The sequence below is a fragment of the Erinaceus europaeus genome, chromosome 10, assembly GCF_950295315.1.
Source record: "Erinaceus europaeus chromosome 10, mEriEur2.1, whole genome shotgun sequence".
NCBI classification, from domain to species: Eukaryota; Metazoa; Chordata; class Mammalia; order Eulipotyphla; family Erinaceidae; genus Erinaceus; species Erinaceus europaeus.
Window position 1 is genome coordinate 99,940,863 of NC_080171.1, and position 135,083 is coordinate 100,075,945.

Here is a 135,083-nt window from a genome sequence, read left to right on the forward strand (position 1 = left end):
AAAGTCAGGGACTCCAATCTCAGCTCTGTGTGTTCTGGACTGTTACCGACTAGAACATCCAAAGCCTCAGTCTCCTAATCTCTAGAATGGGCATGAAGGTGAGGGTTCTTGAATGACTGGGCAGCACTATCCTGGCCCCAGTCTGGCAATTATGGGACCCAAGGCCAGAGGGAGCCTTTCCTTTAACCTCCATAAAAACAACAGTGAGGGGCCGGGCAGCAGCGAGTTGGGCACACATGGCACACAAGTGCAAGAACCAGTGTAAGGAACCCGGTTCGAGCTCCCATCTCCCCACCTGCAGGGCGGGGGTCGCTTCACAGTTGGTGAAGCAGGCTGCAGGTATGTATCTTTCTCTCCCCCTCTCTGTCTTCCCCTCTGCTCTTGATTTCTCTCTGTCCTATTCAACAGCAATGACAACAATAATAATAACAACAAGGGCAACAAAAATGGAAAAAAAATAGCCTCCTGGAGCAGTGGGTTCCTAGGGCAGGCACCAAGCCCCAGCAATAACCCTGGAGGCAAAAAAAAAAAAAAATGAGGGGCCAAGTGATGACACACCTGGTTGCGCACACACACTACAGTGTGCAAGGACCTGGGTTCAAGCCCCTGGTCCCCACCTGCAGGGGAAAAGTTTCACAAGTGGTGAAGTAGAGCTGCAGGTGTTTCTCTGTCTCTCTCCCTGTCTATCTTCCCTTCCACTCTCAAGTTCCGTCTCTATCCAATAATAAGTAAATAAATAAAACAAAAAATATTTAGGGGCCAGGTGGTGGTGCACCTAGTTGAGGGCACATGTTACAATGTGCAAGGACCAAGGTTTGAGCCCCTGGTCCCCACCTGCACGGGGAAAGCTTTGCAAGTGGTGAAGCAGGGCTGCAGGTGTCTCTCTTTCTCTCCCCCTCTCTCTCTTCCCTTACCCTCTCAATTTCTGACTATCTCTATCCAATAAATAAATGTATTTTTAAAAAAACACTTAAAGGTGGTACAAAGTGCAAGGACCGGTGTAAGGATCCCAGTTCAAGTCCCCGGCTCCCCACCTGCATGGGAGTCACTTCACAAGCGGTGAAGCAGGTCTGCAGGTGTCTATCCTTCTCTCCCCCTCTCTGTCTTCCCCTCCTCTCTCCATTTCTCTCTGTCCTATCTAACAATGACAACATCAATAACAACAACAATAATAACTACAACAACAATAACAAACAAGGGCAACAAAAGGAAATTAATAAATATTTTTTAAAAACACTTAAAAACTTGGGGGTCGGGTGGTGGCGCAGCGGGTTAAGCACATGTGGCGCAAAGCGCAGGGACCGGCGTAAGGATCCCAGTTCGAGCCCCCAGCTCCCCACCTGCAGGGGAGTCGCTTCACAGGCGGTGAAGCAGGTCTGCAGGTGTCTGTCTTTCTCTCTCCTTCTCTGTCTTCCCCTCCTCTCTCCATTTCTCTCTGTCCTATCCAACAACGAACAACATCAACAATGGCAATAATAATAACCACAACGAGGCTACAACAACAAGGGCAACAAAAAAGGGGGAAAATGGCCTCCAGGAGCGGTGGATTCATGGTGCAGGCACCGAGCCCAGCAATAACCCTGGAGGGAAAAGAAAAAAAAAAAACCACTTAAAAACTGATGTGGCCCAGGAGGTGGTAAAGATAAAGCACTGGACCCTCAAGCATGAGACCTTAAATTCAGTATTTAGTATCAAATGGACCAGAGATGATCTTTTATTTATTTATTTATCTTCCCTTTTGTTGCCCTTGTTGTCTTTCATTATTGTTGTAGTTATTATTGTTATTGATGTCGTCATTGTTGGATAGGACAGAGAGAAATAGAGAGAGGAGGGTAAGACAGAGAGGGAGAGAAAGACAGACACCTGCAGACCTGTTTCACCACTTGTGAAGCGACTCCCCTGCAGGTGGGGAGCCGGGGGCTCGAACTGGGATCCTTATGCCCGTCCTTGCGCTTTGCACCACCTGCGCTTAACCCGCTGAGCCACCGCCCGACTCCCCAAAGATTATCTTTTTAAAAAATATTATTTATTATTTATTTATTCTTTTTAAAATTTTTATGTATATATTTGTTTATTTTCCTTTTTGTTGCCCTTGTTGTTTAACATTGTTGTGGTTATTTTTGTTGTTGTTATTGATGTTGTTGGATAGGAGAGAGAGAAATGGAGAGAGGAGGGGAAGACAGAGAGGGGGAGAGAAAGACAGACACCTGCAGACCTGCTTCACCACTTGTGAAGCGACTCCCCTGCATGTGGGGAGCCGGGTGCTCGAACTGGGATCCTTAAGCAGGTTCTATGACCCACATAGTCAACGACTGCCACCTCTCCAGATTCAAAGGAGGTCTCGAAACTTCACATCAGGCTCAACCTGACGCTGTTGACTGGCTACGGAAGAAGGGCAAACGTTAGAAGAAGAAGAAGGAGGAGGAGGAGGAGGAGGAGGAGGAGGAGGAGGAAGAGGAGGAGGAGGAGGAGGAGGAGAAGAAGAAGAAGAAGAAGAATGAGAAGGTACTTGTGCTTTGTGCCATGTGCGCTTAATCCGCTGCATCACCGCTCGACTCCCTATTTATTCCCTTTTGTTGCCCTTGTTGTAGTTATTATTGTTGTTGTTATTAATGTCATCGTTGTTAGATAGGACAGAGAGAAATGGAGAGAGAAGGGGAAGACAGAGAGGGTGAGAGAAAGATAGACACCTGCAGATCTGCTTTACCTCCTGTGAAGTGACTCCCCTGCAGGTGGGGAACCAGGGGCTCGAACTGGGATCCTTTGCTGGTCCTTGCGCTTTGCGTCACCTGCGCTTAACCCACCGCACTACTGCCTGACTCCCGATGATCTGGTTTGTTCTCCCTCTCCCTCCTTCTCCATCTCCCTTTTCCTCTCACTCCCCTTCTCCCTCTCTTTCTCTCTCTCTTCCTCTCTCTCTCTCTCACAAATAAATAAATCTTAAGATAAATACGTAAATAACAATGGTGAACATCTTTAGTATGTTCCAGCCACAGGGCTCAGTCTAATAAAAGTCAGTGTAATTTCTTGTTGGTATGCTTCTAAATTCTGCTTCTAAGACCCCTTCTGTTGCATTGCTTGACGTTGTAATCTATTTACATAATCATTGTTTTCATTGGTTTAATCCCCACTGGTTCGCCCCCTATCCTAAGTACTTCCTCTTCCTGACACTTCTGCCTCAGGAGATATAAAATACAGGGCTTTCTAATGAAGAGAAATTAGAAGAGATTAGATTGTTGAACTGCATCCCCACTCGTCAATAAAGATTGAACTGCGTTCCTAGCTCAGCCACGAGTCCCTGGTCGTCTGTCTCCCACCCGTGAAGCTATCCCAGCAAATGGTGCCCTGAACAGAGACTGGCATATGGTGCCCAACCAACGTGGGACCTAACCTGCCCATCCCCCAGATAAGTAAACTACCTATCCACTAAGGGCTGCCTTTCTACTTATGAAGAGGTTTCCCAAAGCCTCTACTCTTTTGTCATGAGACAGTTTCTCTGTCTCTGGAACATTTTGCTCTGGGCCACACTTTGGTTCCCTGACCAAGAACTTTGGTTCCTTATGACCGTGATCGTAGAGCTTGGGAGATGCACGGAGATTTCTCCTTGGACTTTCTGGACTTCCTCTCACATGTTTCCCGCAGATAAGGACTACTCTAACTTGAAGAGCATTCTCCAGTACCCTGGCAGTCCCCAAAAATGGAGACATGTGGTTAGTTCTACTCTCTTGATTTGATTCTTTCTTCTATGGGAAGACGATCTTGGGATGGATGCCTCCAATCCTGCAGGAACCGTCAGAAGTACCCTAAATGGAATTTCGCGGAGCTTTTTGGACTAGGATACCTTCCGGGGACTCATGATTCTACATAGTGAGATCTGGATAATCTGGTTCAAGGTAAAAGAAGCAAAAACTGCCTACCACTTTTCTCTCGATTTGCCCCCTCGTTGTTCTCTCTGAATATCTTAAGTTTGCTGTCTGTTTTCAGTTGAGTTTCGTAAGAGAGTGATTTGAATGACTGAATTTTTGTATGACATTGACTTTACAAAAAAAAAAAAAAAAAATCTGGGAGTCGGGCTGTAGCGCAGTGGGTTAAGCGCAGGTGGCGCAAAGCACAAGGATCCCGGTTCGAGCCCCCGGCTCCCCACCTGCAGGGGAGTCGCTTCACAGGCGGTGAAGCAGGTCTGCAGGTGTCTATCTTTCTCTCCTCCTCTCTGTCTTCCCCTTCTCTCTCCATTTCTCTCTGTCCTATCCAACATCAACAACAACAATAATAACTACAACAATAAAACAACAAGGGCAACAAAAGGGAATAAATAAAATAAATATTTAAAAAAAAAAAATCTGGACGCAGCCATGATTTCTAGAGACATCAAGAAATAGTCCAAAAATTTGTTTCTTTCTCTTTTGATTTTTTACGTCTTAGTAACGTTTAATCCTGAAAACTGTATGAGTATGGGTGGGGTAGAAAAAGCAATGGTTATGTTAATGATTCTCATGCTAGAGGCTTCTAACCATGGCTCTTTTATTGAGTTTAAACTGTTTAAACAATCTTAAAATCATACTAGAAAGGACTTCCAATTATAATGGAGTTATCAATTATAGTAAACTTCTAATCTTCTATAAGTTTTGTTTGACAAGTAAGTGATTTTCAGCTGTCAAGTCTTCACATGAAAAAGCGTCTGCTCAAATGAAATCCCCGGAAATCCATTTGGACCCCTGTTCTCTGACATCGCCCACAAGATGGCATGACTACAGCAGCGCCCCCCCCCCCATGAAACCAATGATGTGACCTGGCACAACCTGAAGAAACAGATTCACAGACTCCAAAGCTCACTGTCTACAGAAAAGCAGAATTCCAGTGGCTGACCTTCCCCATTGAGACAGACGTGCAGCATTTCATCCCCTGGCATTTCTTCTGTGGTCATCTACTTTTGACTGACACTTCTATTGGACTTACTGGTACACCTCTTGGACACTTTACACAACTTTGCAGCAGTTTCCCTTTATGCTTCTGGGTTTCTCAAAGACTGACCGCAGCAGTCCATGGACTTTGCAGCCAGCAGCCTTGGGGACTCTATAGGCCACATCCCCTCACCTGCAGGCTGTGTTCACAGAGGTAGGAAACTCCCTCCTCCTTACGAGGTCCTGCCCACAGAGGCAGGAAACACCCTTTGAGGCATGAAACGCCCCCAGAGGCAAGAGATGCCCCCAGAGGCAAGAGATGCCCTTTAGCCTGCTAGGCACTGCCTTTGAGGCAGGAAACACCCCTTCAGGCCTCCCCTTGGCATCACACTGGTTCTTGCTGCTCTCTTACTGTTCCTCCATGTCTTGTGCCAGTTCTTTTGAAAATGCCTGTACGATATAGGTTTCTGTTCACCCCACACTCCTGATACTATGGACATTAGTTAAAAAGAAAGGGGGAAATGTTGGTATGCTTCTAAATTCTGCTTCTAAGACCCCTTCTGTTGCATTGCTTGACGTTGTAGTCTATTTACATCATCATTGTTTTCATTGGTTTAATCCCCACTGGTTCGCGCGCTATTTTCCTTCTCCCCACCCCCATCCTACGTACTTCCTCTTCCTGACACTTGCGCCTCAGCAGATATAAAAGACAGGACTTTCTAATGAAGAGAAATTAGAAGAGATTAGATTGTTGAACTGCATCCCCACTCGTCAATAAAGATTGAACTGCATTCCCAGCTCAGCCATGAGTCCCTGGTCGTTTGTCTCCCGCCCATGAAGCTAGACTGGCAATTTCTCTTGTTCTCATTCCACAGATATGGAAACCAAGGTCCCCCAGAAGTGAAAATACCTGGAATTGGAATGTGGCTATCTAGCTGTGGAACCTGTGGTCCTCGCTTCCATGTCCACAGCTCCTACAACCCCACCTGTCCTTGACAGCTGCATGGTGAACCCTACTGGTGAGGGAGAGGCTGGCTGAACCTCAACCAAGAGGTTTGGAAGGGACAGGTACACAGCCCTTGGGACCGAGTGAGTAGACTGAGTTCTGCTTACAGACAGGCCTGGGTAGGATGAGTATTCAGTGTTCAAATGGAAAGATAGGGTTTCTGGGCCATGGATTGGGAAGAAAAGGCTGTGCAATTCCAGTGTTATTTTTTTTTGTCATTGCTGGGATTTCACCAGCTCTGACCGTCCTTTTATTTTTTTTCTTCCAGACAGAAAGATAGAAACAGAGAGACAGAAGGAAGAGACCCTAGCACTGAAGCTTTCCCCAGTGTGGTGGGGGCCAGGCTTGAATCTGGGTCATGTGCATGACAAAACTGGTGCACTATCCAGGTGAGCTACCTTGCCTGCCAATTCCAGCTCCCTCTCCCGAGCACTGCCATGAAGTAGCCTCCACAGATCAGTCACTGAATCCTCACAACAGATAAATCCTGACACTGTCCCATTTCACAGAGGGGGAATGAGGAGCAGAGAGCAGAAAGATGAACAAATAGACAGACATCCAGGTCCTTGTCTCCAGATTGATGTCCTATTCCATCTCCAAGTTGCTATCAGAAGAGGGAGAGGGTCTGTGGCCTGGCCAGAACTGGGGATGCAATATCAGCCAGCCCTGGCTTGGGGGTCAGGCCCACTCTTGACTTACTGAGTGATCTTTCCTAAGAGACTCACCTCTTTCAGCCTCAGTTTACTGATCTGTGAAGTGGGAGGTCTCAGGAATCCCCCAACTCCCTGGACTGGGAGGAGGACAGGCATTTACCCAGGCCCAGGTCAGTGTGCTGTGCCCTCAGCAACCCCTGGCGATAGTGCTGAGGGATGGGAGCTGCTCTGCCCAGGGGACACAGTCTAGGAGAACCCAGAGGGCAGGCATGTGGCGTGGGACCCGGCCACAGCACTGCACATTGGGGTGGCTGCAGTGGAGGTCAGCAGCAAGGCCATCAGCCCTTGGCTGTGGCGCCTGGACAGTTACTGGTTCCCTGGCAGGATGAATGGGGCTCAGTGAGGTAGCTCTGCTGAATTCTGAGCCCCTTTGTGCTGCTTCAAGAGTGGCCGTTAGGCGTGCGGCTGGGTTTCTGCTGGCAAGTGGCTGTCCGTGGGTGCTGGAGCCCAGCCCACACTCCACAGCCCTGAATGCCAGGGCTTCCTGCCGCCAGCCTGTGCTCAGGTCTTATTGCATTCAGAATACTGATCTTTCCTCTACAGCCCCATCTCTGTCCTCTCAAATTCCTTTGGATAAAGACTGCCCCATGGGGGTCCCCGGATTGCTCTCCCCCACCCCCCAGCAACCCATTGTGACCCGAGGACTCCTCCCTTTTCCCTCTCCCTCTTTTCTTTGACTTTGTTGCTTGCAGTTTGATCAGGTTCATTTAGGGATTAGAGACCTTCAAGTCCATTTTCAAAGGCATTGGACTCTGGCTAACTTGAGCTAAGACACCCCCACCCCACCCACACACATATGCATGGCCTTGTTTTTTCTCATTAGTAAAATAGGACAATACAGCACCCTTTACATGATTTCATGACAATGAAATAAAAAGTATATAGAGCTTCATCTGAATAATATTCATTTCTCTCTCTCTCTCTTTTTCCCAGATAGAGGGTAAGAGACCTAGAGGGAGAGAGACGGAAAATAAGGAGAAACACCACAATACTGTTCCACTGCTCATGAAGCCCTTGTGCATGGTGCTCCCATGTGGTGGCTGGGGGCTCAAACCCCAGGTCCTCATGCATAACAAAATGTGCACTCTAATGGGTGAGCTATCTCCCAACCCCTCACTTGTCTTTTTAATTAATTGGTTAATTAACTAATTAATTAATTTTACTGCCATCAGGGTTATTGCTGGGGCTTGTTGTTTGCACGATGAATCCACTTTCCTTTCCCCTGGCTCCATTTTCTGGGGCTCGGTGCTGGCACTGCGAATCTATGGCTCCTGACTGTCATTTAGTCCTCTTCCCCACCCCACCCCTGTCATTTTATTCAATAGGACAGAGAGAAACTGAGAGAGGAGGGGAGATAGAGAGGGAGAGAGATAGATGTCTACAGACCTGCTTTACCACTCATGAAGCTTCCCCTCTGCAGATGGAAGCCGCTGCAGGGAGCAGCGGCTCGAACCTCAGTCTTCACACATGGTAATGTGTGTGCTCCACTTGTTGCACCACCAGCACCCCTTTGTCTTTTTTACCTGAATTCCTCCTTTTCCCTGGGAGAGGAAGGGCCTCATGCATCCATGCGACCCTCATGTCTGCTGTATATAGTGCCTTTCCCAGCTTGACTCAGTTGTCTGGTATTGGGGGGGGGGGCAGTATAGGAGAATAGTAAATGATGCTGGGCTTTGACAACAAAGGGACCTGACTTTGAATTCCAGCTCCATCATCTTCTGACTGTGTAGCCTTCGGCAGGCCACTTCACCAGCCTGAGCCTCAGTTTCCTCTTCCGTAACTTGGATTTGATAATAGCTGCCTCTTAAGAGGGGTGTTATAAAGTTCCAGGAGGATAGTATAAGGTAAGTTCACTAACACTGAATTATTGAATCACCCAGTTATTGGTGGATTGATCAATTGATTGATATTTATTTGTTACCAGAGCACTACTCAGCTCTGGCTTATGGGGGGTGCTCAGGATTGAACCAGGGACTTCAAAGCCTCAGTCTTTTGCATAACCATTGTACTAACCCTTCTCCCCACCCAGCCATTTTCTGTCCTGTATCCCCATCCAGTGATCACTTTATACTTAGACAAACCAGCAGCCAAGAGAAGTTCACTCTGGACATGTCTTTTCCTTTCCTCCATACTCTATCCCTCCTTAGGGGAGGGACACAGAGGGTCTGAACCAGTGTCAAACAGCTAGCCAGTGATTCCTTTCCCTCCACTGTGCCTCAGTTTCCCTATATGTTACATGGCAGTAGGGAAGAGGCTTTCCTGGGATCTGATCCATCAGTGAGCAAGCATTGAGAACTAGTCTGCCTGGCCTTGCCAGCTTAGCCAAATCAAATAAGCAAGAAATACCTCCCATAAGCCAACAAAACAGAAAGCAAAGTGAGTTAAGAAAGGGCTTCTGGAGCCAGGCAATGGTGCACTCTGTTGAACACACAAGGATTTGGGTTGAAGCTCCTAGTCCCCACCTGCACGGGGGAGCTTCAGGAGCGGTGAAGCAGTGCTGTAGGTGTCTTTTTTTTCTCTCCTTCTCCTCTCTTAATTTCTCCCTGTCCTATCATGTAAAAACAAAAGAGATAGCATAATGGTTATGCAAACAGACTGTCATGCCTGAGGCTTCAAAGTCCCAGGTTCAGTCCCCTGTACCACCATAAACCAGAGCTGATCAGTGTTCTGGTAAAAAAAAAAAAAAAAAAAAGGAAGGAAAACAAAATGTTTTTGTTTTTTCTCCTCACTTCCACCTGGGGGTCTGGTATCCCACACCTGGAAAGCTTTCGCAAAGGCTCTTGACCACTCCTGCCTGCCTTCCTCCCCCATGGAGAGCAGAAGCCTGAGGCCCCGAAGGGAAGTGACAGGAGATTGTCACATTTCAGGCCAAGGGTGATGGGGTGGAGGTGACACCACCACCGGAACCTCTGCTGTGGCCTCTGCCCACAGGATGTGACTTCGATGGCTGGTGGGAAACAGACAGGGAGGGGCTGCAAGTCTGATGGTGAAAGTCACTCCAAACTGGGCCCCTTTCCCAAAGCCCATCGACAGGGCTGAACCATAGCTGTGCCCCAGCCCCACCCTCAGTCCAGAAGGGCAGGTCTTGACATGGGAAAGTGCTTGGGGTTTGGGCTGTAGTCACTTGGCTCCAATACTGGCTTGGCCACTGGCTGGGTGATGTCACCTTCGAGTTTCAGTGCCATGATGTTTACCACAGAGGTGCTAACAGTGCCCACTTCATATGCTCCAATAAGAACTGAGCTGATTCCTTAAGTGTGGGGCTTGGACCATTTGTTTTTCCTCAGTAAGCTGTAATTACATCAATTATTACTATTTTCTCCCTCCTTGTCCTCCTCCATTCCAGTTTAGCCACAGTGGCCCCATGGGGCTGAGCCCAGAACACTCAGACATATGACTCAATTCAGTTGCCCTAAACCCTCATTGCCCCCACGATGTCCCTGTGCCTCTGTGGACCACCCCCCCTTTTTTCCACCAGGGTTATTATCACTGGGGCTCGGTGCATGAGTGATGAATCTACTGCTCCTAGTGGACATTTCTTTTCTTTTCTTTTTTTAATTAGATAGGACAGAGAAATTGAGGGGACGAAACAGAAAGGGAGAGAAAAAAAAAGAGACATCTGCAGACCTGCAACCGGGGAGGGGGGTTTCAACCCCGGATGTAACTTGTGTGCTCTACGAATGAACCACCGCCTGATCCCCCTTAAGGTTCTTCCAACGGGGTCCTCCCCCAGACCTGGGTCACTTGGGGACACTTGGATCATTGTTGTAGAAAGGACTGAAGGAGCCTGGTTGCTGATTACAGGTGAATGAAGAAGCAGGGGAATCCCGAAGCCAGGGAGAGCTGGAGAGACTTTGGGACAGGTTGGGGGAGGAGAAATGGCACAAGGTTGGGGGTTGGGGGAAGTGGCTGGGTGTCTGCCAGGTTGGGTGCCTGCACCAGCAGCAGGCCTCAAACCACCACTGCTCTGGCCAAACTGCAGATTGCCTGAGTCAGCAGAATCTTCTTCCATTTCCAGCCCCAGCTTTGTCACTGTGTGGTCTTGGGCGAATCGCCTCACCTCTCAGCCTCAATGTCCTCTTCTGTAAAATGGGCTTGTGACCCTAGCTATGGCACTGTAGAGTCAGGCTTCTGTAGGAACGCCCAGCATTTTTTATTTTTGTGATTAGGGACTCAGGGCCGCACCAGCTCACCCCAAGCAGCCGGGCGGGGCGGAGACGGGGGCGGGTCCTGCGGGTCGCATCCCTGCCTCCCAGGGAACCGCGGGGCCGGGACTGCAAGCCCCGAGCCTTGCTCGCTCGCCCGCCGCCCTGTGTCGCTTCGCCCCCTGGAGGCCACTGGTGTCTTGTCAACGGCGGGTGGCGGGGGCCGGGGGAGGTGGCGGCGGGGGCAGTTCTCTGCTCCTAGAACCCGACGCCGCTCCCTCAGCGTCTCCAGCCTTTGCCTGGGGCGGGCGCGGGGGAGGGCACTGCGAGCTAGGGACTAACCCCGCGGCAGCTGGCACGTAGGGTAAACTGAGGCACGCGCAAGGCGCCCCGCAGGCAGGTGTCGAGTTCGGGGCCCCACCTCCGAAGGCGGAGGAGGCACTGCTGGTGGCGACGCGCCGAGGGCGGCCGGCGGACCTCTGGAGGCGGCGGCAGGTGCGGCCGCGGAGGGTGGGAGGGAGGAGGATGGGGGCGGGAGGAGGGGGATAGGAGGGCGAGGCCGGGGCACCTCCCCCTTTATAACGCGCCCCCTCCCGGGCTCGCGGGCCGCCTCCTCGTCGGCTCTTCTCGTCTTACCCCCTCACCCGGCCGCCCCGGGCCCGGGGCCGGACAGGGAGTCCCCAGGCAGGGACCCCGGAGCCGTACCCCCGCCCGCCACCCCGCGCAGTCAGGCGGAGGCGGCGCCGTCGGAGGAGGAGGAGCAGGGCACTGCGGCTGGCCCCGGATCGGGCGCCAGAGCAGCAGCGGCTCCGGCAGCATCGGCCGCCCGGACTGATGCAGCGGGACGCACCGCCTCGAGCCCCAGCCCCGGTGCCCCGTCTCCCCGCGCCCCCGATCGGGGCCTCCGCCTGCAGTGGCGGCGGCGGAGGCGGGGGCAGCGGCGGCGGTGGCGGAGGAGCCTCTGCAGCTCCGGCTCCTCCTGGCCTCCCGGGAACTACAAGTCCCAGGGGGCTTGGCGGCGGGCGGCGAGCGGAAGAGGCGGGGTCAGCGCCGCGAGGCAGGAAGTGGCCGTGGAGGCGGAAGTGGCGCGGTAGAGGAGGGCCCGGGAGCACGGCGGCGGGACCGGGAGTGGCGGCGTCAGCGGCAGCAGCGGCGGCGCCGGCTGGAGGAGGCGGAGGCGGAGGCGGAGGAGGAGGAGGAGGAGGAGGCGGCGGCGGCGCTCTGGAAGCGGCTATGGCAAAGCAGTACGACTCAGTGGAGTGTCCCTTTTGTGATGAAGTGACCAAATATGAGAAGCTCGCTAAGATCGGTCAAGGCACCTTCGGGTAAGGCTGGACCCAAGTGGCGGGGAGTTCGGAGCCTGCACCCCATAAAGACGAACAGGGGGCGCTCGGGACCTATTCCTGGGTGGTCAGGAAGCCACTGAGCCCCACGCTTGGCCCATAGTCTCGTTAGGCCGCGCCGCCGCCCGCCCGAACCTGGCTGGGAGGAGCCTGAGGCCGGGGAGCGGGGTGGGGGGGGGGTTGCAGAAACGTGCGGTGAGGGGGGGCGATGGAGAACAGTGGAAGCTGGGGGACGCGTCCATGCGGGCTGGAGGGGCAGCCGAGTGCCCGGGTTCGGGTTCAGGCTCCGCCCCACCCGGGATTCCGGCCGCCTCCGGTGGGGGAGGGGCGGGCCCCGCGGACGTGCTGCTGAGTCCCCGGGGTCCCGGTCTGTGCAGGGAGGTGTTCAAGGCGAAGCATCGCAAGACCGGCCAGAAGGTGGCTCTGAAGAAAGTGCTGATGGAGAATGAGAAGGAAGGGGTAAGCAGAAGCGGCGGGCTGGGGGAGCCTTGCCCGGTCCCTTAACGCCAGGGTGGATTTACGTCCTGCTAGGAATCTCTAGATTCCATTTATGGGCGGTAATCCGGGCTTTCCATACCCTGGGACGTTCAGTTTTCAAAGTGAGTCCTTTTTTTTTTTTTTTGGCATTTTATTTATTTATTTATGTTTTTTTAGAGAGATGCTGAGAAAGACACAGTGAGAAACACCAGAGCACTGCTCAGCTCCGGCTTATGGTGGTGCGGGGGATTGAACCTGAGACTTTGGAGCCTCAGGCATGAGAGTTTCTTTGCATGACCATTATGCTATCTACCCCCCAAAGTGAATCTTTTAATCCAAATATTTTCGAACATCTGACTTCATTCTTGGGTGGCTATGATGGGAGAAGGGCCAGGAGAAGGGAGCTCATGTTTGCACTGGGTTCTTTCTTGGTTCCTGAAGTTATGAAGCCTTCACTTTTTCCATAGTCTTGAGTTTGGTTTAAGGTGAAAGATACATACAACGACTTCAAAATAGGTGACTTAAGGAAATGTATTGAAATGGAGCAGTCATGTCTTTTTTTTTTTTTTTTTTTTTTTTTTAATAAAGGATTTGTGTTTGAAAGATTCCCACCAGAGTACTGATAAGCCCAGGTGGTGCTTGGGGTGAACTTGGCTCCTCGGAGCCACAGGCATAAAAGTCTTTTGCATAATCATGCTGTTATCCCAATCCTTAAGGTACTTTCTTATTATTTTGTTTCTGTAAACATAGGTTCAGAGCTAGGGTTTTAAGATTGAAGATACTATGGAGTAGTTAGTATGGGGGACATATACCATTTTTATATTCATTTTGCATACCAAGAATCTGGCATCCGGTTTCAGGGCCCATGTCCTTACTCTTGCCCCTCCGTCAGGACTCTGGCCAGTTCCCTGGTTCTTACTAATTTTTAAAATATTTTATTTATTTTATTTTTGAGAGAGATGCAGAGAGAGAGACACACAGAGAAAGACCAGAGCACTGCTCAGCTCTGGCTTATGGTGGTGCGGGGGATTGAACCTGGGATTTAGGAGCCTTGGGCATGAAAGTCTGTTTGCATAACCATTATGCTATCTCCCCCACCCGGTTCTTACTCATTTTCAACACCTTCCCACTATTTTTTCTTTCCTTCCTTAGTTCCCCATTACAGCCTTGCGGGAAATAAAGATCCTCCAGCTTCTAAAACACGAAAATGTGGTTAACTTGATTGAGATCTGTCGAACCAAAGGTAAGTTGTACATCCTCCCCATTTTCAAATGTCAAAACAAAGTTTATAGTCTGAGATCTGTTTGTGATAGGAACTGGACATACTTGGATTGCTTCTTCCAAATCTTTTTTTTTTTTTTTTTAATATTTATTCCCTTTTGTTGCCCTTTTTGTTTTATTGTTGTAGTTATTATTGTTGTTATTGGCTAGGACAGAGAGAAATGGAGAGAGGAGGGGAATACAGAGAGGGGGAGAGAAAGACGGACACCTGCAGACCTGCTTCACCACTTGTGAAGCAACTCCCCTGCAGGTGGGGAGCTGGGGCTCGAACCTAGATCCTTACGCGGGTCCTTGTGTCTTGCACTGCCTGTGCTTAACCCACTGGGCTACTGCCTGACTCCCCCCCCTTTTTTTTTTTTTAAGATTTATTCATGAAGATGGAGAGAGAGAGAGAGAGAACACCAGACATCACTCTGGTATATATGCTGCCAGGGATTGAACTCAGGATCTCATGCTTGAGATTCCAATGCTTTATCCACTGCACCGTCTCCCAGACCATTCTTCCTTATCTTTTCAATCTTTTTTTTTTATGATTAAAAAAATTAATGAGAGAGATATAGAAAGAGCAGAGCACTGCTCAACCTTGGCTTTTGGTGGTACTGGAGATTGAACCCGCAACCTTTGCAGCCTCAGGCATGAAAGTCCTTTTGCATAACCATTATGCTGTCCCTCAGTCTGCCTCTTTCTAATCGCACCCCCAATTGGAACTGCTTTTTCTGTTGCTTTCATCATACTGGTACTTCCCCAGAGCCTGCCACAGTACCTGGCCTGGAGGAGACAGTCAGGAAGTGTTTAAGCTGTGAAGGAACACAGAAACAAAATTTGGGCATCCACAAGTTATAGGGGGTAGGGAGCTGTCTGTGGGAAAATAAATTGAGTGGGTGAGTTTTATTCCTTATTCCCTTTTTCTCTTTCCACCTTAGCTTCTCCCTATAACCGCTGCAAAGGTAGTATATACCTGGTGTTTGACTTCTGCGAGCATGACCTTGCTGGACTGCTAAGCAACGTGTTAGTCAAGTTCACACTGTCTGAGATCAAGAGGGTCATGCAGATGCTGCTCAATGGGCTGTACTATATCCACCGGAACAAGGTAGGGGCTAGACTGGGGAAAGAAGAACAAGGTGTGGGCTGACACCACCCCCCCATGCTGGGGTGTGCCATTAAAGAGTGCTTGGGTGCCTCACTAACCCTCACTCTCACCCCTCCTGCAGATCCTACACAGAGACATGAAGGCAGCTAATGTGCTCATCACCCGAGATGGGGTCCTAAAGCTGGCAGATTTTGGGCTAGCCCGGGCCTTCAGCCTGGCCAAGAACAGCCAGCCTAACCGCTATACCAATCGAGTGGTGACACTCTGGTACCGGCCCCCGGAGCTGTTGCTCGGTGAGGACTCGTGAGCGGGCAGAGAGGGACAAGGGCTGGGCTACCTGGCCTCAGCTCCCCACTGTCAGGGCTTCTTGAGCTGCTGGCCCCAGGGCATTGTGTCTCAGGAGGCCCTCCAGCTCAAAGGGCCCTCCTGGTACGCTCTTCTTCCCAGGGGAGCGGGACTACGGCCCTCCCATTGACCTGTGGGGTGCTGGCTGCATCATGGCGGAGATGTGGACCCGCAGCCCTATCATGCAGGGCAACACAGAACAGCACCAACTCGCCCTCATCAGCCAGCTCTGTGGCTCCATCACTCCTGAGGTTTGTGGCCAGGGTGCAGAGATCTCCCTGGCAGGGAGGGATGGGGGAGGTGGTGCTGTGGCCTTTGGATTGGGGAGTTGAATAGAAGGAAAGGTGGCCAACAGGACACTGTTAGGGAGAGGAGGCTGGGGAGACAGCCTTGGTTCTACAAAAGACTTCCTGGGGCTCTGAGGTCTCAGGTTCAGTCCTCTATATCACCATAAGCTAGAGCTAAGCAGTGCTCTAGGATACATCTCTCCTCTGTAGATATGTCTCGTTGATAATAATAGTTCCTATTGTTATTATTAAAAATCATGGAACCTTAATATAACCTTATCTTTAAAAAGAGAGAAAAGGAGAGAGCATCAGAGTACCACTCTGAGACATGCAGTGCTAGGGATTATAGTAGGGACCTCTTGCTTGAGAGTCTAATACTATATCCATCAAGTCGTCTCCCAGGTCACAGGGCCTGCTCTGTTGAGCCACACAGGCTAGGTTCACCAGTTCTTTGATCTTGGGCAAGGCATTTCAAGCCTTCCCCTTAGCTGAGCTGAAACTTGTGAAACCTGTTCCCACCTTAGGTGTGGTATCCATATTCCAGATGGCATGTTAGGGGGCCTGGCACTCAGTGTGCCAGATTGGGGGTGGGTACCCCTCTGACTTTAGAGAAGTTGAGTGTGACCTTTAAGGTCACACCTGGAACATGTGGAGTTTAGACCACCAGATAAATTAGATACCTCACAGACTGACTCCATCCTCTCCCTTTGCCTCTCCACAACTACCAGGTGTGGCCAAATGTAGACAAGTATGAGTTGTTTGAGAAACTGGAACTGGTCAAGGGCCAGAAACGGAAGGTGAAGGACAGGCTGAAGGCCTACGTGCGTGACCCCTACGCTCTGGACCTCATCGACAAACTGCTTGTGCTGGACCCTGCACAACGCATTGACAGTGATGATGCCCTAAACCACGACTTCTTCTGGTCCGACCCCATGCCCTCAGACCTCAAGGGCATGCTGTCTACCCACCTGACATCCATGTTCGAGTACCTGGCACCGCCACGCCGGAAGGGCAGCCAGATCACACAGCAAGCCACCAACCAGAGCCGAAATCCTGCCACCACCAACCAGACGGAGTTTGAGCGTGTCTTCTGAGGGTCATCCACTGTCACTTCTCACCAAGGCTGTTCTCATTTTCCAGCTGCTATGTGACTTACATTGTGCAGTTGATGGGGCATTTGAGTTTTCCCTCTAGAGCATATTTTAATCCCCACCCTGGGCACTGGGAGCCCCAGCTAAGCGGACTAGAAGAATGGTTTGGCTGAAAGTTCATGGAGGGTCACCAAGCCTGCCTCACCTTGTTCCTGGATTTCTGGGTGATGCCCCCAACAGTCTGCATACCTTGGGACAGGAATAGGGTTGGAGGGGAGGCTCACTACACCGGTGACTTTCTAAGTGTTGGTAGCATCACGGGAGGAGGAAACAGCCCTGACCCATCCCCCAAGTCTCCTCATAGGTTGAGAACTTTGGGGGAATAGAACCAGCCCCAGAAGTGGGCTTCTGTTGGCTGAGCCCCCAGGACTAGCTGACAAGAAAAACATTGTTTCTTTAATAGAATTTTATTGTGTTTCTTTTGTTCCATTGTTTGGAGACATTCCTGGACAGTTTGGTCAGTTACAATTAAAGTTGGCGTTTTTTTCTTTTTCAGTAAGTGTGTGCTTTTTAATTTTTAAAAAATTATCTTTATTTATTGGATAGAGATGGCCAGAAATTGAGAGGGTAGGGGAGAGAGAGAGAAAGAGACCTGCAAACCTGCTTCACTGCTTTTGAAGCTTTTCCCCCAGCAGGTGGGGACTGAGGGCTCGAACCTGGGTCCTTGAGCACTGTAACGTGTGCTCAACCAGGTGCGCCATCACCTGGCCCCTCACATGTTTTTGTTTTTTTAAGAAAATGCCAGGGGATGAACTAAGGGCTTCATGATGCCACAGAATAACTTGCCCAACTCAATTTTTTTGCACATACAGGGCAGGGGTAGATAGCATAATGGTTATGCGGAGACGTCTATACCTATAGTTCCAGGTTCAATCGCCCATACCACCATAAGCCAGAGCTGAGCAATGCTCTGGTTAAGGGGAAAAAAAAAAAAAAAAAAGAACCAGACATCACTGGTACGCGTACTGCCCAGAGTTCATATCTACTGCGCCATCTCCTGGACTACAAATGAAACGTCTGAGGACCTGCTTTCATTATATGTTGTATAGCTGAAGGTCAAAGTTGTCAAGATTCTGCTGGCTGTGTACACTGACAGAAAGACATTGCAAATACAAGTTAGAAAAGACCTGTGCAGCTTGAGAAATTATGTAATGGGTGATGTATTAGAACTTGAGCATGAGGTCCTTAACTTCAATCAAGTGATGCTGTGGTTTTCTTTTTCCACTATTCTCATAACTAAGTGACTCAAAGGGGGGGGGGGGGGCACGCACTACTGCTTGAGTGCTGGAGGAGGACTCACTGAGACGTTACCCATGGTTGTGTCCTCTGCTTCCCTGTCTGTTTTCTCACTTTTCCTCGGTTACTTTTCTACTGACAGAATAAAATGAGACCATTTTTTTTTTAATTTATATTTACCCTTTTGTTGCCCTTGTTTTTCATTGTATTTATTATTGATGTCATTGTTAGGACAGAGAGAAATGGAGATAGGAGGGGAAGATAGGGAAAGAAAGACAGACATTTGTAGATCTGCTTCAACACCTGTGAAGCAACTCCCCTGCAAGTGGGGAGCTGGGGGCTCAAACTGATCCTTATGCTGGTCCTTGGCGCCACGTGGGCTTAACCCGCTGCACTGCCTCCCGACTCCCTATTATTGATGTCGGTTAAATAGGACAGAAAGAAATAGAGGAGGGGAAGATGGAGAGAAAGATACCTGCAGACCTGCTTTACCACCTGTAAAGGGACTCCCCCTGCAGGTGGGGAGCTGGGGGCTTGAACCGGGATCCTTACATTGGTACTTGCACTTTGCATCACATGTCTTAAGCCACTGCACTACCACCCAAATCCCGAGACCATATTTTAAAGCTGCCAGAGCAAGGCCTGAACCCTGGGGCTGTGGGCTCCTTCCAGAGAACACTTTCAGAAGGAGACTGGGACTAACAGGTGGGGAGTGGGTATGACATATTTTAGCCTATGCCAGGAGCTGATTGGGCCCAAATACAGCTCCCAGCGGGCAGGGCCTCATTGGGGGCATTCGTCTGAGCCTCTTTATAGCTTTCTGGGATGTTTGAGCCTCTTACACTGTATGATTTCTCCAGTGCCCACTGGGCAGGTGATTGAAGGGCTATAGCTGTTTGGACTGGCTTTCTGTCTCATCCTACAAGCTGAGGACTGGGCCTGTAGCCGGGCCTCTGTGCCCAGCCAGTTTGGTAGAACATAGCCTCTTTCCCCAGGTTTCTGTTCTTCAGGTCAAGGGCAGCCCTCTGTCCTGTTCCTCCTTCCCAGGGACCCCACTGTAACCAGGGCAAAGAGGTCCCTTATGTAAGGGGTAGTTGACTTGTAAGAGGACTGACTGAAAGAGAAGCCTGACAAAGCCTTCCCTGCTAGTCAGGAAGCAGAACCCCAAAACCTGGAAGTCTCCCAAATACCCTCTCCCTCCCCAGCACACGCCTACCTGCTCACCTTTAACCTCTTGCCAGTTGTTATTTAACTCTGAGGTGTGTGCAGCCCTGGGTACATCCCACAATAAGAATGTCTAAAACAGGAGCCTATCAGGTAGGACCTGCCTCCCTGCGGGGGGGGGGGGGGGGGGGGGTTTTGGGCCCTGGAGTGAGGAGACTGTAAGGGCTAGGCAGCCCCCCTGGCCCCAGGCTCCCTTCCCTGCAGGATCACAGGCAGGCTTGGAAGAGGCTCCATACCGTGAGTCAGTTTGCCCTGCCCCACTAGGGATCAGGAAGCTGAAGATGAAAAGCACCAGGTCCCTGGCCACCTCCTGGCCAGTGGCGGAGAAGTGGTGCTGGGACACAAACATGGAGTGGCCGGGCCTGTCTGGGAGTCCCTTCTCAGCTACACCTGCCTCCTTCCAGGTAGGAGAACACAGGGACCCTGGGCAGGAGTCCCAGTCCTCTGAGTCTAGTCTGTTTCTTTCACTGGTTGTAAATATCCCTCTGAGGTGCCAAGGCCATGGGCAGAAACAATAATGCCACACTTAGTAGAGCCCCAAGGGAAAAATTTCACCATTCATATCCTTGCTCTAAAGGCCGGGGTGCGAAGGGCTTTTGTGGGCTCCAGGGTCCTTTAAGCCCCCTAGAAGCTCCATTGAAGCCCTGCCCAGTGTGTGGTTGGGGGAAAATACTTAGCTCTCTAGAGGAGGGCTGATAGAGGGGAGTGAGGGTCTTCAGGGGGTACCTACTACATGCTAAGTGATGTGTAAGCTAGTTGCATCTGATTTAATTATCTGAACAATTTCTTTTTCTTTTTTTGCCCCCATGGTTATCACTGGAGCTTGGTGTCTGCACTACGAATCCACTGCTCCTGTGGCCATTTCCCCCCCAGTTTTTTGGATAGGACAGAGAAATTGAGAAAGGAGGGGAAGATAGAGAAGGAGAGAGAAAGATAGGCACCTACAGACCTGCTTCACCAATTGTGAAGCGACCTCCCTGCAGGTGGGGAGCCAGGGGGCTCAGACCTTGTGCTTGGTACTATGTGCGCTTAATCTGGTGTGCTACTGCCCAGCCCCCTAAAATAAAATAATTAAAAAAGATTTCCTGACTTGGCTTGTGTGTAGCGGCCCTGACTCTGGGCCCAACAGTTTCTTCTCCAGCTCCAACCTCTGAGGCGGGAACACTGTGACCCCCACTTCCTGTCCAAACAGACGTTAGACAAGGTGCTTAGCCTCATCAAGCCTTTGTTTCCTTCTCTGCAGAATGGGCATGTCAGTTGCCTCCTTCCCTCTCTGTCAGGAGTGGGGCCTGAGCCCCAGCTGCCAGGCAGAGGCCCCCACCAGTCGCTCTGGATGGGTGTAAGCTCCTACCAGTCACAGATGTGGGAGGGGGCCCTGGACACCAAGACTTTAGATCAGGACCCCCCTCTTTACGGTCACCCAGGCCCTATTGCTTTAGAGGACAGGACACTAGAAATGTGAGGGGACTTGCCCATGTCGGGGGGTCACCCCCCCCCAAGGGAGACAGAACCCCAGGTGATACCCTAGAGACTGGGGGTGTTGGCATTTCACCAGCAGACAGCCCTCCCTCTGGAGTAAAAGCCAGCTCGTGGCCAGAGCCCCAGTGATAAGATGACCTTGGTCACCTCACAAGGCACAGAACAGATGGGAGCAGGACCAGGGGTGGAGCCTGGGGCCCTCTATCAAGTACCCCTGTGAATAACTAAGTCACATCCCCTCTGGGCCTTCACCGGGTCAAAGCACTGACCCTTCCTGGCAGGTGTTAGGATGAAGTGACAGCGTGTAAAGGTCTCTCACGCACAGTGCTGCTGTCTAAAATGAACTCAAGTTAAATATTACTTAAGGGACACATGAAAAACATTAGCAGCCTGGGCAGAGGCATAGCAGTTAGAGCACTGGACTCAGCATGAGGTCCTGAATCCAGCCCCTGGCATCACATGTGCCAGAGCAGGGGATGCTATGGCTCTCACTGTCTCAATAACAACAATAATAACTACAATAAAACAACAAGGGCAACAAAAGGGAATAAATAAATATAAAAAAATTAATAAAAAGAAAGAAAGAAAGAAAGAAAATGGTGGCAAACTACCCAGGAGGTGGTACAATGACTAGAGTGTTGGATTGACAGCCATGATGTCCTGAGGTAAGACTCCAGCATTACACATGCCAGGGTGATGCTCTGGTTCTTTCCCTCCTGTTAATAAATAAATAAGCAAATTTTTAAAAATGGTAGAGAATGGGTGTAGGAACCAGAAGGTACAGCAGTAAGGAGATTGAGATCGATAGCAGAGGCTTGTGGTGATTGTTGGGAGGTGGGGTTCTTAAAGGGGAGGGAGTGACTGCCTGAGAGTCTGTGAGGTGGAGCAGAGAGCCCATAGATGGGGGATATGGGATGCAGGGGTGGGAAACTGAGGCCGAGGTCCAGCTTTTTTTTTTTTTAAGGTTTTATTTTCCACTAATTTTTATTTATTAATGTGAGAGAGAGCAGAGAGAAAAAAAAGAATCTGGGGCATCACTCTGGCATATGCAATGCCTGGGATTAAACATGTGGCTTCAGGCTTAAGAGTCTAGTGCTTTATCCACTGCCTCACTTCCTGGACCACTAGGCCCTTCAATGTAAGAATCTGCCTGGCTACAGGAGCTGGTTTCTAAGTAGGAAAGATTTAGAGCAAGAGGACATGTGTCATGGATGTGTCCTGTTTATTTGTTTTTTAATTTTTTCCTTTTTAAATAGTAATTTAATATTGGTTTGCAAAATTATAAGATAACAAGGGAGCAATTCTACACTATTCCCACCACCAGAGATCTGTATCCTCATTTCCTCGACTGGAAATTGCAGTGGTTCTCCCAAGGTCACAGATAGGAGTTGACTATTTTTTCTATAATGATCTATTTATCTATCTTTAGCCCATTTTAAAATATATATATTATTTATTTACTAATGAGAAAGATAGGAAGAGAGAGAGAAATAACCAGACATCACTGTGGTGCATGTGCTGCCAGGGATTGAACTCAGGACCTCATGCTTGAGAGTTCAATGCTTTATCCACTGTGCTATTTTTTCCCCCTTTTGTTGCCCTTGTTTTTATTGTTGTTATTTTTGTCATTGTTGTTGGATAGGACAGAGAGATGAGGGGAAGACAGAGAAAGGGAGAGAGAAAGACACCTGCAGACCTGCTTCACTGCCCGTGAAGCAACTTCCCTGCAGGTGGGGAGCAGGGGGCTTGAACCGGGATCCTTCCTCCCGTTCTTGTGCTCTGTGCCATGCGTGCTTAACCCGCTGTGCTACTGCTTGGCCTCTTCTCTTCTTTTCTAAATCACACCTAACACCTATTATTATCTTGGGGTCCTGATGGAATTGGGTTTCAGAGCCTTCTAGTCATCTTTCCCTAGCATTTCTCCGCCTCTGGGAGTATGGACCAAATTTCTTTTTGGGGTACAGGAGGTGGGAGTTCTGACTTCTGTAATTGCTTCTACACTGGACATTGGTGTTGGCAGGTTGATCCATATCCCTCAGCTTGTTTCTGTCTTTCCTAGTGGGGTAGGGCTCTGGAGAGGTGAAGTTCCAGGACACGTCATGGAGGTCGTCTGCCCAGGGAGTTCAGGATGGAATCATGTTTTTTTTTTTAATTAAAAAAATATTTATTTATTTGTGAGAGAAGAAGATGAGAGAGAAAGAAGGAACCAGATCATCACTCTGGCATATGTGATACTGGGTTCAAACTCATGGCCTCAGGCTTGAAAGTCCAATGCTTTACCCACTTAGCCACCTCCCAGGCTGCAAGGTGACCAGTTTAAGATGCTTTCTGACATTTCTGGGGAAGGTGTCAAGAAGCTGCCTGATCCTTGTGTCTGTGACTCAGAGAAGAGGGACATCTGATAGTCAAACATTGTTCAAGCCAAGGACAGTAGGATACCACCTTTGGAAAGATAGGCAAGCCCTGGCTCTCCAGGGTCCAGCTGGTGGAGCGAGTAGGCATAGCCAACAAGGAAGGAAGAGACGGGGAGGAAGACGTCCAGGCAGCTCAGGGGACAAAGGGTTTCAGGAAAGCACGTGTCATCACTGTGCCACCTGCCGTAAGAGATGACTGGTGATAAACTGCACGTGGGGCTCTGAACACAGTTCCAATAGTTTCCTCTGGGGGTATGGTTAGAAGTGGAATGGCAGGGCCAATGGAAAGCACATTGTTAAGGTCCAGTTGAGCTCTGAATAAACAAACAAATCCAATAACACCTTAGTGGCTAGGGTCAGGGTAAGGTCTAAAGTGGCTGCTTCACTAAAGGCAGGATTCATGTCTGATGGAAAAAATATGGGGGCCCTGGCAATGGAGTAACTGGTTGAGTGCAGACATACAAAGATCTGGGTTCAAGCCCCTGGTCCCCACCTACAGAAGAAAAGCTTCACAAGCAGTGAAGCAGTGCATCAGGTGTCTCTCTTTTTCTTTCTCTCTTCCTCTCCCCTGTTCAGTTTCTCTCTGTCCTATCAAATACAGGAAAGAAAAGCACTTATCCCTCAGGAGCCAGTAGATAGCCCACACTTGACTGTGTGCAAAGATCTAGGCATCACATGGGAGAACCATGCCTGCTATCAGGTGGAAGGGTTCTGTGGTGTCTCTCCTACCTTCTTTGTCTCTCTTCACTTGAAGTTAAAAGAAAGAGTCCACTGGGAAAGGAAGACTAGCTAGCACATGTGAAAGAACTCTGCACAAAAGCAAACAAATAGCTTTTTTCCTTAATACAGAAAATATGTAGATCTCTGTATATAAGTAGCCATTTGAAGGGGGCCAGGAGATAGTTCACCCAGAAGCGTGCACATCTTACCATATGGCAGGATGCAGGTTCAAGCCCCCAGTCACCACATGGGAACACTTGCACAGAGAAGGCTTCATGAGCAGTGGAGTGGTTCTGTGATACCACCTCTTTCTCTCCTCTGTGTCACACCCAAGAAGAGTCTGCCCAGGAGTGGTGGGGTCATGCAGGTGTGAATCTCCCATGAAAAACGAGTGGTGGGAGTCGGGCTGCAGCGCAGCGGATTAAGTGCAGGTGGTGCAAAGCGTAGGGACCGACATAAGGATCCCAGTTCAAGCCCCCGGCTCCCCACCTGCAAGGGAGTTGCTTCACAGGTGATGAAGCAGGTCTGCAGGTCTGTCTTTCTCTCCCCCTCTCTGTCTCCCCTCCTCTCCCCATTTCTCTCTGTCCTATCCAACAACAACGACATCAATAACAACAACAATAAAACAACAAGGGCAACAAAAGGAAATGAATTGTGGGACTATGTGAAAGCTTGGCAGAGCTTAGGGGAGCTCTCCCATACTTGTGATGGAGGTCTGGAAAGATACCCTCTTGTTAGACTCTCCCTTCTAGGGATGGAGCTAAGAGGGAAATGCTTTCCGTGACTCAGTTTCCCCTTGTTAGCCTCTCAAAGCCTCACAGAAAGTCTGCATCTTCTCACACTTAGTTCACTCCCCTGCTAGCATACCAAATGGCTGCCTGCTTGTAAGTTCACTCAAAGTTCACTATATTCACCCAGAGTTCACCATTCTTTCATCCTTTGATCACATACATGAGCATACTCCATCATAAGCCTTGCCAGCACCCTGGTAGTGAGACCCCCATACCTATTTCCTTGTCTTTGATATCTATGATTTACATGAAGCTTTGTCCTTCTCTGTTTTATCTCAGCTTACTGGTTTTACCACTGTGTTTTTCTTAATACCTTTAGATAATTAACATGCCTTGCATCATGGGAATTAATTGCTTTAACCTTTCTGTATCTCATCAATTCTTGTCATTCCTACCCCCCCACCATAGGGGTAGCTGACCTTTAAGAAACCTGTAATTTCTGACATATTTGAAAAGTATCCTTTGTTCTGTTTGCTATAAAACCTGTGCTTACCCCAAATAAAGTAGAAGTTCATACCTGAACCTCTCCTGCTGCTTCTTCTGCATCTTGAGGTCCCTTGAACCCTAGATGAGAAGGCCAGCAGCTTATCTCAGGCTGAGAGGCCACCCACGTGAGCGCAAGCAATAAATAAATAAATAAATTTTAAAATATATTTTAAAAAAAGAAAAGAAAAACGAGTGGTAAAGAAAATAAAGACATTTGGAAAGGCGAGGGAGATAGCATAACGGTGATGCAAAGAGACTTTTATGCCTGAGGCTCAAAAGTCCCAGGTTCAGTCCCCCATACCATCATAACCAGAGCTGAACAGTGCTCTGGGGAAAAAAAAAAAAGTAAAAGCAGAGGCATAGATGAACAAATGCTAGAGATACAAGAGGCCAAGGACAATGCCTATAATCCTTGCCAGCTGTCAGACATGATGCCCTGCATGGAGGGTGGGTGGGGGTAGCAGTGGTCAGCCCCATGTTGAATTTATGGGCTCTATTAATCCCAGGTGCACAATGGGCCAAGAAAAGTCACAGCTCAGGCAGATCTGAGTAAGTCCTGTAAGATACCTTCATGGTTCTACCACTTGACCCTAATGTCTCCATTTTTCTCTGGACCTAGCCTCCAACCTCTGCAGCAGGAGGGTGGCTCTGACCGAGGTTTGAGGGTATGTGTACTTCTTTTTAATTTTATTTTCCCTTTTGTTGCCCTTGTTTTTTATTGTTGTTGTAGTTATTGTTGTTATTGATGTCGTCGTCATTGTTGGATAGGACAGAGAGAAAATGGACAGAAGAGGGGAAGACAGAGAGGGGAAGAGAAAGACAGACACCTGCAGACCTGCTTCACCACCTGTGAAGCGACTCCTTTGCAGGTGGGGAGCCGGGGGTTTGAGCCAGGATTGTTCCACTGGTCCTTGCGCTTCACGCCACCTGCGCTTACCCCGCTGCGCTACCTCCCGACTCCCAGTATGTGTACTTCTCTGTGAACTTCCTGCTTTACTGTCCTCTCATCCGTGGACAGGGCACTCTAAGAGCAGAACTTTATCATTTGTCCTCCACAGTGCTCACACAACCCAGTGTCCTCAGCATTCAGCCTAGGGTTTGACACATTTTCTTACCAAATGGCTGGCTGGCTGGCTGGCATCACTTTGTCTGGAAGGGTGGGGATCCTTCACTCAGTTGTCCACACATGCAGATCTGCCCTCAGTGACTTGCCAGTTCGTCTTCATACTTTTTTTTTTTTTTGTCTACTGAAATAATAGTTTTTTTTTTTTTTTCTTTTGTCCTTCCTGGAAAGCTGGCAAACCCTCACAGTGGCACTAAAGGCCAACGGGGGCATTTCTCTCCAAGTGTGCAATGAAACTGCCTTTGATTTTCTCCTTCGCCCTTTAGTCTAGTTCTTTCTGTGAATACCTGCTTTTCAAAGGAAAAAAAAAAAAAAACAATGATTCAAAGGAGATTAGGAGCACCACATAGGAAGTGTGAGTGATTTTTTAAATATTAAAAAAAATGGACTCAGCTTTTTTCACGTACAATAAAAGCAAATAGGGTTGGTGAAATAATTCACTTGGATATTGCTCTGCTTTGCCACATGTACAGTCCAGGTTCGAGCCCCCGTCCCCCCCCTCATTGCACGAAGCTTTAGTGCTGTGGTCTTTTTTTTTTTAACTTTCTCTGTCTCTATCTAAAATTATAAGAGGGAGGAGGAAGAGGAGGAGGAGAAGAAGGAAGAAGAGAACAAATGCAAATAATAACTGCTCTGAAAATGCGCTTTTTCCATCTCTGTGACTGACAAGGTTAAAGTTGGCCCAGGCTCTGTGTTGGTGAGGAGGTGGGGAGATAGGTGACTTACTGCTCACACCTCTTTGTGGGTGTAGAGGTAAAAAGTGGTTCTACCCCTTTAGGAGGATTAGGATTAGTGTTAGATTTTGTATTTTTTGCATTTGAAATAGATCCTCAGAGAAGAGAACTGATAATGGTACCATACTAACCATTGCAGCAGTGCTCATGATGACAAAATACTGGAAACTTACATGTTCATCCATGGAGACTGGTCAGTACCCAACTGTTCTTCCACACCGTGGAGCACTGCTCAGTTTCTAGAAAATAAAGGAACAGCGGTGAGTTGTAGGTACCATCAGTCTAGTAAAGAAAAAAAAAATCCGGGATGTAAAGGCATATGGGAAAAGTACAGTGTCAGCCATGTATATGGTCAGTTATTTGTGAGTACAAAAGAGAAATACTATACTTGCATTTTCTTGTAAATTCATAGAATATCTCTGGAACTATCACAAGAAATGGCAGTTTGATTGCATTGGGGCAGGGAGTTAAATTTCTGGGCCCTGGAGTAAAAGGGAAACTTTTGACAAATTATTTTTATTTCATATGAAAGAGAGAAAGACAGAGCCCAACTTCAGCATAGATGTCACTGGAGATTGAACTGGGGACTTTAAGCATTCAAATCCAATGCTCTACTCACTGAGCCATTTCCCCAGTCACTAAAAGGGAAACTTTTTCACTGTATCCATTTTTATTTTATTGTTATCTGGCTTTACCATTCTAGAATGAATATTTCAGATATAGAGATAAAGACAGAGACAATGAGAGAGTAAGAGAGAGGGAGATACACCACAGCATGGAAGTTTCCTACAATACAGTGGGGGTGGGGGTGGACTTGAACCTGGGTGGTACACGTGGCTAAGCAGAGCACTATTGAAGTGAGCTATTTTGCAGACCCTACAATATACATTTTTGTACCCCTGAATACTTGAGTGACATCTTATACATCTACTGTTCATTCAGACAGCATTCAAGTTTAAAAACAAAAATCAAGAAAAATTTTATTGCCAGGGAGATAGTGTCATCTCTAGCACTACAGACTTTTATGACTCAGAATTCACAGGTTCAATCCCTAACACCACCAGCAGCCAGGGCTGAGCAGTACTCTAGAAATAAAAATCCATCCTACTCCTTCCATCCTTAAATCGGATGCCTACAATTGTCCTTGATTCAACATCTATACAAATTGTCCTTGGAAACGCTGGAGTAAACAGAAGTCCAGGGTCCAGGTGACCTGCAATTGGCATCAGGGTGGCTTTGCCAAGGTCCTAGTCACCACTTCCTGCAAAACCAGGATGATACCAGGTCTGGTTACTAGAATTTTCTGAGCTATTTCTTTCCATCCATGTCTGTACATTTATGCCTGTCTCCAGGAGGAGCTAGGGCCTGCAGTTTAGTGTTAATGGCTGTGAGGACTTTAATCTACCTCCCTCCAGAGAAGGCTCGTGGGAGAGAGTTAAAGAACTTCCACCTCAGCAGCCGTGTGGTGGTGCACCTGGTTGAGTGCACATATTATAATACGCAAGGACCTGGGTTCAAGACCCTGGTCCCCACCTGCAGGGGGAAAGCTTTGCGAGTGCTGAAGCAGTGCTGCAGGTGTCTCTCTGTCTCTCTCCCTCTCTATCATCCCCTTCCCTTTTGATTTCTGGCTGTCTCTAGCCAATAAATAAAGATAATAATAAAAAAACTTCTACCTCCCCTTCTCCTCTTTCTTCCTTTCTTAAACAAACTACATACATATATATATATATATATATATATATATATATATATATATATATATTAGAGAGAGAGAGAGAGAAACTGAGATGAGAGAGGAAGATAGAGAGGGAAACAGGATATATATATATGGAGAGAGAGAGAGAGAGGAAAAAACTGAGATGAGAGAGGAAGATAGAGAGGGAAAAAGGCTGAGAGACACCTGCAGCACTGCTTCATCACTCATGAAGCTTCTCCCCTGCAGGTGGGGATGGGGGACTTGAACTTGGGTCCTTGTGCACGGTAACCAGGAGCACCACCACCTAACCTCCTTACTTTTTTCTTCTTTTTTTCCCCCTCTTTTCTTCTCTCTCACTCTTTTTTTTTTTTAACCACTACTCAACTATAGCTTATGGTAGTAGTACAAAGGATTGAACCTAGGACTTTGGAGCCTCAAGTGTGAGAGCCTGTTTGCATAACATTATGTTATTACTCCTATACTTAAAATTTTTTATTATATTTATTTATTGGATAGAGACAGCCAGAAATCAAGAGGGTGATCGAGAGGGAGAGAGAAAGAGAGACACCTGCAGCACTGCTTCACAAAGCTCGCAAAGCTTTCCTCCTGCTGGTGGGGACCAGAGGCTTGAACCTGGGTCCTTCCTTGCGCATTGTAATACATGCGCTCAACCAGGTATGCCACTGTCTGGCCCCCCCAAAAAATCTTTTTTTTTACTTTCCTTCTCTCTCTCCCTCTCTTTTAGATAGAGATAGAGAAAGCAAAGAAGCAGAGATGGAGTGAAAAAAAAGACCACAGCACTGAAGCTTCCTTCAGTGCAGTGGGGGTCAGGCTCAAACCTGGCTTGCTCACATGGTAAAGCAGCATACTATTTATTTAAGTGAGCTATTTTGCCGTCCTCACACTTTTTTAAAAATTGTATTTATTTACTTGATAGAGACAGCCAGAAATCAAGAGGAAGGGGGATAGAGAAGACAGGGAGGACAGAGAGGTACCTGTCGCACTACTACTTCACCACTCATGAAGCTTTCCTCCTGCAGGGGGACTCAAACCTGAGTCCTTGAACATTGTTCTTCTTTTTTGATTGATACGTAGTTGTCAGTGGACAATATTTTGTTTGTTTGTTTGTTTTTAGAGGTTTTATTTATTTATTAATGAGAAATATAGGAGAGAGAGAAAGAGCCAGACATCACTCTGGCACATGTGCTGCCGGGGATTGAACTCAGGACCTCATGCTTGAGAGTCCAGTGCTTTAGCCACTGTGCCACCTCCCGGATCACCTTCTTCTTCTTTTTATTCCCTTTTGTTGCCCTTGTTGTTTTTTATTGTTGTTGTAGTTATTATTGTTGTTATTGATGTTGTCGTTGTTGGATAGGACAGAGAGAAATGGAGAGAGGAGGGGAAGACAGAGAGGGGGAGAAAAAGACAGACACCTGCAGACCTGCTTCACTGCCTGTGAATCGACTCCCCTGCAGATGGGGAGCTGGAGTCTCGAACTGGGATCCTTATGCCGGTCCTGGTGCTTCGCACCATGTGCGCTTAACCCGCTGCACTATTGCCGGTCTCCCTGGCTTTGCACATCGTAACATGTATGCTCAACCAGGTGTGTCACCACCCAACCCCACACTTCTTTTTTTAAAGGTTAAAAAGAAATTTTTTAAATATATGCGTAGTGTTTTATAAAATATTGGCCCACATACTGCTTTTCATCCATACAGAAAGAGCATTAAGTCCATACATAGCACACTGCAAGAGATGAGTGAAGAACAGAGAATACAAACAAGCACTTAATAATTTACAAGCTGGTTCACTGTGGAGGAAATGATTTCAACCGAACTAAAGCTTTAGAGAGTTACTTATAGTCTCCCTTTAAAACAGATTTACATATCTGAATTAGCTTACATTAAAATCTATCCATATATCCCAATGAATGATGTATACAAATGAGAGAGTGTCACAGGAGGTAGAGAGAGGGGGAGGAAGTGAGAGGGAGAGGGAAAAAGATAAGGAGCGCAAGCAAGTCAGGGCACTATTTCAGTACACACACTGCTGGGGATCAAACTGGGCGCCTCAGGCATGCAAGTCTAGTATTCTACCAGTTGATCCATTTCCCCAATTTCCTCCCCCCCACACACACACACCTCACACACCTTCTGATCAGGACAAAAAGGGAAAGAGAGAGACAGAGTAGGAAAGACACCTCAAGGGGCTAGATAGCATAATGGTTATGCAAAGAGACTGTAATGCCTCAGGCACCAAAGTCCCAGGTTCAGTCCCCTGCACCACCATAAGCCAGAGTTAAGCAGTGCTCTGGTTAAATAAATAAATAAATAAATAAATGGAAGTAAAATATTAGAAAGATGGGAAAGACACCTCAGCACTGCTCCACCGTTTGTGACACTTCCCCCTTGAGTGGTGCTCCCCTGAGTAGCTGGCTCCTCAAGCATGGTAAAGTGTGTGCTCTACCAGGTGAGCCTTGTCCCAAATGTTCCTGATACAAATCTCTTTATGGAAGTGGGGAAATGTTTAGTTAAGGTTAAGAAAAAGAGACAGATGAGGTTTCTCATCTTACAAAGGAGGAGGAAATCTCCCTCTTGGCATCCATCTTCCCAGGGTCTCACTGCCCCATTATAGATAAAGCAACTGAGGCCACCAATCGTCACAAGAGAAAGAAGGGGAAAAAACCAAAAACAAACAAACAAACAAACAAAAACTTGCCAGATAGAAGCTAGAACTGGCTATTATCTGAAATATCCAAAATGTTTTCATTTATTTGAAGGGCTTGTTTGTTGGTTGGTTTGTCTGTATTTTCACTCTGCTTTAGCCTTGTATATATGTAGTTCCACTGCTCATGGGTCAGTTTTTTCATTCTTTTTGTTTCAGAGAGAGAGAGACAGAGAGAGAGAGAAAACCAAAGCACTGCTCCACCATCCATGGAGGATCCCTTCCCCTAGGATGCTGGGGTGCTCCCATGTAGACCATGGGCTCAAACCCAGTACTATTATTCATGGTAAGGAATATACACTACCAGAATTTTCTGTCACCTTTCAGCACCAATTTATGTATCTACTTATTTGTTGTTTTATTATTAGTGATCTAAAAGCAGTTTACAAAATTGTGAGATTTTCGGGTCACGGTTTCACACTCTTGTATATGTGTAAGTCACCACACCCACCACCATAATCACGTGCCCCCTAACTAATAACTACCATAGTTTTCAGCCAGAGTTATTTATTTGTTTATGAAAGACAGGAGGAGAGTAAGAACAAAAACATTACTCTGGCACAGGCAGTGCTGGGGGTTGAACTTGGGACCTCATGCATGAGAGTTCAATGCTTCATCTATCACCTGGGCCATGGGATGTATTTAGTTAAAGATTTGTTCATGGGGCCAGGCGGTGGCACACATAGTGAAGCGCACACACTATAGTGTTCAAGGACCTGGGTTCAAGCCCCTGGTCCCCACCTGCAGGGGGAAAGACGAGTGTTGAAGCAGGGCTGCAGGTGTCTGTTTCTCCCCCTCTTTATCAACCCTCTCTGAACTCAACTTCTTTCTGTCTCTATCCAACAATAAATTAACTAAATTAAAAGATTTATTCATTTAAAGAGAAAGAAAGCAGAACTCCATTCTAGCACATTGGTGCTGGGGATGAAACAAAGGGCCTCAGAATGCAAGTCCTCTCCTGTGAAACCACCTCCTGGACAAAAAGTAGACAAACAGATATTAGAAAAACAGACCAGGTGGTGGCACACTTGGTTGAGTGCACATAGGCCCCCAGTCTCCACCTGCTGGGGAAAGCAGTGCTGCAGGTGACTCTCTGTCTCCTTTCCTTTCTATGCCCCCCCCCCCCCCCCAAGTTCTGGCTGTCTTTATCCAATAATAAATAAAGGTAAAGAGAGAAAGAGAGAGAGAGAAAGAAAGAGAAAAAATTGGACAAAAGATGAGGGAGGCGGCTTCCTAAAGTAAATGCATAGAAAGATGCTCAAGTTCATTGTTACATAACTAGCTGATGGAAGTAAATGCTACAATGTATAGGGAAGAACTGCACACATTCCGGCCTCCATCCCTCCCCCATACTATCTACTCTGGGTAAACAAACCCCTGCTGTTGGAGTTTATCCACCACAGCAAAATACCACAAGAGCAGAGTGCAGAGGCACTGGTACAGAGCAGCCGAATGTGCAGCACTCCCTGCTGAGGGGTGGGGCAAGAGAGGCAGGGAGGCTATGAATTAAGGCTGAAGTTCAAACCCTGACTTTGTTACTTGGGCTCTGAGCCTGTTTCCCCACCTGTGAAACAAGAATGATATACTATGATAGTGATAATACCCGTTCTATCTCATAAGGGCGATGATGCTTTTATGAGTGTTTAGAACAATGTCTGGCCCAGAGTAGGGTTGCTCAACTGTTTGCTAAATAAATGTCTTAGTGGTGTCTTTATAAGCTTTGTTGTTGGGCAGGAAAAGAAGACGTTGTCTGTCTTCATTTGAGCATAGAAAACTGTGTGATCCATATTTGGCTGCCACTAAGAATCACCATGGCAGGGAGAATGGAAGGAGGAGTGATCAAACAAAAATAACTTAAATGTACTTAAAAATTTTTAATTGTCTTTATTGGATAGAGACAGCCAGAAATCAAGAGGGAAGGGAGTGACAGAGAGGGAGAGAGAGACACCTGCAGCCCTGTTTGCCCTACAGGTGGGCACCAAGGGCTCAACCCTGGGTCCTTGCACATTATAACAAGTGCGCTCAACCAGTTATGCCACCACCCAACCCCAAAAGATTCTTTATGATTATTTTATTTTACTTTACTAAAAATTTTAACTGCCCTAGAGGTGGAACAGTGGCTAGAGTTCAACTTTTGCTATCACAAGTACCAACGTGGTGCTCTGGTTCTCCCCCCTCATTAAAATAAATAAAGTTAAAAATTTAAAAATAAAGGCCAGGCAGTGGCACACCCTGTTAAGAGCACATAGTACTAAGCGCAAGGACCCATGCAAGAATACAGGTTTGAGCCCTCAGCTCTCCAGCTGCAGGGGAGAAGCTTCACATGTAGTAAAGCCAGTCTGTTGGTATTCATCTTTATCTCTTCCTCTCTATCTCCCCCTCATCTCTCAATTTCCCTCTGTTCTATCCAATGAAATGGAAGAAATGGCCATAGGAGCAGTGGATTTGTAGTGCTGGCACCAAGCTCCAGTGATAACCCTGGGAGAAAAAAATAAATATTTTATTTATTTATTATTTACCAGAGCACTGCTCAGCTCTGGCTGATGGTGAATCAGGGGATTGAACCTGGTGCTTAGGGCCTCAGGCATGGGTCTTTTGGCACAATCATATGCTATCTCCCCCACCCCAAAATATATATTTTTAATGTGGAACATTTCATGAATCTGATTGTCAGCCTTGAACAGTGGCCATGCTAATCTTCTCGGTATTGTTCTAATTTTAGTGTATGTGCTTCCAAAGCAAGCATAAATTTAAAAATGTACTTATTTCTTTTTGGCAGGGTCTCATGTCTTTTTGATTTTACTGCTCTGCTCCTGGGCAAGTTTTTCGTTCACATAGAGAGACAGGGAGAGACACCATAACACCTGGGAAGTTCTGGAAAGTATCAGAGTACCAGAGTTCTGTAGTTACTAGTACCAATATGGTTGTGGGTCTAGAAGCTGGGCTGCACACAGGCACCCTAGAGTTATGTCTCTAGCCACTTTACATTTTTTAAAAAAGATTATTTATTCAGTAATGAGAGAGAGGGAGAGGAGACAGCTAAAGCGTCACTGGCACATGAGATGCTGGAGATCAAATTCAGAACCCTTGTGTTTTAGGGTTCAACCTCCTGGGCCGCAATTTTTATTGAATTTTAAAACTTTATTTAAATATTATTAAGAAGCTTTATTTTTATTTACTACATATGAGAGAGAGAGACAAGTCAGAGCACCCTGCTGGTACATGTGGTGCTGGGGATCAAAATAAGAACCTCACCACACCTATGGACATCTAATCTTTGACAAAGGTACCCAGACTATTAAATGGGGAAAGCAGAGTCTCTTCAACAAATGGTGTGGGAAACAATGGGTTGAAACATGCAGAAGAATGAAACTGAATCACTGTATTTCACCAAATACAAAAGTAAATTCCATGTGGATCAAGGACTTGGATGTTAGACCACAAACTATCAGATACTTAGAGGAAAATATTGGCAAAACACTTTTCCGCATAAATTTTAAAGACATCTTCAATGAAACGAATCCAATTACAAAGAAGACTAAGACAAGTATAAATTTATGGGACTACATAAAATTAAGAAGCTTCTGCACAGCAAAAGAAACCACTACCCAAACCAAGAGACCCCTCACAGAATGGGAGAAGATCTTTACAAGCCATACATCAGACAAGAGTCTAATAACCAGAATATATAAAGAACTTGCCAAACTTAACAACAAGACAACAAATAACCCCATCCAAAAATGGGGGGAGGACTTGGACAGAATATTCACCACAGAAGAGATACAAAAGGCCGAGAAACACATGAAAAAATGCTCCAAGTCTCTGATTGTCAGAGAAATGCAAATCAAGACAACAATAAGATACCACTTCACTCCTGTGAGAATGTCATACATCAGAAAAGGTAACAGCAGCAAATGCTGGAGAGGGTGTGGGGTCAAAGGAACTCTCCTGCACTGCTGGTGGGAAAGTAAATTGGTCCAACCTCTGTGGAGAACAGTCTGGAGAACTCTCAGAAGGCTAGAAATGGACCTACCCTATGATCCTGCAATTCCTCTCCTGGGGATATATCCTAAGGAACCCAACACATCCATCCAAAAAGATCTGTGTACACATATGTTCTTGGCAGCACAATTTGTAATAGCCAAAACCTGGAAGCAACCCAGGTGTCCAACAACAGATGAGTGGCTGAGCAAGTTGTGGTATATATACACAATGGAATACTACTCAGCTGTAAAAAATGGTGACTTCACTGTTTTCAGCCGATCTTGGATGGACCATGAAAAATTCATGTTAAGTGAAATAAGTCAGAAACAGAAGGATGAATATGGGATGATCTCACTCTCAGGCAGAAGCTGAAAAACAAGATCAGAAAAGAAAACACAAGTAGAACCTGAACTGGAATTGGTGTATTACACCAAAGTAAAAGACTCTGGGGTGGGTGGGTGGGGAGAATACAGATCCAAGAAGGATGACAGAAGACCTAGTGGGGGTTGTATTGTTATATGGGAAACTGGGGAATGTTATGTATGTACAAACTATTGTATTTACTGTTGAATGTAAAACATTAATTCCCCAATAAATTAAAAACAAACAAGCAAACAAAAAAACAAAATAAGAACCTCAGACACGAAAGTCCCATTCTGTACCAGTTGAGCCACTTCCCAGCCTCTTTTAATTTTTAAAAATATTTATTTATTCATTGAGAGGGGAAGATAAAGAGGAGGAGAGACATTGAGACACCTGCAGCCCTGCTTCACCACTTGTGAAGCTTTCCCTCCATCAGAGGCTTGTGTGAGCTTAACCAAATGCGCCACTGCCTCCCCTCTTTTAATTAAAAAAATTTTTTTACATTTATTTATTTTCCCTTTTGCTGCTCTTGTTGTTTATTGTTGTTGTTGTTATTGCTGTCATTGTTGTTGGATAGGACAGAGAGAAATGGAGAGAGGAGGGAAAGACAGAGAGGGGGAGAGAAAGATAGACACCTGCAGACCTGCTTCACCACCTGTGAATTGAATCCCCTGCAGGTGGGAAGCCAGGGGCTCGAACCGAGATCCTTACGCCGGTCCTTGCGCTTTGCGCCACCTGCGCTTAACCCGCTACGCTATGCCCGACTCCCCCTTTAATTTTTTAAATGTACTTATTTATTTATTTTCATGAGAGATACAGAGATGAGAGGAAGGGAGGGAGGGAGGGAGGGAGAGAGGTAGAGCACGTATGTCACGAAGCACTGCTAAGTTCTCGCATATGGTGGTGCTGGGGTTGAATCTGAGGATCTCTGGAGCTTCAGGCAGGTGAGTTTGTTGTGCTACTGCTGCACTAGCTCACTAGCTCTCCAACCCTCTTTATGATCATTCTAACAATGATTTAAAAGAGAGGAAAGTGTATGTAAGGAAGGACCCCTCTGTGTCCCATGGGCTAGAGAAGGGCCCCAACCCCCAGCAGAAATGTGTAGAGCAAAAGTTCAGTGAATGATGGAATCTTTCCAACAAGTCATTTGCTTATTTCGAAACCAAACTATCTCAGATCTCAGATAAATATTTACTTCCAATGCCTTCAGGAAAGAGGAGGGTGTAATGAAATCCCATCAGCAGTTTAAAGGGTTCCCTTTTATCTACGGGAACTTCCCTTAGAGGATGATTTGCTACAAATTTGTCCTTTCTTTTCCTTTCAGTAGTAGAGTAGCCACCCTACTCTTTCCATGCTCCTAGTCCAGGTTGAGAAGGTTTATGACCCCACCAGCAGGGGGACACTTCACCAGCGGTGAGGCAGGTCTGCAGGTGTCTTTCTCCCTCCCTCTCTGTCTCAACCTCTTCTCTCAATTTCTGTCTTGTCCAATAAAATGGAAAAATGGAAGAAAAAAAAAGGGTACTATGAAAAAGTTCTGAAAACTCCAGTACAAACAGAGGTCCTCCTCATGCCCTGGTGGTGGCTCTCAATCTTTTTTTTTCCTTTCTTTCCTTTTTTTTTTTTTTTTTTTTAACCAGAGCAGTGCTCAGCTCTGGCATATAGGCATATAGTGGTGCAGGGGACTGAACCTGGGACTTTGGAGCCTCAGACATGAGAGTGTTTGCACAATCCTTATGTTATCTACTCCAGCACAGCTCTCAGTCTATTTTCCACAAAGCAAATCTTTCAAAGTGCAAGTCTAATCCTGTCATCTTTCTTAAAACCACCGCGTTGTACATGTAATCCAGATCATTTTGTGTATGTGTGGTGGGGATGCTGTCTGGCAACCCTACACTTGCTAGTGGTCCAGTCAGCTGGAAATGCAGCTGTCTAGGGGTACTTAAATCTCCCTTAAGCTCTGTGTCCCCAATCTTCTGTATAGTTTTCATAAACCGTTCCTGCCTTTGCTGTGAAACTTCTCCGCACCCAGTCACCTCACTGACAATACCCCGATGCCTTCCCCAGGCCTCTGTCAGACTTCAGTTCTCCCACATGAAGGCTTTCAGGGCCGGTGTGGGACCCCAGCAGTATTAAGTGTCTGTTTGGGGGCTACCGCCCCGCAACTGGGCTGTGGGGATAAAGGTCGCATCCCTGTAGCCTGCGATCTTCACCCTGGGCTGGGACATTTCAAGCGCATTTAATGATGTTTATAAGGTATCTTTCTGGGGGCGGGGCTGTAGCGCAGCGGGTTAAGCTCAAGGACTGGCTCAAAGATCCCGGTTCGAGCCCCCCCGGCTCCCCAGCTGCAGGGGAGTCGCTTCACAGGCGGTGAAGCAGGTCTGCAGGTGTCTATCTTTCTCTCCCCCTGTCTTCCTCTCCTCTCTCCATTTCTCTCTGTCCTATCCAACAGCAATAACAACAACAATAATAACAACAAGGGCAACAAAATGGGAAAAATAGCCTCCAGAAGCACTGGATTCATAGTGCAGGCACCAAACCCCAACAATAATCCTGAAGGAAAAAAAAAAAAAGATATCCCACCAGTTTGGTCTCTGTCCAGACTCGTCGCTCTTTCAGTCAAAGATCAGAGAGGCCTCCAAACTAACCGGGATGGGCTATTTTAGGAGCTGTGGTTGCGTTCTCATAGCTTATTCTGCTGTGAGAAAATCCCGAGACCCGCCCCTCACAAATATGGTGGAAGTGCCTCGCCCCAGCCAAGGCGTGCTCCTCACAAAGATGGCGCCTCGCGGAATTTGATTGGTGTGGAGGGTTCTTGGGCTGTTCCGATTGGCGGAGGGTGAGGGGCGTGTCAGAGGCGGAGCCTTCTGAGATGGGGTGGGGCATTCAGGGCCTAGCTCGCCTCCTCCCGCGCCGTGACTATGTCGCGGGCGCGCAGCCACCTGCGCGCTGCTCTGTTCCTGGTGGCGGTTTCTCCGCGCGCAGCCACAGCCCGGATAGCGGCGCAGCGAGGTTTGAGCGCGTGGCCTGCGCCGCAGGAGCCGGGCATGGAGTATCAGGTATTCGCCCGGTGGTCGCGCTTTGACACGTGGGCCGGGCCTGAGCCACGGAGCATCCGGGCGGCCAGCTGAGGAGGGGCGGGAGCGTGGGACTCGGAGGTAGCCTGGGGGAGGGGCGGGGACACTCTGGAGTCTGGGAGCCGGGACGCGCAGCTGCGCCTGGGCTTCTGAGGCTCAAGTGTCCCGCGTTGGGGAGTGGGAAGGGGCAGAGTTCTCGGGGCTCGGCTGCCCTTCTGCAACTGCAGCTTGGGGAAGGGGGGGTGGCGCAGGGGAGTGCTGAGATTCAGGAGTTCATACTACTTGAGAATTAAGATTTAGGAATTAGAGATCCATATGCTTGGAACTGGGATAGGTGGGAATAAGAGGCAGTGGGTTGGGCAACAATCTATAAAACAGGAAATTTCTGCCTGACTTTGTAGCCAGTTGCCAGAAACCAGAACTTTGTGTCTGCCTGACAGATGACACTAGTCCCAAAGGCTATACCTCCCTCCCTTCGGACCCCAGTAATCAACACTGGGCATGGACACTTCCAGACCCTCCTATTTCTAGTTCCTCCCGTTCTGAGACTCCAACCTACTGTGGTTCTGACTCCTCAAAATAGTTGTGAACTCCACTGGAGGGAATGAAAGTTAAGACCCCAGGGGTGAAGCTGGGAGCCCAAACAAGGAGCAAGGCCATGCCCCTTAGTCATGTAATCTGTTTTGCCTGACACTCCCTGGATGGGGCTGAACTGCCCCAGGCTTCCATTTTTGGCACCACACTCACAGGTGCCTAACTTCTAGGCAGGAGAAATAGGATTGGCATAGCAGACCTGGTGCCTTGGCTGACTATTGGGGTGCTGGGCACCTCAGTCCTTATGAACCATGAGCGAGCCTTAATCTGGCGTCTGTGGTTGCCAGGATGCTGTGCGCACACTCAACACCCTGCAGACCAATGCTGGTTACCTGGAGCAGGCCAAGCGCCAGCGGGGTGACCCCCAGACGCAGCTAGAAGCCATGGAGCTGTACTTGGCACGGAGTGGGCTGCAGGTAAGGTGGACAGAGCCTGTGATCACATCCCCTTCCTAACTGTGAGTCCTATGACTAAGGCAAGGACCTTCTCTGTCTGTCTCAGGTGGAGGATTTGGACCGGCTGAACATCATACATGTCACTGGAACCAAGGGGAAGGTGAGGATAGGTTGCCAGTCCACTTGGTGGGGTGGTGGAGTGGGACCCGCCTAGAAAAGACCTTTTCTTTTTAGGGTTCCACCTGTGCCTTCACTGAACGCATTCTCCGGAGCTATGGCCTGAAGACAGGATTCTTTAGGTATAGAGGTGTAAGGGTTGTAGAATCAATCACCTAGCTCACAAGGGGGTTGAGGATCCAGCCCGCGTCTCACAGCCAGTGTCACTCCAGAAGCTCAACACAAGTCTCTCTGTCCAGTGTTTACTCATGCAACAAATATTCATTTCATACCTACTTGTTAGCCCACGTTAATGGTGGTCTTTCATCTTCATAATGAGAGCAAATTAGGGAGGGGAACAGCAGTCTGCATATACACACACTAAACTTATAGCTGGAGTAGTCTGAGGTCTTTTTCCTTTTTTTCTTTTTCTTCCTTTTTTTCCACCAGGATTATGACTGGATTTGGTGCCTATACAATGACTCCTTGGGTCCCAGCAGCTTTTTTTTTTTTTTTTTTTTTTGATAGAGACAGAGAAATAAGGCAGGTGGTGGTATACTGGTTGAGTGTACATGTTACAATGGGCAAGGACCCAGCTTCAAACCACTGGTCCCAACCTACTGGGGGAAAGCTTTGGAAGTGGTGAAGCAGGTATCTTTCTGTCTTTCTTTCTCCTCCTCCCTTGATTTCTGATGGTCTCTATCCAATAAATAAGTAAAGGTAATTGAAAAAAAATTTAAAAAGAAAAAAAATTTTAAAGGAGAGAAAGAAGGGAAGAGGGAGATGACATCTACAGCATTACTCCACTGCTGGTGAAACTTCCCCCCTGCAGGTAGGGACTGGGGGCTTGAACCTGGGTCCTCACTGCATGATAACCCATGTCTTCCGCTGGGTGTGCCACTCCCTTTCCCCCAGTTAGGTGTCTTTTTTTTTTTAAGTTTTATTTTACTTTATTACTTATTTATTTTTACCAGAGCACTACTCAGCTCTGGCTTATGGTGATGTGAAGGATTGAACTTGGGGCCTTGGAGCCTCAGGCCCCTCAGGGATGTGTATTTATTTTTATAGCCATTATGCTATCTACTCTACCCTAAGGTGTCTCTCTGTGTGTGTGATTTGATATTGATTTACAAAACTATAAGAAAACAGGGGTATAATTCCACATCTTCCCTACCACCAGAGTTCTGTATCCCCATTCCCATCATTGGAAACTGCATTAGTTCTCCGAACATCACAGATAGGATGGTTGACTATTATTTATTTTATTTTTTGATGTACATGACTATTATTTCTATATCTATCTATCTACCTGTCTATTTGTATATTTTTTCCCTATTGTCCTGCCTTCTCTTCCTTTCTAAATCACACCTACTACTTCCAAGTATCCTCCATGCCCCGCCTTTTTTTTTTCTTCTTCTCTCTGTGTCCTGATGGAATTGGCATTTAGAGCCCTCTGACCATCTCCCATCTTCCCCTAACATTTATCCCTCTGGGAGTATGGACCAAAATTCTTCTTTTTTTAATATTTACTTATTTTATTTATTCTCTTTTGTTGCCCTTGTTGTAGGCCAGAATTCTTTATGGGGTGCAGAGGTGGAAGGTCTAGCTTCTGTAATTGCTTCTCTGCTGGACATGGGTGCTGTCAGGTTGATACACACTCCCAGCTTGTTTCTATCTTTCCCTAGTGTTGTGGCTTTTAAATATTTAAGTATCAGTACATATTCCCCCCTTTTTTTATTATCTTTATTTATTGGATAGAGACAGCCAGAAAGCAAGGGAGAGAGACAGAGAGATACCTGCAGCACTACTTCACCATTTGCAAAGCTTTCCTCCTGCAGGTGGGGACCAGGGGCTTGAACCTAGGTCCTTGCACATTGTAATACGGGCGCTCAACTAGGTGTGCCACCACCTGGCCCCATATTTTCCCTCTTATACCAAAACTTCACTGTTCTAGTTCACCTTTTCAGCCAGAAAGTCACACACACACACACACACACACACACACACACACACACACACACACACACACACACACACACCATATACTGAAGATTCCCTTGTGAGCCTTACTCAAACCTGTGTTGTGCATATGACAAAGCAGGTACACTATCCAAATGAGCTATCTTACTGGCTTGTATACTTTTTAAAAATTTGCTTAGTTATAAAAAGTTATTATTTTTTTCAATAGAGAGACCAGAGCAATGCTCTGCCATTTTGTGTGTTTCTGGGATGTTCATCTGTCATTACTTTTTTAAAAAAATTTTTTATTTCTTTATTGGGGGATTAATGTTTTATAGTCAATAGTAAATACAGTAGTTTGTACTAAATGCATAACATTTCTCAGTTTTCCACATAACAATACAACCCCCACTAGGTCCTCTGTCATCCTTTTCCAGGACCTGTACTCTCCCCCCACCCCGACCCCAGAGTCTTTTAGTTTGGTGCACTACGCCAACTCCAGTTCAGGTTCTCCTTGGCTCATCTGTCCTTTCATGTGGTGCCCTAGCCTCACGCCCTTGAGGCATGCTGTCTGCTCTGAGCCACTTCTCCAGCCCCATTATGTAATTTTAAATTCACATAGAAATATTTACCAGCTAGGGTGCCTTTGCAGTTAGGAGCTGAGAACCTGGCTTGTAAAGGTTTAACCAGTAAGGGTGGTATAGAGGCTTCACCATTAGGCTGCAGAAGGGAAGCCCCTTCTCTGCTGCTTTACTCAGGGGGAGCCCTCCCCCCCCCCCCCTTGGTACACTTATGCATCCAGACTCACACCAGAAAATGAAGGTATGTGGAGAGGGGTCTCTCTTCCTGAGGCAGTGTGTGCCTATTGAGACCTGTGTTGTGAGGAGAGGGAGTTAAGAGACTAGACGTTATGTAGTGGATAGGAGTAGGGGCTGGAAATCTAAAAATAGTTCAGAGGGCTTGAGGTACAGGGACCTACTGAGGGACACTGGAGTGGTTAGGCACAGAGGCCAATGACATCCTGGTGGGATCTGGAGTCTAGCCAGAACTCTTGGGAAGGCATTGGGGAGCCACAGAGGGTTTTCAGCAGAGGAGTGATATGATCAGATTTTTAAAAAAATATATTTATTCCCTTTTGTTGCCCTTGTTGTATTGTTGTAGTTATTGATGTCGTCATTGTTGGATAGGACAGAGAAATGGAGAGAGGAAGGGAAGACAGAGAGGGGGAAGAGAAAGATAGACATCTGCAGACTTGCTTCACCGCTTGTGAAGTGACTCCCTTGCAGGTGGGGAGCCAAGAGCTCGAACCGGGATCCTTACGTTGCCGTTCCTTGTGCTTTGCACCACATGCACTTAAGCCACTGTGCTACTGCCCGACTCCCATGATCAGATTTGTGTTTCCAAAAGACAGGTCTGATTGGGGCAGGGTGGGGCATTGGGGGGGATGTCTTGATGACCCTAGGTCTTCCGGCAGCTCTCCCCACCTGGTGCAGGTGCGTGAGAGGATCCGCATCAATGGGCAGCCCATCAGTCCTGAGCTCTTCACCAAGCACTTCTGGCACCTCTACCACCAGCTGGAGGAGACCAAGGTGCCCTTTTTGGAAGGCTGATAGGAGGGCAGGATGTTGGGGGGAGGACCTGTTTCCCCAGAGCAGAGACTGCCGGGGTCCTGGGTACTCATGGTTCTTGTCTACAGGATAACAGCAGCTGTGCCTCCATGCCTGCCTACTTCCGTTTCCTCACACTCATGGCCTTCCATGTCTTCCTCCAAGAGAAGGTGCGTGCCCACTCCGCAGAGCCTTGTGTCTCAGACCTGGGCAAGGGGGTCTCCCATCAGGCAGGGTCTCCCACGTGGCCTCTGGACATCCCTATAATCCACATGCCTTCTGGGCCTTTGCAGGTGGACTTGGCAGTGGTGGAAGTGGGCATAGGCGGGACTTATGATTGCACCAACATCATCAGGTGACTGGGGATGGGGATGGTGACTGGGAACCTGGGTGGCCCAGGGCAGGGACTTCATGGCCTTTCTGTCTTCCACAGGAAGCCTGTAGTCTGTGGGGTCTCTTCTCTTGGCATCGATCACACCAACCTTCTAGGGGACACAGTGGAGAAGATTGCATGGCAGAAAGGGGGAATCTTCAAGGTGCTCAGACAGGCAGGGGTGGGAACTGGAAGGGGGAGACACACAGATGGCATGGCCCCTGCCCACCGAGCTTGGGAAAATAGGTCTGGGGTCAGGCCTTTGTTTCCTGACTCAGGTCCAAGTCCTGGGCATCAGTGGGGTGTTTATTCTTGTCTCAGAAGCATGTGAGACAAGAGCAAATTCAGCCCTACCTTGAGGCTTAGTCTCCCCATCAAAACATAAAGGGCCAGAGTCCCCATAGGTTTCCAACAGGAAGACACAATGGACTACCAGACCCAGGAATGTGGGGCCAGAGAGGGAGGTGGGGTGTGGAGGACCCTCAGTAGCCCCTGCCTCACTCTCCCTGGCCTCCACAGCCCGGTGTCCCTGCCTTCACTGTGCTCCAGCCTGACAGTCCACTGGCAGTGCTGAGGGACCGTGCCCAGCAGATTTCGGTGAGTCAGATTGGCAGTGCTGGGGGTGGGGGGCAGGGCTTTGCTGGGGTACACTTTGTTTTTCTGGGCATCCCTTTGCTCATCTGCACAGTGAGTGAGCTGGGCCAGCCACACAGTTACGGAAGCTGGTCTTGGTGAGTTCTGGCCAGCAGGGGGAAAAATGGGAGGGCTTATAGCAACAGGTGTCTTGGCTAAAGTGGCATGACAGCTCCCCTCACCAACTACCGCCCCTTGCAGTGTCCCCTCTACCTGTGCCCACCCCTGGATGCCCTGGAGGAAGGGGGGCCACCTCTGATGCTGGGCCTGGATGGAGACCACCAGCGGTCCAATGCTGCCTTGGCTTTGCAGCTGGCACGGTGCTGGTTGCAGCAGCAGGACCACCAGGGTGAGAGGGCTGCTGGGTGGGCGGGTGGGAGGCCTGTTGGAGCCTCTGAGGGGCCTCAGCACACTGGGTGCCACACAGACTTCCCACCCCCCAGGCATCGGGGAGCTCAAGAGCTCCAGGCTGAGCCTCCACCAGCAGCTACCTCTGGCCCCTGTGTTCCAGCCCACTTCCCGCATGTGCGATGGTGAGTTACATCTTCCTGCTTGGGTTGGATCCTGCAGCTGCTTCTGTCAGTATTCCTATTTGAGGGGGTGGGACAGTTCAAAGTGGTGCCCAAGAGAAAGGATTCTGAAGTAAGTAATCATTCCTGAACTTGAATTCAGGAACTTAATTCAGGAACTTAACTCTGGGCTCCAGTTCACCCATTTTTCTTTATTATTATTTTTTCCCCATTAACAATTTTTTTTTTATTGCTACCAGGGTAATTGTGGCAGCACTATGACTCTACTGTTCCCTGGAACCATTTTTTTTTTTTATGTTATTTGATAGGACAGAAACATTGAGAGGGGTGGGGGAGGTGGAGATGGAGAGAGAAAGACACCTGAAGACCTGCTTCACTACTCGTGAAGCTATCCTTCTGCAGGTGGGGAGTTGGTACTCAAACCTAGGTCCTTGTGCTTGGTAACCTGTGGGCACTGCCCAGCCTCCAAGGATTTATTTATTAATGAGAATGGAGTCAGGGAAGAACCAAAGCAATACTCTGGCACATGCATTTCCAGAGATCAAACTGAGGACTTTATGCTTGAGGGCCCAATACTTTATCCACATTTTTCTTATTTCTCAAAAAATGGTGATAGCACCTATCCTGAAAAGCCATCACTAAGGTCTCGAGCCCAGAGCCTGGTGGCCATGGGATAAAGTATACTGGCAGTTTGCAGCTACTGTTAACTGTCACCATTATCACAAGACCATGCAGTTCTTTTTTTTTTTTTTTTTTCCTTGGGTGAAACCAGGGCTTGGCGTATGTACAGTTTTAATACTCTGAGTCACTTTTTAAAAAAAAAAAAAAAATTAAAAAAATTTATTATTGGATAGAGACAGAGAGAATTTGAGAGGGCAGAGGGAGAGACAGAGAGACACCTGCAGCCTTTCTTCACCACTCGTGAAGCTTTCCCTCTGTAGGTGGGACCAGGGGCTTGAACCCAGGTCCTGTGCACTGTAATGTGTACATGTAACCAGGTGCACCACCACTGGCCCTATAACTTTTTTCAGTTAGATAAAGAGAGAGAGCCCATAATACAAAGCTTCTGTTCTTGTAGCACATCCCAGGTGGTTCTAACCTGGACTGAGCACATTTAATGCAGACACCCTATTGGGTGAGCTACACCCCAACGCTAGATCACAAGGTTCTTGAAAATGGTGATATTATCAAGCTTCTGGCCTTCTCCAAAGCTTTTAGCACATAGTAGATGCTTGTGACTGTTAAACCCCTTCAACAGATGGTTTCATTGTCTGGGTCCCCATGTCTGACAAAGTCCTGGAGCAGTCCAGGGGCAGGTCTCAGATCACATCCCAGCCCCTGCCAGGACTCCTAGCTCTGAGCACTGAGCTAGGGACGCTACATTTATAAAGCAGGGATAATTTGACAGTAGCTTCCATTTGGTCTTGGAAGATTCCAGCAGATGAGATAGCCCAAGAGTTTCACCCCGAGATAGGCACCCTGGAAAAGGTCCCAGGACTAATGTACAGTGGCTCAGAGCCCTCTAGAGGGCAGCCTTTAATCTTCAGACAGGTTATGCATGAGCCAAGAAACTGGGATGGGACCAGTGAGGGGAACATCCTCATGATGGCGCTCAAGGGCTGCTCTGCTCCCCTCTCCAGGGCTTCGGGACACAGAATGGCCTGGCCGGACTCAGGTGCTACAGCGTGGGCCACTCACCTGGTACCTCGATGGCGCACACACCTCCAGCAGCATGCAGGCGTGCGTGCGTTGGTTCCACCAAGCTTTGCAAAGCCACCAGAGGCCGGGCAGGTGAGCTCCGGGTCGAACTGGTTCTGCAGAGGAGAGAGAAGCTTTCTGGAAAGCAGGAGTGGGGCCTGCGTAGAAAGGGGTGTTGGGGGGCAGCGCTTCTCAGGCCCCTCTCCTCACCCCTCTCTTGCAGTGAGCCTGAGGTGCGAGTGCTGCTCTTCAACTCCACTGGGGACCGGGATCCTGCTGCCCTGCTGAAGCTGCTGCAGGTGAGGGACCCGCCAGGGGGTCGAAGCATCTCGGGGTGGCAGCAGACCACCCCCTGACTGTATGATCCACTCCCCCTCCCCCATTACAAACACATTCGTCCCTTCATCCTCGAGCTTCCCTTTTCTCAGCTGTAAAATGGAGCTGACCCTTCTACCCCCAAATTGTGCAGAGGATTAAACATAAAAGCTCGAGCGCATGGGCAAGTGTGGTCATTGGTGCTGGGCTAAAAGGAGGCTCTGGACTCCATGCTACCTCAGCCACTAACCTATGGTCCTAGACCCAGGGTGGCATCTCCTTGAGCCCCTTGGCTTCTTGAGAAGCTGGGACCGTTTCTCAGGACACCTGCTTTAAGGACTCATTGGGCTTTAAATAATAGGAAGGGGCTTCCTTTGGGTGAAACTGAGACTGCTGTAGGATTCCAGGGCTGAAATGGCTCCTAGGTAGCACCTCCCATTCCTTCTTCATATCCAGCCTCATTTGTGCCGACGATTCTTTTCCCAGGCTAGATTTGGAGGCTGCTCAGTAGCTTGAGTGACCTCTTTGGCAATGCCCTTTGCCCCTCGGCCCCAAGCTTCTGTTTTCCCATTTGCACAGAGAGCCAGGGCACTGGCCAGGCAGGTCTACTGAGGCTGGGGAGAGGGGTGCTGCAGTGCTGTATGTTCAGTATCACCCAGTGCAGCAGGGTCAGGAGACACCCCCCAAAATAGGCACATGTATATGAATTCTTTTTATTTATCTATTTATTTGTTTGTTTATTTATAAATAGGAAACATTGACAAAACCATAGGTAAGAGGCGTACAACTCCAGTGTGTGTGAATTCATGGGGTGCTGTGTGGCTATTGCAGTGGGGACATCTCTACAGGGTCCTGGCACCATGTTTTTCCTTTGTCTTCTAGCCCTGCAAGTTTGACTACGCTGTCTTCTGCCCGAACCTGACTGAAGTGTCATCTATGGGCAATGCAGGTGAGGTGACAGAGGTGGCCACGGGAGGGGTGGGGGTGAAGGGCCATGAGGTGGGCTGTTGTGTTGGTGACAGTGGGGGATTCTAAACTGAAGGACTGGTGTACTTTTAGTATATAAATTGTTTTATTGTATAAATATTAGGTGACTACAATACTTAAAAAAAAAAAGATCTGGGAAAACATTCTCAAAATACAATTACAACCCATTGAGGGTTCTTAAAATCCATTGAGTGGTGCTCAAGCAGCATTTTTATTTTAAACAATGTTGGGTGGAACTGAAAACGCTGTGTGCCTTGTACCAAGTCAGGGTAGGTAGTGTCCTGTGAAGCTTCTATTCTGGGCATGTGACTTATATCAGTATACATGTACAGGAGAAGATGAATTGCCTAGTAAAATGTAAATGTTTCAGGTGTTAATTCATTAATTTAATTAAATTAATTTTTAAATTTTATTTATTTTCCCTCTTGTTGCCCTTGTCTTTTTACTGTTGTTGTTATTGATGTCGTCGTTATTAGGACAGAGAGAAATGGAGAGAGGAGGGGAAGACAGAGGGGGAGAGAAAGACACCTGCAGACCTGCTTCACCGCCTGTGAAGCGACCCCCCTGCAGGTGGGGAGTTGGGGGCTCTAACCGGGATCCTTACACTGGTCCTTGCGCTTGGCACCACTTGCGCTTAACCCGCTGCACTACCGCCTGACTCCCTCATTAATTTTATTTATGTATTTATTTATCAGAGTACTGCTCAACTCTGGCTTATGGTGGTGCAGGGAATTGAACCTGGGACCTCCGTTGCCTCAGTGAAGTCTGTGGAGCTGTTACCCTTCAGCTCAATATGCATTTTGTTTTGTCAGAGCCAGGGCTTTACCACTCAGAGTCAGTTTCTCCAAATACGAAGACTGAGGTAGAGAGAGAGTAGGAGAGAGGAAAAGACACAGCTCCAAAATTTTTTCTGCTGTTGTGGGAGCCAGGCTGAAACCTGGATTTTGTGTCTGACAAAACAGATGCACTATTCAGATGAGTTACTTTGCCAGTTTTTTTTTTTTTTTAGTATTCTCATTTACTTTACTTTAATGAGAAAGAGCAGATACAGAGGGAAAGATACTGAGAGAAAGAGACCAGAACACTGCTCAGTTCTGGTTTATGGTGGTGCTGGGGATCGAACCTGAGATCTCAGAGCCTCAGGCTTTTTAAGGCATTTGCATAACCATTAAGCTATCTCCCCAGCCCCAGTAATACTATTTTTTTTTTTGCCTCCAGGGTTATTGCTGGGCCTCAGTGCCTGCACCATGAATCCACTGCTCCTAAAGGCCATTTTATTTTTCCCCTTTTGTTGCCCTTGTAGCCTTGTTGTGGTTATTGTTGTTAATGTTATTCGTTGTTGGATAGGACAGAGAGAAATGGAGAGAGGAGGGGAAGACAGAGAGAGGGAGAGACAGACACCTGCAGACCTGCTTTACCACCTGTGATGTGACTCCCCTGCAGGTGGGGAGCCGGGGGCTCGAACTGGGGTCCTTATGCTTTGTGCCACCTGCACTTAACCTGTTGCGCTACTGCCTGACTCCCGACTCTACTTATTTTATTTTTTTAATTTTTAAAAATATTTTATTTTATTTATTTATTCCCTTTTGTTGCCCTTGTTGTTTTATTATTGTAGTTATTATTGTCGTCGTTGTTGGATAGGACAGAAAGAAACGGAGAGAGGAGGGGAAGACAGAGAGGGGGAGAGAAAGATAGACACCTGCAGATCTGCTTCACCACCTGTGAAGCGACTCCCCTGCAGGTGGGGAGCCGGGGTTCAAACCAGGATCCTTATGCCGGTCCTTGTGCTTTGTGCCACCTGCGCTTAACCTGCTGCGCTACAGCCCAACTCCCCTTATTTTATTTTATTTTTTTAAATTTTTTTTTAAAATTTTTAAATTTATTTTATTTATTTATTCCCTTTTGTTGCCCTTGTTGTTTTATTGTTGTAGTTATTATTGTTGTTGCCGTTGTTGGATAGGACAGAGAGAAATGGAGAGAGGAGGGGAAGACAGAGAGGGGGAGAGAAAGATAGACACCTGCAGACCTGCTTCACCGCCTGTGAAGCGACTCCCCTGCAGGTGGGGAGCCGGGGTTTGAACCGGGATCCTTATGCCGGTCCTTGTGCTTTGCGCCACCTGCGCTTAACCCGCTGCGCTACAGCCCGACTCCCCCCTTATTTTATTTTTTATCTTTTAATTTAATTAATTAACTTTTTTGCCTCCAGGGTTATCGATGAGGTTTGGTGCTTGCACTATGAATCCACTACTCTGGGTGGCCATCTTTTTTCCACTGTTGTTTTTACTGTTGTTGCTGTTGTTGTTGTTAGGTAGGACAGAGAGAAATTCATTGAGGAGGGGAAGATGCACCGCTTGTGAAGTGACCCCTGCTGCAGTCGGGGACCTGGGGGCTTGAACCAAGATTCTTGTGCTGGTCCTTGTACTTCACACTATGTGTGCTTAACCCCGTGTGCTACCACCCGGCCCCCCTTACTTTATTTTTTGCCTCCAGGGTTATCACTGGGGCTCGGTGCCTGCACTATGAATCCACTGCTCCTAGAGGCCATTTTTTCCCATTTTGTTGCCCATGTTGTTGTTATTGTTATTGCTGCCATTGCTGTTGTTGTTGGATAGGACAGAAAGAAATTGAGAGAGGATGGGGAGAGAAAGATCGACACCTGCCAACCTGCTTTACCGCCCGTGAAGTGACCCGCCCCGCAGGTGGGGAGCTGGGGGCACGAACTGGGATCTCTGAGCCAGTCCTTGTGCTTCGCGCCATGTGCACTTAACTTGCTGCACTACCCCCCCCCCCCTTATTTTTTATTTCATGAGCTTGAGAAAAAGAGAGAACAGAACAGCATTCTGGCATATGTGGCATCAGTGGTCAAACTGAGAAGGTCACTTTTGTAGGTCCAAAGCTCTACTGCTATGCCATAGGGATCTGTATTTCTTGAAAGATGAATGGGCCCCAGCTGGCACCCACTTACAGCTGAGACAAGGAGTGAGGGCAGGGAGCTATAATCAGCGGGCAATCAGTCCTCACTTTGAAGCCAGGCTAAGCAGCTCTGTGATGGTAGGCACTGAACCCTTCTAAGCCCTCTTCCTCATATGAGGTCGGTCATGCATGTTGAGGGCCTGACACTGAGCTGGTGCTCCCCTCGTGTCCTGGCCGCTGGCTGACTCCCCTGTCCCTGTACTTCACAGATCAGCAGAATTTCACTGTGACACTGGACCAGGTGCTTCTCCGCTGCCTTGAACACCAGCAGCACTGGAGCCGCCTGGATGAAGGGCAGGTGGGCCCGGACCTCTGGGGCACCCCTGGCCCTGAGACTGCTGGACCCACATCCCTGCTGCCCACCCCCTGCCCAGCCTCCACCCACCGCTCCAGCTCCCTCGTCTTCAGTTGCATCTCCCATGCCTTGCAGTGGATCAGCCAAGGTCGAGACCCGGTCTTTCAGCACCCCGCTTCTCCACGGGGCCTCCTGGCTCACCCTGTGGCAGATAGCGGGGCCAGTGTGCTAGGCTCAGCCGCCGCCATCCACGTGCTGGTGACAGGGAGCCTGCACCTGGTAGGTGGCGTCCTGAGGCTGCTGGAGCCCTCATTGGCCCAGTAGCCCAGGCCATGGGGTTGGCTGTGGGATTTTTCCACACCTGCCCTGCGTGCTAACCACAAACTCCTATACCAGGTGCCTTTTGCTTCCTGCTTTCCTGGTTCTGTCTAGACGGACCTAGGGGCCTTGGTTAGGACCACAAACTTGAGGGTTCAAGGGAGGTGGGAGGCTGAGAACGGACATCCTCTATCTCAAAGCCTAAGCTCCCCCTGGCCTCTCCTTCATCCTGGCGGAGACTGGCAGGGGGCTTCCCGCTTCCCCAACTGTTGTTGTAGCCGGCCTGTCGGGCCAGCCCATGTCCCCTCTGACCCTGCCTGCTTCCTGGCTCAGGCCCAGCTTATTGTGTGAGCTGCCTGGTCAGGCGGGGGTCCTGCTGGTGCTGGTGGATAGATTTCCTCTTCCCTGTGGCCTTCTGGGAAAAGATTGCTCCCCCAGCTGGGGGTGGCTGTAGTGGATTAAAGCCTTTAACTTTTTTTTTTTTTTTTTTTTTTAATAAAATGGCAAGACTTTGACTCTTTATCTTTAGCTCCCTCAGCTGGGCAGAGGGGCCTGAGGGACTGCAGCTGGTACAAGGAGTAGGTTGTGCAGACACCTGGGCTGGGGCACCTAGAGCCAGTTCTTCCCTCCCTCTGAGCCTCAGGTAGCCTGGTGGTGACATAGGAGACTGTACTGATGCCCCTTGACCACATGCCAGGCCCTTCTGTGCACACCTTCACATGGAGACTTGTGATGGACAATTGTCATACACATTTTACAGATGGGAGGGGCCTGGGGGTGGTGTCAGAGAACTGGAGAACCTGTCTATAGTCACACAGCCAGTAAGGGTCAGGATCAGGACTCAAACCCAGAGCAGTCATCGCACCCATGCTAGTCCCCCTTCCCTTCTCCCAGCACTGGTTTTGGGTCTGATTTATTGGTGGTGAGTATAGAAGGGTGGACGCAGGACGGGGTGTACCCCAGCTGCTGCCTTCCTGATGGGCTCAGAGGGAGGCACCTGCAGGAAGGAGCTAGGCTCCCCGTGCTCCCAGGATGGGCACCCCAGATTTCTGTTTCCCCGCCAAAGTCATGCCAGTCCAGGTACCAGTCTGCTGAGTCCAGATCCCGATGCTCTGGCTGGCCCTCTTCCACGCTACTAAGCTGGCGCTGTTGGCCTGGGTGTGCAGTTCAGTCTTTTTCGAGTTCTCAACTCCCCCCAACCCCCGCGCAGCTCCGACACTGTGCGGATCCAGGTTCAGATAACAGGGACTGTGGTTTCTGTGACAATCTGGACAGACAGGGCTGTAGTTTTCCTCTCCATGGTCCAGGGCAGACATACTCCAGACCCACTGGGTTTGAAGATTCTGTGGGATAGGGTGGAGGGACCCCCAAGTGTTCCAGGCTGGTGCCCCTGCTGACAGCAAGCCTCTGAGGGGGAGGCAGATGGGGGAGGCACAGAAGGCAGGGGCCGTCCTTAGGGTGGAGGGGTTGGGGTCCCAGGGTGAGTTCATGGCCAGTGGCTCCCAGCTGGTGGTTACTCAGTCTTTCCTGCTGGGTGGCCCCCAGGGCTCCAGGCTGGATGTTATGCCATGCTGCTGGTGGAGCAGGGGGTGCTCTGGGTACTCCCGATGCTGTGGTTGGTGCTACTGCTCTCCGAGGAGGCCGGGGCAGCCACCGCCACCACGGGCTCCCGCTTGCCAGGGGGACCTGGGGGCAGGGGTGGAGGTCAGGGCCCCAGGCCAGGGCTCCCCACTCCCCCAGAGGCTTCGCCGGTCCCCCAGGTGGGGGTAGTGTGGGGCTTGTTTCCTGAGTATTCACTGTGGGGGCGGCCTGGGATACTCACGCGTGTGCGAGTAGATGTACCAGAGCGCAGCGGTGAGCAAGGCCCCGATGAGGAAGGCGCCAAAGGTGATGCCCAGCACTGTGGGCAGGACGAGGGTTTTGCCTGGACCAGCAAGGGAAGGGAAGCTTTAGCCAGGTGCCCCTTCCTGGCCCCTTCTCTGTCCTGCTGGCCAGGAACACAGGTCTGGTGGGTACCAGTCCCCACTCAGCCACCGACCGCCTTCTCTAAGCCCTGGTCTCTCTTTTGGCAAATGGAGTCTTCACTTCCCATGCTTGGCACCAAGCTCTAGCTCCCTCCACCCAGAGGATCCAGTTTCTGCCTCCCAAGGCTGTTGATGGTAGTGCTTTGGGGGGTGGGGGTTGGGTAGTGGGGACATACCAGGCATGTGCTCCACCACTGAGCTACATCCCCAGCCCCGGGAGATGTATCTAGGGAGGCTGGGTGGTGTAGTGGAGTCTGTCCTGCCTTGCCATGTGGCCGACATACTGCTCTGTGTGTTAGGTCAGTCCCTGCCCCTCTCAGAGTCATATCCCACAACAGGGAAGGGTCAGAGCATCTCAGAGGCTCTTCAGCTCTACTCTTGGGTTTTCCTAAGCCTCGTTCCTTCCATGCTCCCGACTCCTGTGACTGCTCTGTGCTTCTGAACTTCTATGTAATGGATGATTATTAGTCCATTGGTTGTGGGCTGGGCAGGGGGGCTCCATCTTGGCCAGAGTGGGGTGGCAAAGAGCCAGGTGCCCCTTGGCCTCCGCCCATAATGCCAGGGATTCTGCTGCCTGACTGGAGCCTGGGCTTGGGGCAACAAAGGCCAGAGGATGCTGGCTGAAAATTCACCCCCCACATGAGGTCTTAAGGGGGGCACCACCCCTCCCCCAACCCTTAAGGTGCCTTCAACCGATCCGGGGTCTGGATTTTTGTGGCTTTGTGCCCTCCCTGTAAACCCCCTCCCCCTCTCCTAGCCAGGTCACCCAGCAACCAGGAGGGCAAGAGCAAAAAACCTGGAGTCCCATCCTACAGGTGGCCCAGCAAAAGCCCTTCCTCTAGAAGATGCAGCTGTGGAACCCATGCTCAGCAGCTAGAAGGCCTGGCCCTCCTCCCAGGGAATGTTCTCTCTGGAGTCCTCCCTGCCATGTGCCTCTGGGCCATCTATTATGTCCTACTCTGACCTCAGCCTCTGGAACCCCAGAGAGACGTAGAGAGAGCTCACCAGGCATGGCAGGGCTGATGATGTTGAGGTGCTTAGAGACAGACTTGAAGACATCCTGGGGAGGAAGAGAGGGCAGTGAATGATACAGCCTTCGAGGGGAAGGTTCTGGCCTGTCACAGCCCACCCTGGGGTCTTGGCTTTGGATTCTACCCCATCACTTTCTAACTGGGACCCTTTAGGCAAGTCCTGGGAGAGGGAGGCTATAACCTAGCCTGGCTGCTGAAGAGTTCCTGTGAGGCCCCTGACAGCCCTGTGGGGGCACTCTGTGCTGCTGCTCTACCCTTCTGAAGGCTTTAGCGAGATGAGCCAGAGTGGACTCAGAAGCTTGTGATCACTCTAGCTGTAGGGAGGGGCCTTGTCTCTGGGTTCAAACGACCAGAGTGGTGGCCTTGCCACTGTTTTCGGTTTCGTTAATGAGGGATAGGAGAGAAAGAGAACCAGCCATCACTCTGGTACATGTGTTCCTGGCAATTAAGCACAGCCGCCTGCCAGATCACACAACCATGGAGGTTTTCAATCCTGGAGGCCCTTCTGTGAGTGTGTCCGTGGCAGAGAAGGGAGACCCAGTGGATGCTGAAGTGTCATAGTGTCATGACAATAAATATAGAAAGTCAATATTAGCAGCATCTCATGTCCTTTTTTTTTTTTTTTTTTTTTGCTTCCAGAGTTACTGCTGAGGCTCAGTGCCTGCAGTACAAATCTACTGCTCCTGTGGCCACTTTTTTCTTTTTTTAAAATTTTTAAAAAATATTTATTTATTTATTTTCCCTTTTGTTGCCCTTGTTTTATTGCCGTAGTAGTTGTTGTTATTGATGTCGTCGTTGTTGGATAGGACAGCGAGAAATGGAGAGAGGAGGGGAAGACAGAGGGGGAGAGAAAGACAGACACCTGCAGACCTGCTTCACTGTCTCTGAAGAGACTCCCCTGCAGGTGGGGAGCCAGGGGCTGGAACCTCTGGTCCTTGCGCTTTGCGCCACATGCGCTTAACCTCCTGCAGCACCACCCGACTCCCTCTTTCTCTTCCCCTCCCTTCCTTCCTTTCTTCCTTCCTTCCTTCCTTCCTTCCTTCCCCTCTTCCTTTTCTTTCTTCCTTTCTTTATTCCTGATAGGACAGAGAGAAATTGAGAGGAGAGGGGAAGATAGAGAGGGAGTGAGAAAGATAGGCACCTGCAGACCTGCTTCACTGTTTGTGAAGCGCCCCCCCCTCCTGCAGGTGGGGAGCTGGGGGCTTGAACAGGGATCCTTGTGCTTCATTCTATGTGCACTTAACCTGGTGTACCACCACCCGGCCCACCCATCTTTTTGTTCAAAGGTTTATCAGTGAGAAACAGTTACCAGAATAGTACTCTGGCATATGTAATGCAGAAGATCAAGTTTAGGACACTTATAAATCCTGAGCTCTACCACTGTACCGCATCCCTGACTGCAGATGTCCTCTGCCCATCCCCACACCCCCCTGAGAGCACTGCTCAGTTCTGCCTTACAGTGATGTTGAGACTTAAACCTGGAACTTAGGAGCCTCAGCACCAGAGTCTTTTTGATAATCATTAAGCTATCTCCCCAACCCACATCCTCTGACTTAACTTTCCCTGCAATTTCCTGCTTATTGAGATTACATTGCTGTCATACTACGTGGGTAGATGGGTAGAAGGATGGGTGGATGGTAAGATGATTTGAAATGAGTGGGCGACTGGATGGATGGATAAATACAGCTGCATATCCAACAAATGTCCAGGACACAGCAAAGCTATTAGAAGGCTTGAGGTGGCAGCAAAAGTGACCCTGATAGCCAGAAGCCACATGCTTGACTGTGGCCTCATCCTGTGCTAGCTGGCCTCCAATCCTGAGCTGTTATGCTTTTGGACGCCCCAGAGCTGTGCAGCAGCTCCCCCACTCACCGTGGACAGATTGTTGGCCCGCAAGCCTATGGTGCAGCTGAGGGTGCCAGTAGTGGGTGTGCGCACCATGTAGCCACGGAGGAGGAAGCTGAAGCGCATGTCACCCGTGGGGCTTGGGGCCAGCAGGCTCACACAGCTGCCCTTGGCTGTCTGGTTCTGGATGAGTTCCACTTTGTCTGCCTCAGGCCCCAGATCCAGCTGGCAGTTGTTCAGGTGAAGTGAGATCTCAGAGACGACTGGGGACATTTTTACCTGTGTGGGGAGGTAATAGCGCTGAGGCATGACCACTTGCTGTCCACCACCCACCCTCCCTGTGCTCTTGAAATAAGTGACAGTCTCCCTAGCATCCCTGCCTCCAGCATAGGGCGGAAGGGCCTACCCAGGGTACATGAGGAAGTGATGTTCCAATTAGTGGCCCTGAGCTGGGCCTTTCCTGGGTTCCTTCCACCAAGGCACTGGCTGACTCCCTCCTTCCCCTGGGAAGGCAGGTTCTTATCTCTACTAGAAGGTGAGGGAAAAGAAATGCCCCAGAGAAGTGGGGAGGTTGGTACCTGCACAAAGCCCTGCTGCCCCAGCTCCAGAGTGTTGGAGTCCTGGAGGAAGTCTGAGCTGAGGTAGAGGCCCAGCTTCAAGGAGAGTTTGTCCACGTTGATGCAGGACACCCTTTTCTGTGGAAGACAGGAGGGAGACTCAGTCCAGAAGGCACCCAGCAAGGAGTATGAGGAGAGGAACAGGATTCTTGTCCAGACTTACTCAGAACCTGACCCTTAGCCTCACAGTTAAACAGTAACAGTGGCCCAGGAGATAGTGCAGTGGATAAAGCATTGGACTCTCAAGCATGAAATCTGGAGTTCAATCCCTGGCATTGCATGTGTCAGAGTGATGCTCTCATCTCTCTAGTTTCTCCCCCTGCCTCTCATTAATAAATGTCTTTAAAAATCAAATAAAAAGCCACAAATATGTATCAGGAGCGCTTACTCTGTGCCAGGATCTATATGATCTGTGTGAAGTGTTTTTAAAATTTTTTTAGTATCTTTATTTTTTATTTTTTATTTTTTTGAAACCAGAGCACTGTTTGACTCTGGCTTCTGGTAGTGTGAGGGATTGAACCTGGGACTTTGGAGCTTCAAGCGTAAGAGTCTCTTAGCATAACTGTTATGCTATCTACCTCCCTATTATCTTTATTTATTGAATAGAGATAGCCAGACATCGAGAGGAAAGGGGAGATAGAGAGGGAGAGAGACAGACATCTGCAACACTGCTTCACCACTTGCAAAGCTTTCCCCTTGCAGGTAGGGACCAGGGGCTTGAACCGAGGTCCTTGCACATTGTAATGTGTGCTCAACCAGATGTACCCTGGTCCCTGAAGTGCTTCCCCTGTGTCATCTTGGTGACTACTCAACACCCCCGTGAGGTTAAAGGGTCTTTAACCCACAATCCGAGGTCACGCAGCCAGCAGGAGCTAGAACCTCTTCCACTGCATAGATATGGAGACCGAGGTGCATTGGTTGTATGTGGCTGCAAGGATTGGAGTCTGATCTGAGACTCCCTCCCAGATTGGGAAGGGGAGAGGGCCCCAGCACCCCTGGACCAGATGGGTTGTTAGCACAGTGTCATCCATCTCACCTGCACTGGTGACAAGCTCGTCAGAAGGTTGAAGACTACCTGCAGGAACAGAGCCAAGGAGATGGTCAGAGCCAGAACAGATCACAGGCCTCCCACATACACCCATTTTATGGATTGGTACACTGAGCCCACCAAGAGATAGGCTCGTCTTATTTCTCTACTGAGCACCACACTCTGCTGCCTAAAATGCCTCAAAGCTGCAGCCTGGAAGATCAGAGAGGGACCTGTAAGGGGTGCCTGCAACAGGCCCAACTCTTTTTTTTTGTCTCCAGGGTTATTGCCGGGGCTCAGTGCCTGCACCACGAATCCACTGCTCCTGGAGGCCACCTTTTCCCTTTTGTTACCCTTGTTGTCTATCGTTATTGTTAATATTATTGTTGTTGTTGTTGGATAGGACAGAGAGAAATGGAGAGAGGAGGGGAAGACAGAGAAGGGGAGAGAAAGATAGACACCTGCAGACCTGCTTCACCGCCTGTGAAGTGACTCCTCTGCAGGTGGGGAGTCGGGGGCTCACACTGGGGTCCTTATGCCGGTCCTTGTGCCGGTCCTTGCGCTTTGTGCCATGTGTGCTTAACCTGCTGTGCTATCACCCGGCCCCCTTACAGGCCCCAACTCTTACCGCATTGCTGACCACAGCTTCTGTTGCTTGCATGCCACAGTTAGAGAAGGTGCTGTGCAAGATTAATGTGTCATCCTTGTCCTCAGCCCGGCAGCTGGGGTCATAGAAGGTCATGCTGCTGATGGCGCACCTCAGGATCTAGGCCAGGGTCAAGGGGAGGGGCACTGTCAAGAGGCCTCAAGGAGCCTGAGGCCTGCCCATCACTCTCCAATGGACAGAGCACACTCAAGGCTCCTGAGTCACAGCCCTCCCTTGGCTCCCCTTTCCATTTTCACTAGATCTCCTCCTCCTCCATCTGAAAGAATACTTTGCCTGAGCCTGACTCGCTTCTATATTGAGCCTTGCCCTAAGCAGTAAGAGCTGAGGCAGCACAAGTTAGATTTGCTTCTTACTGCTCCCTTCTAAGATGCATTGAGAAGTACAGAACTATTGAAATCAACAGTTGCCACCTGAGTTCTATGGATAATCTTTGCTCACATACAACCCCCACCCTAGTTTAACCCAGTTCTCAGAGCCACTTTTTAATTTTTTTTAACTCTGGGCAAACCGCCTTTAGGGAACCAGATTATCTTTATGTAATAAGCTTAGAAAATCATCAAGGAAAATGCCCAACCACAGTGGTCAAGAGCCTTAAACTGTTAACAATACAGTCATGTCCACCATCATTACTAGTCAAAGACATGCAAGTTAAACCAAGAATGGAGCACTGCACTCTACTTCCTACATTGGCAAAGGCCTTCTATAACAAAGCTAATAGAGAGAGGAGGAGAGAGAGTGAGAGTGAGAACGTGAGCTCTTTTATAGACCAGCTGTGAAAATTAGGATAATCTTTTGGAAAGTGAGTGGTAACATGGAATAAAACTTCCAGAATTTGTGACCCAGGAGTTGGCTGGAGTGCTGTGCTCTCAACATGAGGCCTGAGTTCAATCCCCAGCATCAAATGTATCAGCTCTGGTTCGTTCTCTCTCTCTCTTTCTCAAACTCTAATATATATATTAAAAGCCTTTGGGTTGGGCTAGACAGCATAATGGTATGCAGGGAGACTCTCAGGCCTGAGGTGCCAGAGTCCCAGGTTTAATCCACCACACCACCATAAGCCAGAGCTGAGCAGTGCTTTGGTACAAAAAAAAAAAAAACCCTTTCAGAAGGGTCACTCATTTTGACCTAGCAATGTCACTAAGGTGGAAGTCAATTCTATGAAAATTATCCTGTATAATGAACAAATTCACACATGAAGATTTCTTCTTTTGGGGGGGAGAGGTGGAGAGGAGGAGCAGGATTGGGGCCTTTCATTTTTTCATTTTTTTTTTTATTAGTTCAGGGGAGAGAGAGAAACAGAGACATCACAGCACTATAACTTTTCTTGGTATTACGGAACTCCCATGGCTTCTGGGACTTGAACCTGAGCCATGAATATGGCTGTACCTTCAGAGATTGTATTGTGTGTGTATGGCTGCCCAGTCAGCCTGGTTTAAGATGAATGAGGATGACTAGCTAGAGTCTCTTTGTTCAGTATGTGGTAGGCACCACATCAGGCTTGGCCTGTCAGTCCTCATTTCATTCACATGGAGGGGCCATGATCAGCTTTTATAAGCAGGCAGAGTGAAGCTTGCAAAGGGATGTGGCTGGTCCCCATGCCTTGGTTAAGATGGGATGAGATTTTGGAGTGAGAGGAGGAGCCAGCTGCCAGGTCTGGGGGGAGGAAGGGCAAGGGGCTCCCTTACCGAGATATAACTTTTCAGCAGCACCAGTGTCATGCCCTTCTGGGAGCACTGCGGTCTGACCAGCTCCAGAAGCAGGTTCTCGTTGCAGATGTCCTGGGAGGGGGTGGTCTGGAAGGGTTCAGGTGAGGTCTGAGGGCTGCTGCCTGTGAGGGAGCAGAGGGGGCCGGGCGCAGAGCCTGAGCCTTGCTGTGCACACTGCATGCCACTCTTGCTGTTCCCAGGTTGCAAATGGGGCGGGGGGTGATGCAACCTGGCCCGTCCATCACACAGCAGAAAAGTTGGTGCTTAGCACCAGGGTGGCACTCGACCCAAGAAGAGGATGGGGAAGGGGGTCCAGACACTCACCACTGCAGCTGTGGACCAGCAATGAGATGACACTAGCTGGAGGGAGTTCCACAAAGGATGCTACCACACTGGCGTTGAGCTTTCGGGCCTCGCTCAGCAGGCCTTGGGGTGTCTCTGGGAGCTCATAGCCACGGATAGTCTTCTCAGGAAAGATCTTGATGAAGTAATTACCAGTGGGCTGATGACAGGGAGAGAGGCAGAGTCAGGAACGACAGACAGAGTTAGGAGTGCATATCCTGGTCAGGGTGCCAAAGGGCCCGTCAGGGTTCTGCTCTTGCCTTTGCTCTTATTTCCTATGCTCTGGCCACCTTGTTCCTCAATCAAGGGCTCTTACTATTATAGTCCCTCAATTTAGCTTGGGGAGGGATCTTTCCAGGAACCTCCCCTGACCCTATGGGTTGGGTTTAGGGGTCTTCCTGGGAAAGAGGAGCATCATGGAAGGCTTGGCTTCCTGGAGGAGGTGTCCTAGAGGTGATGGTTTGAAGAAAATATAAATAGTGCACAGAGGGGGAGAGTAGGAGCAGTAGGACTATCGGGCTTGGGGTTGGGGGTGTTGGTACAGGGAGTTTAGGGAGTCTTGGGGAGGCTTGCAAGGGGCTGCCTGGACCTAGGAGCAAGACTCACCCAAATCTGCATGTTGTGGTTGGAGTCGATGAGCCAGGTCACCTCTTGGGGTCCCTGCAGTATGAGCACAGAGGGGTCCTCTGAAGGGCAGGTCTGCTCCACCTTCACGGTCACTGTCCGGGGCCTGTGGGGGTCAGACTGCAGGTTCAGTGCTGTTGGGCGGGGCCTGATGGGTCAGCAGGTGGCTCTGGAGATGGGCTGGGGTGCTACTGGGCTGGGCTCCTCCCTGGGAGTCCTCTGTGCCATTACAGGGCAGGCCTAGGTGGCAGTCACCCTTACCTGTCCCGGGGACCCGGCAGGACCCTCACGATGTGTGCCTCCTTGTGGCTGGTCATACTTTTAAACTGGCAACCACGGACAGAGACCTCACCGTGCGGCTGCCACTCAAGTGTGTGACCCATGTCTACATGGGGCTCCAGAACACAGGATGATGGCGACCCCGGGGCTGTGGAGACAGACAGATGCACCTCAGTCTGGCACCTCACACAGAATCCTGCTGCAGGGGCAGCCAAAGGGGTGGGGTGGCTGGAAGGAGCTGCGAAGTGAGGAACACCCCAGGACCTAGGTTCAAATTCCCCCCCCCCCCTACTGCTTGCTGCTGAGTGACCCAGGCTTTGTCTCCTGTCTGTTAACACAGGCTAAGTATAAGGGGAAGCCCACACAAGCTAGGGGTGCAGCGGCCCTGGCCTCAGCACGTCACCCCACTCTTTGTATACAATCGATAGGGTCTCACTGTTCTGGGCAGACTTTTTCAACTAGAAAGACAGAAGCTGGGGGATGAGAGTGTTTTGCAGATACCTATCATAGGGAGATGAGAAACTGTACCCATGTGGCAACAACTGTACTGCAAACCATTAGTCCCCTAACAAAACGAAAGCAAGGAAGGAAAGAAGGAAGGGAAGGAAAAAGGAAGGAAAGTAAGGAAGACAGGGAAAAAGGGAAAGACACCACAGCACCGCAGCTTCCTCAAGTGCAGTGGAGGCTGAACTCAGGCCTGGGTGTTGAGCATGGCCAAGCAGGTAAACTATCCAGCTGGCACCGTGTTACTTCCTTCTTCTTCTCCTCCTCCTCCTCCTTCTTCTTCTTTTCTTCTTCTTCTTCCTCTTCCTCTTCTCCCTCTCCCTCTCCCCTCCCCCTCCCTCCCCCTCCTCTTCCTCCTCCTCCTCCTCCTCTTCTTCTTCTTCTTCCTAGGGTTATTGCTGGGGCTCAGTGCCTGCACTATAAATCCACTGCTCCTGGAGACCATTTTCTCCCCCTTTTATTGCCCTTGTTGTTGTAGCCTTGTGGTTATTATTGTTGTTGTTGATGTCATTCGTTGTTGGATAGGACAGAGGAAAATGGAGGCGGGAAGACAGAGGGGGGAGAGAAAGACACCTGCAGACCTGCTTCACCACCTGTGAAGCGACTCCCCTGCAGGTAGGGAGCCAGGGGCTTGAACTGGGATCCTTACACTGGTCCTTGCATTCTGTGGCACATGCGCTTAACCCGATGCCCTACCACCTGACCTCCCCATGTTACTTTCTTAAACCACTTACCACAGGCTGAAATCATAGCGTGTATTTGTTTGAGTGCATGTTTGTCATCTCCTCACCATCGTGTTAGCTCCAGGATTTGTTCCCAGAGCTCCCAGGTGCCTAACACATAACAGATAATAAATACTACACCAACGCTGCTTTTGTAAGTCACTGATGATTTACACAGTTCAGCAGTGCTGGGTGAAGGTGGAACTGCCACCCCAGCCACACACTGGCATTCATGTGTGATGTGGGGTGAGTCATACCTCCACCTGGGGGTGTATCTGCACAATTCTGATTACTCCCTAGTCAAGAAAGACCACCAGGGACTGACCTTGGTCCAGATGAAGAAGGATCTTTCCAGGGTCATTCAGCTTGGCCACAGAGGCGATAGGGCCCTTTGTAGCTGCCCAGGCGAGAAGCTCGCTCTTGTTGGTGAAGGGGGACAGGTGTGTAGTGTTGGAACTGAGGACTCCTGAGAAATCGTGGATGTAGATCTTTTTGGTGTCCTAGGGAGATATGCATCAGCTCAAGATGCTGTTCCTGGGCCCGAGTCCCCCTGTCCTATGCCAGAGTTCATTCAGGGAGGCAGCCAGGTGGCTGAGAGGACATCAGGGCAGAGGATGCAGAGGCTGGTGGATCTAAAGTCAGCTTAGAGCCCTCCCAATGTCCCCTGCCAACCAGGCCTACCCCAACTCCCTTTCACATCTGGGGGCAGCTGGATGGATACACATGCACGTTCATCCACTTGTCCAAACATCGCCCACTGCCCCTCCAGAGTCACACTCCTTTCACTCACACCACACTGCATGGCTGCTGTCTGTTTTGCTCACACTCTGAGGGTCTATGGGTAGCAGTGTCCACTTTGCCTGACACAGAATAAGTTCTGGAGGTTCTGACATACAGCAGGTGCTTCTTGCATATGAGTGGGGAGGAGAGAAGGAAAGGGTGAATAAATGAATGATAAAAGACTAATGGGTAATCCCTGCTTGGGGGCATTGCTGGATCCAGAAACTATCTATGCCTCAGGTTACTGGAAATGATAGAGTATGGTTTAGTAAGAAGTAAAGGGAGAGGAGGGCCCCTGGATGGGCAGGGATGGGAGGCAGGGCAAAGGGCTTCTAACCCTTCACTGTCTCCACTGTCTATGCCTCAGGAGAGTCTATGGAGGGTTGGTGGAAGGAAACAAGGAAGACTTCCTGGTGGTGGTGCTCTGTTGAAGCCACAGGGTTGGAGGAAGTTTGGCCATGGACCCAGACTTCCTGTGTATTCCAGCCCCAGGAGCAGTACCGAAGCAGCAGGAGCACAAGGGCTGAGGGCTAGAGTCCTGCCTGGCAGTGGAATTGAACATGGGGGAAAATGATAAGCAACTGGGAGAGGAGGCCAGCCCTCTTGATGGAAGGGCTTTGTCCAGTTTGGAGCTAGGGGGAAGTGGAAGGGGCTGTCTCCAGTCTCAGCCTCAGCAGCAGCAGCAGCAAAGTAGAGACGCAGCAGGATTTAAAGGGTAGGCTTTTGGGAACTGCCTGGCGCTAGGTCTGCCCCTGGCCAGGCTGTGGTCCCTCCACCGGACTCCCTGCTCAGGAAGCTGTGTGTTGAAGCCGGTGCCTGGCACTGATGATGCCCCTCATCCCCACCCCGCGTATTCTTAGCCCAGAGAGGAAAGCCTGACTGCAGCCCAGAGCCGGAACTGTCCCTACTTCAACCTTCCGGTTGGGCGGGCATGCTTCATGTCCCATGCGTCACTGTCACCTAGGTCCCTGCTGGCTCAGATCAGCTGGGGGAGGGAAGGGGGAGAAGGAGGGATGGGTGGAGCCATGGCTGTGCTTGTCCTTCCAGGGCTTTGATTCCCCTTCTTTGGGCACTAAGGGGTGGGCCTCAGTAGCACAGTCCTAGTTGGTCTTGATCCCTAGCCTCCTTCCCCAGGCTCGCAGGATGGTCATGCCCGTCTGTCTGTCTCTGCTGTCCTGCTGCCAGTCTGGTTTCTTCTTCCCTATTCCTCTCCCCATTCCCCAACAGTCCCTGGGACTGTATTTCAGTCATCCCAGGCCTGGGAGTTCTGTGTCAGCTCTAAGATGCCCTCTGTCTGTCCCATCATCTTGGGTTCTCTCTATGTCTGTTTGTCCCTCCCACATCAGGCCCACTCTGTTACACAGTTTTCTTTCTGCATCTCTTGCTCCCTTGCTCTGGTGGCTCTCTCCTGCTCTGGCTTCTTCTCCCCTGGCCTCAGCTTCCTTGGGCTATAAGCAACAGCTGCTCACATCTGGAGTCCTTCTCCCAGGGCCTCCCATGTGGGGGAGGCAGTGACCACAGCACAGCCACATCCTCCCACTCTGAGCACTCATGTCCTTGCAACCCAGCCTTTGGCCTCCCCTCCTCTCTGCATCTGACACTTCTAAGAAGCTTGAGTTCTTGAAAAAGTGCTTTGTTCTCAAATGTAGGCTTTGCCAATCAAAGCAAACCCTGCAGATTCAACAAAATGTAAAGAATGAGATGAAGGTCTCTCCTACTCTCCTACGGCTTCCAGGGCTGTTAGCACATCATGGGGCTCCCTCCCAATGCTTTCCCTCTATGCTTAGGTATTTTCTTTTTCTCTGGTTTATGGTGGTACTGGCGGTTGAACCTGGGACCTTGGAAACCAAGGCAAGAAAGCCATTTGCATAACCACTCTGCTACCTACCTGCTTGGGTATTTTCAAACATGTGTCTTGTAACTTTTTCAGAGATGGTGACTACATTATTTGTGCAGTGTTCTCACATCTGACTCTCTCTGGACAAATGGGAAGACAGAGCCCATCTGCAAAGATGGCAGCTGACTGGTTGACCAGACACCCCCACCTCCAGATTTGAACTCCAGGCCCCACTGCATTTGAGTATTCTCTGCCAAGGACTTTGGGGTCCATTAGGCAAGATCCTAGGGAATAATGAAAGGAGAAAAAGAAGGAGCAGGGCCACTGGGGTAGGAGGGTGGACACTCACATAGGCCAGGTGGAGGGGGATCCCCAGGGCCTGCAGGCGCACTGCCACAATGCTGTCAGAGCTGAGAACCAGCAGCACCTCCCGGGGCTGGACGTCCTCTTGCTGGGATGTCTTGATTGTCAGCTCCAGGTTTGAGAAAGCCTGGGGTGGAGGCAGGGACAGATAGACAGATCATTCAGACTGGCCCAGGCTGTGTCAACTGGATATGAGTAGTCACTCACTCACTGTTAGCCCACCTGCCTAGGCCTCTAGACGAAACTGAAGATCATCTGCTGAATGTTTGAAGAACCATTAGCTCCAACAAACGCAAGGAAATGAGCAAGTGTGATGAGCCTGAGCTCTACCCAGTAACTGCTCAAAGCTTTTCCTTCTTCTCACTCTTCCTTTCTTTTTCTGGAACCAGGACTTTGAACCTGTTCTGTGATTTCACCACTTCTGGTGAACTCACTTGTGTGTGTGTTTCCAGCTAGAGAGACATGGGGGTTGGGGTGGTGGTGCACCTGGTTGAGCACACACATTACCATGTGTAAGGACCCACATTCAAGCTCTTTTATAGGAAAGAAATCATGAGTAGTGAAGCAGTGCTGCAGATATCTTTCTTTCTCCCTGTCTCCTCCTTTGATTTCTCTCTGTCTCTATCCAATAAATAATAAATAGATATTTTAAAATTTTTATTTATTTATTTTGCCTCCAGGGTTATCACTGGGGCTTGATGCCTGCACTGTGAATCCACTGCTCCTGGAGGCCATCATCTTTCCATTGTTGCTGCTGCTGTTGTTATTGGATAGAACCGAGAGAAATTGAGAGAGGAGGGGAACTGTGATCCTTGCACCCATCCTTGTGTTTTGCAATAGGAGTGCTTAACCTGGAGCACTATTGCCCGGCCCCCAATAAATACATTTTCTAAAAAGAGAGAGAAGAGAGGGAAGTGAGACACCACAGAACCACTCCACCATTGATGAAGCTTTCCTTTTTTTTTTTTTTTTTTTTTTACACCAGAGAATTGCTTAGCTTTGGCATCTTGTGACTGAACCTGGGACTACGAAGCCTCAGGCATGAGAGTCTTTTTACATAACCATTCTGCCATCTCCCTTGTCTGAAGCTTTTGCTTTGCATGGTACTCCAGTGTGGTGGCTGGGTGTTTAAACTAGAGCATGGTAAAATGAATGCATGCTCTACTCTACCAGGTGAGTTGTCTCCCAACCCTAATCGAGGTATTTCTATTGAAGGCCTACTATGTGTCGCGCCTACAAGTGTCTGTGATTTAGAGTGCCCTCTGGGGACACTTGCGTTCTGTGGTGTCTCTCCCCCTCTTTATGTTTCTTTCTCTGTTTACTCTGAATGAAAATAAGAAGTCTAGGAATGGTGAAATCACAAATGTGTGTGGCCCAGCACCACCCCTCCCCGCCCCCAACGCAGTGTCTTGTGTCTTTTTTCATCTGTGGTGTTATGGCATCAACCTTTCTCCAGTCTGCAGTATTACTGTTTCCCTCACTAGCTTTTGTGTATGTTAAGAAAATTTATTAAGGGGCCAGGCGGTGGCACACCTGGTTAAGTGCACACATTACAATGCGCAAGGACCCAGGTTCAAGCCCCTGGTCCCCACCTGCAGGGGAAAGCTTCACAAGTGGTGAAGCAGGGCTGCAGGTGTCTCTCTGTCTCTCTCTCTCTCACTATCTCCCCCCTCCTCTCTCAATTTCTCTCTGTCCCTATCCAATAAATAAACAAATAAATAAAAAAAGAAAATTTATTAGAAAAAGAATTAAGGGTAAGTTTATTTAGGAATTTGTATATCCCTCCACACTCAATATGGGGTGTTTCTGAAAAGGAGAAAAAAAAATCAGGGCTACATGACTATTTTAAAATACTAAAATGATCATATTTTTGTCCCAGGTTCAATCCTCTGCACCACCAGATAATTTTTTTTTTTTTTTTTTTTTTTACCAAAGTACTGCTCAGCTCTGATTTATGGTGGTGCAAGGATTGAACCTGAGACTTTGGAGCCTCAGCCATGACAGTCTCAGAGCTGAGCAGTATTCTGGTAAAAAAAAAAAGTATGTTGTGCAAACAGAGAAATGGTTCAACTGGCAGAGCACTGGACTTTCCTGCAGCTCAGTGACCTTCCCTGGGACAGTGTTTTTCCATATTTAGAGAGAGAGAAGGAAAGAGGGAGTGACGATGTGATGTCTCTCCTTGCTGTGTCTGTCTCTCCCTCCCTCCCTCCCTTTCTTTCTTTCTTTCTTTCTTTCTTTCTTTCTTTCTCCCTCTTTCCTTCTCTCTCTCTAAATATGGAAAAACACTGTCCCAGGGAAGGTCACTGAGCTGCAGTGTCACATGCGGATGAGACCTCAGTGCTATATTATAAAAAGAAAATAGGCAGGGCCGGGCGGTGGCGCACCTGGTTGAGCGCACACATTACAGTGCTCAAAGACCCAGGTTTAAGCCCCTGGTCCCCACCTGCAGGGAGAAAGCTTCATGAGTGGTGAAGCAGGGCTGCAGGTGTCTCTCTGACTCTCTCCCTCTCTATATCCCCCTTCCTCTCGATTTCTCTTAGTATCTATACAAAAATAAATGAATAAAAATGTTAAAAAAATAAAATAGGATAAATTAATATTTTATAAGTTGAAGTTGTTTATCTTGAGAGTTACCTACTGCATTTGTTGTTGTTTTACATCACTCATGGTGTATGTGTTTAAATTGCATTTGTAACAAAATAACAACAATAACAACACCTAAAATTTATCTATAGCTTAATGAATGCCAAGACTATTCTAACAGTCTTGTTTCTTTACATACTGATTCATTTAATCCTCACAATGGCCCTAAAAAGTAGTTTCCATTGTTATTCTTTTCTCTCTCTTTTTTTTAAAAGAATTTATTTATTTATGAGAAAGATAGGAGGAGAGAGAGAAAGAACCAGACACTGCTGGGGACTGAACTTGGGAACTCATGCCTGAGAATCCAACGCTTCATCCACTGTGCTACCTCCCGGACTCCATTGTTATTCTTACAGTAAAGGAAAGGAGGCACAGAGAGGTGAAGTCAGTTGCATATGATCACAAAGCAAGCAAACGTGCCATTAGGACTTGGTCTCTCAGCCACTGTACTGCTAGGACACAATTTTTCTCCTTCTTTGTCCCCAGGAAGAGAAAGCACACAGTGACCTACAAGGCAAAACTTCTTTCAAAGGTAACTCTGTGAAAAGACTTTCTGAACCAGTGGAGAAGGAGCAGGTGGAACTGAGACAGGTGTGTGCCTCAGAAGTTTGGCTGCCAACTCAAGACAAAGATTAGAGACTGAGTTAGATTAGAGAGAGACTGCTTGGCCATGTACCTGACTCAGGTTCCAGCCTGGTCCCCATCAAATTGAAGGAAACTTCAATGCTGTTGTCTGTCTGTCCACTTATATGTATGTATCATCCATTTATCTATCTTTTAAAAATTTTATTTATTTATTATTGGCTAGAGACAGAGAGAAATTGAGAGGGGAGGGGGAAAAAGAGGGAGTGAGACAGAGATATCTGTAGCTCTACTTCAACACTTGTGAAGCTTTCCCCCTGCAGATTGGGACCAGGGGCTTGAACCTGGGTCCTTGAGCACTGTAGTGTGCACCTAACCAGGTGTGCCACTGCCTGGCCTCTTCTCTCTCTGTCTCTGTCTCTCTCTCTCTGTGTCTGTCTCTGTTTCTCTCTGCCTCTCTGTCTTTGTTTTAAAAAATTAACAAAAACTTAAATTAGATTAGATAGATAGATGATAGATAGATAGATAAAAATAGAAACCATGAAGTCTACTTTTCTAAAAACTGGCAATCTTTAGAAAGAGACAAAAAGCATCCCCCCAGTGTCTCCTCAAAGTTATCAAAAAGGCAGCAGATGTTTTGAGGTGAAAACATTAGTGGAAAATTTTTGGATTTAGCTTGTAATTATCTCCTGGCCTTTCCCTTAACTAGTGTCACAGAACTAGAGAAAGTGTTTCAGCTGCTGGAAAGTTCTGCCCAGAAATATTTCCATTACTCAGGAATGACACTGTAATCACTCTTTGTAACTTCGCTCTTTAAAACAAAGAGACTAAATGATATATGATTTCCACTTTTAATATTTCCCATGTTAGTGAGCTAAGTTGCCAATTTTTTGCTAAAATGTGATAGGTAGAATACTATTTTAAACATGATTGTATACATCCACACCTTTTAAACAGAAGTTTCCTGATGACTTTGTAGCTTGGTTTTTGAACTATCTTCCTTCATCAATTTTTTAAAATATGAGGCATTATAAATACTTCAAAAAGCAAATGGAGGTTTAATATTAGGTTTTGGTAGAGTGTAAAATAGAAATCTGAAAGAAGAAGAAGAAGAAGAAGAAATAAAATACACATCTAAATTGAGGGTTGACATTTTATCCTAGTCATGTGGTAAGTGCTTGGAATGAGCCAGGGTAGAGTGAGACCCACCTCGGTGTCATCAGGAAGGCCCAAACACAGTTGACTTGCTGGGATCTTGGAGACTGGACCCTCCCCAGCAGCTGTGCTATTAGCTTGAATCACCAAATATGGTTATACAGTTATGTGGCTATATTAAAGCCACTCGACTACCCTCTTTGTGTGATTTTGGCACCTGGGGGGAGCCTGGGGCCTCATTCAAGCAAAGCATGTGCTTTTCTGCTGAGCTCCATCCCTTTAACTGCACATTTTATTTTATTTTAGCAAGGTGTTTATTTGTTTGTTTGTTTGTTTTTGCCAGAGCATTGCTCAACTCTGGATTATGGTGGTTCAGGGGGATTGAACCTGGGATTTGGAGCCTAAGGCACAAGAGTCTCTTTGCATAATCATTATGCTGTCTACCCCCACCTTAACTGTACATTTTAAAGATTTGTTCAGGAGGCCCAGGGAGTGACGCCATGGCTGGCACTTTGTACCTGTAGTTACATGCAATGCTGGGGACCAAATCTGTGTTGGTGTGATGCTCTTGTTCTCTCTCCCTGTTGTTAATGACTAAAAACGTGTTTTTGTTTTGTTTTCCTCCAGGGTTACTGCTGGGGCTCAGTGCCTGCACTACGCCGCACTACGAATCCACTGCTCTTGAAGGCCATTTTTCCTATTTTTGTTGCCCTTGTTATTGTTACTGCTGTTGTTGTTGTTGTTGGACAGGACAGAGAGAAATGGAGAGAGGAGGGGAAGACAGAGAGGGGGAGAGAAAGATAGACACCTGAAGACCTGCTTCACCGCTTGTGAAGCAACCTCCCTGCAAGTGGGGAGCCGGGGGCTCAAATGGAGATCCTTAGCGGGTCCTTGTGTTTCGTAACATGTGCACTTAACCCTTTATGCTACTGCCTGGCCCCTAATAAATAAATATATTTTAAGGCTTACTTAGGGGCTGGGGAAATAGCTCACCACTAACTAGATAGGGTTTGTGTCTTCTCATGTTGGCAGCCTAGGTTTGAGCCCCAAAATAAATGACCCAGATTAGTGAGATCACAGATGCATGAGGCACTGGCGCCACAAAAATGAATCAATAAATATTTTCACTGATTTATATGAGAGATAAAGAGCAAGAGAGAACTGGTACTGCTCTGGTGTATGTAGTATGCAGTGCCAGGGACTAAACCTGGGATTTTATGCATACAAGACTAGCTTTACTGCTGAATCACTTCCCTAACCACTACCTGTATGTTTTATTTCACTTATCTAGTTATTTTTGTCATCACTGGGGTTTCACCACGCCAGGATTTTTTTTCCAGATAGAGGCAAAGACAGAAAGACAGAGAAAAAGAGAAGAAAAGGCATTATAGCACCAAAGCTTCCTACAGAAAGATGGACACTCAGCTCAAGCTTGGGTCACATTCATGGCAAGGGAGGCTCACTAACTGGCCCCCCTTTAACTATACTATCATTATTGTTTATTTATTTTTATTTTTTATTTAAATTTTTAAAAATATTTATTTATTTATTCCCTTTTGTTGCCCTTGTTGTTTTATTGTTGTAGTTGTTGTTGATGTCGTTGTTGTTGGATAGGACAGAGAGAAATGGAGAGAGGAGGGGAAGACAAAGAAGGGGAGAGGAAGATAGACTCCTGCAGTCCTGTTTCACCGCTTGTGAAGCGATTCCCCTGCAGGTGGGGAGCCGGGGGCTCGAACCAGGATCCTTACACTGGTCCTTGTGCTTAGCGCCACCTGCGCTTAACCCGCTGTGCTACCTCCCGACTCCCATTTTTATTTTGTATACCAGAGCACTGTTCAGCTCTGGCTTATGATGGTGCTGGAGATTGAACCTGGGACCTTTGGTGCCTTAAGCAGGAAAGTCTCTTTGCAGAACCATTATACTATCTTACTAGTTTTTCTTTCTTTCTTTCTTTCTTTCTTTTCTTTTTTTTTTTTTTTTCTTTACCAGAGCACTGCTCAGCTCTGATTTATGGTGGTGCAGGGATTGAACCTGAGACTTCGGAGCCTCAGCCATGACAGACTCTTTGCATTATCATTTTTGCTATCTATCCCTGCCCCCTAGCTCTTATTTATATTTGAAGATTCATCTATTTTTTTTAAATATTTTTATTTATTATTAGAGTGAGACAGAGAAATTGAGAGAGGAGGTAGAGACAGAGAGGGGAAGAGACAGGAAGAGACTTGCAGACTGCTTTACCACTCATGAAGATTTTCCCCTGCAGGTGGGGACCAGGGGCTTGAACCTGAGTCCTTGCACACTGTATGTGAGTGCTTACCCAGGTACACCACCACCTGGCCCCAAGATTCATTTATTAACACAAGTGAAAGAGGAAGAGAGGGTGGTCCAGGAGGTGGCGCAGTGATAAAGCTTTTGACTGTCAAGCATGAGGTCCCGAGTTTGATCCCTGGCAGCACATGTGCCAGAGTGATGTCTGGTTCTTTCTCTCTCCTCTTATCTTTCTCATAAATAAATAAAATCTTTTATTTATTTAAAATCTTTTTTAAAAAAAAAGAAAGAAAGAAAGAGGAAGAGAGAGAGGGAGATAGAGAACCAAAACATCCCTCTGATACATATGACACTTAAGCTCAAACTCAGGACCTCATTCTTCCAAGTCCAGCATTTTAGCCACTACACCACTTCCCAGACCACTGTACAAATGTTTTCTTGATAAAGAGTCAGCACTTGCTTATTCATGCCTTCACCTGACGTGTGCCTGACCCTGTGCCGAGCGTGGGGCATCTGCTCTCATCCAAGCTCAGCCTGTGCTTCTCATTTGACAGATGCAGATGTTGACACTTGGGGAAGCAAACTGCCAAGAGATCTGCCGGTGAGCCACCTCTGGGCTTCTGTATGTTCAGCTGCTCTGTGTCCGTCCCTTTGACCCTGCCGCTCACGCAGTCTTCATCATGGCCCCATTCTGTCTCACCCAGGGGAATGAAACTGAGTCCCCTACGTGGCAACTAGATGGGCTCTGTAATTAGGAGATGCCCCGACTAGAGTGTACTGTCCATGGTGAGCACCCATATTCCGAGAGTAGCTGGGAGGGAGGGAAGAGCCCTGTTATAGCCATTCCTGCTGCTCATCTGCACTGTCCCTGTCCCTCTGTCTCCTCATCTGTGAGGCCGGGTTGTGATACAGCTGAGAACCACAGCCAGGTAGAGGCTCTGAAGTAAGGTAGCGTGTGTGCTCACACGTAATCATATTTGACATTTCATCCCTGCCCCAAACTCTCCCCACCCCACCCCCAGGCTCTGGAGTGAGGAAGTAAAAAAGGAGAAGAGATGCTCAGGGCCCAAATTTACTGAAAGTGAAGAGACTAGCAGACTGGAACTTTGGGTCGTTTGTCACAAACTCTTACATACTGAGTGTACCACTCAGTTATCACCAAGACCCTGCCTGCAGGCCTGGGGGCTGAGACTCAAGGGGGACAGTCACAGGCCAGGGGCACCCAGTAGGGGCAGTGTGGAGACTCAGGGAGACTGGGAAGTGGGACTCTGTGGGGTCTTTGATCTTCTGGGTCTAGTGGAGGCCAACCGGTTACCAGAACAAGCTCTGTCAGGGTTTCCACAGCAAACATTTCCATCCCGTGGCCCTGACTCATGCACACAGCCGCTCACACGCACACTGACTTCCCTCCACCCTCCCAGCCCAGTGCCCAGAGGCAAGACAGGGGCCTGCCCCATCCCCACCCCAGCTGCTGTTCCCCTTAATAGCATCCTGGGAATCCTGGGAGCCCAGCTGAAGCCTAGCAAGTCAGCTACACCTGACCCTCAGCTCTGTGACCTGGGCCAGCCTGGGTCACCCCCTCCCCCTCCCAGAGCGGGTGGGCGGGAGACTGAGTTGCTATTTTTGTGCCTGTGACCCATAGATGCCATTGTTGGCCCAGCCATCAGTGGCGGGAAGAGGGGATTTCTTTACGGAGGCCCTGAACACTAGTGGCCACTTATAGAAAGTCGTTTCCAGCAATTCTTCTAGGAGTGGAGCCTCAGGGCTGCTTGTCTCCCCCACCCTCACAGGACCAGAGGGGAGTCAGCCAGATCAGAGCCAGCCGACCCTCTGTTCACCCCAGCCGACCTGGATGGTACAGGAAGGGTGGCTGGGGGAGGGGAGCCAAATCAGAGGTCTAAATTCAAACACAGGCTTAATCGTAGCCTGTGACCCTGGGCCATCAGTTTCCTGATATGTAAAATGGGCTGAACAGTGGGGCTTGCTCCATAAATTTATGAGGATTCCATGAAACTCTACCTGTAGCAGCTTGGGAGGTGGCATAGTGGCTAGAGTGCTAGGTTTGAAAGAATAAGGTCCCCAGTTCAATCCCTGGCATTGCATGTGCCAGAGTGCTCTGGTTCTTTTACTCTCCCTGTTCTTGTGTTAATAAACAAATAAGGCTTTTTTTTTTAGGTTTTTTTTTTTTTAAAGAAAGAAAGGGGCCGGGTGGTGTACCTGGCACGTGGTTAAGTATACATGTTACCATGCCCAAGGATTTGGGTTCAAGTTCCCAGCCCCACCGGCAGAAGGACAGCTTCACAAGTGACGAAGTATGTGTGCAGGTGTTTCTCTGACTCTCTCCTTCTCTATCTTCCTCCCTCCCATCTCAATTTCTGGCTGTCTCTATCCAATAAATAAATAGAGACAATAAAAAATTATAAGAAAGAAACTCTATCTGCAAAAGAGTTTGTCCATGCTCAGCTGAATGCATAGCAGTAGAGTGACTTTCACACCCTCCAATTTTCTCCTTTCTTGTCCGTTCAGAAAAGAAGTAGGGTTTGGGGACCAATAAAGTTGGCATTTATACCTGAACAGCAGTGAGCTGGAATTGTGACCTCTCCTCTTTGGACCTAAGTCTCCTCATCTGTGCAGGAAGGAGCTGGGCTCAGTGATATTATAGTATCTTGTAGCCCCTGAATTCTGCCTCCTATAGTTCTTCAGTCAGGCGGCCACAGAGTGGACTTCCAGACTGTCAGGAGAGACACGCTGCTTTTCCCCTTTCAGCCCATGCTTCCTGCCTAGACCCAACATGGACTTCTTGAAGAGGGGCGGGAAGAAAGTACAATTCTGTCCTCCAGGACTTTGCAAACCAAGAAATAAACAGTAAATTACATCACTAAATCCTTGGAGGTGGCCAATCATGTATATTTCTCCTTCCTTTCTTTTATCTTTCCGTCCATCCATCCATCCATCCATGGATATTTACTCTCTAATTAACTCAACACTAAAAACAGTGCAGTGAGAGAGCAGACACAATCCCTGACCACCAATTATTGGCCCTCCACCAGGTCTTCCCATGATATTTGCAAGTTCTGGGACAAGCCTACAAATGGCAGCCCCCAGCCACTTCTCTTATATGTGAATGTGGACAAGCCAGCCCATACACTCAAGCTCTGTATACCCACTCCCCTCACTATTCAGTACTGGTCCTGTAGTGCCCCTGCGGAGAATGGGACAAGAAAGTGTCCTATGCAGCCCTGGGAGGAGCTCTGCATGTTCAGGCAGGGCCTTCAAGAGTCCTGGGTTCCAGAGCTTATACTAGTGGAGGGTTCTGGGCAGGTTCCCCACCCCAGGGAGAGGGATGAAACTGGAAGAGGAACAGAAAAAGGTCATTAGGTTGTGAGTCCCAGGTAAGGTACCCCTGACCAAGTCTGAGAACTGCACTGCCCTCCAAGCTGTTCATAGCCTCCCAAGGTGATCTGGGGGAACCCCAGACCCAGCCCTCACCCCCAATTCTCCTTCTCTGTCTGAACAGCCTTGCCTGTCCTCTAGTCAGGCATGAGTCAGTGCTGGAGCCCAGAAGGATCTGTCTGCTTGGGGGTGGGTGGGGCCTCTGTGGCTTCCCGAGGTTGCCCAGAAGTGGGATGAATCAGCAGCTGCCCCAGCGCTGGCCTGGCTAGCTGGGGTTTGTAGGAGGACGAAGCAGTGCTGTCGGCCTGACAGGAATCACTGAGACACAGGGTCGGTTTCCTGTCTCCATGGGTCAGGATGTGACCCAGAGCCCCTTCCTGGAATCCAGGCTCCACAGCCTGCCCTTTGGGGACCCGAAAAGCTAGAGCAGCCCAGCAGCCCCCTCATCTGTCTGCACACAAACACATATACACACAAACACACACACACTCTCTCCCCCCAGGTTCTTGGCTGCCACAGCTCATCTGCCTCCCACTCACAGGAAATCTGAACACTAAAGGCCACCCACCACACTGGGAAGACTGGAAAGCCATGTCTGTGTGCCAGGGTTTGAAGAAAGCAGCCATAGGTTGGAAGACATCGGGCTAGCTGCTGAGACAGCTCACGGCCAGCTCTGGTATCTTGCCTTGGGCTTTTGCTTATGCAGTGTCCCTGCTTGGCGTGCCCTTGAACCCTGTCTCCATCTAGCTAGACACTGGGAATCTTTTCCTCAAGGCCACTTTACTTGTCCTCCCAGGATGGATGCCATGCAAACACACACACACAATTTCATCATTCAGTCTCAGAGCCACAGATGCCCACATCTGCCTCCCTGGTCTGGGAGAGGTCCCAGGGTGGGAGACCAGTCTGCCTTCCCTCCACATCATCAGTGCCCAATGCAAGCTAGGCACAGAGCAGGAACCAGGTGAGAACGAGTTGAGGAGGGATGTCAGACTGTGGACCTCATTCTTGGAGACTGCTTGGGGGAGGAATGTGTCTTTTGTGAAAATCACATTGCAGTGGTGGGGTTTGGTGGGGTCACATCTCAGCCCTTGAGGAGGGACGGCCTCTCTGTTTGCCTGGATCTCAGGAGCCCTGTTGCAGCTACCTGGCAGTTATGACTCTTTGTTTTAGTTGTGAAGATGTGTTTATTTATTTTATGAAAGACAGAGATCTGAGCACCACTCTGGCATACAGAGTTCTAGGGATTGAACATGGGGCCTCATGTGTGTAAGGCATGCACTCTACCCACTGAACCACCTCCCCAGCCACCAGCTATGCATGGCCTTGGAGGTTCAAATTAGTTGGTCAATGTGATTGATAGGCCCTCTGAATTATTTTTGCTATGAATTTATTTTGCTGTTTTTATATTGAATCATATCCAGCAAAATACGAATACTTATAGTTGAGAAATGGAGCTTAAGAGAGGAGAGGAGACGTGATAAGAAGAATTAGCACTGGGAAGTCGGGTGGTAGTGCAGTGGGTTAAGCGCACATATTGCAAAGTGCAAGGACCAGTGTAAGGATGCCGGTTCGAGCCCCCAGCTCCCCACCTGCAGGGGAGTCGCTTCACAGGTGGTGAAGCAGATGTCTATCTTTCTCTCCCCCTCTCTGCCCTCCCCTTCTCTTTCCATTTCTCTCTGTCCTATCCAACAACAATGACACCAATAACAACAATAGTAACTACAACAATAAAACAACAAGGGTAACAAAAGGGAATAAGTAAATATTTAAAAAAAAAAAAGAATTAGCACTGCTATTGCTCCAGGCAGGCTCCAGGCTGCAGGCCTGTCTATACCTGGCACATATATACACAGAGACACAGACAGACAAATAAACACACACACACACGAGTTTTTTTGTTTTTTTTTTTTGTCATTGCCAGGGCTCACTGCTCCAAGTAGAATTTTTTTCAGATGGGAGACAGAGAGACCAAGGGATCAAGGAAGCTGGGATCCAACCTGGGCTATACTCACGACAACACTCTGCCATTTTATGTGGTGTTGGGGATTGACCCCTGGGCCTCATGCCACTGAGCCACCTCCCAACTCCTGCACCCAACTGCCTGCACCATCTCACTGGAATTTCATGGCCAGCCTGTGAGGTCAGTACTCTTATCTTGTCCACATTTCCCATGGGAACCAAGGTGAGGTGGTCACAGGTTGTTTAGCCCTGGTAGGGAACCCAGAAATCAACTCAAAGGCTGTCTGGCTGCAGAATCTATCTTCTTACCCCTGCATTAAGGCCATATAGCTGTGCAGTCATTTCATCAATTTAACAACCTACCTGGCATATTCTAGGTCCTGGGTTAGATTCTGATGCTCCACGATCTCTCAGTGAATCTTTGAGCCCAAGAAATGTGTGTCTATGGGGTAGGGTGAACGGGCCACCTTTCTAGTACCCATGAAATAAGTTCCTGTTAGCACTGAAGCTTGCTGCTTGGCTCATTGAATTATAAGTGTAATCCCATAGCAACTGCCTCCCCAGCCCCCATACACCCCTGTGTGCCCAAGTAAGCACCAATCATGTAACTCCTGGCTGGTTGTCCATAAATCTGTTTTCCACAGACCTGAGCCAATGGTGTGTGGGGGTGTCTTTCTCTGATGAGAGCAGGGAGGACCCCCTCCCCAGAGGACCCAGAGGAGATACAGAAACCTGAAGAGACAAAATGAACCAGCACAGGGACCAGGTGGTGGCACACCTGGTTGATTGCACATGTTACAGTGCACAAAGACCAGGGTTTGAGTCCCTGGTCCCCACCTGCAAGGGGAAAGCTTTGCAAGTGGTGAAGCAGGGCTGCAGGTGTCTCTCTGTGTCTCTCCCTTCCTATCACCCCCTTCTCTCTCAATTTCTGGCTGTCCCTATCCAATAAATGAAAAAATTTTTAAAAAGTCAAAATGAACCAGCACAAGGGAATCTGGTTTTCCATGTCTTTGTCAAATGTGGAAAATGGCAAGGGCTTGGAAAACACACAGAGTGTGTTGGGTGCTATCTGTCATTCATTCGGGGATTATCAAGGCACACAGTCCTCATGGCAGGCAAGGTGGTGGGGAGCAGCCCCCATATTGGTGGCCTGGGCATTGCCTTATCATCACACAAGTGCAGGGAAACTTAACAGTTTGGGGGCAGGTTGGCCACGGTTTACTCAGAGCAGAGACAGTTGAGTCACTCCGAGGACATAAAGTCACATCAGCCAGGTGCGACCACCAGCCCAGGCCGGCATCACAGGCCATTTGATGTAGATTCATCCTCAAGTGTGTTGTTTTCTTATTCAGACCTGCCTCACGCACTTTATTCATATATATGTAGAGAGGGAGAGGGAGAGGGAGAGGGAGAGGGAGAGGGAGAGAAAGAGGGAGAGAGGGAAGGAGACACCACCATTTCTTCCACTGCCATACCACCTCCCATGTGGTGCTAGGGCTCAGACCTAGATTGTGTGTGTGACAATGCAGGTCCCTATCTGGTAAGCTGTTTTTTTCTTTTTTCAACCCCAACAAAGCTTATTTTATTTTATTTTATTTTATTTTATTTACCTTCCACAAAGTGGGATAATAAAGCCTGCAGGTGGATCCCAGAAAGGCTTTGCACACATAAGGTGTTCAGCTCAGTTCCAGGCACTTAGTAGGCTGGTCCCAGTACCTTATATCTATAGTGCATGTTTAACAAACGTGCTATTATTATTAAGAGGAATTTAGACAAACTGATGGGGGTGCACAGAGGAGCTCTAGGTGGTGGGGGGTGGGGGTTCTGAGGCTGGAGTTGCTGGCTTTCAGCCTCTAAGAAACTGTGATGGGGATAACAGATGTGCTTTGTTTTGTTTTTGTTTTTGTTTTGCTACCAAGGTTATCGTGGGGGCTCAATTCCTGCAGGACTCCATTTCCAGTGGATGATTTTTCTTTTGATAGAAGTTGAGAGGCAGAGAGAGAGAGACAGAAAGAAGAGACAGACAGACAGAAAAAAAATAATAGAAGGAAAACTGCCCCATAGCTCTACCACTTGTGAAGCTTCCCCCCTGCAAGGGGTGGGGAGGACCAGGGTTGAACATGGGTCCTCACACGTGGTGATGTGTACCTCTACCAGGTTTGCCGCCACTTGGCCCTGGACAGATGTTTAATGTGAGCATTCCATGGAGGCAGAGTTAGGATCTACAGAGGGGTGGTCTGGGATATGGCACAGTGGATAAAGCATTGGACTCTCAAGCATGAGGTCCAGCAGCACATGTACCAGAATGAGGTCTGGCTCTCTCTCTCTCTCTCCTCCTATCTTTCTCATTAATAAATAAAATCTTTTTTTAAAAAAAGAATCCACAGAGGGAAGTATTTCTTTCTTCCTTCCTTTTTCTATCTACCCTTGTTTCCTTCTTTCTTTCTTTCTTTCTTTCTTTCTTTCTTTCTTTCTTTCATCATTGCTGGGGTTTCACTGGCCCAGGTCAACTTTCCAACTTTTTTCAACTTTTTTTAGATATAGACACAGAATTAGGATACACACACACACACACACAGAGAGAGAGAGAGAGAGAGAGAGGAGCAACACAACATTGAAGGTCCCTCCAATTCAACTTGGGGACATGACAGAGGCACACTAGCCAGATGAGCTATTTTGGTGGCCTGGGGAGTACTTTTTCCAAGTCAAAGCAGTTGAAAGTGGAGTCCCACCTCCTTAGAAGCAATGAGCCCCCCCCTCATCATGGGAGATATGTAAATAGAAGATCACCTGGTCACCACACATCTGGCCTTTCTTCACTCCATCACTGACCAAACCCTTACCACCTTGGTCCTATGGTGGTGACATCCAGAAAGTTAACCCAAAGCCTCCCTCCAAAAAAGCCACCCTTCTAGACCCTCATGACTCCCAAGTCACTGTCTCAGCAGAGTCCTGAGGGGGACAGACCCATTGCCTGGGAGACAACAGCAGGAAAGTGTCCCCTCATCTCTCTGTCCCCCCTAGGCCCCCACCTGACCCTGTCATGGGTGCTCACCTTCGGGAAATCCAGTATGAGGATTCGGGTTTCTAAGGTAGCATTGGCAATTTGAGCCACACAGCCCTCAGCAACTTGGCTCATGAAGTATGTCACCTTGCTCCCCAGCGAGTCCACAGGCTGGAGGTCACAAAGAGTTGTTTCTGCAAAACCTGTTAGGGAAGTGAAGCCAGAGAGAGGGCTCAGTTAGAATAAATGGGTGATCATTGTTCCCACTTTCTGAATGTCCACTGGGTGCCTGGTACTGGCTCAGGCCTTCATTCCATCTTCCACAGCCATCCTGAATGGTGGGTCAAATTGTCTCCATTTCACAGATAAGGAAACCAAGGTCAGAGAGGAAATGTGTCTTGCCAGAGCTCATGATGACTATCAGGTACAGGGCTGACAAATAAATATAGAATAGTCAAATCTGAGTAAGTAAGTAGATAAAAACATGTTTTGTTTTGGCTCTCTCTCTCTTTTCGTGGAACTGAGGCCCTGAGTATATGCGATTTCATCACTCCAAGACACTTTTTAAAATTCTTTTTAAAATATTTATTTATTTTCCCTTTTGTTGCCCTTGTTGTTTTTTATTGTTGTTGTTATTGATGTTGTCATTGTTAGATAGGACAGAGAGAAATGGAGAGAGGAGAGGAAGACAGAGAGGGGGAGAGAAAGACAGACACATGAAGACCTGTTTCACCACCTGTGAAGCGACCCCCTTGCAGGTGGGGAGCCAGGGGCTCGAACCAGGATCCTTATGCTGGCCCTTGCGCTTTGAGCCACTTGTGCTTAACTTGCTGCGCTACCACCTGACTCCCACTTTTTAAAAATTTTTATATAGAGAGTAAAGGAAGGAGACACCACCACTTCTTCCAGTGTCATACCACCTCCCTTGTGGTGCTAGGGTTCAAACCTGGGTTATATCTGTGTGACAATGCAGGTCCCTATCTGGTAAGCTATTTTTTCCAGCCCCAACAAAAGCTTGTTTCATTTTATTTTATTCTATTCTATTTTATTTTATTTACCAGACCACTGCTCAACCCTGGCTTATGTCAGTGCTGGAAATTGAACTAGAGATCTCAAAGCCTCAGACATCATTTTTGCATAACATTATGCCAACTCCACCCTACCCCACCCCACTCCACCTCCTTTTTTATATTAGTGCTAGGGACTATTCAAGGCCTCTTACATGCTTTCTAGCAGTGAACCACCTCCCTGCCTCAAGCTTTTTTTAAAATGTATTTACTTCCTTTTGTTGTTCTTGTTGTTCTACTGTTGTAGTTATAATTGTTGTTATTGATGTCATTGTCGTTGGATAGGACAGAGAGAAATGGAGACAGGAGGGGAAGACAGAGAGAGGGAGAGAAAGATAGATACCTGCAGACCTACTTCATCACCTGTGAAGCGATCCCCGCTGCAGGTGGGGAGCTGGGGGCTCGAACTGGGATCCTTATGCTGGTCCTTGAGTTTTGCGCCACCTGAGCTTAACCCAATGTGCTACTACCCGACTTCCAAGCTTTTTTTTTTTTTATAGTTTATTAACATCTGATTATTTTTGTTTACTTCTCTAATTTTGTTATATTGATTTGTATTATAGTTGTTCTAGTATTAATTCTTTTTTATCTATTTATTTATTTATTTTCACTTTTGTTGCCCTTTTTATTGTTGTTGTAGTTATTGTTGTTGTTATTAATGTCATCATTGTTAGAACAGAGAGAAATGGAGAGAGGAGGGGAAGACAGAGAGGGGGAGAGAAAGATAGACACCTGCAGACCTGCTTCACCGCCTGTGAAGTGACTCCCTTGCAGGTGAGGAGCCGGGCTCGAACTGGGATCTTTAGGCTGGTCCTTGCACTTTGCGCCACCTGCGATTAACCCCTCTGCACTACCGCCCAACTCCCGCTTTTTTTTTTTAAAATGTTTTTATGAGGAGGTGAAGGGAGACACCCCAGAGCAACACGCCTCATTCACGGAGTTCCACCTGTCTCTATCTGGTGCTTTAAACAATGGCTGTTTTAAATATATAAACACATCCCAAAGATTGGGTGGTACTTACTTATACTAATTCTTTTTTAAAAATATTTATTTATTTCCTTTTTGTTGCCCTTGTTTTTATTGTTGTAGTTATTATTGCTGTTGATGTCGTCGTTGTTGGATAGGACAGAAGAAATGGAGAGGGGAGGGGAAGACAGACACCTGCAGACCTACTTCACCGCCTGTGAAGCGACTCCCCTGCAGGTGGGGAGGCAGAGGCTCAAACCGGGATCCTTATGCCAGTCCTTGCTTTTTGTGCCACGTGTGCTTAACCCGCTGCGCTACCGCCCGACTCCCCTTATACTAATTCTTTTTCTTTAACTTTTTTGTCTCTTTTCTTTCTTTATTTTGAATAGGGATGGGTAGAAATTGAGAGGGAGGGAGTACAGCGGGTTAAGCGCATGTGGCGCAAAGTGCAAGTACCGGCATAAGAATCCCGGTTCAAGCCCCAGCTCCCCACCAGCAGGGGAGTCGCTTCACAGGCGGTGAAGCAGGTCTGCAGGTGTCTGTCTTGCTCTCCCCCTCTCTGTCTTCCCCTCCTCTCTCCATTTCTCTCTGTCCCATCTAACAATGATGACATCATCAACAACAACAATAATAACTACAACAATAAAACAAGGGCAACAAAAGGGAAAATAAATAACTAAACAAAATTGAGAGGGAAGTTAGAGAGAGAGAGATAGAAAGGGAGAGAGAGAGATCAAGAGACAGACATATGCAGCACTACTTCACTGTGAAGTTTTCACCCTGTAGATGGGAGCTGGAGGCTTCATCTGGGATCCTTACACACTGTGATATGTGCACTCAACTTGATGTGCCACTGCCCACTGCCCAGTCCCAGAAGTTTTTGTTTGTTTGCTTTGTTTTTTAAGATTTATTTATTGATTAATGATAGAAAACCAGAGCACCACTCAGGCACATGCAATATTGGATCTTGAATGTAAGACTCAATGCTTATAAGTCCAATGCTCTAGTTACTTCCCAGATCCTTCCATATAGGTTGTTATCATTGATAGAAAACCCAAACCTAATCTGGCATTCTATATATTTTTTAATTTTTCATTTATTTTTGCTACCTACTAATTAGAGAGAGATAGAGATAGATAGAAAGAGAGAGAGATAGGGCCCAAACCATCAGAGTAGTTCATTCCAAAGAGAAGCCAAGAACTAAGACCAGAAGAAAAATCTTCTCCTGTGCCTCAAGGAGAAATGGTAGAGATTACACCATCTCTACCAAAGCAGAGATGGTATGATCTCCTGGCCCCATAGCATGTTGAAAAGGCAGGTCAGGCTTTGAGGGGGATTGACAGAGAGCCCTCAGAGCCTGCCACTGGGCTGTCCGGAAAAGCAGGTCCTGAGGGAAGGGAATGGAATTTCACCCTGACCCAACAGAGGAAGAAGAGGAAATGAGGCCCCTACACCTCGTCCTAAGGAATGTGTTGGGGAAGGGGTGGAAGGGGGGGAGCACTCCGGAGAAGGGAAGGAAGACAGAGAAGGGGAGACTGTTTGGAAGTTTGTGTCTCCATCTTGTCGCCCGCTCACTTCCTGTTTTCTTGGAGATCAAAGATGGGCGAGGAGGGACTGGCCGCACGTCCAGCCGACGCCAGTCCAGTGAAGCCAGTCAGAGGCTTCTTCCTAGCCTTAAGCTATCAAGCCCTCTCTGCCTCCTCTAGGCCTCTTGCCTTTGGCCAACAAGGCTCCCCGAGGTCACAGAAGGACACAGGAGCCACAGCCACATCAGCCACCGGCCACCTCTTAGGACACATCAGCACAGGACATTGTTGGAGCACTGGCCTTAGAAGAACTGGCCCTATCCTTGGTGCCAAGGACTCCAGAAGGCCTGGATATATGGCATTTTTGTTTCAAACAAGGTCCCTGGAGGGAAGCTGACCTAGGTTTGAATGTCAGTTCTGATATGAGCTATGTGGCTTTGGGGAGCATTTCACCATTTGGGCTTCATTTTCCTCTATCTTTAAAAATAACAACCAATTGGGTAGGGAGATAGGATAATGGTTATGCAGAAAAACTTTCATGCCTGAGGCTCCGAGGTCCCAGGTTCAATCTCCAGCACCAACATAAGCCAGAGCTGAGCAGGGCTCTGGGATCTGTCTCTCTCCCTCTTCTTCTCCCTCTCCCTCTCTCTCTCCATATAAATCACTCGTTGAAATAAAAAAATAAAAAGGGGGCCAGGTGGTGTTGCACCCAATAGAGTGTACATGTTATAATACACAAGGAACTGGGTTCAAGTCCCCAGGCCCCATCTACGGGAGAGATCTTTACAAGCAGTGAAGCTGTACTGCAGGTATTTCTTTCTCTCTATCTGTCTATTGCCTCTTTCTCTCTGTCTTATGTAGTAAAATAAATAAATAATAAAAACAAATGTAAAGCTAAACTAACAGGAGGAAAAACAGCACATAAAAACACTTATTTACTTCATATGAAGTACAGTTTCACATGAGTGGGAGAAAAAGGGAAGTCAGAGCACCACTGTGTAACTAACAGCTTTGGAAATCAAACCGGGGGCCCTCAGGCATGGGAGTAGTAGAGTCCTATGCTCTACCACCTGAGCTATTTCCCTGACCTGTTATTATTATTATTACTATTACTATTCTTATTGGTAGTAGTAGTTATTTATTGTCATTGCTGGTGCTTCCCCACTGTGGGCTGACTTTTTCAGACAGAGAGAAGACAAGGGCTGGGGAGACATTATAATGACTATGTAAAAGACTCTCATGCCTGAGGCTCCAAGGTCCTAGGTTCAATCCCCAGCCTCACCATAAGCCAGAGCTGCTCAGTTCTCTGGTGCCTCCTTCCCTCTCTCTCTTCTCTTTGCTTCTCTTTGTATCTCTGTCATTCAAGTAAGATAAATAAAGCATTAAAAGAGAGAGTGAGGGAGTCGGTCTGCAGTGCAGTGGGTTAAGCACAGGTGGCGCAAAGCACAAGGACTGGTGTAAGGATCCTGGTTCGAGCCCTGGCCCCCACCTGCAGAGGAGTCACTTCACAAGTGGTGAAGCAGGTCTGCAGGTGTCTATCTTTCTCTTCCCCTCTCTGTCTTCCCCTCCTCTCTCCATTTCTCTCTGTCCTATCCAACAACAATGACAACAATAATAACTACAACAATAAAACAACAAGGGCAACAAAAGGAAATAAGTAAGTAAAATAAATATTAAAAAATAAAATAAACATTTCAAAGAGAGAGAAAGAGACCACAGCACCAACGTTTCCTCTTTGCAGAGTGAGCCAATCTCAAACTTGTGTCACTTGCACTATGCAGGTGAGTTACTTTGCTGCCCTATAATTATTTATTCTATTTTTAATTATTATTAACTTTGTTTTTTTTTTCCTTTCTCTCTTTTTTAATTTGGTAGGACAGACTGAAGTTGAGATGGGAGGGGAAAATATATCCAGAGACGGATAGCACTGTTTCACCACCTAGGAAGCCTCCCCCTTGCAGGTGGTGACCAGGAGCTAGAACCTTGGTCCTTGCACATTGTAATGTGAGTGCTAACTGGGTGTGCTACCCTGAGCCCCCTAGATTTGTTTTATTTATGTTTCTATTCATTTGTTATTTTAAAGATAAAGATACATAAAGAGAGACCAGAGTACTGCTCAGTTCTGGCTTATGGTGGTGCTGGGTGTTGAATCTGGGACCACAGAGCCTCAGGCATGCAAGTCTTTTGCATAACCATTATGCTGTCTCCTCAGATTGATTTGTTTTATTTATTGAATATGGGAGAGAGAGGGGAGGGAGGGAGGGAGAGAGAGAGAGACTCATATGCAACAAAGAAGAAATGCCACACTGGTACAGGTGGCACTGGGGATCAAACCAGGAACCTCAGGAGTACAGGTGCAACGCTTTATTGGTTGAATTATTCCCACAACGGTTCATCACAACTATCGGGATCACTGCTATCTTAGGGCAGCTCCCCATCAACAGACCCGAGGGCCAGTACATCTGCTGGCTGACCCACTCTACCAAGCCCCTCAAACCCTCCCAGACTTTCCTTTTCTACGGGAGAGGTGGATGTGCCTGTCTAGCCATAACCGGCTGCCCACTCTGGGCCTGGGACCCCCACTCCCCACATGGCCCAGGGTCCTGTCTGCATATTAGCGCTGCACCTTCCTCCTTGGACTTTCCCTGTCCCCTCCCCAGACTTCCAGGAACCCCAGTGCCTCCCTGCTTACCAGGGCTGCCCGGGCCACCTCCCCCATGCCGTCAGCATAGCGGGAGAGGCCACAGGCTTGGCCATTATGTAATGATCAGATAACGGGCCGGGCTGGGAGATCAGATAAGAGGTCCATTTATTTTGGGGCCTTTTCGGATCCTGGCCGCCCCCACCCCGCAGAGAGAATGGGGAGACAGGCGGGAGTGTGACGCCCCCGCCTGTCTCCCGGAGCCGGAGGCGGGCCCAGACAGAGCTGAAAACAATCCCCTGGCACCAAGGGAAACACCAGAGCCTCCCGGGACTCAGGCCGGAGTAGGCGCCACTGGGGCCTGGGTGAGCGACCCCGCAGCTGCCTCTCCACCCTGTAAGCACAGGGTCACCATCAGGGCTTCACAAATCGCCACCCCTAGTACCTCCGGGGCCACAGAGGAGAACGTTAAGAGAAGCAACTTAAGAGTCAAAGACAGGGGCCAGATCTCAGCACAGTCTCTTAAAACGCTGGTAAATTCCTGCCAATGTTCATGTTCAGCGGAGAAGCAATTACAGATGCCAGACCTTCCACCTTGTGCACCCCATAAAGAATTATGGTCTAGGGTGGGGGTGACAGCATCATGGTTATGCAAACAGACTCTCATGCCTGAGGCTCCGAAGTCCCAGGTTCAATCCCCCGCACCACCATAAGCCAGAGCTGAGCAGTGCTCTGGCGTTTCTCTGTGTGTGTCTCTCTCTGCATCTCTCTCAAAAAAAAAAAAAATTAATTAATAAAAAAATTAAAAAAAAAAAGAATTATGGTCTATACTCTTAGAGGGATAAAGAATAGGGAAGCTTCCAATGGAAGGAATACGAACTCTGGTGGTAGGGACTCTGCGGAACTGTACCCCTGTTATCATACCATCTTCTTAATCATTATTAAATCACTAAGAAAAATTATATGTATAAAAAACGTTGGTTCCTAATGGTTATGCAAAAGACCTTCATGTCTGAGGCTCTGGGGTCCCATATTCAAGTCATAAGCCAGAGCTGAATAGTGCTCTGGTTAAAACAAAATAATAACAATATTAACCTTTTGGTCACAGTGTAGAAAAAATTAATTTCTCTGAGCCTCAGTTTCCCCTTCTGCAAACGAGCAAGAATTCCAGCATGCTTACTGTGTCTGGTACTACGTTGAGACTTTAGGTGAGTTCATTTGTTTCCCTTGGCAGCTCTACCATGTGGGTAATGTCATTATACCCATTTCACACACAGGCAAACTGAAGACTGGGGAGGTGTGAGCATTTGCCAGAGGGTACCCAACAACTAAGTGGCATGGCCTGGACTTGAACCCACACTCGGCTTCAGCATCCAGCATCCCTGGAGTGGACTGTCCGTTTGATATGGTGGCCTGTGTAACATGGATGCCCATAATATTTGAGGACACAGTAGCTGTGATTATTTCAGTCTGCCTGGCCCAAACCACTTCATAGGGGCCTCCTTGTCGACAGTCATTCATATGCTTTCACCTCCACCCCCTCAGATTCTTCTTGCTCATGTTGCAGCTCATTTATGTCCTGGTAGACATCCCACAACTCAACACAACCTCTGTCCAGGCCACTGGGGAATCCTCGGCACTCCCTTGCTCTGTGATTCCTGCTGTCTGCAACATCAGGTCCACACTCTACAGCCTAAGACAGTTAAAGCTACAAGAGTCTAGGGTCCAGGCAGTAGTGCACCCGGTTTAGCACACATGTTACCATGCACAAAGACCCTGGTTCCCACCAACAGATGGGAAGTTTCACAAAGCGTGAAGAAGGTCTACAGGTATCTCACTCTCTCTCCCTCTTTATCTCCCCTTCCCTTCTCAATTTCTCTCTGTCTCATCAAGTTAACTAGATAAAATTAGGGGCCAGACAGTGGTACACCCAGCTGAGCTCACACATTACCATGCATAAGGACCTAGGTTCAAGCCTCTGACCCCCACCTACAGGGGGGAATCTTCATGAGCGCTGGAATAGGGCTGCTGTTGTTTCTCTTTGTCTTTCCCTCTCTGTTTTTCCATCCTCTCTCAATTTCTCTTGGTTCTGTTTAATAAAAAAGAAAGAAAAATAGAGGAAGAAAGGAGAGGAAAATAGTTGCTGGGGGCCATGGATTCATTGTGCAGGCACCAAGCCCCAGAGATAACCCTGGTGCCAAAATAACAATAATAATAGTTCCACAAAGATGTGTGTACCAAAGGTTCAGATCATGCTTCTACCATCTCCAGCCTCCATTTTTATTGCTGTTGTCATTTTAAAATAAATATTATTTATTTATTTATTTATTCCCTTTTGTTGCCCTTGTTGTTTTATTGTTGTAGTTATTATTGTTGTTGTTATTGATGTCAGCATTGTTGGATAGGACAGAGAGAAATGGAGAGAGGAGGGGAAGACAGAGAGGGGAGAGAAAGACACCTGCAGACCTGCTTCACCGCCTGTGAAGCGACTCCCCTGCAGGTGGGGAGCCGGGGGCTCGAACCGTTATCCTTACGCAGGTCCTTGCACTTTGTGCCACCTGTGCTTAACCCGCTGCACTGCTGTCTGACTCCCTGTTGTCATTTTTTAACCAGAGTACTGCTCATCTCTGAATAATGGTGGTGCTGGGGATTGAACCTGAGACCTCAGAGCCTCAGGCATGAAAGGCATGAAAATCTTTTGTGGGATCTTTATGCTATTTCTTTCCTTGGCTTCCAATTTCCTTCTCACTTATACTGTCATTATTTCTAAAATGAAATGATGCTCTTAATCTCTTCCTCAATGAGCTGCTAGGAGTGACACCAAAATGAGACTTGCATGGTGCCGTGCTTGCTCCTGGTAGCATGGATTGCCCAGGAACTGGCAACCTTTACCATATTTGCTTATAGTTAGTGGGGAGACTGGAGCTTTTCCTCCCTGCTACTGACATATTCTACCCTAGAACAATGGCCAGCTGGCAAACTCCTACTCATCCTTCAAAACCTTACTGCAAAAATCTTTTCCTCAGACCTATCTCATCCTCTCATGAAGCACCAATGCCTAGATGTCCTCCTAGAGCTACACAGGCCCAGATGTGCTATGTCCAGCTGACTGTGTGTCTGCACCCCATCCCACCCCACCCCACCCCCACCCCACCTCCACCCCCAGCAGGCAGGGAGCTTTTTCTGAACAGGCAAAATCTAGACCACCCTGTATGTTGACTATCTAAATCAGGATGTAGAGCAGGCATGAGTCTAGCTCAGTGGTATGGTTCATCAGATAGTTCTCTGATTTGCTGTGTGACCTGTATCAAGTCCCTCCACCATCCTAGGCCTCAGTTTCCCAATAGACCCTAGGTAGGAAGGGGAATGAGATATGAATGAGACACACTCTAATTTGCATTGTGGGGTATGAGATTCTAGCAGGAAAACCAAGAAGAGAGGGCAGGGCATTGATAGGGTTCCTGAGGGCAAAAGCAGGGTTCCAGGACTGCATCATGGGTAGGAAGGCCACTCTAGGCGCAGGAAAGGGATAGACTGTCCAGGACAAGACAATTTGGCAACAAGGAAGTCTCCCCCCTCATTCCTGGTGGTGGCCGGTTCCAGGGCTCAAGGCCTGGCTTTTCACTTTGGGGTGGGCTGTGTCCTCTGCAAATTCCTTCATTGCCCAAGCTCCCAGTCTCCTCAACTACGAAATGGAGTGTGAGGGTTTTCCTCCTGGGCATTTTGTGAAGGTTGTGTCTGATGGCTCACACCATAGGCCCAGGGCAGTGCCTGGTATACACTGCATGGATGTCAGAGTTCACCTGTACAGTTGCCTCGGAGATGTCTGTCTGCCCAGGGCACTGAAGTCAGCGCAGTCCAAGATGAGGGTCTTCATTAGCCTTTCAGGCTGTTGGTCAGAACTTGGGTTGGAGCTGAGAGGTGAGGGTTAGAGGTGAGGGTCCCAGAGCTGAGGTTTTGAACTGTCCAACTCTCCACACTTGGGTCACCAGTGGTACAAGCAACAGACAGGCTTTGGGGTCGGGAGGTGCCTCATGTGGCATAATGCACATTACTGCTTGAGGGCCTGGGTTTTGTTCAGTGCTGGCACCATGAGTCCACTAGTGCTCCTGGAGGCCATTTTTCCATTTTTTTGATTGGATAGGACAGAGAGAAATTGAGAGAGGAGAAGGGAGAGAGGAGATAGAGAGCAAGAGAGAAAGATAGACACTTACAAACCTGCTTCACTGCTCATGAAGCGTCCTCACTGCAGGTGAGGAGCTGGAGGCTTGAACTCAAATCCTTGCATGGTCCTTGTGCTTGATACTATGTGCGCTTAGCTGGGTGCACCACCACCTGGCCTTCATCATCCACATTCTTTAATATATATATATATATATATATATATATATATATATATATATATATATATATTTTTTTTTTTTTTTTTTTTGCCTCCAGGGTTATCACTGGGGCTCGGTGCCTGCACCATGAATCCACTGCTCCTAGAGGCCATTTTTTCCCTTTTGTTGCTCTTGTTGTTTTATCATTGTTGTTGTGATTGCTATTGTTGTCATTGTTGTTGGATAGCACAGAAAGAAACTGAGAGAAGAAGGGAAGACAGAGAGGGGAGAGAAATATAGACATCTGTAGACCTGCTTCCCCGCTTGTGAAGAGACCCCCCCTGCAGGTGGGGAGCCGGAGGCTTGAACTGGGATCTTTAAGCCAGTCTTTGTGCTGTGCGCCATGTGCACTTAACCCACTGCGCTACCTCCCGACCCCCTTTTTACTATACATTTATTAATTTGTTATGGACAACAGTGAATGAACCCAGCTTCTTATACATGCATGATACTACTGAGTAGCCTCTTTGACCCAATTTTCTAGTCTTATTTTCTAGAGAAAGGGAGCAGAAGAAGGCGAAAGAGGGGGGTGGTGGGAGAGGGAGACTCTAACCACAGCAGTATTCCACCATCCATGGTACTCCCGTGTGGTGCTAGAGCTAGAATGCATTTGTACTACAATTACAAAACATGCATTCCACTACAGGAGTTGTCTTCTAGTTAATCACGCACACTCTTTAATTCCATCTGCCCCCCCACCCACCTCCAGACACTATCCAGATGATATAACTCCAAAATACAGGAAAAGATACATGGGCCAAAAATGTGCTCTAAATTGGTATTTATATCTATAATGGGAAACCACCTAAAAGTTTAACAGTGAGGTACTCATTAAGTAAACAATAGCAGGTGGACTGTATTCAAGAACTGTGGTGGGACAGTCATGGAATGGAGTCCACCTGACAGCATAGAAACCTTCAGGACTGTGACCAGAAGGCATTGGACTTTCAAGCATCAGTTCCTGAGTTTAGTCCCTGGCATTGCATGTGCCAGAGCGATGGGCTTGTTCTCTCTGTCTCCCTGATAACATAATAACTAATAACATACATCTTTTTAAAAAATATATTCATTTTATTTATTTATTCCCTTTTGTTGCCCTTGTTGTTTTTATTGTTGTAGTTATTATTGTTGTTGTCGTTGTTGGATAGGACAGAGAGGAATGGAGAGAGGAGGGGAAGACAGAGAGGGGGAGAGAAAGATAGACACCTGCAGACCTGCTTCACCGCCTGTGAAGCGACTCCCCTGCAGGTGGGAAGCCGGGGTTTGAACCGGGATCCTTATGCTGGTCCTTGTGCTTTGCGCCACCTGCGCATAACCCGCTGTGCTACAGCCCGACTCCCCATACATCTTTTTTTTTTTTAAAAGAAAATTTTGAGACACAAAAGGAATACACAAAATTCCCAAATGTTGGCCCACCTGCATTAAAATTGTATCTAAAAGCTAGACCAAAAATCTGTGAGTAATGGAAGGGTTCTGGAGGTGATTTCCCCCTTATGCCTATTTTCTGTGAGGAGCAGACTGAACTGAATGCACGGTTAAATTGCTTTTGAGGAGACAGCTCAGTGCAGAACACCTGCATGAAGTTCTGGACTTGGTCTCTTACACCACATAAATAAACAAACAAATAAACAAACTAAACTCTATCATTCTGTTTTCCATTTGCTCTTTTAAAAAATTTGTTTTCAAGTCTGTGAGATAGCTCACCTGGATAGTGAGTGCACTGTTACCATACACGACCCAGGTCGTGCCCAGCCCCCATGGCTCTGAGAGTTTTTATGCAGCAGTGTCCTTCCGTCTCCCTGTCTCTTTCCCATTCTGTCTGAAAAAGTGATGAAGCCCCAATGACAACAACCACAAAGTAACATAATAATAATTTTTTAAAAAAGTGTATCTCAGAGAGTGAAAGTCCCTCCAAAAGAGAAAACCCATGCTGGAGAACAGTGACACTGGGTGCAAATCCTTCCTTTTTTCTTTTTTCTTATTCTTTTTAAAGTTATATACACATACACATACATATATGGTTGGGTATTCTTTGTTTTCATTTATTTTACCAGAGCACTGCTCAACTCTGGCTTATGGTGGTGCTAGGGATTGAACCTGAGACCTCAGAGCCTTGGGTATGAGTCTTTTGCATAGCCATTTGCATTTGCATGCTATCTCCCCAGCCCATGTCCTGAATTTTCTATACATGTTGTGGGTTACTACTCTGATCTTGCAGAAACAGAATCACCTTTGTTGGAGGGGCATCTAGTAGTGTCTCACTCGTTGCTGGGGTAGAAATGCAGACCCACTTTGTTTTCTGGTAACTGCTCCATGCCATCCCACCTAGTAATAACCCACTTAGTGGGATCCAGACTTATGGATACTTGGGTGGGTAAGTGTGCCAAGTTGCTGGGCTTTTGTTACAAGGTACATACATCTTTCTTTACACAGTAGGGAGAGGAACTTACAGGCCTAACTTCTGGCAGCTGAATGATGGGGCAAGTCACAGCCAAGTCAGAGCTTTTCAGATTCTACCACATTGAGCTTCCATAAGTCTGGACTGACTTTGGAGTTTCTCTTGGAATCCACTTTTACCTCCTCGGGTATGTAGGAGGGTGCCTGGGTCCTTCCTACCTCCTCCTCTGGCATGGAGTTTGAGGTCTGAGGTCTAGGTTTCATGCCTGGGACCAGACCTCCATCTTCCCTTCTTGGGCCTCAGTTACCTAGTAAGTGAGCTGGGCTGGGTGATTTGGAATGTCTTTGAGTCCAATGATCTGATGTGCCTGGACATGCTCATAATTTCTCAAATGAGCACGGGGTGGGTGAATATAACATAATGGTTATGCAAAGAGACTCTCTTGCCTGAGGTCTCAGGTTTAATCCCCCATATCACCATAAACCAGAGCTGAGCAGAGCACATTGATAAAACTTCAGAAGTTTTTCTGGCTGTTTAACAGTTTTGTCAGCTTTATTTATTTGTTTTGTTTTTTGCCACTAAGCTTATTACTGGGGCTTAGTATCTGCACAGTTCTACCATTTCAGGTGGCCATTTATTCTTTTTCTTTCTTCTGGGTAGAGGATGAGACAGAGAGAGACAGAGTGGAAGAGAGAGAGAGAGAGAAAGAGAGACAGAGAGAAAGATAGATGCCTGCAGCACTGTTCTACCACCTGTGAAGCTTTCCTCTGCAGGTGGGGACTGGGGCTTGAACCCAGGTCCTCATGCATGTGTGCCACCACCCAAGCCCGGACATAATCCTTATTAAAAATTATTATTTTAAATAATTTATTTTTAAAAATTATTAAAAATTTAAAAACTTTAAAAAAATTTTTATTAAAAATTAAATTTTAGGGGGGCTGAGTGGTAGCATAACAGGTTAAACACACATGGCACAAAGCACAAGGACCAATTTGAGCCCCCGGCTCCCCACCTACAGAGGGGTGGCTTCACAAGCGGTGAAGCGGGTCTATAGGTGTCATTCTCTCCCCCTCTGTGTCTTTCCTCCTCTCTCTCAATTACTCACTGTCCTATCCAACAACAGCACCAACAGCAATAATAATAACAACAACAGCAAGGGCAACATAAATGGGGGAAAAATGGCCTCCAGGAGCAGTGGATTCGAGTAGGCACCAAGTCCCAGAAGTAATCCTGGAGGCAAAAAAAAAAAAAAAACAACTAAATTTTAGAGCTGGAGAGATAACTAACTGGGTAAGGTTCATGCGTTGCCATGCTCTCAGCCCCAGTTTAAGTCCTGATGCCATACAGGAGATGTGGCAGCAGAGGAAGCTTCAGTGCTATACTATCTCCTTTTCTCTGTCTCTATCTGAATAAAGAAATGACCTGGAGCAGTGAAGTTACAAACATGCAAGTTCTCAGGCTCACAAAAAATAAATTATCCAAAATTAAATGTTATGTGGCTCAGGAAGTAGTACAGTGGCTAGAATACTGGACTCTCGGGTATGAGGTCTTGAGCTTGATCCCTGCATTGTGTGTTAGAGTGATGCCTTGGCTCTTTCGTAAATAAACAAATGTTAAATGTTATAAGCTTGAAATTTAAAAATTATTATTGTCTGTGTTTTTAATCACCACCAAGGTTATTATTGAGGCTCTGTACCTGCAGGATGAATCCACCACTCCTAGAGGCCATTCCCAGCAGCCATTCCCCCACCCCCCATTTTTTCTTTAATTCTTCTTCTTTCTAACTTGATAGGACAAAGAGAAATTGAGAGTGTAAGGGGAGATAGAGAGGGAGAGAGACAGAAATATCTGTAGGCCTGCTTCATCACTCATAATGCAGAGTGGGGGATAGGGAGCTTGAACCCAGGTCCTTACACATGGTAACGTCTGTGCTCACTGCCTCACTCTGTAAATTACATATTTTCAAAGGTAATGAACAGTGAACTCAGGACTCCCTAATTAAGGTTTTCTATTTTATGATTATCTAGACTCTGCATCTATCTGTGTGGTGGGAATACAAGTAAGGGTGTGCCCCCAAGCCCGACTCTGGGTTTGACGAGGTCACACCATGGAAACGGACAAAGGCTTCCCCACCCTTGCTGTTGACTAGTTATCAACACACCACTGCCTTCCATCCTAAAAAGCCAGACTCCAACTGTCTCTGGGACCTTTCTGTGAAGAGAATACCATCCAACAAGAAACTGGAGGGAGGTGGGAGAAAGGCACAGCAGTCTGGGAGGCCCATGGTCAAGCTCAAGCAGGGCCTCTTAGGAGTCAGTGAGCTTGGTGGGCCCGAGCCTCCACTTGCCCAGCTGTAGAATAGGCTGACATGCCAGCCTTCTGGTTAGTGTGAACTGTATCAGGAGGAGTTGCTGGACCCCGTGGGGTTGGGATATTCTGGGGGAGCCACAGGCCTAAGGTCAGTTTCCTGATGGGTCACCAGTTGCCTGAGACTCGGGTTCCTGTCTGTGGAGAAGGCAGTGATGAGAGCACTACAGACCGGCAATGAAAGACTTTCAAATGCTGTATGGAGTGAGGTAAAAGCAGGGAGGGGTGGCTGGTGCTGCTGCCATCCCTGGCCTTGGCCACCACCACCCCTACTTCCTCCAGCTCCTTTAGGGAGTTCCTGGATGTATCTGTGGGCCAAAGGGTACCCACAGGGCTGCCCTGTACCTTCCAATGGCTGAGGGGCAGGGCACAGTGACTAGTTTTCAGGGGCTCTCATCCAGTCAATCTTAGATGGCAAGAGAGGCCAGAACCATCTGCAAATACCCCTAGGTTGAAAAGCCCCCACAGGACTCTTGATCTAAGGATGCACCCCTTCCTCCTATTCTGCACCTTTCTTGGGGAGTCTTTAAAATGACCAAAGGAGTTCTGGGAGCAGCTCAAAGACTCAGGGAAAGGGAAGGGTGGAGGAATTTAAAGCTTATCATAAAAGAGCAACAACAACACAGAAATGACCAGACTGCCCGCCAAACCGGAAGTCTTGCTACCATCCCTACTCTGTTCAACTGCCACAGGCAGACTCCCAAGATCACAATCCGAGCAAGCACCAATGTGAGGTTTGAACCCAGAGACCAAGGGCCTCCTTCCTACACATTCTTCCATGAGAAACCCAAAGCCCAGAGATGGTCAGAGACTCTCCTAGGGATGCACAGCATTCTGGGGACATGGACTTCCTGGAAAAAACTGGGAGAGCAGAGACAAGAGGCACAGGACTAAGGTAACAAGCGCATCCCTGCTTGCTTAAGGCTTTAGCGCTGAAGGCCTTTGGTCCTGCCAAACCAGGAGGGTTGATCACCTTGTGGCAGCCACCCCAAGCTGGCCAAACCCCCAGGACAGCGCCCCTGGACATGAGCCTAAGCTCCACCCAGGACCCAGGGCAAAAGCCAGGAAGACCTGGGGACAGTTTGGGTGCCAAGGGCTAGACTTTCCCCCAGGGCCCTGAACACCTACCTGTGGGGCTGAGGCTGCAGGCGGCCAGCAGCAGGGCAATGAGTAGGGGAAGCGAGCCACGGTCCATGCTGTGCACCCGGGCTCTGTGTGCCGGCCCTTATCCGGTGTCCAGGGGCAGGGCTGCGGGCGGGCGCGGTGGCTGGCGTGGGCTCTCGTGGGGACCCTTGGGGAGCAGGCGGCCGGAGTGACGGCGTCCCTGCTCCAGCCTTCTGAGATGGCAGCTGAGGAGTGGGGAGAAGTGGGCACAAGGGCACAGGGTCTCTGGGCTGTGGATGAGCAGGAGGGGACACGGGGCTCCCGTGGACAGTGGTGTCGGTGGAGATCCGGACCGCTGGGTGTAGATGGAGGCTGGGGTTTGACGGGTCCGCGCTGCTGGAACTCCTGGCTCATCCAGCCTGGCCCAGGGAGGCAGGAAATGCGCTTCCTTAGAGAGGGGCCGGACCAGGCTGCCTGCCAGGCCGGGAGAGGAAGTGCCACAGGCTTTGTCGCTGGGTGGGGGGCCGAAGAGAGGGGGGTGCAGTGCAGAGGGGGGAGGGCCCAGGTTCTAGACTTGTCTCCCCAAACGCCCCTTCTACTCTACCTTCTCCAGGGCTGGCTGGTGGGGGTGCATCTGGCCATTCTCCACCCAGAGAGGCAAGCAGGCAGATAAAAGCCCCACTGTGGACCCTTTTCAGGGAGCAGGCCCTGGTGAGGACAGTTGGGTCTTGGGGGGAAACTATGAGATCTGAACCCAGAGCCCAAGGACCTTCTTTTCACACATTCTTCAGTGGAAAACCAAAGGCCTAGAGAAGACATGAGACTTCCCCAGGGCAGCACAGCATTCTGGGGACATAAATTTCCAGGGAGAAACATTATGAGAATAGAGACCAGTGACCCAAGTTAAGGTAACTAGGGCATCCCTGCTAGCTTAAGAAATGTTCCCATTTTGCAGAATGAGAAATCAGGGGCCTGATGGGGGGAGCTACATGATCCCAGAAGATGGCAGAGTTGAGACTCAGAGGAGTCTCAGTACCAACACTGCCTTACATAAGTAGGCTACAGGGTTAGCATTCACTTGTACAGGCAGGGAAACTGAGGCCCAGTTTCCTCCTCCCAGGAAGGAGCACTCCCTCATAAGGCTATAGACCCCTGCACAGAGAGAGTAGGGCACCTGCTGAGGGCCACACACTATGTTTGTTCCCAGACCATCATAAACTACATTTCTAAAACCAGGCTCCCGGGATCAGTACTCCTCTCTGCCTTGACTTGTGAGGCCCCCAGCTCTCAGCCACTCTGTTGGTAGAATAGAAAGGGTATTGCCTTCCTTGCCAAGCTGTTGTGAGGTTTCCAGAGGCTGGGACATGACTCCGTCGAGGCCAGACCTGGCACACAGGAAGCGCTCCTAGAATCTGGGTGACCAGAAGTACTCCACCAGTGCTTCCTCCCCCAAAACTGTCTCTTGTTCATTCTGAAGGTAGTAAGTGCCAGCTATGTGCCTCCCACAGTGCAAAGCATAGGGAGACTTGAGCAGGGATAAGAGAGCTCCGAGAAGGGCACTCAAGCCCACCTTAAAGTGGTGACATCCAACCTGGACTTTGAGTGACATGGGGAAGAGGGGGGGAAGAAAGGGGTGACGAGGGCATGGGCAGGCTGCCTGGAGAGGCCCACTCTGGCCCTGTGCTGGGAGGGGCCTTGAGCACTTGCATCTACTCATGAGGATCTAGTCAGGGAGCCATGGAGGGTTCTAGAGCAGGTGCTGGAAGGGTTGGGCTGTGAGAAGGCAAATCTTGGCATGTGCTGGCAGGACCCATGGCACCATGGAGTTAGGGGTTTTTCTCTTTACCTGGCATCACAGGTGGAGAGACAGAGGTTCAGGGAGGGAGGAAGCTGGGGCCCTGGTAGCACAAGAGTAGGTTTGTTTTTCTAGGAGTTGACACAGAGGTGGGAAGGTCCTGACCTGGCAACTAGGGACTGAAGGTTGAGAGGCTGTACTGGCCTAGCCCTGTGGCTACCACTTCCAGATCAGACATGGGTGGACCCCTCTGTGCCCAGCAGGCTGTGGGGGCCACTCTGAGAGTGGCAGGTCCCTCTGCTTTCCCTGCTAGCTTGGAGACTGGAGGTGAATCTGAAGAGGCAAAGGGTGACTTTACTGGGGACAGGGAGTGGTTGTCAGGTTTCCCCAGGTGCCCCCCACACACACACTAGGTCTTTTGCCCCAGGGACAGTTAATCCAGTGTCAAGGTCTACGGCTGGCCCCACCCTAGGCGTTTACCTTATCAGCCCTGGTTCCTCACTGCCACCATACATGCAGGGCCACTGAGCCATTGACAGAGGAGGAAGCAGGCTCCTAGAGGTTTAAGTGCCTAGCCTGGAGAGAATAGATGTCACTGGGGCAGTGAGTGGAGTTTTCATTGTCTAATGTGGGTGTCCAGGACTCTCACTTCAGACTTCTCTCCACAGTGCACACCCCACCACGTTTGTGAACAGGACTCACTGGAGGCTGCTGGTGGCCACAAGAAACTTGTAGGAAACCTCCAGGCAGAGAAGAACATATAGTAGGGGCTGGAGCCCTGACCCAAGAGACCTTCAAGAGGGAGGAAGAGACTGGCATCCACAGGGGTGGAGATGAGGTCACCCACACCTTCCATAGCACCCTTCCCCTCCCAGCTGTGTAGGGTCCTACTTTGTGAGTGTCCCCTAAAGAACAGGAGCCTCTGCACTCCTGGGTCACCAGCACAGTACTTGACCCTTGAGTTGCATTTATTGAAAGCATGAAGCAGTGGTCTGGGAGGTGGCTCAGTAGTAGACGTCTGGACTTGTGAACATAAGATCCTGACTTCTATCCCAGCACCACATAAACTGGAGCGCTTCTCTGGCCCTCTCTCTCACTCTCTACTATCTATCTCATATGAAATAAAGTTCTTTAAGTCTTTGAAAAAAATATAACAAGGCCAATGACTCACCTGGTAGAGACTCAGACTTGCATACCTGAGGCTCCCAGTTCAATCTCTGGCTCCACGTGTGCCAGAGCAGTGCTCTGGCTTTTCTTTCTTTCTCTCGGACTCATGTAATAACCACACATGTATAATAAATAAAATAAATGTTAGGGGGAAGGAAAGAAAGAAAGGAAGGAAGAAAAATAAAAGAAAGGAAGGAAGAAGATGACTGGCAGTAAGACAAGGACATCATGAAGACATACAATGAAGCACAAGAAGTAGTTCCTGGGGGCTGGGCGGTGGCACACAGGGTCAAGCGCAGGTGGTTAAGCACACATGGCGTGAAGCACAAGGATCCCGGTTCGAGCCCCCAGCTCCCCACATGCAGGGAAGTTGCTTCATAGGTGGTGAAGCAGTTCTGCAGGTGTCTATCTTTCTCTCCCCATCTCTGTCTTCCCCCTCTCGATTTCTCTCTGTTCTATCCAACAACAACGAAGCATTAACAACAATGATAAATAACAAGGGCAACAACAACAACAAAAAAGTAGTTCCTGCTCCCCAGTGGAAAAATCATTCCTCCGGCTGGGTCACCAGTCCTTAGAGACTAGTTCGATGGTAGACTGGGGAGATAGATTTAGTGGCTATGCAGAAAGATCTTCATGCCTGAGGGACCAAAGGTCCCTGGTTTAATCTCTGGCACTCCCATAAAGCCAGAGCTGAGCAGTGCTCTGGTGAAGAGGAGGAGAAGGAAGAGGGGAGGGGGGAGAAAGAATAAAGAAAAAAAGAAAGGAAAGGAAGTTGGATGGTCAACTGGGAGGGCAGATCTCAGGCTAACTATCCTTTGTCCCCCACATGCACCCTCCACCCATGGGCACATCTGTACCCTTCTTCCTTCCTCCTACATGTATCAGAGAGAGGGACAGAGGAGGGGGCATTCATTCTAGCTCCTTCCTTACAGGGTCATGGCAAATTGGTGGCCTCTTTCCTGTCCTCAAAGCTTCAGTCCTGGCTTTCCACACAGCGCCACCTCTGATGGCTCCCTACTGCTGCCTGCACCTGTGTAAACAGACCCTTCATCCAACTCTCTGTGAACAATCTCCCTGGAGCGTGCCATCTGCTTCCTGTGGTGGCCCTGCCTGGTACTGATGCTTTCAGGAGCCGCTCATCCACGCTCCCAGAAGACTCTGGCCCCTGGCCACTGGCCAGGTGCCTGTGCTGGCCCCAGAGAGCAGATGTGCTCACTCTGTTCCTTCTTGGTCCTGGTGGGCCAACGAGGCCAGGCTACAGGAAGGGACAGAGCACGTCTACCCTGGCTGCCGGCCACCAGAGGAATTTTAGGCAATCTCCAGAGACCCTTCTCCATTCTCAGAGACAACAGTCTGTCTCCAGCACCGGCTTGGGGCCAGGGGGTCACTGAGAACAACAAGGCCCAGTCCATGGAAGAAAGAGAAAGTGGATTCAGGGATAGTGAGCATAGGCCAGAAGTCAGGGTGTCTGGGCCTCTGCCCCACCTTGACCAGATGGCCTCAGGCAAGACCTTCCCCTCTTCTGGGTGTCACTTTCTTCACCTTCCCAAGGGGCTGCTGGCCAGGAGAATCTCAAAATCTAAGCTGAGACTCAGACCAGTGTCAAATGTCACTTTAATGGCCTGAGATCAGCATGTCCCCATTTTGCAATCAAGGAAACTGAGGGTCAGGCGTACATGACCACAGACCCAGGAAGGAGCAAAGGAGAATTAAATCTGGAAGGGGAGATAGCATAATGATATGTAAACAGACTCTAATTCCTGAAGCTCCAAGGTTCCAGGTTCAGTCCCCCATACTACCATAAGCCAGAGCTGAGCAGTGTTCTGGAAAAGGGGGGGGGTACTAAATCTAGCTTCCAGAACATTCCTCTATGATTTTTCCCCCACCTCCTGGTAGAAAATCTATCTGCCTCTACTTTGGCATCTCCTCACCCTCCACCTCCAAACACCATGCTTGGTCCTGGGCCTCTTCCTTTCTCTCTTTCCTCTTATTCCCAAGTCAGATTTTCTAAAATTTTCTGACCAGGATGATGTCCCCTAGTGCAAACCTTAGGACTCAGGCTCTTGAGGTTGAAACAAACTGTTTTGTGAGGCTCCCTACCCCCTTCCAATAAGTACCCATCTTATTCTCTTTTAATACTGATCACAAGCCTAAGTGATCCTAATTGATTCTAATTGATTGCATTACCCACTGAGAGATCTTGGCTATAAAATCCAGTGCCCAGCTCCTCACTCTTCAGAATGTGGTTCCAGCACCTCCTGAGAGCCCTTCTGGGGCCATGCCCAACCTCCTGAATCTGAACCTGTATGTGACCCATATCCACAGGACATTTGTGTGCAGTCAGACTGACCAAGTATCCTCAGCCAGGCAAACAGCTTTAACCACCACTGACTCATTGGCAGCTCCTCACTTAGTATTTGCAGCCAGAATAGTCCCCAGAGTCCATATTTTGGAGGCCTAACATGTAACTCAGATTTCCTGGGTCCAAAATGTGGTTCCATCTACCTATTTGCCAACTGCAGCTTCTTCTGTCTCTCCCGCCCACATTGCCTGCTCCCTCCACACCTCGAGTAGGCCCTGGGTAGGCCTTGCCTCTTCTTCTCACACCCTTCATCAGACCCACAAGCAATTCTATTTGGGGGGTTGTGAGCAAGCCTAACTCAGTGCAAAAGGCACCTCCTGCTCTCACATCTGCTTTTCCCTCTCCCTGAAGCTCTCCCCTAAACCACTGCAGGGCTTGTCCTCATTCTAAGTCACAGGTCCAAGCAAGGCCACCTGTTTAGTGAGGCCTTCCCTGACCATCATATTCATTGTTTTAATTTTAAAATGTTTATTTATTTATTTGGATAGAGACAGAGAAATTGATAGGGAAGGAAGAGACAAAGGGAGAGAAAGAGAAACAGAGAGAAATTCTGGTGGTTGAGTTGGGGGGGTCTTGAAAGAGGAGGGTGTTCGGTGTGAGATGGTGGGTCTACCAGGGTAGGGGGCACAGTTCTGCAGAGGTGCAGCTGTGGACAACACCCACTGAATATGGGGGAGATCTGAGGCCTACAGCATGGAAGGCAGCCTAGAGTGGCTGCAGAAGCTAGAGACAAGCCTGGCAGCTGGAAGGGCCAAACTCCCAGAGCCTTGAATGCCCACAGAGCACCTAGTCTTTCCTCTAAGGGTAATGAGAGACTCAGAGTTCCACTTCATGATGGTTATTATTGTTATTATTATTACAATTGATTTATTGGGGGTTATGCAATAGCTCACTGGGTAGAGTAAACTTTTTTTTTGCCTCAGGGTTATTGCTGGGGCTCAGTTCTCGAAACTTTACATCAGGCTCAACCTGACGCTGTTAACTGGCTACGGAAGAAGGGCAAACGCTAGAAGAAGAAGAAGAAGAAGTGCCTGCACCACAAATCCACTGCTCCTGAAAGCCATTTTTCCCCCTTTTGTTGCTCTTGTTGTTTTATTGTTGTTGTGGTAATTTCTTTTTTCTTTTTAATATTTATTTATTCCTTTTTGTTCCCCTTGTTTTATTGTTGTAGTCATTGTTGGATAGAACAGAGAGAAATGGGGAGTCGGGCGGTGGCGCAGCGGGTTAAGCGCACTGCTGCAAATCGCCAGGACCTGCGTAAGGATCCCAGTTCGAGCCCCCGGCTCCCCACCTGCAGGGGAGTCGCTTCACAAGCGGTGAAGCAGGTCTGCAGGTGTCTGTCTTTCTCTCCTCCTCTGTCTTCCCCTCCTCTCTCCATCTCTCTCTGTCCTATCCAACAACAACGACATTAATAACCACAACAATGTTAAACAACAAGGGCAACAAAAAGGAAAATAAATAAATAAAAACTTAATTTATAAAAAAAAAAAAAGAACAGAGAGAAATGAAGAGAGGAGGGGAAGGCAGAGAGGAGGAGAGAAAGAGATACCTGCAGACCTGTTTCACTGCTTTCAAATCGACCCCCTGCAGGTGGGGAGCTGGGGGCTCAAACTGGGATCCTTACACTGGTCCTTGTGTTTTGCACCATGTGTGCTTAACCCACTGTACTACCGCCCAGCCCCTTAGAGTGAATATTTTACCATGTGTGAGAACCCAGATTTGAACCCCTAGCACTGAGGAAGAAACTTCACAAGCAGCGAATGCCTTGGTTTCCCCCTCTTCCACGTCCCCTCCCCCCCCCTCTATCTTTTTTCTATTTGAGAAAAGAAAAGAATTCCACCAGGAGCAGTGGAATTCCACAGGCACAGTATCCCAGCTGGGAACCTAGAGCCTTGTGCCCTGTAAGTGTACTCTGCCCACTGGGTCATCTTCACAGCCTTCCATCAAACCTCTCTCATAATGGACAAGGGTTGTCCTATATTGGCTTGTGAAGTGAACAGCTGACCTGCAAAAAGTTCCTTTTTTTTCCCAAACTCATCTGTCTAGTGGTATCATTTACCTAACTCCTCCAGTCAAGAATTTCTTGTAAACTAGAGGTTAATTGCAAAGAGTTCATAGACTCATTTAAGATAGTGGAGCATGAACTCCTACTAGGTAAGGCGCTGGAAGGATTTTCAAGCACAGGTATTGAGGTCAGGTTGCAGTTTTCCCTTTACTACACACATGACTCTCCCAGGTCTTGTTAAAGAGCTCATTTTGAGTCAGCAGGTCCCACACTTTGGGGAGCTCAGACACAACCTGCTCTTAGAGGTGGGGGGCCAAGGAGTGGGGAAAGGAGGGCACCTCTAGCATAAGCCTGCCTCATCCTCACTGGTGGGCATGGCATTGGGAATTGTCACATTTCCAGGGATGAGCCAGGCAGCAGCTTGTTCCAAGGTAGCAGAACATTCTAACCAGCCTGAAGAACCACAGCGCTCCTCTGTAACCTCGGGGCTCCAGAGAGTGCACTCCACTGGGACTGTGGCCTCAGATGCACCCCCCCTGATTGTGCCCCTAAGTTTTTTAACCTCAGGGACCCTGAGGGCCTGGCTGGAGGCGCTGAAGTGGGAGAGGAAGGAAGCAGGGAGCAGAGGAGGCCAAGGCTGTCGCCTCCCAGCCTAGAGAGGAGCCTCGAGTAAACAGGAAGGCCTGGCGGCTCCTCTGGTTGGGGGTGGGGGGAGGGAGGCGGGGTCTTTGGAGGGGTGGGGGCTAGAGTCCTACTGGGCATGCGCAGTTTATGAACACAGGCCTTCCTAGCTGAGGAAAATAGTCCAGAGAGGGTGTGAGCCTAGTCTCAGGTCACACAGTGAAGCAGGGGGGCACAGGGTGAGAACCTTGTCTGCTGATCTATGTCTGCCCCTCCCTGGGGTTCTGGTGCAGGATCCCCTACTTGTGTTGACTCCCATGGAGTCCCCCTTCTTGGACCCCAGTCTCTCCCTCTTTTCATTATTTGTTGATAGAGAAAAATTGAGAGGGAAGGGGCAGTAGAGAGGGAGAAAGAGATGCCTGCAGCCCTGCTTCACCACTTGTGAAATGTACCCTCTGTAGGTGGGGACCTGGGCCTTGAAACCTGGGTCCTTGCACATCATAGTGTGTGTACTCTACCAGGTACACCACACCATCTCAGCTGTTCTTCTTGACAGTTCTAGACTCCTGGACCAGTCGCATCCCTTTACCTCCTAGGTGTTCAGATTGTGGCGAGTGGATTTCATCAGAAAGGTTGGACTCACCTGGGCAATATGGCCCAAGACTCATGGGGAGAAGATGGACACTCCGAGGAGGTTTGGCTCTTGTAGGTCAGAGCAGACTCTTTTAACTTTCCTGGACCCTTAGGGAGTCAAGTTCTCCTCTTCAGACACGAAGAGCCACCCCCCCTGAGGGCTAAGAATCACAGAGGCGGTGGGGTAGGGGGTGGAGGTGGGAATGGGGGTGGCGCACATAGTACTAAGCAAAAGGACCCATGCAAGGATCCCAGTTCTAGCCCCCAGCTCCCTACCTGCGCGGGGGGGGGGGTCACTTCACAAGTGGTGAAACAGGTCCATAGTTATCTTTCTCTCTTCCTTTCTGTCCCCCCTTTCTTTCTCTCTCTCCCTTCTTTCAATTTTGCTCTATCCTATCCAATAAAAATGGAAAATTTTTCCTTTTTATAAATTAAAATAAAAAAGAGCTCAAAAAAAAAAAAAGGAAAAAATTGGCTGCTAGCAGCAGTGGATTTGTAGTGCCAGCAAAAGCCCCAACAATAACCCTGGAGGAAAAAAAATTACAGCAGGTAAAACCTGTAGCTAAGCACGCTGTAACTCAGTCCATCCCCAAACACCTGCGCACAGCCAGACAGTGATCTAAATGGTAACTAAAGCAAGACTCTCACCCTCATGGAGCTTCTGTTCTCTTTCTTTCTTTCTTTATTTCTTTCTTTCTTTCTTTCTTTCTTTCTTTCATTCTTTCTTTCTTTCTTTTTTTTTGTTACTTTGTTTTTCCCTTTTATTGCCCTTGTTGTTTTATCGTTGCTGTGATTATTATTATTGTGGTTATTGATGTCATTGTTGTTGGATAGGACAGAGAAATGGAGAGATGATGGGGGAGACAGAGAGGGGGAGAGAAAGACAGACACCTGCAGACCTGCTTCACTGCTTGTGAAGCGGCCCCCCTGCAGATGGGGAGCCAGGGCTCGCACCAGGATCCTCATGCCGGTCCTTGTGCTTTGCGCCATGTGTACTTAACCTGCTGCGCTACCACCCAACTCCTGATGAAGCTTCTGTTCTAAAGAGCAAGCAGTGGGCTGGTGAAATAGCTCACGTGGATAGTGTGCTGCTTTGCCATATGTGCAGCCATATACGCAGCCCATGTTCAAGTCCTGCCCCCACCACATTGAAGAAAACTTTGGTGCTGTAGTCTCTCTTTCTCTCTCTCTCCATTTCTACCTCTTTTCTCTACCTAAAAATAAATAACTAAATAAGAGGCCAAAAAACTACACAGCATCTGGTAAAGCAGGGTGGAGAGAGCTATGTATGCATGCCTTCTTCGAGGCTTTGTGCCAGAAATGGGGGCCTACTTTTTTTATTTCTTCTTTCTTTTAATAACTTTTATTAGTTATTTAATAGTGGCTCACAAACTATGTATTCATCTTAAAGACTGCTTCTGCAGCCCAAGATAAAGTACTGGACTCTCAGACATTCAGTCCTGAGTTCAATCCCTAGCATTGCATGTGCAAGACTGGTACTCCGCCCTCACCTCATTAACAAATTTAAAAATCGTTTTAATGTGTACTTATTTGTTGTATGAGAAAGAAACACCAAAGCACTTGTCTGGTCTCTGTGGTGTTCAGGGCAACAGACCTGAAACCCCACATTTACAAATCCTGTACTCTACCTCCTTCAGCTACTACCTTGGCCTCAAAGAGCTATTTTAAACGTGATGGTCAGAGTCCTGGTGGTGGCACACTCAGTATAGCACATGTTACAGTGTACAAAGACCTGGGCTCAAGCCCCTGGTCCCTACCCGCAGGTGGAATGCTTCATAAGTGGCTGAGCTCTGCAGGTTGAGATGCCCAGAACTATTCTCAGTTAAGTAGGTCTGCGGGAGATCTGTGCACCAGTGTCCCCTCCCTGTGCTGGTGTCACATCACAGCAGCCGGCCTCTGCACCTCTGCCTTGCCAGCATGGCAGGTGCTCTAGAAAGATGCTAAAAGATTGTCCGTGAGGGTGACCCAGGTCAGAGCACAGCCTCCACTGCACTGGGGCAAGCTTGGGTGCAGTGCTGTGATCTTTCCTACTCTGCTTCTGTCTCTGTTCTGAAAAAGTTGGCCTGGAGCTGTGAAGTTCCAGTGATAACAAAAACAAGAACAAACAAAAAAGTTGTTAAATGAATGAAAGTGTATGAAGGAAATTCTTACAGGAAGGTTTATACAGACAAAAACTGGTGGTACAGGTGGTAGTTGCTGGAAGTGTGTGTGTGTGTGTGTGTGTTTATGATTTTTGGAGGGCTGGAAAGATAGTTCACCTGGATAGTGCACCTGCTTTGTCATGTGTGAGACCCAGGTTTCAGCCCAGTCCCTCATACACTAGAGGAAACTGGTGCTGAGGCATCTTTTCCTCTCTCCCTCTCTGTTTCTTTCTATCTGAAAAAGTCAGCCCAAAGCAGTGAATACACACTGCACAGACACACACACACACACACACACACACACACACACACACTACAAAGTGACTCTTTGAGGGGCTGGGCAGTGGCACACCTGGTTGAGTTCACACATAACCATGCATAAGAACTCAAGTTCAAGTCCCCAGTCTTCACATGCAGTGGGAAAGCTTCACAAGGGGTGAAACAATATCACCTTTCTCTCCCTCCCTCTCTCTCCCTCTCCCCTCTCAATTTCTGTCTCTAGCCAATTTTTTTTTTTGCCTCCAGGGTTATCACTGGGGCTCAGTGCCCCATCATAATGAACTCACTGCTCCTGGCAGCCAATTATTTATTTATTTTTTACATTTTATTGGATAGTACAGAGAGAAATTGAGAGGAAGGGGAAAATAGAGGGAAAGTAAGACAGACAAACTTGCATACCTGCTTCACTGCTTGTGAAGTGACCCCCCCTGCAGGTGGGGACCTGGGGGCTCAAACCAGGATCTTTGTATAGGTCTTTGTGCTTTGTACTATGTGCGCTTAACCTGGTGCACCACCCTGGCTCCCTTCCAAAATAAAAAATTTTAAAGTGACTGGTGAGTAATTTGAGTTTAAAAGTTTAGAGTTTCAAAGACTGAATTAATGCACCTGTAATAATAAAGATAAGATGGTACTGATGATTTTCCCAGGGGAGTTCTTTGGCTTTTTAATCACCTTTGGGATGTTTCCCAACTCATCCTCACATGCATCCTCAGACACCCCCAAGGTAGAAAAGGCATGTTTTGGTATGTGCATGTTAGAGGTGTGTGTGTGTGTGTGTGTGTGTGTGTGTGTGTGTGTGTGTGTGTGTGTGCATCTTAGCCTAGCTTGGCAGGTGGAACATGGACACTCCAAGGTGGGAGGTCAAAGCGAGTCGGGGGTTCCCTGCATATCTCCATTTGCTTGGGGAACAAAGAGAACAGCTGCAGAACTCTTTATCCAAAACCCCACCCAGACTGGGTGGCTCACCCCAAGTGATGCCTCCTTCCCCTTTTTCCTCTGCATAGTGCTTACTCACTCTGTGCTCATCTTGTAACAGACTTACTTTTTACAAGCTGAATTCATTTATTTTAAAAGAAATTTTAAATAACTACTGTAAGTGGACAGCCAGAGACATTTGTCATAAATGGAAGGGGACATAACAGGTGCAGTCAGCCCCACTCAACAGGGCTCTGTTGCAGCTGAATGTGGCCCCAGGAAAGTGTTCTTGGCTCTAAAGGGAGCTGCAGGGAATGAGATGTCATGGACATGTGAACACCAAGTGGAGTCTTTCTCCCTGATGAGGTCAAAGAGTGTAAGAAGCAATCCCAGGAGGTGGCGCAGTGGATAAAATGTTGGACTCTCAAGTATGAGGTCCTGAGTTCAATTCTCAGTATGCACATGGCAGATTGATTATCTGGTTCTCTTTCTTGCTTTCTCATGAATACATCTTAAAAAACAAAAGAGTGACAGATAACAGTCCAAGAAGTAGTGCAGCAGTGGAACACAGGACTTGTGGGGTCCAGGAGGTGGTGCAGTAGGTAAAGCATTGGCCTCTCAAACATGAGGTCTCAAGTTCAATCCATGGCAGCACATGTACCAGAGTGATGTCTAGTTCTTTCTCTCTCTTCTATATTTCTCATTAATTAATAAATAAAATCTTAAGTCCAACCAACCAACAACAATAAAAACAAGACTTGAGGGGGCCAGATGGTAGTGCAGTGGGTTAAGTGCACATGGCAAGAAGCTCAAGGATCAGTGTTAAAGATCCTGGTTCGAGCCCCCGGCTCTCCACCTGCAGGGGGGGGTCACTTCACAAGTGGTGAAGCAGGTCTGCTGGTGTCTATCTTTCTGTCTCCATCTCTGTCTTCCCCTCCTCTCTCGATTTTTCTCTGTCCTATCCAACAACAATGGCAGCAATGACAACAATAACAATAATAACAACAAGGGCAACACAAATGGAAAAAAAAATGGCCTCCGAGAGAAGTGGATTTGTAGTGCAGACACTGAGAACAAGCAATAACCCTGGAGGCAAAAAAACAACAACAACAACAAAAACAGGACTTGCTAGCATGATATAAGTATGGGGTCCTGAATTGTCAGAGTAATGCTCTAGTTCTCTGGATTAATATAGATAGATAGATAGATAGATAGATATTCTTTTTTTAAAAAAGATCTCATTTTTCTTTTGCATTTTTCTTTTTATTTATTTTTAATATTTATTGATTCCCTTTTGTTGCCATTGTTGTAGTTATTATTATTGTTGTTGTTGATGTCATTGTTGTTGGATAGGAGAGAAATGGAGAGAGGAGGGGAAGACAGAGAGGGGGAGAGAAAGCTAGACATCTGCAGACCTGCTTCACCACCTATGAAGCAACTCCCCTGCAGGTGGGGAGCTAGGGGCTCAAACCAGGATCCTTATGTCAGTCCTTGTGCTTCACACCACATGCGCTTAACCCGCTACGCTACCGCCCGACTCCCAGATAAAGATATTCTTAAAGGAGAGTGAAATAGAAGAGAGGGCCAGGAGGTGGAGCACCTGGTTAAGCACACACAATACAGTGCATAAGGACCCAAGTTCAAGCTCCTGGTCCCTACCCGCAAGGGGAAAGCTTCATGAGTGGTGAAGTAGAGCTGTTAAGTGTCTGTCTCTCTGTCTCTTTCCCTTTCTCTCTCCCCCTTCCCTCTCAATTTCTGTCTCGATCCAATAATAAATATAAGAGAGAGAGAGAAAGAGAGAACAGAAATTACAAGAGTTCTCCAGGGTCTGACAATGGGAGGTCCTTCAGGCCTCCCCTCCCCTAGGGAGGCAGATTTGACCATGACTGGAAGCCAGTCATTCTCAATGCCCTTTTCAGACCCTCAGAGCTTCTTACATGGAGAAGACTGATTTGCTGAATGTTCAGCTGATATGTGTCATCCCACTTCCAAGAGTTCCCTGACAGCCCTTGCTGTCTGCTGTAGTCCAAGTCCCAGCAGGACAGGAAACATACTCAGAGAGATGAGGTGTAGAATCGAGGCCACCCAGCAAATATGCAGAGGAACCCAGGTGACTACAGGTCCCTGAGAGTTACCATCCTACCCCAGTTGCCCTGGGTTCCCAGGCCAGACCCAAGGTAGATGAAGAAGACTCCTGCTCTTCTACTGGAGTCAAGGGAAGGGGCTATGATTTGCTGTGGGAACTAGGAGGAACAGATAGTGAGGGGCTGGGGGCTCATACCCCACAAATCAAGTCCTATGGAGGCAAAGAAAAAGGAATAAAACCAGATGTCCTTGGAAATTCCTTTAGTGTTCGGCTGTCCACGAAAACAGGATAAAGTGGCTTCCTCTGTCTGTGTTCCAGCTGGGTGGGGTGGGGCACTGAGCTCAGGCCAGAGACCTCGAGGAGGGCAGGAGGGTGGGGCTCAGAACTGAGGAAGGGGCTCTGGAGCTGCTACTTGAGGGCATCCAGGTAGGTGCAGACCTGGGAGAAGACACTGTCCACGGAGCCCTCAGCATTGACCTGTGGGGAGACAAGCTGTGAGGACACTGTGGAGGGCCTAATGGGCGCGTGGGGCTAAATGACCACCTCCCCCAGGGCAGGCCTGGCTCTGAACTGGTCCTAGTGGATAGCAGTGTCTCACAAGCCAGCAGAGAAACTAGGGCCCAGGGAGAAGGGCTGGTCCAAAGGTCAATGTAGCACATAGAGCTGAGGGCTTCCCTGAGCTCCCCTGGGCTCCCTGAGCTCTCCCGGGTCGGGCAGGAGCACACCTTGCGCACAATGCCTCGATTCTCATAGAAGGCAATGACGGGCTCTGTGGCCTTATAGTAGGTGTCCAGCCTCTTCTTGATGGTCTCCTCATTGTCATCCACTCGCCCACTGGTCTCTCCGCGCTTCAGGAGCCTCTGGGTCATGGTCTCAGGGCCTGCATCCACATACAGCAGCAGCGTGGGCTGTCCGATCTGTGGGCAGGCACTTTATCACCCTAGGGCCATCTCCTCACCATTCTTCCACTTTAGAGACTCCACCTAAGACCCACTCAGAGCCTCAAGTCTTCCTCCTCCAGGTGGCTTCCTAGAACTAATCTGTCTTGACATCCCCGTGCTCAAACCTCTCCCATGGCTCCCAAGTGCCCTTAGGAGAAGTTCAAGCTCCTTTGCCAACAACCTGCAAACGCCTGTGTGGCTGGACACTGCCTTGTCATCCTCTTCACCTCACTCCTTTGCTCTCTTTGCTTCAGCCCCATGAACTCTGTAGTTTACAGACATAAGCCCCATGCTCCTGGGCTGCTGAGTGCCAAGTGCTCAAACTTCACATCTGAGCTAAAATCTCATGCCTCCAGAGAAGACTACTCAGATGCTCCCCCTCCAATCTCCAGCTCCCTAGGAGAATGCTCCTCCACCCCCTATATGGCCAGCCTCTGGTCATTTACCTAAAGTCCCTCTCCCCGGCCTGGAAGAAGGCAGGAAGGCAGCTGTCTTACACCAGCTGGACCAGAAAAGGAATTAACAAAGGATTGAAGATTAGGGGAAGAGGTGTTGGGCTCTAGGAGAATTATGAACAACCTCACAGTCAAAGGAATAAGTGTTTCATCACCAGGGATGACTTGGAAAAGGCAGAACAGACTAACTATCCTCCCTCATTGAGGCCCTGGCGCCCCCTGGTGATCAGCTTCAAGAAGACCAGCTACCCAGAGGCCACAGCCCTGAAGGCTGGACACAGGACCCAACCCCCGCCCCACCCCCAGCATCCATAGTACCCTGGGGAGAGATACTTTCATTAATTCCATTTTTTTAGATGTGTCCCTGAGGGTCAAAGGTCACACAGTTGGTGAGAGTGGGGGCAAGGCCAGGGCATGCCTAGAGGTGTCTAGTACCTGACCATAGGTCTGGGGTTCCCAATCTAAAAGGAACTCCCCTATTTTCCAGATAGGGAAAGTGAGGCTCAGAAGAGGGCAGAAAGTTTTGTGAGGTCATGCAGCTACTTGCAAATCAACACTGGCAGACTCCTACCTCTGAATGAAGCTTAAAAGTATGGGGCTTGTAAAATAGCTCACTTGGTTAGTGCACTGATTTGTCATACCCTTGACCCAGGTTCAAGCAGGTCCCCACTGCATTGAAGGAAACTTCAGTACTGTGCTGTTTATCCATATCTATCTACCTATCTATCTATCTATCTATCTCTATATTCCTACCTATCTCTTTTTGTGTGTGTTTCCTCCTTTCTGCTTTCTATGTCTTCATCTATAAATAAATAAATACAGAAGCCAAAAGATGACTCCAGCCTCACAGAGATGAAATTCAGACCCCTCCCAGCCTACTGGGCTGCCAGTCCTCCCCTCCCTGCAAGGACTGGAAGTGGAAGGCTACCTGCCAAGAAGCCCCTTGTGAGCCCCTCAACCGCCTTCACTGATCTATCCTTCCAAGGTACTTCTCACAAGATCTAAGACACCAGACATACAGGTGTGCACGTGTGTACATGCACAAGCTTGCCCCTATGTAAAGGTGTACCATGCCCATGTATACCCATTGCGTGTGTGTGTGTGTGTGTGTGTGTACACTGTTGGCTGCATGTGCACATGACTGTGGTCACATGTACTCTGTGCCTCTCTATACATATGTGTATGCCTTAGGGCTGGGCGGTAGCATACCGAGTAGAGAGTGTGCACTGTATGCACGTATATGCATTGTAGACAAGCCTGTGCCTGAGCGAGGTGGAGGCCTCTCACCAGGCTAAGCCTCACTCATATATATCATCTCTGGTTCCCTGCCATAAAAATTCTCCTCTCTTCTTTACCAGCCTGGCTTTTCCAACCTGGTTCACAGAGGGGTGTGTGTGTGTGTGTGTGTGTGTGTGTGTGTGTGTGTGTGTGTGTATACCCAGGGCTCCATGCATGCACTATCTCATTGCTCTTGAATCAGTTTTTCATTCAGATAAACAGAGAAAAACATATACAGAGAGAGGAAGACTCAAGACGCCATAGCACCAGAGGTTGGCGCCATAGTGATTTCCATGCTATGCCAGGGCGCTACCCAGTGAGCTATCTCTCTGATGCCCAAGCCCCACTCTCAAAAGATGTGGTCTCCCTAACCCTCACCCTATACCTAAAGATAGCCGTGTCCTGCCTCTTCCTTTGTATTGTTTTGTTGTTGTTGTTTGTTTTTCTGTTTTGTTTTGTTTTTGCCTCCAGGGTTACCGCTGGGGCTCAGTGCCAGCACTACAAATCCACTACTCTCAATGGCCATTTTTGCCATTGTCTTATTGGATAGGACAGAGAGAAATTGAGAGGGGAAAGGAGATTGAGAGGGAGAGAGAAAGATAGACCAGCAGACCTGCTTCACCGTCTGTGAAGCGACTTCTCTGCAGGTGGAGAGCCAGGGGCTCAAACTGGGATTCTTGCATGAGTCCTTGAGCTTGGTACTATGTGTGCTTACCCAGTGTACCTGGGCCCTTTCCTTTTTTTTTTCTCCAGGGTTATCACTGGGACTCAGGGCCTGCACCATGAATCCACTGCTCCTGGAGGCTGTTTTCCCTTTTGTTGCCCTTGTTGTTTTATCATTGTTGTGCTTATTATTGTTGTTGTTACTGATGTCATGTTGTTGGATAGGACAGAGAAAAATGGAGAGAGGAGGGGAAGACAGAGAGGGGGAGAGATAGACACCTGCAGATCTGCTTCACCACCTGTGAAGCAACTCCCTTGCAGGTGTGGAGCTGGGGGCTTGAACCGGGATCCTTATGCCAGTCTTGGCACTTTGTGCCATGTGCGCTTAATCTTCTGCGTTACTGCCTGGCCTCCACCCCCTTTTCCTTTTCCTTTTTTTTCTTTCTTTTCGCCTCCAGGGTTATTGCTGGGGCTCAGTGCCTGCACCATGAATCCACTGCTCCTGGAGGCCATTTATCCCCCCTTTTGTTGCCCTTTTTGTTGTTATTGTTATCATTGCTGCCATTGTTGTTGGATAGGACAGAGAAAAATTGAGAGAGGAGGGGAAGACAGAAGGGGGAGAGAAAGATAGACACAAGCAGACTTGCCTCACCGCCTGTGAAGCGAAGCGACCCCCCTGCAGGTGGGGAGCTGGGGGTTCGAACTGGGATCGATCCTTATGCCGGTCCTTGCGCTTTGCACCACGTGCGCTTAACCCACTGCGCTACCGCCCAACCCCCTTCCTTTTTTTTTAATAGACATCAACAAGCAGGCAGAGTGAAGACCTAAGGACTTGAACCTGAGGTGAAACTCAAACCAAATTTATGAACACCTTAGCCTAGTGCTTCCCCTTCCAGACTCAACTTCTGGACTTCTAGAAAGACTTCCTAGAAGTTCTTCCCTGGCTTCTCTCTTTACCCATATCTTCTCCCACACAGGCCTCCAACAACCAGTCTCTAATGCTCCTCCTTCTCCTCCTCTCCCCTTCTTTTCCTTTCTCCCCAGAGCTCTGTCTGTCCATCTCCACAGCCTCCACCAGGCCTCTGAGGTCGCTACTGCAGTCCCCTCTCCCAGATGCACCTTACCCTGCGTTCAAACTCCTCCCCCTGCTGCACCTCCCGAGGGTAGCCGTCAATCAGGAAGCCTTTGGAGGTATCCACCTTGGCCAACATGGCATCTCGGAGCATGTCCAACACCGTCTCCTGGGTTGGGGGGACAGGATAAGGGTTCGTGTGTGACAGAAGAAGGGGCCATGAGCCCTCACCCCCTAAGTCTTAGCTTGTGCTGGCCCCACAGCCTGAAACAGCCTCTGTCCCTAACACACACATCCAAACAAGCCTAGGAAGTCTTCTCTGAATAGCCAAGACTTTGATTGATTGACTCATTGATTCATTGATTCACATTGGCTGACCCTTCTTGCCTTTTGACTCCTGTCCTGGGCCCTGAAGACACAAGTGTGAATGAAGCAGATGTCTCCACCACTGAGAGGCTTGGTTTGGGGAGGAGACAGACAATTACACAGTTGATGTATGCATGTCCAAGCATGACACAGTTGTATGGACAATGAAGCATGATAGGGAGTCAGGCGGTAGCGCAGTGGGTTAAGCGCACTTGGCACAAAGCACAAGGACCGGTGTAAGGATCCCGGTTTGAGCCCCTGGCTCCCCACCTGCAGGGGCATCACTTCACATGTGGTAAAGCAGGTCTGCAGGTGTCTTTCTCTCCTCTCTGTCTTCCCCTCCTTTCTCCATTTCTCTCTATCCTATCCAACAATGACTACAACAATAAAACAAGGGCAACAAAAGGGAATAAATAAATAAATATTTTTTTTAAAAAAAGAAGCATGATAATTGGAGTATAAAACTTGGGGGGTTATCTTAAATCTGAGAAGTCAGGAGAATCTGAAAGCTAAGAAGGAAAGAACATTCCACAAAGGTCAGGGTTCTCAAGACGGCAACTAAGTGGAGAGTGGGTAGTAGGAAGCTGGTGTAGTCTTGGAGGCTTCTGGAATGTTCTGCCTTGGACAGTGGGAACCCAAAGTGTGTCTCAGGGCCAGGAAAGGTCACAGTCAGCCTTGTCAGTGTCACAGCAGCTTTGCCAGTTGGCATCCATTCGGGGCTACTCTGAGCCACTGTCACCCTGTCCTCCCACCCCATTGGGGTCCACTCACCAGTGGCACCAGCTGCCCCTTTTCCATGATCTCTGACAGCTTCCTGCCCCTGGCTGAGCCGGAACCGACCTCAGCCCGCAGGAGGTCCCCGGTGGAGAGGTGTGTATAGCCATACTTCTGGACGATCTTTTCACATTGGGTGCCCTTTCCTGAGCCAGGTCCGCCTGCAAGTGCCCACCCATTCAGAGGCTCAGCAGAAGCCCCCCCACACACACACACACAATAGACAGTGGCCATAGGGGGTCACCCAATGAAGGAGGAGCAGGGTCCAAATTGTAGCCCGGGCCTGGGCCCCCTCCCTACTGGCAGTCCCCCATAGCCTTGGACTCACCCACCACAAAGATGATCTTGGATTTCTTCAGCTTCTCTGTAGGAGTCAAAAGAGGAGCAGAGCTCAGTCACTGCCTGACTCAGTGTTGTCAGAAGCAGGGATGGACTCCTGGGCACAGGGACCCATAGCTCATTCCAGGAGCGAGATCCACAAGGCAGTAAGTGGAGGGAGGTGGGGAGGGGGACCGACATGACAGACACAGAGGCTGGGAGAGCTCAGGGAGAGGTGTGGATTTACTGAGCAGGGGAAGGCCTATAGGCCTCAGGCTCAGCACAGACTGCCAGGGGCCTCCTGGGTGCAGGACCCCTCCCAGTTGGTGACTGGACCTCTGTGCTGGGTCACCTTTGGCCATAGAGTCTGTCTTATCTTGAGGCTTCTCAGTTGAGCAGCAGGCCCCCATGGTCTCCTTTCGCAGTGGCCCCTGCCCTTCCTCTCCTAGGCCCTGTGGGCTGGCCCATCACCCACCCCTCCTGGGCAGGCACAAATGTGGAGCTGGCAACCACAACACAAGTTGCCCAGGAGACAGTTGCCGGAGGGTGGGGGGAAGGGATGTGGTGGGCACATGGAATCCTTGCTGGAAGTCAGAAGAGCCCTGGGCCAAAACTTTGCCCCCACCCCCCACCCCCACTCAGCCCTGAGAACTCAGCCAGAGTGCAACCCCCACCCCACAGAAGGAACTGGAGAAATTAGCAAGGCTGGAATCTGCTCCCAGGATGCCAGAACCCTGGAACTGGAATCTGGGCCCCCTCCCCTCACTGCCCAGCCTTCCCTTCTCCTCAGGACAACAGGACCTGGCTGTGTGACCTTAGGACAGAGTCCCTACCCCAGTGAGCAGGACAGGAGGAAGGGGGAACTCCACAGCTACCAGGGGGCTACAGAGTCTGGGTCTGGAGGCCCAGGGAGCTGTCACAAGCCCACCCAGTATGTGAGGAGCCACAGGGCAACCACAGGCAAATGACAGCTGATGATGACAGACAGGGTTTGGAGGGCGACTGCTGGTCTCCTTTAAGAGCCATGTGGGCTGAGGCACAGCGCCAGGGATGGGGTGGCAGTGCTGCCAGGAGGCGGGCGGCCAGCTGTCTGCTGCCCCATGTTGCCCTCTAGGTCCCCTCCCAAAGGGGTCAGGAGAGCAGAACACCCTCAGGATTCATGCCCACTGGGTGAGGGGAAGGGGAGTCCCAGGGAGGACAGGACCGTGTCTCCTCCGCACCAGGCTAGCCATCTGGGCACCCAGGGTCACTGGGGGAAGTAGACAGGTGGACACCCCACCCTCTCCACAAAGAGGAATGGATTTCATTCATCACCGCCAGAGGAGAAGGTGAGCTCTGGGGAGCTTGGGAGCCTCAAGGCCTTGCCTTTCACCCACCCCAGTCCCTTTTCTTTTCTCTTTCTTTCTTTCTTTCTACCAGAGCACTGCACCCCTCTGGCTTATGGTGCTGCTGGGGATGGCCTTGTCACTTCTAAAATGAAAACCCTGGGCCAGCACATCCTGTGAGAGGCCCCAGTCAGGCCCCTGCTGGCAGCCCTGGCAGCCCCAGAACCTGCTCTGGCCTCTGAGTCCCCCCTCAGAGAACACCCCCAGCACAGAGGGGCACCTAGACCAGGAAAGCAGAGGAGACTCCCTACCTTCCATCTTTCTGAGGTACTGGGAGCTGGATCAGCAGCGCTCTGTAAGACAAGGGCACAGGTGGGGATGGGAGGGTGACTCCCCCAATTTGTCTCTGCTGTCACCAAGTCACACAGTGTTGCCAGGCAGGGAACACCCCAGAAGCTGGCTGACCTTGGGAAAGGCCCCTCTCTGTTGTGCCTTACCTGTTGCCATGGGAGGAGGGGGGAGGGGGAGGGCAGTGGCCCCTCTGGCCTATCCCTTCCTGTTCAAGGGGTGAGGGCAACAAACAGGGACACCAGTGCCTGCTCAGCTTCTCCTCTGGCAAGACCCAGAAGACAAGGTGTGGGCCCTGCATTTGCAGTGCCTTGACAACTCTCCCCAGGGTGAGGAGAGAGAGGCGGGCTGGAGCAGGCATGCTCTCCTTTGGGCCAGTGCTCACAGGGACAGATGGGCCCAAGCAGCGGCAAGCTGGGAAACAGCTCAGGGGGGCACAGTCCTTTATGGTCTCCACATCAGAAGTCCCCAACTCCACACTCCTGCACAGGCCCAACTTCCAACTTCCACCCTCAACCCCTAACACGCACACGCACACGCGCGCGCGCGCACACACACACACACACACACACACACACAGTACCCAATCTCCCACACTCCTTGAGGACCTTGCTTCATGTGTCCTGCCCTAACTCTGCTGGGACTCCACTCTGCACTCCCACAGGCGCCCCCCCCAACACATACACACGCACATACCTGGGGCCTCTCAAGTCTCACAGTTGGCTTCAGGTTTCCGAGACCCTCTTGCACATACACACCCCATACATACCCTCTTGCACATACACACAGCTAGCCCAGGTTTCTCTTTCTAGCCCCAAGCCCCCTGGGAAGGCCTTGAAGTCTCACTGACCCAAGATGCTATCATTTAGGGTGTCATCTCCTTCAGGAAGCCTTCCTGGGCTTTGCCCTCTACTCTCACATAGGCAGATGGGCCTTCTTTCAGTCCAACTCTCCCTCCCATCATATCACCTGACCTCTGTGTGTACTACATGCCTGTGTGTACTACAATACCTCTGTGTGTACTACATGCCTGTGTTCTCCGCAGTGAGGTACTGACCCAGGCTGAGCACGGGACGAGGGTCCTCCTTCCATCCTCACAGCCATTTTGGGAGGGAACTAGGACTTGGCATGCTGGAGACACCTGCTCCAGGACCTGGCTGGACTCATACTCAGGCTTCTATTTTTCTGCTGCTCTGGGGCCTGGCACCCAGTAACACCTGGAGTGTGACTTATAGCCTCTTTCCTGCTGAGTGTGCTGAAGAAGGTGTAGGAGCTGCCAGCACCCTTCAGCAGCTGGGGGGAGTAGAGGGGGAGTGGAGGGAGAGCTTGCAGTAAGAAGAGGCCTCAACCCCACTCTGCCCCACCCCTTCCCAGTAACCTAAGTCCCTCCATCCTGCTGGCACCTGCTACTTCCCTGGTCCAAAATAACTTGGTTCCTGAGGAGGCCTCAACTGAGGCCAGAGATCAGGGGTCCAGGATGGAGTTGGGTTACTGGCTCAACACCCAGGCCTTATAAGGCCCCAAAATCAAGACTCCAGAGACTCCTAGTATGATTGGGGGCTCTTCTAAGGGACCCGGGAAACCCCAGAGCAACAAAAAGACTTAGCCTCAACCACAAAGCAAGGCCAAGACAAGTGTGGGTGTCCTAGGTCCTCAGTGACTGGCCACCAACTAGGATCCAGACCCCTACTCCACTGCTCAGCTGTGTGACCTTGGGCAGCTGGGGTTGCCTCTCTGGGCTGGCACTGCCAGTCCCTGTCCCTCTGGGGCTTAAGTGTCCTGAGGGGGTAGCTGGGCAACTTTCAGGAATGACCTCCTCCCACCCCCACGCCTCTAACTGGCCCCCAGATCCGCCTCTCCTGAAAGGTCGGGTCAGGGGGCCAACATCAGGGGGCTCCCCTTCTTCCTTCCTGAGCTTAGAGTGGCAGGCCAGGATGCTCCTCCAATCAGAGGCTCGCCTTCCCGCCCCCTCTCAGGCCTGCAGGGAGTCGGGCACCACGCTCCCTCCCGGGCCTCCACCGGGACGTGCCAAGGGCAGAGACCTGGCGCCCCAGGAGTGCGGTCGCCCGCACAAAGGGGTGACTGTCCAGGAGGCTGGGAGGGATACGTTCCTGCGTGCACTTATCCACGGAGACACACGCGCTGTCGCACACACGACCAGGACAGAGCCTGCGAATCCAGACCCGAGATCGCACGCAGATCAGAAGCGCCTCCGCAAACACACGAACCCCCACGGGGACCCCAGACACAGGCAACCCCCAGCCTCCAGGTGTGCACCAGCCCCCGCCCCCTGCCATCTTCCTGCAGAGGCGCCCCTCCCCCTCCCCGAGCGCAGACCTGGCGGCCACACACTGACCTGGGGGAGGGATGCGGGTGGGCGCGGGGCCGGTGCGTGCCCTGCCCGTCTTCGCTGGCAGCCGAAAAGGCGACTATTTATAAGGCTGTCAGCTGCGCGCGGCATGCCGGGAGCCAGCGCTCCCAGCCCGCTGGGAGGGAGCGAGCCTGGCAGAGCAACCGGGAAGGGAGGGGGCCGGACTCCATGGGTCTCCTCCCACCCCCCACCCCCACCAGGAGAAGCTGGACTAGACTGACCGGCGTCCCTCCCATGCCTCCCCCAGAAACTGTGCCTCCACCTCACTTTACAGTCTGCCCAGTGGTTTCCATCCCTCCCCTAGCTCCTCTCTCTATCCTCACCCACATTCCGGGCCGACAGAGTCAAGCTTTCGTGACAGCTGGAGAAACTGAGGTCCAAGGAGAAGAGTTTCCTTGCAGAGGTCAGAACCAGGGAAGAAATAGACTCGTGTAAAAATTATTGGGGGGGGGGGGGAGGGAGTCGGGCTGTAGTGCAGCGGGCTAAGCGCAGGTGGCGCAAAGCACAAGGACCGGCATAAGGATCCCGGTTCGAACCCCGGCTCCCCACCTGCAGGGGAGTCGCTTCACAGGCGGTGAAGCAGGTCTGCAGGTGTCTATCTTTCTCTCCTCCTCTCTGTCTTCCCCTCCTCTCTCCATTTCTCTCTGTCCTATCCAACAACAACAACAATAATAACTACAACAATAAAACAACAAGGGCAACAAAAGGGAATAAATAAATAAAATAAATATAAAAATTATTGGGGGGAATGGCACACCTGGTTAAACACACACACATTACAGTGCACAAGGACGCAGGTTCAAGCCCCCGTCCCCACCTGCAAGGGGGAATCTTTGCAGGCGTCTCTCTGTCTCTCTTACTATCTCCTCCTTCTCTCTTGATTTCTGGCTGTCTCTATCCAATAAATAAAGATAAGAAATAATAATATAGGGGAGTCGGGCTGTAGCGCAGCGGGTTAAGCACAGGTGGCGCAAAGCACAAGGACCGGCATAAGGATCCTGGTTCGAACCCCGGCTCCCCACCTGGGGAGTCGCTTCACAGGCGGTGAAGCAGGTCTGCAGGTGTCTCTATCTTTCTCTCCCCCTCTCTGTCTTCCCCTCCTCTCTCCATTTCTCTCTGTCCTATCCAACAATGACAACAACAATAATAACTACAACAATAAAAAACAACAAGGGCAACAAAAGGGAATAAATAAATAAAATAAATATTTTTTAAAAAAGAAAGAATAATATATACATATATCTTTAAAAATAATTATTGGGGGTTTTACTGGCCAGAGCAGTGCCCCCCCACACACACACACATTTTTCCTTAGAGCCAGTTCAGAGAACCTCTGAGACTTCTTGACCCTGTTGGACAGAACCCACAAGAACTCTGGAACTGATACCTCAGGACCCACCAAAACCATCCATGTGTCCATCTCTTAGACCAGTGGCTGTATAGATTATACAAATCTAGCTCTGGCCCTCTGAGAACTGCCAAACAGCTCCCAGTCAGATGCATGCTAGCAACCCAGAATGATGTGGGTACCCAGTTTGGGGACTGAGTCCTGATTGAAAAGATAGGTCATGTTAATAAGCGCTCATTATGAAATGGGAGCTGAGTGGAGCCCTGGACTCAGACCATGAGTTTATTAAAAACAAAATTGATTGACTAATTCGAGAAGAAGAGAGAGAGAACCAATGCATCAATCTGGCACGTGCAATGCTGGGGATTGAACTCAGCACACCCATGCTTGAGAGTCCAACACTTATCTACTGCACCACCTCCCAGGCCACTGAGTTAGTTGTTTTTTTTGTTTGTTTTTGTTTTGCTTTTTTTTTTTTTTGCCTCCAGGGTTATTGCTGGGGCTCGTGCATGCACCATGAATCCACTACTCTTGGAGGCTATTTTTTTCCCTTTTGTTGCCCTTGTTGTTTAATGTTGTTGTGCTTGTTGTTGTTGTTGTTGTTGTTATTGATGTCATTGTTATTGGATAGGACAGAGAGAAATGGAGAGAGGAGAGGAAGACAGAGAGGAGGAAAGACAGACACCTGCACACCTGCTTCACTGCTTGTGAAGCAAGCCCCCTGCAGATGGGGAGCCGGGGGCTCGAACTGGGATCTTTCCGCAGGTCCTTCTGCTTCGCACCATGTGCGCTTAACCCATTGCACTACCGCCCAGCCCTATTTTTTATTTTTCTACCAGAGCATTGCTCAGCTCTGGCTTAACATGATACAGGGATTGAACCTGGGACTTTGGAGCTTCAGGCATGGCAGTCTCATTGCTTAATCATTATGCTAATACCACCACCGAGTCTTTTTCTTTTCTTGTTTATTAAAAAAAAAACCAAAAGCATCTTTAAATACAGAGAAGGGAAGTGAAATTCACATCTGTAAAATAACCTAAGAAGCAGCCAGGTAGACGGTGACCTTTATCTGACATCTTGCATGGAGACTAGCACATAGCAACAAGTGCTCTATAATGTAACAAAACAGAGACAAGAGCCTGGGGTAGGGGCTGGGTGGTGGCCCGTACATGTTACAGAGCTCAAGGACCCCGGTTCGAGCCCCCGGTCCCCACCTGCAAGGGGAAAATTTTGAGAGTGGTGAAGCAGGGCTGTCTCTCTCTCTCTCTCTCTCTGTGTCTCTCCCTTCCTATCACCCTCTCAATTTCTGGCTGTCTCTATCCAATAAATAAATAAAGATTAGAAAAGAAAAGACCCTGGGGTAATAACGACAGCTTCAGATTTTTCTATTTTTTTTTTCCTCCAGAGTTATCGGTGGGGCTCAGTGCTGGCACTATGAGTCCACTGCTCCTGGCAGTCTTTTTTTTTTTTTTCTTTTCTATTTTATTGGCTAGGATAGAGATAAATTGAGAGAGAATGGGAAGATAGAGAGGGAAAGAGAAAGACCTACAGACCTGTTCACTGCTTGTGAAGTGTCCCCTCTGCAAGTGGGGAGCCGAGGGCTCGAACCAAGACCCTTGTGCAGGTCCTTGCACTTGGCACTATGTGCGTTTAACCTGGTGCACCACCACCCAGCCCCCCAGAACTTTCATACCCTTGACCAGTAGAACACATTACAGCCTTGAAGGTAGCAGTCCAGATTCAAGTGTAGGTTGAATTTGGAATTAGTTTTATAGCTACTAGGGAACCATAAATGGTGTCTGAGCAAGAAAGTGAAACTACCAAGAGAATGAGATCATCTTAGGTGGGAGGTTTCTCAACATCAGGAGTACTGGATTTAGTCCCAGCTCTGCCATCTGTAACTTCAGACAAGGTCCTTATTTCTTGGAACCTTATTTTTCACTTCTGTGGTCGGAGTGAGTGCTGTGTCAGAGGTTTAACACTGAAAGTTGTTTGAAAGGTCATTTCAAAAGTTGTAGGTATGGGGTATGGGGAGATGGCTCACCCTGTAGACTAGGCCACACCTTGCCATACACAAGGAGGAAGGCTTGGGTTTATGGCTATACCACACAGGTGTTACCCCTGGCATAGCATGTGCCAGAAGGGATACTCTGGTTCTTTCTCTCTCTCCCCATCTTTCACTAATATATAAGCAGCACCAGGGGCTGAATCTGAGGCAGCTTCACTCTGAAGGTCACAGCTAGATCCACAGTGCACACACAGGCCCAGGTTGTGGGGCTGCCCCAGGCAGGCCTGGCTGGGGGTGTGGGGGAACCTTGAGTATCTGGAGGAAGCACCTGCAGTGGCTGCTTTGAGAAACATGGCTTTGCAGCTGGTCCCCAACTCCAAGAAGGAGTGAGGCATGGGGACCTCAGAGGGGCCACTAAGAGCTGGATACACACAAGAGCGCAGAGAATCCAGGACCCCAAACAAGGAAGTAGGGTTGGTGCTGACCACAGTGGGGGGTCAGCAAAGGGTAGAGGCCCTGAAGTGGTGACTTCTCGATGATGACTCCTGCAACAAGAGAACTGATCTCCTGAATCTCTAAGGGAGTAGAGTTTGAAGGCGTGAGGATTAGGCCCCAGGTCTCCTGACATCAGCAACCATCATCAAAATCTCACCTCTGGGAGTCGCTTGGTAGTGCAGCGGGGTAAGTGCAGGTGGCACAAAGCACAAGGACCGGTGTTAAGGATCCCTGTTCAAGCCCCAGGCTCCCCACCTGGCGTTGCTTCACAAGCGGTGAAGCAGGTCTGCAGGTGTCTGTCTTTCTCTCCCCCTCTCTGTCTTCCCCCTTCTCTCTCCATTTCTCTCTGTCCTATCCAGCAATGATAACAACAATAATAACTACGACAATAAAACAACAAGGGCAAAAAAAGGAAATAAATAGTAAGTACTTTTTAAAAAACTTCGCCTTCTCTGGATTCCCCCCTTTTTTTCCTTTCTTCCTTCCTACCTACTTTCCTTCTCTCTCTCTCTCTCTCTCTTATTGCTAGGGCTCAGTGCCTATACTAGGAATCTATCGCTCCCAGTAGCCATATTTTTTCTCTTTCTTTCTTTCTTTCTTTCTTTCTTTCTTTCTTTCTTTATTCCTTTTTGTTGCCCTTGCTGTTTTTTTTATTATTGTATTATTATTGTTGTTGTCATTGTTGAATAGGAGAGAAATGAAGAGAGCAGAGAAAGACAGAGAGGGAGAGAGAAAGATAGACACCTGCAAACCTGCTTCACTACTTGTGAAGCGACTCCCCTGCAGGTGGGGAGCCGGGAGCTTGAACCGGGATCCTTACACTGGTGCTTGTGCTTTGCGCCACGTGCGCTTAACCTGCTGCACTACCGCCCAACTTCCTTTCTCTTTCTTTTCCTTTCTTTCTTTCTTTCTTCCTCCCTCCCTTCCTTTCTTTCTTTCCTTCTTTCCTTCTGCTTAATAGGACAGAGAGATTGAGAGGGAAGAAGAAGAGAGGGAGGGAGTTGGGCTGTAGCGCAGCAGGTTAAGTGCACGTGGCGCAAAAGCACCAAGGACCGGCATAAGGATCCCGGTTTGAGCCCCCGGCTCCCCACCTGCAGGGGAGTCGCTTCACAAGTGGTGAAGCAGGTCTGCAGGTGTCTGTCTTTCTCTCCCCTTCTCTGTCTTCCCCTCCTCTCTCCATTTCTCTCTGTCCTATCCAACAACAACATTAATAACCACAACAATGTTAAACAACAAGGCAACAAAAGAGAAAATAAATAAATTTTAAAAAAGAAGAAGAAGAGAGGGAGAAAATGATGTGCGGAAGAGAGGGAGAAAGTGATATGTGGGGAGTCGGGCAGTAGCGCAGCGGGTTAAGTACATGTGGTGCAAAGCGCAAGGACCAGCGTAAGGATAACAGTTCGAGCCCCTGGCTCCCCAACTGCAGGGGAGTCACTTCACAAGTGGTGAAGCAGGTCTGCAGGTACCTATCTTTCTCTCCCCCTCTCTGTCTTTCCTTTCTCTCTTCATTTCTCTCTGTCCTATACAACAACAACATCAATAACAATAACAATAACTACAACAATAAAACAAGGGCAACAAAAGGGAATAAATAAAAAAATTTTAAAAAAATAAAAAAGAAAGTGATATCTGCCGTGGTGCTTCATCCGTTGTGACGCTTACCCTACACGTGGGGGTCTGGAGCTTGAGCCCAGATGCTTATACACAGTAATGCGCATGCTCAATGGGTGTACCACTGCCTACTGACCCCTTCTATTACTCACCCTATAATTTGGTAATAATACATAACTGATAAACAGGCATCACCAACTTGACTGGCTTATCTTGGCTACCCTGCAGGAAAAGAACATTCTATTTTATCTAACTCACCAAATGCTGGTTTAAAATATCATCCTGGACAGAAAGTTTATATAATAAATGTACTTAAGACAGACCCCGCTCCCCAGGGTGGATATAGTTCAACTGATAAACCCCATGCCCTCCTTGTGTGAAGCCTATACCACACAGAGCACCTGTGTGAAGCCAAGTACCATACAGGACACCAGTGGTAGCACTGGCGAAAACCCATGGGTAGTGGTTAGTGCTGTGGTGTCTCTCCGGCTTTTTCTCATTCCCTCAAAATTGCAAAGTTAACCTGGGGGGGTCACTTGGAGATACTATATGTGGGCAAGACTCTGGGTTCATTCTCCCCACTGTATCTCTTGCTCAAACCTTCAGTAAAAGCCATGACTTTCTGGAAGAACCCTCTGCCTGGACCCAGATCCCAGAAGCCTTTGCATGAAGAGTGCCTCCCCATGCCACACAGAACCTTCAATACCCTGTCTGGTCAGCCTCAGGCCATGTACCCTACCCCTCCCAGTCTTCTGCCCACAGTGCATCCATCTGAGGAAGAATGACTTGTTCAAGGAAGAAGGATGGGTTTTTTGCCACCCTCAGGCTGGAATTCATGACCTTTCATCATTGGCCCTAGTGGAGCCACCTCCCACAGGTCCCTGCTTCTGCAGTCTGGAGCCCACCACTTGGCTCCAGCCCAGGTATCCTTCATAGCTGGCAGTTTGTCTCTTGTTAGCTGCAGCTCACACAGTGTGTGGCAGGGGCTACCTAGAGCTTAGAGTCCAGGAATTAACAGAAAAAATGCAGGGTGCCATTCAGCTCCATGGCCTGAAGGCCCTGCTGGCCCAGAGCCCAGGAGAGCTCTTTCTGGTCCCCCACAGGCCTCATACAGCTGTCTTTTGTTGGGCCACTAGTCCCTAGGGCATCTTATCTGCCCTAACAGGTTGTAATCTCCCAAAGTCACAGACCCCTTTCCTCCTGCCAACCTAGAGTAAACAAGCCCTTAGTGGAGAAGTTGTGGCAGCAACTGGGAGGCCAAGCACACCACACCCCACCCAGGGTCACAACCTGCCTCCTGGGACCCTCCAGCTATGCCCTATCCCCAGGGCACTGAGCCAATCTCTGCCCCTCAAATGCTTTCTTAGACTGGATTGATTCTCCACCCTCCTACCTGCCTGAAAGCTCTTCCCCCAAACCTCAGGACTCTTCCTGGGCCTTCAAGACTTGGGAAGTATTTCCCTCTTCAGCAGCTCCTCTCACAACTCCCTGTGTCAGTGTGTGTGTGTGTGTGTGTGTGTGTGTGTATGTGTCCATGTCCCTTGCTCTCTCAAGAACTGGACCAGGACAGAACCTGCTGTGTGGGGTCCCTCCGTTCCCTTGAACCTGACCGCCTACAGAGCCCACAGAGCTTGTCCCTGGCTAAGCAACATGATGTCCAGGCGGGCCTGGAAAAGCCAAGTGAACATGGTCTGGAATGGCCCTCCCTCCACCCAGTCCCTGAGCTGTCACCTAGATGTCAAATGCTTGACCTGTTAGGGACTGCTAAATGGGGCAGGGACCCCACCTACCACACAGGAAGGGCGCTGGAACGACAATGGAAGGCATAGCATATCAGAAACTCAGTGGAGCTAGCTGATCTGGTCAAGCAACCCCACATACCATCTGTCCTTCCCTACATCTTCCTCATACTGTAGGGAAGATGGGGCCAGAGTTGCACTGGTCTCTCCCCCTTCCATCTTATTTGATATCATAGAATGAGACCTGCACACTAGAGCACAATGGCTAAAGGCCATTAAGATGGGGAGGGCATGGAGGGTCTGGGAAACTGGTATGTCTCAGCACATACTTCACCTTTTTTAAAAAAATATTTATTCCCTTTTGTTGTCCCTTTTATTGTTGTAGTTATTGTTGTTGTTGGATAGGACAGAGAGAAATGGAGAGAGGAGGGGAAGACAGAGATGGGGAGAGAAAGATAGACACCTGCAGACCTGCCTCACCGCCTGTGAAGTGACTCCCCTGCAGATGGGGAGACCGGGACTCGAACCGGGATCCTTACGCTGGTTCTTGTGTTTTGTGCCACGTGCGCTTAACCTGCTGCACTACTGCCCAACTCCCTATACTTCACCTTTTAATGGTAACTTACCCCTAACCCTGGGCCCACTATAAAACCAGGAGGACCAATGTTGAGGGAGAGAAGGACCACCAGAAATACAGGTGTAAGTGGGACCTTTGGCTTTAAAAAGACTTGACCTTTGGGGGCACATGCTCTCCCAGGATGACCATGTAACCACCAAGCCTGTGAGTCCCCTTCTCTCTCTTTCCTTTTATCTCTTTTCTATATATATATATATATATTTCTTTATTGTTGGCTAGACAGAGAGAAGTTGAGAGGGGAGGGGGAGAAAGTGAGGGAGAGAGACAGAGAGACACCTGCAGCCTTGCTTCACCACTTGTGAAGCTTTCCCCCTGCAGGTGGGGACCAGGGGCTTGAACCTGGGTCCTTGTGCACTGTAATGTGTGTGCTTAACCAGGTGCGCCACCACCTGGCCCCCATCTCTCTCTTTTCTTTGCTGGGAAAAGGCATGGCGAACTCTCAGAATGGGGGACAAAGGCTGCCCAGATTTTCCCCCTTTAACACCAGGAAACTCAAGGCCTCTCTCACTTTTGAATGCCTTGCTTTCTGTGTGTCCCTCTCTTCTATCTCTGTCCTCAATTCAATAAGCACTCAGCCTGCCGGGAATCTGATGGAATCTGTGCTTCTTTACTTTGATGTTCGTCTATGACCCATCCAGTGGAGTTCCAAGGAGAACCCCTATGTCCCTTACCACCCTTCACCTGCAACAGGCCCACTGGCCATATGGAAATGTGGGTCAGTCTACAGGGTGAGGGCACTGTCCTGGGAAGCCCTTAAAGCACCAGGATGCACACAGCTGGGTAACACAGGAAACAGAGGTGGAGTTTAGGTGCATTTATTCCTGTACAAATCATTACAAAACCACGTCTGGGGTAGTCACAAGCCCCACTCCCCACCCCAATGTGCAATGGCTCACTGATGTCCTCCTGCCCCTCCTTCTCACCTTTCCCATTTTATAGCCAACTCCAGGAAGTCCTCCAGTCTTCCCTTCCAGGCTCTGGGAATAGCAGGGGGGCAAACTAACCCCAGTGAGGCCCAGCAATAAAGTGCCTGATGTAAACTGTGGGGAACAGGACCAGAAGGCACAGCTCCTGGCCCCTCGGAGCCCTCCCAGGCCCAGCTCAGGGAGACCCTTGTAAGCCTCCAACAGCTGCAAATAAAGGGGGTTTTTGAAGCCCCAATTTGGTTGGGATTCTCCCCTTTCTCAGCCCAGAATGCCTCCAACAGGTAGAAAACCTCATGGCTGGATGGTAAAAAAGGTGGCCTGGTTATTTAAGAGCCAAGCTAATGGCAGCTGGGCTGAGGGGCAAAGAAGGGTCTCCCATTCTTATCAGGGTCCCCCCCAAACCCTGGAGGACTTTGCTCAAAAAAAGAAAAAGTTTTAGGAGGAGGAAAGGGAGTGGCCAGACCCACGGCAGCCACTGGGCAAGGGGTGCCTCAGACCCCACATTTAGAACCTGACGCAGGCAGAACAGAGCCCAGAGGTAACAGGGGAGTTGCCCAAGGTCAACTCAACTCCCACACAACCATTCTGACTCTGGAGGTTTAGGGATGACACTGAGTTTCCAGCTCCTTAGGACAGGACCCACTATCCCAGCCAGTAGGGAGTGATTTGGGATCCATCCTAGGGGCTCAAACCCAAGGCCTCATAGGAAAGGACACTCCCTTAGCCTCAGATTACTCAGAAATACCCTGATTAACTATGCTCAGACCCTGACTGGACAATAAAGACCTCCCCAAACCCCTGATTAACCGCAGAAAAGCCCAAATCCCTGATTGACCAAGAGATTCCCTCGGGAGCTGACTAGCTAGAGGCTACACCTGCCCCAAGGCTCCAGAGGGCCAGGAGACACTCAGACCGGCCTTGACTGGCCAGCAGCTGCCCCCCCCACCCCCCGCCCCCCGCCCTGAGCAGCCATGTGGAAAGCACCCCAGTGAGTGCCCCTGGTAGGCAGCCTAGATCCAGGAGGGGTGAGAGAAGGTGATGCCGTAGAGCTGGGCCCAGGATGAGAAGACCTTCTTCTCAGTGATGAAGCGGTGGTGGTTGCCCTTGCGGCTGTGCTCATTCTGGATGTAGGTGACACACTCATCTGGGCCCTTGGGCTCGTAGTAATGGTAGGGCATGCGCTGCAGGCGGGGCCGGTGGCTGGGGCAGAACAGACAGGTTGGTCAGCACAGGGCAGGCACTTAAAGGCCCCTCACACTTAACAGTCTCTGATAGGCCTGTACCACAGTGGGGAAAATCCCCGTCCCTCCCTGGGCCTTAGTTTCCCCATCTGTAAAATGGGTGGACTATTAGACTATCTGTTTGCATTTTTGCTGCCTGGAAGGTAGCACTGTGGTAGAGCTTTGGACTTGCAAACAAGAGGTCCTGAGTGCTGCTCTGGTCTGGACTCTTTCTCTCATGGAAAAAATTATCTTTAAAAAAAACTTTTTTGGGGGACAGCATAATGGTTACACAGAACAACTTTCATGCCCGAGGCCCTGAAGATCCCAGGTTCAATCCTCAGCACCACCATAAAGCAGAACTGAACAGTGCTCTCTGGTCTTCCTCTCTGTATGTCTCTCATTAAAATAAATACTTTTAAAAAAGAAAAAAAATTTTAACTTTTTTTTTAATGCAATGGAACCTTTCTTCAAGAGGGCAGCAGTTTCAGGTTAAAGGCTATGGGTTCTGGAGGCTGGCTCCGTCTCTCACCATGTGAACTTAGACCACTTATAAAATGTTCTTAGTTTTCCTCATCTATGAAATGGGGAGAATGTGGTCTAGGAGGTAGCACAGTGAGTAAAACATTGGAGTCTCAAGCATGAAGTCCTGAGTTCAATCCCCAACAGCACATGTAAGGGTGATGTCTGGTTATTTCTCTCTCTCTCTCTCTTCCTATATTCTTCATGAATAAATAAAATTCTTTAAAAATAAATAAAAATGAAATGGGGAGGGAGTTGGGTGGTAGCACAGAAGATTAAGCACATGTGGCACAAAGTGCAAGGACCGGCATAAGGATCCCGGTTCAAGCCCCCGGCTCCCCACCTGCAGGGGAGTCGCTTCACAGATGGTGAAGCAGGTCTGCAGGTGTCTATCTTTCTCTCCCCCTCTCTGTCTTCCCTTCCTCTCTCCATTTCTCTCTGCTCTATCCAACAATGATGACATCAATAACAACAATAATAACTACAACAAGAATTTTAAAAGGGCAACAAAAAGGAAATAAATAAATAAATATATTTTTAAAAATCTTTACAAAAAAATGAAATGGGGAGAATAGGCCTAGGGAAATAACTCAACATTAGAGCAGAAGACTTGCATGCCATAGATAAGCCATGCTCTGGTCTTTCGACTAAGGAATAAATAAATAGGACTGGAGGGGGGGGAGATAGCTCAACATGTTAGGCTTCTGTGTTTCAGACATAGGCCCCAGGTTCAATCTCTAGCACCACCACAAGCCAGAGTTAAGCAGCCCTAGATAAAGGTCTCTCTTTACCTATCTTTGTCTCTCATAAATAGATAAATCTTGGGCCAGCAAAATTGCTCACCTGGACAGTGAGCTGCTTTGCTGTGCATGTGATCCAGGTTCAAGGTGGCCCTAGAGGAAGCTTCAGTGCTATGGTATCTTTCTCTTCTCTCTCTCTCTCTCTCTCTCTCTCTCTCTGTCTCTCCTAATTCTGTCTCTAATTGGAAAAAGTCATCTTGGAGCAGTGAAGTCCCTAAGATGATAGATAGATAGATAGATAGACAGACAGACAAATATTTTTCCCCTCTTTTAGTTTTTTTTAAAATAATTTTTTATATTTATTTATTTTCCCTTTTGTTGCCCTTGTTTTATTGCTGTAGTTATTATTGTTGTTGTTATTGATGTCGTTGTTGTTGGACAGGACAGAGAGAAATGGAGAGAGGAGGGGAAGACGGGGGGGAGAGAAAGACAGACACCTGCAGACCTGCTTCACTGCTTGTGAAGCGACTCCCCTGCAGGTGGAGAGCCAGGGGCTCGAACCGGGATCCTTATGCCGGTCCTTGTGCTTTGCGCCACCTGCGCTTAACCCACAGCACTACCGCCCGACTCCCGACAGACAAATATTGTAAAGAAATAAAAATAAAGGAAGAACAATGTAACTATCATTCAGGGTCATGGTGGGAAATCAATAGATATATCCATGCATGGTGACTGGTCAGCACTTTAGTAAAAAACAGATGTCACTGTGGCCTGGGAGGTGGCTCAGTAGATGGGGCTTTGGACCTTCAAGCATGAGGTGCAAGGCTCAATCCTGGCATCACATTGCCAGAGTGATGCTCTAGTTTTCTGCCATGACAATCATGAAATAAAAGGCCAGTGAAATAGCTCCCTTGGATAGTTCACTGCTTTGCTATGTGTGTGGCCCAGGTTCGATCTCATCCTCTGCCCATGAAGGAAGCTTTGGGGATATGGTCTCTTTCACTGTCTCTGCCTCTATCTTAAATTTTTTTAATTAATTTATTTTTTATATTTATTTATTTTCCCTTTTGTTGTCCTTGTTTTTCATTGTTGTTGTAGGTATTATTGTTGTTGTTACTGATGTCGTCATTGTTAGATCGGACAGAGAGAAATGGAGAGAGAAGGGGAAGACAGATAGGGAGAGAAAGACACTTGCAGACCTGCTTCACCGCCCATGAAGCGACTCCCCTGCAGGTGGGGAACTGGGGGCTCGAACTGGGATCCTTATGCTGGTCCTTGCGCTTCACGCCATGTGCACTTAACCTGCTGTGCTACCGCCCGACTCCCTAAAAAATTTTTTTAAATACTACAAATAATTTAAAAATTTGAAGAATAGATGTCACCTAGTTTTATGTCATAACAATAGTAATAGCTGCCATAATTATACAAAAACAATACTTATATAAGCTCTGGACTCTGGCTCCACTTGGGGTGGAGACTCCTAGAGTCAGCTCTCAGAAGCCTAGATCTCTGCAAAGCAGCTTATAACATTGTATAGAATACAGACTCTCAAGCCATCCCTCCCCACCACCACCACACCTCTTCTCCCCCATCCCACAAAGGCTTCCAAGACTCCCAGCTCTAGACTGGGCACCCTCCTGAGGGCTCACCTGCAGTAGTCTGGGGGGACCATGCCATAGACATGCACGTGGTCACACAACTCTACTGCAATCACCATGGTGAACCAGCCTGTGCTCAACCATGAATGGGACTTCTCCCTGTGGGGCAGAGAGGGAGAGACCACACTGAGGGAGCTGTGCAGGTAGGGCTTTACCCACACAATCTCTCAGAACTCCCCGAACCCAGAGTGGCAGTGGGGGTGACCTTTAAAGCACTCCAGTTACCCCAAAGCAGCCCCACGATCAGGGAAGCAAAGCACATGGGGCAAGGGCAAGTCTGAGCAGAGATAAGAGGAAAGGAGAGAATGTCTAAGAGGAGAGAGATGGGAACAGGGCATGTGGAGAATAATGCCCTGGGGAGAGTGATCACACTTGGGTAGGCTGACCGTGCAGAACACAAGGGAAGCAGATGTACCCACAATGAAACAGACTCCTAAGGGAGCAGACAGAGAAGGGGAATGCTAAGAATGACCACAAGTTCGGAACAAGGTCTGGATGAAGCAGCCTGGAGCCTGGAGCCACGCTGTCAGACACCTGCCAGACACGGGTGCACTGAGCATTGGGACCTGCAGCTGAGATGTGCTGTTGGTGTCAGCAGCACAATGGATTTTCTTAGTATGAGAAGAAAAACACAATGGGAGACTCCGCACATGCTTTACAAGATTAAGGCTCTGGGTGTGATCCTGAGCAGCCTTTCCCTCAAGAAATAAAATACAAAAATAGGACATTGACTCTATGTTGAACTGAAAAAATTAGGGGGATAGATTAGGTCGAAGGTGTTCTTTGAAAACTCT

At 48.8% G+C, this 135,083-nt stretch overlaps 5 protein-coding genes and 1 non-coding gene across 9 annotated transcripts; 2 read left to right on the top strand and 4 right to left on the bottom strand.

The window, feature by feature from the left end:
- The first annotated feature begins 10,979 nt into the window (after positions 1–10,979).
- CDK9 (cyclin dependent kinase 9) lies at positions 10,980–18,147 on the top strand. Its single transcript, XM_007528854.3, has 7 exons — positions 10,980–12,090; positions 12,486–12,567; positions 13,738–13,828; positions 14,790–14,956; positions 15,078–15,249; positions 15,404–15,552; positions 16,317–18,147. The coding sequence occupies exons 1-7, from the start codon at positions 11,600–11,602 to the stop codon at positions 16,680–16,682; spliced, it is 1,518 nt and encodes a 505-aa protein (XP_007528916.2). The 5' UTR covers positions 10,980–11,599; the 3' UTR covers positions 16,683–18,147.
- A 1,183-nt stretch (positions 18,148–19,330) lies between these two features.
- Positions 19,331–52,106, top strand: FPGS (folylpolyglutamate synthase). 4 transcript variants are annotated; one of them, XM_060200220.1, is made up of 16 exons: positions 19,331–19,436; positions 19,475–19,603; positions 39,669–39,797; positions 39,883–39,936; positions 40,011–40,075; positions 43,354–43,480; positions 43,588–43,668; positions 43,792–43,853; positions 43,932–44,034; positions 44,391–44,468; positions 44,706–44,853; positions 44,948–45,037; positions 46,675–46,825; positions 46,956–47,031; positions 47,930–47,996; positions 51,217–52,106. In XM_060200220.1, the coding sequence occupies exons 2-16, from the start codon at positions 19,481–19,483 to the stop codon at positions 51,624–51,626; spliced, it is 1,764 nt and encodes a 587-aa protein (XP_060056203.1). In that variant the 5' UTR covers positions 19,331–19,436; positions 19,475–19,480; the 3' UTR covers positions 51,627–52,106. The 4 variants fall into 4 exon arrangements, with proteins under 4 accessions (XP_060056203.1, XP_060056204.1, XP_060056201.1 ...); XM_060200221.1 differs by having other exon boundaries at positions 43,366–43,480; XM_060200218.1 differs by lacking the exons at positions 19,331–19,436; positions 19,475–19,603 and adding an exon at positions 38,577–38,769.
- Positions 34,006–34,108, bottom strand: LOC132541047 (U6 spliceosomal RNA). Its single transcript, XR_009552238.1, has one exon. It is a non-coding gene; the product is annotated as a U6 spliceosomal RNA (small nuclear RNA).
- A 411-nt stretch (positions 52,107–52,517) lies between the features above and the next one.
- On the bottom strand, positions 52,518–97,895 carry ENG (endoglin). Its single transcript, XM_016190704.2, has 15 exons — positions 97,471–97,895; positions 81,047–81,198; positions 65,975–66,115; positions 63,334–63,508; positions 61,765–61,930; positions 61,486–61,609; positions 60,862–61,039; positions 60,517–60,659; positions 58,793–58,930; positions 58,174–58,212; positions 57,099–57,215; positions 56,548–56,799; positions 54,650–54,704; positions 53,443–53,544; positions 52,518–53,306 (listed from the first exon to the last, which is right to left on the bottom strand). Exons 1-15 carry the CDS (start codon positions 97,535–97,537, stop codon positions 53,182–53,184), a joined length of 1,974 nt encoding a protein of 657 aa, XP_016046190.1. The 5' UTR covers positions 97,538–97,895; the 3' UTR covers positions 52,518–53,181.
- Positions 97,896–111,717: 13,822 nt separating this feature from the next.
- Positions 111,718–121,449, bottom strand: AK1 (adenylate kinase 1). Its single transcript, XM_007528857.3, has 7 exons — positions 121,371–121,449; positions 118,978–119,019; positions 117,352–117,387; positions 117,021–117,184; positions 115,936–116,052; positions 112,200–112,391; positions 111,718–111,951 (listed from the first exon to the last, which is right to left on the bottom strand). The coding sequence occupies exons 2-7, from the start codon at positions 118,982–118,984 to the stop codon at positions 111,883–111,885; spliced, it is 585 nt and encodes a 194-aa protein (XP_007528919.1). The 5' UTR covers positions 118,985–119,019; positions 121,371–121,449; the 3' UTR covers positions 111,718–111,882.
- Positions 121,450–130,022: 8,573 nt separating this feature from the next.
- ST6GALNAC6 (ST6 N-acetylgalactosaminide alpha-2,6-sialyltransferase 6) lies at positions 130,023–134,551 on the bottom strand. Its single transcript, XM_060200797.1, has 3 exons — positions 134,515–134,551; positions 134,281–134,455; positions 130,023–131,349 (listed from the first exon to the last, which is right to left on the bottom strand). The coding sequence occupies exons 1-3, from the start codon at positions 134,549–134,551 to the stop codon at positions 131,160–131,162; spliced, it is 402 nt and encodes a 133-aa protein (XP_060056780.1). The 3' UTR covers positions 130,023–131,159.
- Positions 134,552–135,083: the final 532 nt, after the last annotated feature.

What these genes read in the sequence shown, in the direction of transcription:
- ENG (XM_016190704.2), bottom strand. Translation starts at nt 97,537, where the DNA reads ATGGACCGTGGCTCGCTTCCCCTACTCATTGCCCTGCTGCTGGCCGCC. An exon ending in CCTTCTTCATCTGGACCAAG is followed by an intron (nt 61,931 to 63,333) that starts GTCAGTCCCTGG and finishes CTGTCTCCACAG; the next exon opens with CCCCGGGGTCGCCATCATCC. An exon ending in AAGCTGTGGTCAGCAATGCG is followed by an intron (nt 58,213 to 58,792) that starts GTAAGAGTTGGG and finishes CTGTTCCTGCAG; the next exon opens with GTAGTCTTCAACCTTCTGAC.
- AK1 (XM_007528857.3), bottom strand. An exon ending in AGGGGCAGCTGGTGCCACTG is followed by an intron (nt 116,053 to 117,020) that starts GTGAGTGGACCC and finishes CCCCCAACCCAG; the next exon opens with GAGACGGTGTTGGACATGCT. An exon ending in ATCGAGGCATTGTGCGCAAG is followed by an intron (nt 111,952 to 112,199) that starts GTGTGCTCCTGC and finishes GTCTCCCCACAG; the next exon opens with GTCAATGCTGAGGGCTCCGT.
- CDK9 (XM_007528854.3), top strand. Translation starts at nt 11,600, where the DNA reads ATGCAGCGGGACGCACCGCCTCGAGCCCCAGCCCCGGTGCCCCGTCTC. An exon ending in ATCGGTCAAGGCACCTTCGG is followed by an intron (nt 12,091 to 12,485) that starts GTAAGGCTGGAC and finishes CGGTCTGTGCAG; the next exon opens with GGAGGTGTTCAAGGCGAAGC. An exon ending in GTGGCTCCATCACTCCTGAG is followed by an intron (nt 15,553 to 16,316) that starts GTTTGTGGCCAG and finishes CACAACTACCAG; the next exon opens with GTGTGGCCAAATGTAGACAA.
- ST6GALNAC6 (XM_060200797.1), bottom strand. Translation starts at nt 134,551, where the DNA reads ATGTGCTTTGCTTCCCTGATCGTGGGGCTGCTTTGGG. An exon ending in GATCGTGGGGCTGCTTTGGG is followed by an intron (nt 134,456 to 134,514) that starts GTAACTGGAGTG and finishes GGGAGTTCTGAG; the next exon opens with AGATTGTGTGGGTAAAGCCC. An exon ending in GTCCCCCCAGACTACTGCAG is followed by an intron (nt 131,350 to 134,280) that starts GTGAGCCCTCAG and finishes GTTCTGCCCCAG; the next exon opens with CCACCGGCCCCGCCTGCAGC.
- FPGS (XM_060200218.1), top strand. Translation starts at nt 38,632, where the DNA reads ATGTCGCGGGCGCGCAGCCACCTGCGCGCTGCTCTGTTCCTGGTGGCG. An exon ending in GCAGCAGCAGGACCACCAGG is followed by an intron (nt 44,854 to 44,947) that starts GTGAGAGGGCTG and finishes CCCACCCCCCAG; the next exon opens with GCATCGGGGAGCTCAAGAGC. An exon ending in GTCATCTATGGGCAATGCAG is followed by an intron (nt 47,997 to 51,216) that starts GTGAGGTGACAG and finishes TGTACTTCACAG; the next exon opens with ATCAGCAGAATTTCACTGTG.